Here is a 144,179-nt window from a genome sequence, read left to right as displayed (position 1 = left end):
AGCATATTTTAGCTATTTTACCTAACATCTTTCAACTGTTTTACCCAACATCTTTCAACTGTTTACATTATTGCATTAACACACACAAGTAGCATAGTTCATATCATATTTCATTCTCAATGCATTACTTACTTAACCTGCATTTCATACATTTTATATATATTTGCACAGAACTTACATTTACTCATGCCATACAATTTAACAATAAAATTCATACACTGCCTGTAAAATAAGCAAATCAACATTTAACATTTATATACTGAAAATACCTTTCATTTCTTACATAATTATCTTGAAAATATTTTCCACTTTCATTAGTTCATTTTCGCATATACGTACCTAATAAACAGCCCTAAACTCGGAAAACATAATTTAAATGGTTGGCATTTTAAACTCATATCTAAACATATACACGTATATATAACACAATTTATTTTCTATTAAATTCATAAAAATTCTGGTTTAATATATATTTTTTCCCTTACCTGGTTTCTTAAACTACGCTAACTGGGACCCCGAAAATACCTGTAACGCTCACCCGGACCCTGAATCAAAAATTCTAATTCCATTAAATTAATTCTAAATAAAACACTATTTTAATATTTCCTAGACTCTTAAATACCAAATAAACAGTTATACCCTCAAATATAACCAATTTGCCAAATTTCTCAAATCCCACTCTCGCTTTGGAGTGGGGCCTAAAAAACCCCAATTGAAAAATTACCTACGCCAAACTAAGGACGACAACGACTAGGACCCCGTGGTGGTACCTGATTGTTGATTTAACAGCATATTTAACAAGAAATTGAGAAATTAGGGAAAATATACCTTTTCTCGAGGAATGGTGCCTACGCCGCTCTCACGACAAATTTGCTTCAGTAGAAATGTCGATGGTAAAGTTAGGAACCCAACGATACCTTCCGTTTTCTGATTAATATTCATTAAGCTGACGAAATTGAGGAGAGAGAGAGAGGCGGAGATGGAGACGGCAGAGAGACAGAGAGAGAATAGAGAGAGCTGGCGCAGGAAGCTTCTTAATCCGCAAGAAGCCTCTACTTCTTTATCTTTTGTTTCTTTTTTTTTTCTTTTACTTACTTTATATATATTATAACAATATCATATTATATTATATTCATATATATATATATATATATATAAAACCACCACTTTACTTAATTTAATTTAATAATTTTTAAATAATTAATTACTAATAAATAATTTTAATTTAATTTATTTTTTTCTATTTCCTTTATTTATTTATTTAATACATTAATTTAATAATGTTTAACTAATTAATTGATTAATAATTTAAATTTATTAATTGATTTTTAATTTTTTTTTTCCTAGGTTATTATAGTTGAGCCAGGGTTGGATTTAGTTTTGGGAAGTAACCCTAGGCTACTTTTGATCTTTTGTGGATGGTTGTATATATATACAACAATTTTAGTAGGACTCTAGTATTGTGGTTGGTTGTATGGTAAGTAGTAATTTACATTTCCTGATACTTAGGTATCTGAGTTATATTTTGGGTATATCCCTGGTACCCATGGGTCTAGGTTGATTATGTTATTTAGTTGAACAAGATATCAGGATTATTATATGATTTTAAAAAATGGGTAAATTAAGCAGGTCATTACAGATAAGGTGGTGGATATTGTCTTTGAGGAGGAATTTATTTCTCTTCCTAGTATTTGAAGGAACCTGAACCTGGAAAATAAAAGAAAATATGTGTAAAAGGGATAAATAAGGAAAAATAAAGGAAAATAAAATAAAAGGAAGGAGTTAGGTGTGGCATGGTCAAAATCGTTAACGATTTCAGAAGGCAAGAGAAAAATCGTCGCCGATTTTGGGTCAATTGGGCGAGTCAACCATAAAACCGTAGACGATTTTCTGGATACAGGGAAAACCGTCAGCAGTTTTCTCCTGGGCTGCCAACCTATAAATAGAAGTGAGTTCATTTTTTCTTGGAAATTTCAAATTCTCTCTTTTTGGGCTCTGCTAGAGTTTCAGGATTTCTTCGTTAAAAGGCTCCTACGGGTTCTCTCTTACTTCTAGATCACTCTCTCTCTTACTGGCTCGTAGGATCTTGAGTTTCTACCAGTTCGAAAAGCTAGGGTTTTGATTTTTCCATTTGTTTCGGTTTCCTTTTCAGAAACAGGTAAGGGGATTAAGTTAAGTCAGTTTTTTAACGAGTTTGAACTGATTGAAATGTTTTTAGTGTAAGTATATTTATGTTTACAGCTGTTGCTTTGAAAACCAACCATTCAAAATAAACCTTTTTCAAAGCTAGGATATATGTTATGCTATCTTGAATAAAATGAATGATGGGAAGTTTGGTTTACCTTATAAACTAAATATATTGTGTTCTTGGTTGCCTATGGGCTGGGTTTAAAATAAGGATTTTGTGTTGCAGATGGATATTGATTTCAAGGTTATTGTATAACTGAATTTATGGAACTGTTTGTGAAAACATAGGGAGTTTTATACGACAGTCGCGAGGACCGGGTTTTGATATAGCGGCTATGAGCTGAGTTTTATATGACGACTGCGAGGGCTAGGATGTCATATAGCGGTTATGAAAATGTTTGTGAAATATTGGAACTGTTTGTGAAAACATAGGGAGTTTTATACGACGGTGGCGAGGGCCGGGATTTGATATAGCGGCTATGAGCTGAGTTTTATATGACGACCACGAGGGTTGGGATGTGATATAGTGGTTATGAGCCGAGTTTTATATGACGACTGCAAGGACCGGGTTTTATAATGTGACAAATTTTATATGAAATGAGTGGAAATACAATTTTATTACTTAAATTGCATGATATGCTTTAAGAACCCTAGGGACCAGTTATGTTATGAGCACGATATCGTTACTAGAGATTCAATATTTTTCCATGTGCGCCCACACTATTCTAGATGAAAATGTAGGGTGGTCTCAACTGATTAGCCTTAGTAGAGGGTGTACCTTCCTTGGAAGACCGAACTTTCAAGATGTGGTAGGGCAATCGGAATCCCGCAAGTAAGTTGCAGATGGAGGCATAGTCGGAGTTAGATGTAGACATATGATTTGACTTTGTCTAGGTTGATCACCCCAGGCTTAGTCCAGCCTTCGGGCCGCACAACCCGTGCCATGGGGGAAGTAAATGGCGTTAGTCATAGGGAGTTGTCATGCATATATGTATATTTATGTAAATGATATTAGTTATTTACTGAACTGTTTATACCATGGAATCGAAATGAATACTTCCAGTAGTATAAAGTGATTACAATGTATAAATGTTATTTTTAGTCAAATGAAGGATGGATGTTTTCTGTAAACACCTAATGCATGCTAACCACACACTGATGTTAACTTAATCTTCCTTACCGAGAAGTGTCCCACCCTAATATACAAATCATCTTTTCAAAAAATATCAGGGATCGTGCTTAGCAGGATAAGGGGGTGGAAGTTAGAATAGTCTCTTTTGCAAGTATATGTATGAACTCTGGTGTATGTGAATTATGTTGTATGTCGCTAGATTTGTATTATGGTTGTATCGACTGGGTTTGTTGTCTTTTTTTTGGTCAGATTGTAATATGGATGTTTGGAAACCTTTATGTATAAAGGAAATTTAAAACTCTGGTAATGTATGTTTGAAAAATGTTTCATTATTTCCGCTGTATTTATTTATGATGATGTGGTATCAGGTACGCAAACGTCACTACAGTAGCACCTTGGGCCCATGTGGCAAGTCAGGGCGTTACAGTATTGCTATTGAACCTGTTCAAGAAATAATACAAGACAATATTATTGTACTCCCTACACAAAATGAAGATATTGCTCTAGGAGAGCAAACTCAACAACCTCAAGAAGTGATGCCATTAGGAAGATCCACTAGAGAAAGGAGAAGTGCGATTTCAGATGATTATATTGTCTTTCTCCAAGAACATGAGTTTGACATAAGTGTGGTGGAAGATGATCCAATCAACTTCCATCAAGTCAAACAAAGTTCTAATTCACAGAAGTGGATTGATGCCATGAATGATGAGATGAATTCCATGAAAGCAAATGGCGTTTGGGATCTCGTCAAATTACTCGAAGGTGTGAAGCCCATTGGTTGCAAATGGATATTTAAGACCAAGAGGGATTCAAGGGGTAATATTGAGATATATAAAGTGTAAAGACCCGGAAATTTAAAAGGATTAAAATAATTTGAAAAAAAATATAAATAAAATAACAGATAAATAAATAAAAGGAATGATGTGGAAAAAAATTAAATTAAAAATAAAAAAATTAAATTAAATTAAGATAAATTAAATAAATAATTAATTAATTATTAAATTAAATATTTTAACATTGGATTTTAAAAAAATTAATTAGAATGATATATATATATATATATATATATATGATAAGTATAAGTTAAAATAATATATATATATATATATATTTATAAAGTAAAGTTAAAAGTTAAAAGAAGAAGAAGAAAGAAGAAAGAAGAAGAAGAAGGATGTTAGAGCCTAATTCACGCCCCCCCTTCTCTGCAAATTTCCTTCTACTTCCTGTGTGCAGCGCGCTCCGCTCTGTCTTCGTCTCTCCTTCTCTCAATTTCTTAATGAGTTTGCGATGGATCGAGAAACGGAAGGTGCCGTTGGAATCCTAGTTCCGCTGCCGACATTTCTACCGGAGCAAATTTTTCATGGGAACAGCTTAGGCACTAATCCTGGAGAAAGGTAATTTTTTCTCATTTTCTCAATTTCGCTGTTAATATGTGGTTAAATCAACGAACGGACACCACCACGGGGTCCTAGTCATCGTCGTCGTCATCATTTTGGCGTAGGTAATTTTCCAATTGGAGTTTTCTAGGCCCTACTCCAAAGTGAGAGTGAGATTTGGGAAATTTGACAATTTGGCTAAATTTACGGGTATTATTATTTATTTAGGAATTATGGTCCTAGGAAATATTTAAATAATATTTTATTCAGAAATAATTTATTGGAACTATGAATTTAATTTCAGGGTCCAGGTGAGGGCCGCAGGTATTTTTCGGAGTCCCTGTTGGCGTAGTTTAAGAAACCAGGTAGGGGGAAAAATATATATTAAACCAGAATTTTTATGAATTAATGGAAAAATAAATTGAGTTATATGTACGTGTATATGTTTCGGTATGGGTAAAATGCCAACTGTTTAAATTATATTTTTTCGAGTTTAGGGTTGTTTATTAGATATGTATATGCTAGAATGAGCTAATGAAAGTGAGAAATATTTTCAGGAAAATTATGTAAGAAATGAAAGGTATATTTTCAGAATATAAATATTAAATGTAGGTTGGCTTATTTTATAAGAAATATATGTGTATGAATTTTACTGCTAAATTGTGTGGCATGAGTAAAATAAAATTTTGTGTGGAATTATGTTATATATACGAGATGCAAGATATATAGAAAATGAAATGAGCATGAAAATGATATATGAAATATGCTGCATGTGAGTGTTAATACAATCATGGAAACAACCACGGCTGAAAAGATACCGACCACGGCTGAAAGGATGTCGAAGCTAACCAATCACGGCTGAAAAGATGTCGACCACGGCGGAAAGGATGCCGAAGCTAATCAATCAAGGCTGAAAAGATGCCGACCATGGCTGAAAGGATGTCGAAGCTAACCAACCACGGCTGAAAAGATGCTAACCACGGCTGAAAGGATGCCGAAACTAACCAACCACGACTGAAAAGATACCGAGTATTTATGAATTAAAATAAAAATAAGCATGAAATGAAAATGGAAATGAATGAAATAAAAATGGAATGTGAAATGTAAACAATGTAAAATGGAAAGAACCACGTAAAGTAAAACGCTACGAAATGTCAAGCTGAGAACATGAACAGATGAGAATTACATAATAATGATCGACAAAAATGATGTATTATGATGTTAGAAGTATGTATGGATGTAGAACATGTTATGATTGGGTGAGGTGTACCTTTCGCCTGAGGGCTTACCGAGTAAGGCGAGTGCACTAGTAGCTATAGATGTGGTAGTAGTCGCATAACGTACTAGGGCAGAAGGACCCCACTTGTATGGGGGGGTAGATTTCTCTATCCTTAGGGCCTTCCCCGATAAACTTTTGTATGAACTATGTGAGTACGAGATCAATTTAACACTTGAGGGCTTACTAAGTAAGGTGAGTGCCCTAGTATGCTTAAATTGTGACATTCGGGTTGCTAAATGTATCAGAGCAGAGGGGTGCTACTTGTATGGGCGGGTAATCACCCCTATCCTCAGGAAATCTCGTGGGTTAAATATTTTCATATGTTTGAATAGGATCAGAGAATGATTTCAAAGATTGTGTTAACGATTTTTAAATGTTAAATAATATGTCATATATAAACTCATGTTGGCCACACATTGTTTTAATATATTGTTTCTTCCCTTACTGAGATGTGTCTCACCCGAATATGAATTCACTTTTTTCAGGATTTCCTCGAGATCGAGCTTTTAGAGCTCGAGGTTTTTATAGCATTATTGGGGAATAGAAAAAGAAAATGGTATATTTCTATGTTAATTTTGGGATGCAAATATTTATGTTTTACATTCTTATATTTTAAGTCTGTGGAGGAAAGAAAGTTTTTGAACATACTGAAATGTTTTGGAGATATATGGAATTATGGAAATGCAGGTGATGGATGATTTAATATGGATTATAGATAGAAATTAGTGAACTCTGGTATTATGTTATATAGAGATTTTATTCATGTTTTCCACTGCATATGTTATGGATCATGATTATTAGGATATTATCAAGTATAACGCACCAGACCCGGGTTTAAGGGTTCGGGGCGTGACATAAAGCACGTCTAGTTGCTAAGGGATTCACTCAGAAGGAAGGCATTGATTATAAAGAGAATTTCTCTCTGATTTCATCAAAAGACTCTTTTAGGATTATAATGGTATTGGTAGCTCATTTGGACTTAGAGCTTCATCAAATGGATGTAAAGATAGCGTTTCCTAATGGTGACATTGATGAAACGATTTATATGGTGCAACCTAAAAATGTTATTTCTGGAAATCCAGAAAATGTAGTCTGCAAATTAAAGAAATCCATCTATGGGCTCAAGCAAGCTTCCCATATATGGTATAACAAGTTTCATCAAGTAATCATCTCATATGATTTTAAGGTAAATTTGGTTGATGATTGTGTATACCATAAGGTCAGTGGGAGTAAGGTTATATTCCTAGTTTTGTATGTCGATGGCATATTACTGGCGAGTAGTGAGGTAGGCTTATTACACGAAACCAAGAGATTTATAACCAAAAATTTTGAGATGAAAGATCTTAGGGACCCCTCTTTTGTATTAGAAATTTAGATACATTGAGATCGCTCTCGAGGTATGCTTGGGTTATCACAAAAGAGTTATATCGAAAGGGTACTTGTTAGATTTGACATGAAAGACTGTCACCCAGGAGATACACCCACAACTAAGGGAGAAAGGTTCAGCCTCAATCAATGCCCCAAGACTGAGGTTGAAAAGAAGGAAATGTAGAAGATTCCTTATGTGTCAGCTGTAGGGAGTCTTATGTATGCTCAGGTACATATGCGTACGGATTTGGTGTACATAGTTGGAATTTTAGGTAGATATTTGAGTAACCCAGGATTAGATCATTAGAAGGCAGCCAAAAGGGTTATGAAGTATCTTTAGAGAACAAAAGACTACATGCTCACCTACAGGAAATCAGATAAACTTGAGATCATTGGGTATTCGTATTCTGATTTCACTGGATGCCAAGATAGTAAGAGATCCACTTTGGGCTATATCTATCTGTTAGCTGGAGGTGCTATTTCCTGGAAGAGTGTTAAGCAGACTCTAATAGCTCCTTCAACCATGGTAGCAGAATTTATAGCATGCTACGAGGCATCTAATTGAGGAATTTGGTTGCTGAATTTTGTCACAGGGTTGCATATCTTGGACGGGGTTGAAAAACTGCTTAAGATCTATTGTGACAATAAGTCTGTGGTCTTGTATTCAAACAACAACAGAAGCTCCACCAAGTCAAAGCATATTGAAATCAAATTTCTAGTGGTTAAGGAAAGGGTTCAAAGTCGTCAAGTGTCGATAGAACATATTGAGACAAACTTCATGGTTGCAAATCCACTCACCAAGGGTTTACCACCCAAGGTGTTTCATGAGCACACTACTTGTAAAGATCCGAAAAATTAAAATGATTAAAATAATTAGGAAAAAATAATAAATAAAATTAATTAATTAAATAAAATTATTAATCAATTAGTTAATTAAACATTATTAAATTGATGAATTAAATAAATAAATAAAGAGAAATAGTATGAAGGAAAAAAAAAACTAATTGAAATAAGATATATATGTATATATACATGTAAGTTATTATATAATATATATATATATATTTATAAAAAAGGGCATAATATTATAATGTTATAATATAATACAATATATTATATACCATAAATCAATCTAGATGATCCAGATTGAATTTAGATTTTCAGAATAGAGAGGCTCACGCCCCCCCTGGAGATTCCTTTTGCGTGCCGCGGCCATCTCCATCTCCGTCTCTCTCTCCCTTTCAATTTCTCTGCAGATCGGAAAACGGAAAGTGTCATTGGATTCCTAACTTCGCCACTACTAATGGGGAAAGGTAATTTTTTCCCATTTTCCCAATTTCTCTTTAAATGTGCTGTTAAATCGACGATCGGGTACCACCACGTGGTCCTAGTCACAATTGTCGTCATTTTGATGTGGGTAAATTTTTAATTGGGGTTTTCTAGGCCCTACTCCAAAGCGAGAGTGAGATTTGAGAAATTTGGTAAATTGGTTATATTTGCAAGTATAACTATTTATTTGGAAATTATGGCCCTAGGAAATATTGAAATAGTATTTTATTTAAGAATAATTTAATGGAACTAGGGTTTTTGAATTAGGGTCCGGGTGAGCGCCGCAGACATCTTTTCGAGGTCTCTGTTGGTGTAGTGCAAGAAATCGGGTAATTGGAAATTATATATTAAATCAGATTTTATGAAATTAAAGATAATAAATTATGTTATATTATATGTATGTTTTGGTGTGAATTATAAAATGCCAACCATGTAAAAATATGTTTCCTGAGCCTAGATCGCTTATGTAGTTATGTATATGTGAAAGTAAATGAATGAAAGTGAAAAGTGATTTTTAAGGAATTATGTAAGAAAATAAATGTATTTTTAGCATCTAAATGTTAAATGTGGGTTGACCTATTTTACAAGAATGTGTGTGAATTTTTACTGTTAAATTGTGTGGCATGAGATTTTGTGCAAATATATGTTAAATGTATGAGATGCAGGTTAAGTAAGTAAGACATCATGAATAAAATGTGATATGGACAATGTTGCCTGTGTATGTAAAATGCAACCATGTAAATGTAAGACAGCGAAAAGACAGTCATGTTAGCAGATCTAGCTCATTTCTATGTGAACTAACTGATGATAGCTAAAAAAAGTTGTGTTAGCAGATTCTAACGCTTTTTCTATGTGGACTAACTGATGATGGCTAAAGACCAACTGTAGTACGAAGGAATGAAATGAAAATGTTATGCAATGAAATGACAATGGAATGACAATGCAATGAAATGAAATGTGAAATGTGAATGATACAAATGGGAAAGAGTCACTTAAAGTGAAATGTAATGCAACGTTAACCTATGAATATGAATAGATGTGTATGATTGAATAATGATAGAAAGAATGATGTATTATGATATTAGAAGTATGTATGTACGTAGAACATGTTACGATTGGGCGAGGCATACCTTTCGCCTAAGGGCTTGCTAAGTAAGGCGAGTGCACTAGTAGCTATAAATATGGTAGTAACCGCATAACGTACTAGGGTAGAGGGAACCTACTTGTATGGGCGGGTAGATTTCCGGGTAGATTTCCCTATCCTTAGGGCCTTTGCCAATAAACTATTGTTGAACTGTGTGAGTACAAGATTAATCTTATACTTGAGGACTTACTGAGTAAGGCGAGTGCTCTGGTATGTTTTAATTATGACCTTAGGGTTACCCAAGTATTAGAGCAGAGGGGTGCTACTTGTATGGGCGGGTAATTATCCCTATGCTTGGGTAATCTCGTGGGTAAATCTCTGCACCGGACCCGGGATTAAGGTTTCGGGGTGTTACACTACTCGTATAGGTGTCGTTTTGTTTGACAATGTTGTGGTTTAGTGGGAGTTTGTATTTGTTTTTATGTTCCTTCTTGTAGACACTTGGTTCAGATTATTTTCTACAGAAATAAAGTAATAAAGGAATGCATTTTTTTTATGTGTTTGTGACTATGTATGTTATCTTCTTTTTGGAAGAGTTAAGGACTAAGGAACTAAAGTTGATCTCATAATGAATAAGGTAGGACCAATTGGGATATGCATGTTAAGGTTAAGGAGCATGCATATTACCATGTTACACATCCATACTCAATCTATGCCATTGAGTGTATTACTGTGGTGACCATTGATGGGTTTAGTTACAAATATGAGTGTAACGAATGCGCTTTGATCTCATGCTAGTATATGAGATGAATAAGATTGAATTAAGAAGATGTTACAAAGATAATAACCATATTGTGCACACTTAAGGTTTGGGTAATATAATTGTTTTCGATATTTATGTGTCGTCCAAGTGGGAGATTGTTAGGAAATTTTAATTTCCCATTGTGGACTCACATATTTAAGAACAATTATTTTATTGGGCTATTTTAACATCTATTGGGTATGAGTTTTGCAATGTGTAGAAGCCTAATACTAAGTTAATTTATGACTGATGGGCTTCTAAACTTAACCTAGTATATAAAGAAAAGATAATAGGGTCATGGTCCCCAAGTCAAATCAGAAACAGTTTCCACGTTCATTCTTTCCCCATCTAAAGAAAAGAACACAAGTAAGACACTTAAAGATTTGACCGTGGAAGATCAAAACTCTCCGATAAAGGCTATTGGACAATCAAATCAGACACATCTATGAATCTAAGTATTTATTCAGCATTCAGTACGGATCCAGGTATTTATTCCGCATTCAGTTTTCTTAATTGAATAACATGATGATCTTGGGTTATTATATTTTATGGATTAAAAATATTCCCCAAAAAAAGTTCATTTTTCTTAAAAAAAATTGTGTTTTCAAGGTTTTGCATTTTCAAGGTGATTTTTTTTAAAATGATGTTTATTGGCTTAAAATGTTGATTTTTTTTCAAGGTCATATCTTTTTTTTTTCAAAATGTTGATTATTTTTTCAAAATTCAAGTTTTTTTTCTCAAACAAAACCCAAAAATATTTTTATGCCAAATTTAAAAATATTTTTGAAAACTACCAATGGCTTAATCCCTCTTCTAAGGGTATATAGGCAGTCAACCATATGTAGATCCAACTATAACATTAAAAAAATTAAAAGATCCTTTGTCGTTTGTTTCTTTGTATTTTTGTGTATGCTTTTTAAAATTTTGATGATTTGCAAGTAACAAAAGTAGTAAAGTTTCCATGAGACATTGACCTCCACAAGGGCCTCATGAATTCCTTTTTCAAAGGGTTTGGGTTAGTTAAACATTTTCTTAACAAATTAAAAAGGGTGCATGTCCTTCATGAGTTGGTCAACCGGCATAACTTGAGAGCAAGGGAGGGTCAACCAATCTCTAGGGGTTGTTGACCGACCTCTGCCTTAAAATTTTTTGTAATTTTTTTTTTCCAAATCTAACTCTAGAAAAGCATTTCTTTTTATGAAAGACACACAAATTGTAACTGTTATTAGAACAAGTGCTAGAGGGGTGGTAGCTAGTTAATTCCTTATTTAAGGAATTAATGGGTATCTTCCTTATTCATAAATGTACACCTCAAACTCTTTCAAAAAAATTTTTTGTTATTTTTTTTTACCTTTTCAAAAATAAAAATGAAATGGTCATTCCGCTTTCAAAAAAGAAAAAGTGAGGGATATAATGATTCGTTTTTTCTATACTTAACTAATTTTTCAAAATCTGAATTCGGTGTTGGTACGTATGAAAATTAATTTATTGAAATTTTAGTCTTACTTCCAAAAAATAAGGATAATTTTGTCCACAAAAATATATTATAAATAGTATAAATAAATAAATGTGTATGTATGTAATAAGGACCAATATATGAGAGATTTTAATTAATTTGAAAATTATAAAATGTAAAGCAAGTAATAATTATTATTATTATTTTTTTACAATTGCTAGTTATAAACAAACAATTAGACAATTTTGGAAGTGATATAATTTTTTATCACAAAATTAGGAGATGACAAATTCTACATTTCAATAATTACAAGTTGGGCTAAACGTCTTAGGTTATGTTTGCTTTGCGAAATTACTATTCTTATGAATAATATAGAATGCAATGAGAAATTTAGAAATAGACATTTTCAAAGGTAATAGTTATTCCTTATTATTCAATTCAATATGAAAAAATAAAATTACAAAAAATAAGTATTTGCATGGTAAATTTTGAAAATAGTTATTCCATATATTTCTTGATACAGAGTCAAAAAAGAAATTTGTATTGTTATTTTCTATATGAGTTAACATAATATAAACCATCAAATTCTTCTATTATAACTATTTACTTCTTTGGAATAGTTATTTTGTAAAGAAACCTTTAAAGTTTAACTTTAGGAGGAGGTGAAAGGGGTAGGGAGTAACATGTAAGTTACCCCTTATTTTTAAATTCGAGTTCAATAATACTTTAAGTGAATTAATCACAAAAGGCATTTGCCTCAAAGGGTGGGGAAGTTTTAGGGCATGGTGCTTCTAGTGTTAAACAAATTATAAAAAATAAAAAGAGTTCAATTGGGTTAAATTTTGTTTAATTTTATAATTGTTGTTCAAAGAAAGTAATTAGACATTTTATGCACACATATACAATATTTTGTCTTCATGAAGCCATTATCTAAATACCAACAATCAAGCCTTAAACATGTCAGATCAAGTACTTAAAATGATGTTTGAATGGTAATTTTAGTACTACTCTTACTTTTTACCAATCAACAATTTTGGGCAATGTCTTTAACATAGACAGTTATTAAATGCTTATTCATTACTCACTCATATTTCAAGTTTTTAGGTCTATCTCTCCCTTTTCAATTGCCACTAACATTAATTATTCACTCCACCTTGCTAGTACATTGTTTGCCCTATATTGAGGCTACACAAACATCTCAACTAGCCCTCCCATGTTTTACCTCTAGTGCTATGCATTGTGTCGCGGTCCCACATAAGATATTCATTGGAGAGATATTGGGCTTATAAGGATGATTTGGACTCCAACTATATGAGACAACTTTAATAGGACAAATTCATAAGACCAGTAGGCCAAAATGGACAACACCTCACTGGAATTGAATCTAGGGACCGTTACATTTGGTATCAGAACTACCTTGGGCGTACTATCATATAGGTGGATCCTACACATAGGTGTAAGCCACTCTAACGAGGGTTTTAGAGATCTACTAGGAAAGCTTGTCACGATCCTACGTCGGATGTGTCCTATGAAGAACTTGGGCTCATAAGGATGGTTTGGACTCCAACTATGTGAGACACCTTTTATAGGATAAATTCATGAGGCCAGTGGGCCAAAAAGGACAATACCTCACCAGAGATGGTTGGACCTAGGACCGTTACACATAGCTTATAACAAATGAGTTTATTTTTTAATTGAACATTTAGAGCATACTACTCCCACCTTGATATTTTATTTATAAAAGATTTGAAGAACATCCAAACGTCATATCATGGATGCATGACTCCAAAATGTTTAAAAACTTCACAAAAACATGAAATATTTTGTATAAACTTCACATGGATTCTTTTCTTGATGGAAATTTAGTTTTTTATGGAGAAATCATGAAAACCTCCAGTAAACTAGCATTCAAATGTAACCAAATGTACTATAGTGAGTGTAGAAACTTATAAACACTTGAAATTATAGAAAAAATATAGAAAAAGTGTAAAAAAATAACACTCTTATGATCTAGCGGTTGACCACTGTAGAGGGTGATAGACCGCTTAGTATCCAATGGCTACTTCTTCAAAAAGCAAGGGGCGATCAACCGCCTTAAATCATATACATATGCAATTTTTTATTTTATTTTTTAACATGTTTTTTCTTATGAAATTGAACTAAAAATGTCCTAACATAACTAACATGCAATCATTAACATGAAATGATGACAAAAACTTGAAATAACTAATCACAAACATCCAAAAGCTTTCATACATCATGCATTCAACAATTCATGAAAATGAATGGTAATTAATGAAAAGAAGGGTTAGGCACTAACCTTGATGAAGAATTTGCTTTTTGGATAAAGTGGAGGACCCCTTTTTACAAATCACTCCTAAATTCCCCCCAAAAAAATTGATGAAATGAATTTCCTATTTCTATCATTCAAATAAATACTTAATGTAACCCCCTTATAACACTTGGAAAATATCTTTTTTTTCCCTCACTTTGGCGTTCTAATCTCTCTCCAAAGAGGTCTTTTTACATACCTCCAACAATAGGGAGGAAAAAAAACCCTTTTGATTTTGAAGTTTGAACATTCAAATTTAAAATTATCTACCTATAACTACCAACCACCAATGGTCAATGTTGTTGCTTAACACGTGGCATCATTGAGACATGTGACGTGCCCAAATTTCCTAGCCAATAATAAGAAGACAATACAAAATTTCAAATTTTTGTTGGGGCTAGTCAATTGTCTAAAGGAATTGGTCGACTACATATTGGTGGCACCAAGCAATAGAGGTGAAGGGAAAGTCGATCAACTATCCAAAATGGCTGATCAACCGCCTTAGTGAAAATCTTTGCCTTCCCTTTATTTTTCTTTGATTTTTAATATCTTCAATTGAGTTAAGATTTGTTTGGTCAGAAAATGACTATTGACACATCTTATGAAAATGAAGTGCATGCACATCTTGAAAATGAGATAAGCTACTTGTAATTCCTTAAAATATTTTCTTATAAATATTTTGAAACTTTTTGAAAACATTTTAGTCTTGAATAGAGAATTCATATACTTTTTTTTTATGAAAAAATATTATTTTCTTGAAAAGAATCTCTATAGAGTAGAGTCTTGAAATCTGTTAATTTTAGAAAATATGCACTTCCCACCCCCAAGATATTTCATAGGTGATTATTTTGGAAAATGATACACTTTTTAAAAGCAACTTGAAATTTTGGTTTTTTGGTGGGGGGAACCACAAAAACGTCTTGAAATCCTTTGAAAAACTTAGTTGAAAACATTATGAAAATTTCTAAAAGCCACATCATGGACATTCGTTTTAAAATTTGTTATTTTTTAAAACACTTAAAAAATGTCATTTTTTACTTTTTTTAAGGGAAAATTGTTAAACTGCATCAAACCATCAACGACTAGTCACTCTAGTGAGCGTTTAAACCAATAACTGACTCAAAATTTGAACTTGAAAAAGGGTTGATGAAGAACCTCAAACTAGGTGGTTGAACGTACCTTAATGGTTGGTCAACCGTCAATAGACAAGTATGGCACAATCATACAAAATCCTTCATTCTTGGAAATTTTATGCATTTTTTTTTTTTTTTTATAAAACCCATGCATGGATCTTATCTACTCCTATCCTAGATGACATGTCAATTGTAAAAATTAACATGCATATGTGAGAAAAAGGATAAAGATATTGAAAACCATTTTTCTAGAAATGCATATTTTAGGTAAAGTTGTATCAAAACTAATGTGGCTTCGAAATATACATATAAACCATCTCTAGCTATAACAACACTAATGCATGAAAGAATACTCAAGAAATAATACCACATGAGGAAAACACAATAACATAATGCATACATACATAACTTCAACACGAAACTTAGAAATAAAGGAGGAGGGTGATAGGATTGACCAGAATTCAAGAAGATTTGTATATCTAGTGGGAGAGCACTCAGATAATATGTAACACCCCGACCCGCCACGTGGGCCCGGAGTGCTAGAAAACATAACATAAAATAAAATATTCTCTGATACCATTTATAAGAGGGTCCGACTCCGAAGAGTTCACGTTTGCCCTATCCATAAACAATATACAATAAAGCAATAGAAAAGTTTCAATCTCCAAAATATCATACCTGAGTTCTAAGTCATTACTATTACATAAATACTTCTAATGGTTCTATTACAAACCCAAAAAGATAACCCGACCATAGTCCAGTGCTTACACGAGTACTTACAAAAAGGACTCCCAAAAACACTATGCTCCAGAATCCTCTAGAACGCTAGGTCTGGTTTCCTGCAGGACCTGAAACAAGATTTGTATACTGGGATGAGACACTTCTCAGTAAGATGGATCAGATTACATCAGTGTGTGATTACATGAGTTTATCCCAACAGAAAAACAATAGTAAGTTTAACTGAAATGAATTACGTGTTTAAAACATTCTTAACCCTGTAATATAGAAGATATATATATATAATTCCTGCAAAAGATAGTGTAGCTTATTACAAGCAAGAGTTCCCGAGGTTAGGGTAGGATACAGGCCCATACACTGTAAAATCCCTCGGTTTGGTACTCAAAACTGTAACTCCACCCATTTTATTTTAAATTACGTATATGCATATCGAACTCATCCCTGCCTTGGAACACCACATAAACACCATTTACTTCCCCTATGGTATGGGTTGTGTAACGACCCAGAAAATTTTAATTATTTAAAATAATAAGAAATATAATAAAAGAAAAAGGGGGAAATAGAAGAAAAGGGAAAAATAAATTTTTTTTTTTTAAAAGAAAGGTTAGCGAGAACTCGTCGACGAGAGTTCTTCCTTAACCTGTCGATGAGGGCACATGACTCATCAACAAGGAGTTGCCGAGGAATTTGAGATATTCTAAATTTCATTAATGAGCTTCCGGTTTCATCCACAAACAGTGTACTAGGACTCGTCAACGAGTCCACGTGTCTCATTGACGAAGCTCTGCTTATAAATAGAGTTTGCTTTCATTTTCAGTGAGAAAAAATGGGGTTCTTCACTTTCTCTCTCTAGAAAACAGTCCCTCTGCCTTCTCTCTTCGATTTCGGGTTGGATTTGACTGGGTTTGACGATCCGTAACCACCACGGGGTTCGTGGGATCGTTCACTGCAAAGCTGCCGGAGCGGATCATTGATTTAGGGTTTTGGGGAATCATCCCAAAATCAGGGTAAATGAGTTATTTTGGAATTTTCTTAATAAATATAATTATTTGGAACCTAGAAAGTATTAAATGGGTATTTTTCTGAGATTTTCATAAGTTAGGATTTTTGGAATACAGGGTCTCGCTTTGTTCGGTTTAGGTAGGAATCTCGAGGAGTAGGTAAGGGGAAATATTTTATAACAACATTTTTATTAATTTTAAACCAGCTAATTTTGGGAATAAATTCTACATATTTAGGTATAATTTTTTGAACTGTGCAAATATTGAAAATACTATTTTTGAATATATGATATATTGGAAAAAATTATGTGGCATGAAAACAGCTTTGAGAATTAAATGGTTGCAAGTACAGTGGAATGATGATTTATTGTGATTGTAATTACTGTTGGGCTGCGATTTCTGCTTGGTTGAAAATACTGGTTAGTTGTGGATACTGTTTGATTGTGTGTACTGTGGTAGATGTGTGATGTGCTTGAGTGGTTGGTGTTGTTAATGATTTGTGTTGTCGTTCGTGTAAATTGCGATATAGCGTTGGCAGTGGTATGGGGAGGTCGTTTTATCGTACCTGATATAATCGTCATATAACGTTGGCAGTGGTATGAGGATTTCATTATATGAGCGTTTATATTAGTAGGGGTAAAACATTGACAGTGGTATGAGGAGTTTGTTTTACCTATTTACCATGAACATAGTGGTTTGTGTTGTAATCTGTTTGATGATTAGTCATGTGTGGACATGTATGTTGTATGTATGATAGTCCTGTGTGGATGTGTATGTTGTATGTATGAGAGTCCTGTGTGGATGTTGCATTCTGGGTGGATTGGTTGTGGTATGCGTATATGTGTGGAACTTTGTGAAATAACGGCATTGGATATGTGTAACTTTAATTACATGTGTAGAGACCCGAAGAATTATAATATTTAAATAATAAAAGAGAGAGCAAAAGGGAATTTTAAAGGGGTCATAGCTGGATCTCGTCGACGAATGTGAAGAGTTCATCGACAAAGTGGCTTATTGAGATCGTCAACAGGGACACGTGTCTTGTCGATGAGGAATTACCAAGAGGGGTTATTTCAGGGTCTGAAATTCGTCGACGATGAATAGTGTTCATCGACGAACTCTCTACTTGGTCTCGTCGACGAAGTGACATGTCTCATCGACGAAGGCAGGTGTATAAGTAGCTTTAATTCAGATTTTAAGCTAGGAAACAACATGCAAATCCCTTCTCTCTCTCTCTCTCTCTCTCTCTCTCTCTCTCTCTCTCTCTTTGTCCTCCACCTCTTCTCTTTAAGATTTTGGGCTGGATCTTCAACGGTTCAACAATCCGAAGCTGCCATGTGACTCCTAGGAAGATTCTCTTCACATCTGCTAGAGTGATTTGTAGGTTAGACCAACTTGGGAACCATCCCAAAATTTGGGTAAGTTAGTTATTTTAAGATTTATTAACGTATTAGGTATTTTGGGTTAAGGAAAGGTGTTAGATGGGTTTATACTGAAGTTGTTAGAGAAAAATGTTAATTTCAGGGTGTTGTGCTGAGAACATTGCAGGTGTAGGATTGTGTGTTTTGTGGGCTTCTCAGTAACCCAGGTAAGGGGATAAATTAAGTCAGTTTATTTTTATGAAAATTTATTGTTTTAAAACAGCATGTATTTACATTAATTATGTATGTTATATCAGAATATTTGGGAATACTGAATAGTAAAAATAGTTTTAAAATATTTAATCAGAAATATATTCAGTTTAATATTATTTAAAATTGTGTGGCATGAGTATCATTTTGCGAATATTATATTATGGCAGATTTTCAGTAAAAGCATGTTTGCAACAGTTTTTCAGGAAAACCATAAATAATACAAGAAATTATGGTTTTAGGATTTTATGATAAACAGTACAAATTTCAATTCAGTATGTTATAATATTCTCGGCACAAGGTCGTGATTGATAGTCGGCGCAAGGCCATAAATATGTATGTTATTCGGCGCAAGGCCATAATTATGTATGCTATTTGGCGTAAGACCGTGATTAAGCATGATATGTCAGAATTCAGAAAAATGCTATCAATCTAGTTTCATGTTAAAACAGTATATGTAAACATACTATATATTATCAGAACCCAGATGGTTTAGTTTAGATCAGTATTCAGGGCTCAGTACCATAACTATACAATTCAGTTCAGACTAGTGCTACCACACTTGCCAGTAGAGAGTGTGGGAGATGGATAGTCGATGTGGTTTCAGTGTAGTATTATAGACGTCCCCCTGACAGTCCATACCAGGGTGGGGCGGGCCCATCTTACTTACAGACACATTTGAATTGTCAGTGGTTAGCCAACCATTGTCAGGTCCTACCTTCGGGCTGCACAACCCAGTCATGCGGGGTAATACATGACATTAGCTAACTATCCATCCCGAGTAATATTTCAGTACTATCAGTTATAGTAGATGATTTTATAATAACTGAAATTCAGTATGATTTAACATGATTATGATTATGTATGTTTTATCTAGTATTATATCACCTGTTTTTATCTAGATATGTGTTATGTATTGTCTATCTATTATAGCATGAATATACTCATACCGCCACACAAGTGATATTAGTTTATTCCCCTTACTGAGAGGTGTCTCACCCCAACTTACAAAACATTCAGGGAATCCAGTTAAACAAGCAGAATGAGCTTCGCATCAGTAGAGCTAGTTTATACTACCCCGGTGGGAGGGTGAGTTGCTAAGCTAGGGTCAGATGGTTTTTGGATTATGATCCTAGTTTTACCCTTTGGATCTTTTGGGATGTATATATATACAGATTAGTAGCACTATGGTATTGTAACTACTAGATGGTATGTATGTAATTTATATTTTCCGTTGTTTAGGTGTCCGCTGTGTATGATAGGTGTATCCCCGACACCCACCGGTTTGGGTTGATTTTTCTATATTGGTATTAGGGTTATTATTAAGAATGATATTTATGTATGTGAGAAAAAAATTATGGTAAAATAGGCAAGTCGTTACAGTTTGGTATCAGAGCCTAGGTTGCTAGGTTTTGTAGGCTTTAGAATGCAATGGAAATAATTCTAGAGTATAGGATAAAGGAATTTGAGGTTTATTTTGTAGTCTGGATGTAGGACTTTCGTGATGGTTTATGTGTCTTTCCTGGGATGATGATTTCAGGAAAGCCATAGCAAACTATTGACTGGTTGGGTGTCTAGGTTGCAGGATGGAACCTTGAATTAAGAATAGAGATGATAAATTAATTAAGGATATGATATACTAGTTAGATGAAATGTGTTGGATATGTTATGGTAATAGGTTCCTAAAGTCAAGTTTACTGTCTTTTCAGTATAGACCCTAGAGGTGGTAGTGCGCATAAGTGGTAGTGAGGGTGTTGGGCCCTCAGGTGCAGCTGGTGGCGACTCAGACGCAGCATTACACATCGTGGCTTAGCAAGTCATGGCTGAAATTTCTAGAAGCTCTTGGGAGTAGGGATCTTTGTCTGCAGGCCATAGATGTACGATTGAGAAGTTTACAAAGATGAATCCTCCGGCTTTCTCAGGAGGAACTGATCCTGCAGTTGCTGAGAACTGGATGTAGGAGATTGAAAAGGTGTTGGCAGTTGCTGCAACGTAAAGAGGAGTAGAGGGTTCTATTTGCCACGTATAAACTAACAAAAGAGGCCAAGAGATGGTGGATGGTAGTGAAACTCCAGGAGCAGCAGAGGTCAGTGCTTATAGAGATGATATGAGACTGATGCAAAGAAATATTTTTCGACAGATACTTTATGGCCTCGTCCAGAGAAGCTAAAGTAGAGGAGTTCCTGAATCTAAAGCAGGGACAACAGACAGTGCAGCAATATGCGGCGAGGTTCATTGAATTATCTCGCTTCACCTTGTATATTATCCTAGATGAGATGAAGAAAGCAAGACAGTTTGAAAGAGGGCTGAGGCAAGAATTATATAAGTAGGTGGTAATATTGAAACTGCAGGACTTTGCCGAGTTGGTAGACAGAGCAGCTGTGGTAGAAGCCAGAAGCGGATGGATGCTGAGATACAAAAACAGAAAAAGAGATCCACGCGTTCAAGTTTCCAACAGGGATTTAGTAAGGGTTCGTGGAAGAAGGGTGGCTACTATAAGGATCGAAAGCAAGAGTCAGGGAGCCGTGGGATTCAAGTTACACATTCATACCCAACTTGTGATATTTGTGGAAAGAAACACTCAGAGAGTGTTGTGTCGGGCGAGGCTTCTACTAACGATGTGGGGAGCTAGGGCATGTGATGAGAGACTGTCGAGCTTAGAGTGGAACTACTCCCTCTCCCAAACCTGCTTAGGGAGGTTATCAGACGCCCCATGGAGGTCAACAGAGGAACACGGCTCTAGCAAGAGTTTACGCCCTGACGTCGGGTGATGCTGAGACAGCCGGCGATGTGGTGACATGTATGATTAGTATGCTTTCATTTAAACTTATTGTATTGTTTGATTCAGGTGCCACACACTTGTTCGTGTCTATGGGGTGTATAAGATTATGTGAGGTAGAAACACAGTATTTAAACACCAAACTGTTAGTAACTACACCGACAAGGTCAGTAGTAAGGTGTAGTAGAGTGCTCCGAGGCTGTCCAGTTGATATTCAGGGGAAAGTCTTGCCAGTTGACTTGATAGTGTTGGACATGTATGGGTTAGATGTAATATTTTATATGGACTGGCTGGCAACTAACTACGCCAGTATAGATTGTCGTTTGAAAGAAGTGATATTCAGACCTCCGAGAAGACCAGAATTCAGGTTCATAGGGTCACGAGTGCAATCCCCACCTCAGTTAGTATCAGCCATACAAGCGAGGAGACTACTTCGGGACGGTTGTCAGGGGTTTGTGGCCTTTGTAAAGGAAATGTCAGAAAATGAATTAAAGATTGCTAATATGCTAGTGGTGAAGGAGTTTTCAGATGTCTTTCCAAACGAGCTACCTGGGTTGCCTCCTGATCGCAAGATAGATTTCTCTATTGATCTACTTCTGAGGATGACACTGATTGCTAAAGCTCCTTATAGAATGGCTCCAGCAAAGTTGGGAGAGCTAAATAATCAATCGCAAGACTTACTGGATAAGGGTTTTATTTAGCCAAGTGTATCACTATGGGGAGCTCCAGTATTATTTGTAAAAAATAAAGACGAGTCTATGAGGATGTGTATATATTACAAGGAAATTAATAAGGAGACAATCAAGAACAAACATACTCTACCCCGTATAGAAGATTTATTTGATTAGCTTCAGGGTACATGGATCTATTTCAAGATTGACCTCAGAATCAAGCTACCACCATGTGAAAGTTAAAGTAGAGGACGTCTCGAAGACAGCCTTCAAGACCAGGTATGAGCATTATGAATTCCTTGTTATGCCTTTTGGTCCGATGAATGCTCCTACTGTATTCATGGATTTGATGAATAGAATTTTTCACCAGTATTTAGACCAATTCATTGTAGTTTTCATTAATGACATATGGGTTTACTCGAGGAGCTTTGAGGAGCATAAGACGCATCTACGGCTGGTACTTAAGATGCTCAGGGAAAAGAAATTGTATGCCAAGTTTAGCAAATGTGAATTCTGGCTAGAGAAAGTTGCGTTTCTAGGGCATGTTATATCAGGGGATGGAATTTCAGTGGACCCCAGTAAGATTGAAGCAGTGGTAAATTGGGAAAGGCTGAGGAATGTTCAGGAGATCAAGAGTTTCTTGGGTCTGGTAGGGTATTACCGTTAGTTTGTAGTAGGATTCTCAGGACTATCAAGGACTATGACATGACTGACTAGGAAGAATGCTAGATTTGTATGGGATGATGAATGCGAGTAGAGTTTCTAGGAATTAAAGCAACGGCTCGTCACTGCACCAGTACTGACGATTCCATCAGGGAGTGATGGCTATGTAATTTACAGTGACACGTATTTGAATGGACTCAGTTGTGTATTGATGTAGCATGGTAGGGTTGTAGCTTATGCCTCCCAACAATTAAAAGAGTATGAAAAGAACTACCCTACTCACGATATGGAATTAGCTGTAGTGGTACACGGGTTAAAGATTTGGAGGCATTACTTGTACGGCGAGAGATGCGAGATATTCTCCGATCACAAAAGTTTGAAGTTCTTTTTCACTCAAAAGGAGCTGAACATGAGACAGAGATAGTGGTTAGAACTTATTAAAGATTATGACTGCACTATTAGTTATCACCTAGAGAAAGCAAATGTGGTAACTGATGCTCTAAGTAGGAAATTAGTAGGACCAGCACTGGCAGCTATAGAGGTTCAACATCCGATCCAGATGGATCTAAAGAGACTCAGTCTAGAGTTGGTAGAAATTGATTCTCAAGCATTTATTGTCATCCTGGTAGTGCAACCTACTCTACAGGAAAGGATTAAGACAGTTTAGAGAGATGATGCAGAATTAGCAGAGCTGATAGCTAAGGTGCTAAACGGATAGGAAGATGAATTCAATATTTCTGATGACGGGGCCTTGAGGTTTCGTTCCAGGTTGTGCGTGCCGGCAGATACGAACAGCAAAAGGACGATCTTATATAAGGCTCACAGGTCCTTATACACGGTTCATATAGGCAGTACTAAAATGTATAGGGAACTGCGAGAGTTTTACTGGTGGAGTGACATGAAGAAGGAAATTGTCGAGTTCGTACAACAGTATTTAACGTGCCAGTAGGTAAAAGATGAGCACCAGAGGCCGACGAGCCAATTGCAGCCGCTTTACATCCCAGAGTAGAAATTGGATCATGTATCTATGGGTGATAGGTTTACCACTCGCACCACATGGTCAGAATGCTATTTGGGTGGTCGTTGATAGATTGAAAAAGACCGCTCACTTCATTCCTATTAAAGTCAACTACTCCATGGACAGATTGACAGAGATTTATGTTCAAGAGATAGTCCGCTCTCATGGTGTGCCAGTGTCTATAGTGTCAGACCAAGACCCATGTTTCACGTCATGATTTTAGAGGAGCTTCCAGGAGCTCTAAGGTCTCAGTTATCTTTTAGCACGACATTTCATCCTCAGACGGATGACTAGACTAAAAGGGTGATTCAGATATTAGAAGATATGTTGTGGGCATGCGTGCTGTATTTTGAGGGTAGTTGGACCCAGTATATGTCACAAGTAGAGTTTGCGTACAATAATAGCTACCAGGCCAGCATCAGGATGGCACCTTATGAAGCGTTGTATGGAATAAGGTGTCGTTCCCCATTATACTGGGATGAGATAGGTGAGCGGCGAGTTGTGGAGCCAGAGCTAGTACAACAGATATATGATAAAGTTCAGCTTATTAGAGATAGGATCAGTGCAGCTCAGAGCCGGCAGAAGAGTTACGCTGACACTAGCTACGGGAAACTGGAATTTGATGTTGGAAAACACGTGTTTTTGAAAATAGCTCCATTAAAGGGAGTTATGAGATTCTGAAGGAAGGGTAAGCTTAGTTGCAGGTTTATTGGCCCTTTTGAGATCCTTAAGAGAGTGGGGTCATGTGCCTACAGGGTAGCCTTACCACCCATTTTGTCCAAAATACATTACGTATTCCATGTTTTTATGTTAAGGAAATACGTCCCAAATTCCTCCCATATCATTAGTTTGCCGAGTTAGAACTCAGTAATACTTTGGCTTATGAGGAAACCCTAGTGCTGATTTTGGATTGGAAGGAACAGGAATTGCATAGTAAAAGGATTAGTAAAAGTTCTGTGGAGGAATCACCCAGTGGAAGAAGCATCTTCGGAGCTAGAGGAAGAGATACAACAAAAATCCCCATATCTATTTAGCGGGGAAAAGCAGTAGTTAGGAAGAGATACAAGTAGATATGTAATGTTTCTTTTGCAGGTTAGTCAGTGCATGTAAGAGTCTTTTTGGTAGTAGATAGTATTTTGGTTGTGGAAGAATTTTATTTTATGTGTATTTGTAATCTCCTAGAACCTTGAATGTAACCACGGTATTCCTCCGTCATAAGTGAGGGTAAGTAATAAAATAAGTAGCTCATTTTCTTTAAAAGTTGGTGTCAATAGAGATAGTAAATTTTGAGGACGAAATTTTATAAGGGGGGAAGAATGTAGAGACCCAAAGAATTATAACATTTAAATAATAAAAGAGGGAGGAAAAGTAAATTTTAAAGGGGTCATAGTTGGATCTCGTCGATGAACGCAAAGAGTTCATCGGTGAAGTGGCTTATTGAGATCGTCGATGAGGACATATGTCTCGTCGATGAAGAATTATCGAGAGGGGTTATTTCAGAGTCTGAAATTCATCAACGATGAATAGTGTTCATCGACGAACTCTCTACTTGGCCCCGTTGATGAAGTGACGTGTTTCGTTGACGAAGGCAGGCGTATAAGTAGCTCTAATTCGGATTTTCAGCGAGGAAACAGCATGCAAACCCCTTCTCTCTCTCTCTCTCTCTCTCTCTCTCTCCATCCTCCACCTCTTCTCTCTAAGATTTTGGGCTGGATCTTTGCTAATTCGATGATCCGAAGCTACCACGTTACTCTTGGGAAGATTCTCTTCACATATGCTGGAGTGATTTGTAGGTCAGGCCAACTTTGGGTAAGTTACTTATTTTAAGATTTATTAACGTATTTGGTATTTTGGGTTGAGGAAAGGTGTTAGATGAGTTTATATTGAAGTTGTTGGGGGAAAATGTTAATTTCGAGGTGTTGTGTTGGGAACACTGCAAGTGTAGGATTGGGTGTTTTGTGGGCTTCTCAGTAAGCCATGTAAGGGGATAAATTAAGTCAGTTTATTTCTATGAAAATTTATTGTTTTAAAATAGCATGTATTTACATTAATTATGTACGTTATATCAGAATATTTGGGAATACTACTATTGAATAGTAAAAATAGTTTTATAATATTTAATCAGAAATATATTCAGTTTAATATTATTTAAAATTATGTGGCATGAGTATCATTTTACGAATATTATATTATGACAGATTTTCAGTAAAAGCATGTTTACAACAATTTTTCAGGAAAATCATAAGTAATACAAGAAATTATGATTTCTGGATTTTATGATAAACAATACAAATTTCAGTTTAGTATGTTATAATATGCTTGGCACAAGGCCGTGATTGATAGTCGGCGCAACGTAGTAAATATGTATTGTTGACCCCATTGGTCATACCCTGTTTTGATTATGACAAATACTCAGGCATTTAATGTTTGCCAAGTTTGTGTGCAGGTTCTTATTGGAAAATACTCAAATAATGGTATACGGCAACCTGAAGTGAAGCCTAAAGACCCTGAAGATTCTATTTCATATTGTAAAGTCAATTAATGTAATATGGGTCTGTAATAGTAACTAGGGATATGGTCTGTAATAATCTATGCATGTCATGCATGTAGGTTTGTAAGCTCAAAAATGCCATAGATTGACCATAGAGATCGAATGACCTTAGAGCACCCTTCAGTCGACCGACACCAGACTTTTGGACACACTTGAAAAGACCCTAGGTCCCAGCACTTGCATGTAAGAAAGTCCTCATAATCACTTGCTCAATCAGGGGATCAGATTGAAATTAAATTGAACATAATGGGCAAATATGTGAGAGGTCGGGCGATCGAACCCCCGGAGTTCAAAACTCCTTGGGAGCCCGAACTGCTGGAAAGTTAGCAGTTTGATTAGGTTTCGGGCAATAGAACCTATAATGAACGTATCGCCCTCGGGCAACTGAACCCATGTCAGAGAGCTTTTTCACCAACACGGGCACCCAAACCTTCGCGTTCAAAATGGCATCGGGCGACCGAACTTGCTGGTTCGGTTAACCGAACTCAGCTTCGAGCACCCGAACCACGAATAGAAAGTTTCTGTCTTTGGTTTAGCCACCCGAACCTTTCTTGGGGCACCCGAACCTTTAAAAATTGATTTTTTGACTGAGTCTATTCGGACACCCGAACCTCAAACTGGGCACCCGAATCTCGGGGGTTAAATTATTTTTACGAGGGATAAATTTTAATTAAACAGGGTTAATTCTTACTAAACTTCTTTAACAAATTTAAGAATGCCTTATGTGTCCCCCAACGATCGTAATTTACCCATTCTCTATATATAGGGGTTCATTTGCAAAAATTAGTGGTGATTAGAAAATAGGATTAGCCAAAGATTCTCTCAAATTTCCTAAACCCTATTTGTTCATTCTAACCCCATAACACTCAAACACCTTCATTCCCTTGAGAAATCTTACTATGTGAGTGTTTATTTATTACTTGATATTGCTAGATATTCCCACTATTTTGCTTGATTGATTGTCATTGATTTTGGGGAGTTAAGCAAGAGTTTTCCCACAGATTTTTATTTGATAACTCTAATGTTGGGAAAATCTCATTAGCTTAAGAATCTTTGCATTGCCATTGCAAAGATTCCTATAGCTTTATTTTTTTGTGCAAGGATTTAACAAGCTATAATTTTTCAAACAACGCTTGTGCCTATTTTATTGAGGAAAATATTTTTGAGTTGGTTTGATTATTGTTTGTAGTGTCTTTGAAACCCTAATCTAGTATTGAGATTTGATATATCTAGTTTCAAAGAAATAGCTTGATTAGAACACTCTTGAGCATATTAGCGACCATATCTTGTTGAGTGTGGTTTGCACAAAAATACACATCATTGAGCTTACATCTACCTACATTATTGATGTGTATGTGATTGATTAAGTATATTGCGCGTACTGGGGTACATATCTGCTTTACATGAAAGCATAATCACTGTATAGATTACTTTGTGAAAAATATTGTTGTATTTCTAGGCGTGGCCTGAGGGGGTTTAATCTAGTCCGGAAGGATCAGGTTGGAGTCTGCCCTGTGAATTTGACCTAGAGCCTTCTCCACCCCGCAAGGAGAGTTTGTAAAGGTTGAGGTCAACCCTGTGCTAATTGACCTGGTTGTATTAGGTGCCGCTCCACCCGTTAAGTAAGCAATTAGTGGAATCCTCGGGCTTACGAGCTAGAGGCGGGGACATAGGCACAGTTGGCCAAACCCGATAACATATCGTGTGCCTTGTTTATATTTCTACTCTTTATATTTACCGCACATGTATGTTATAATTGGTGAATGTTGCACATGATTTTAATATCCGCACGTTGCATCTATCTGCGCATTTGGAACTGCATAGACAGACCCTAGGTTATGAATGTACTACTGCCAAATTAGTTTAACCTAGGCGATAAATTTTTAAATTCCAATTCACCCCCCTCTTGGGAATATACCAAAGCTAACATGTATGTTATTTGGCGTAAGGCCGTAATTATGTATGATATTTGGCGCAAGGCCGTGATTATGTATAATATGTCAAAATTCAGAAAAATGCTATCAATCTAGTTTCATGTAAAAATAGTATATGTAAACATACTATATGTTATCAAAACCCAGATGGTTTAGTTTAGATCAGTATTCAGGGCTCGGTACCATAGCTATAGAGTTCAGTTTAGACTAGTGCTACCATACTTGCCAGTAGAGAGTGTGAGAGATGGATAGTCGATGTCTCTTCAGTGTAGTATTGTAGACATCCACCTAGAAATCCTGACAAGGGTGGGGTGGGCCCATCATACTTACAGACACATTTGACTTGGCAGTGGTTGGCTAGCTATTGTTAGGTCCCGCCTTCGGGCTGCACAACTCAGTCATGGGGGGTAATACATGACATCAGCTAGCTATCCATCCCGAGTAATATTTCAGTACAATCAGTTATAGCAGATGATTTTATAAAAATTGAAATTTAGTATGATTTAACATGATTATGATTATATATGTTTTATCCAGTATTATATCACCTGCTTTTATCTAGACATGTGTTATGTATTGTCTATCTATTATAGCAAGAATATACTCATACCACCACACAACTAATATTAGTTGATTCCCCTTACCGAGAGGTGTCTCACCCCAGCTTACAAAACATTTCAGGGAATCTAGTTAGACAAGCGGACCGAGCTCCTTGTCAGTAGAGGCGGTTCATACTACCCCGGTGGGAGGGTGAGTTGCTGAGCTAGGGTCAAATTGTTTTTGGATTATGATCCTAGTTTTACCCTTTTGATCTTTTGGGATGTGTATATATATATATATTTGACAAATTAGTAGCACTCTGGTATTGTAACTGTTGGATGGTATGTATGTAATTTATATTTTTCGCTGTTTAGGTGTCCATTGTGTATGATAGGTGTATCCCCAGCACCCACAGGTTCGGGTTGATTTTTCTGTATTGGTATCAAGGTTATTATAAAGAATGATATTTACGTATGTGAGGAAAAAAAATTATGGTAAAATAGGCAGGTCATTACAACATGAGTATTTATTATAAAGTTAAATTCTCCACCCGAGGGCTTGCTAAGGAAGGCTAGTATTCTAGTAATTATTTGTGGATACCAAAGTAGAGGGAAGCTACTTATATGGGCGAGTGACCTTCCTTATTCTCAGAGACTTTACTTGATATATAACCCGAGGGCTTACTGAGAAAAGTGAGTGCCCTGGTGTTAGCACTATAGGAGAGGGAATCTACTTGTATGGGCGGGTAGACTTCCCTATTCTCGGGAATTATCAGTAAAAATAATTATATTTGTGTGTATGTGATTGGGAGACAGAGAAGTCAACAATGGTGTGATTATGAATGCGTTTTCTTGGTTGCTATGCATAGTGGAATATAATTGTATGTATAATTTGTATATATATATATATATATATATATATTAAAACTTCAGCCACACACTGTTGTAACTTATTTCTTCCTTACTGAGAAGCGTCTCACCCCTTAGATTTTTTTAATCTTTTCAAGTCTTCCAGGTGATCGAGCTTAGATAGCTACAGGGCGAGGTTAGTTTTTATGAGTAGATAACAAAACAGTTATGTGCATAGTTTTATGTTTAATATATATTTATTTTGGTTATGTAATATGAAGAATGAGATTGAATTTTATGGGTCTGCATATGTAATTATAGAACTCTGGTATTTTGTTTGAGGTTATTTAATTAGTTTTACTGCGTGAATGGTATTAGAGACGTGTGTTTGGTCTCATAACACTCTGAGCCCCACGTGGCGGGTCCAGGGTGTTACAGGTTGTGTGGTCTGTAGATTCGATCTAGCTCGGTGGCCCACCAGTCTAATCACTTCAATGTTACAAGTCTACCTTGATCAATCCCACTGTGGATCAAACACCAGAGTCAGTGACCAATCGACTTTTCAGATACCCACCCTTACCAATAAGGCGTGGTTGCACTGTATCACCAACTAGCAATGGTATCGTGCTTCCATAGTAACTAGTTCCTTAGGTGGTTCATACATCATATATACAATTTATAATGAAAGCACAGTAACCTGTTTTCATTTCACAAAGCATTTAAGCAATTCTAGTATTTTCACAAACTCATTCATTCATCAGCATTAACAAACATACACAACCCTTAGTCTTAAACCGACATATGATTTTTCCATAATTCCTGAAAACAATTTGGAACTCCACTCGAGTTCCCATTTTTCATACCAATATTTCACTAGTTTTGTTCATTCACATTTACCATCTCATGCCACACTCATTTGATTAAATATACTATAATATAATAAATGGTTCACAAAACTACAATTTACATAAAATAGCGTTTCAAGTATCTCCAACTTTTAATATAATAAGAATATACAAGTTTAAAGAAAAATGGAGACCATACCCCAAAACCCTAATTTTTTCGAAACCATAAAATACCGTTTAACTAGTTCAGATTTCAAAAGTAATTGATGTAAGACAAATCCCCTTACTTGGCTTACAAGAAAGCCCCCTGAAAATCCCAAACTCTACGCCCTACGACGTTTATAGTTCAAAATCCTAAAACCACAATTTTCCCTAAATAAATCAACGCAACCTCTAAATCAGCAACCATTAATCATTTCCTAAGCCTTCCTATAGTTCACAACAATCATAAAGCCTTAAAGACCTACTTACCCTAATTTTGGAGTAATGCTCAAAATGCTTAAGTCAAAGATCTACTCCGCTAGACTTGTAGAGAATCTCCCCTAGATCCTCGTAGTAACTTTCGTTTGTCGAATCTGTCAACAAGCGGCTAGAAATCTTAGAGAGAGAGAGTAGGGGCATGGGTTAGAGAGAGAGAGAGAGAGAGAGAGAGAGAGAGAGAGAGAGAGAAATTATGTTTCTTAATGAAGAAGAAAACAAAATATCCTATTTATAGAGCCCTTGACTCGATCAAGTTCATCGACGAATGGTGCCTTCGTCGTCGAGCCACACAAGGTCGTTCGTTGACGAAGGAAGGATCTCGTCGACGAACCCTAAGCTTGATATTTTCCGGGCGTTCTGGATCTCTTTGTCGATGAAGTTCTGAAATTCGGCGACGAACCATTGAAGGGCCTTCGTCAATGAGAACATGGAGTTCACTGATAAGCTTGCTAAAATCCCCTTTTTCCTTTCTTATTTAATTTCCTTATTTTCCTAGTTTAGGTCTCTACATAATACACACACCCCAAGGAATTATATAGAACGATTGAGAGAGAGGGATATCTCTCAAATGCCCAAAGTATGAGTTCCCTTTTTAATCACCCAAAAACATAAGTCTTCTCTTTGTAAATCCTTCTTATCCCCCACTAAGAAGTGCACAAAATAGGCCATGCTTGGCCTTTTATGGCCAAATAAAAATGTTGGTTGGAAATTTTGAATTTAAACTCAATATTTCAACCACCATAACCACCAACCAACAACAACCTAGTTTGTTGTCTAACACATGGCAATAATTGGGACAATTGGCACCCTTGGAATCAACAATCAATCAAATCAAAATAATTCAAAATTTAAAAATTAATTAAATTGGTCATCTACCCCATAGGGTTAGTTAATCACTATCAAGGTGGCGCCAAAGTTGTTCACACATGCGCAAAAGAAACGAGAAGGATGGGGACAAGTTAAATTCCATTAAGTGATTAGTTGATTGTCCTATATAATTTTCCTTCTTTCCTTATTTCTGTTTAATCTTTAAATCTTTAGCTTGGTTATAAACTCTTTGGTCAAAAAATAACTATTGACAATTGCTTTATCATACATATCTCTAATGACATCTCCACACCTACTCCATACTCCTTTTTGGAGAAGGCAATTTAATAATCTAACCATGTTAAATTGAATATTTTCATAAACATTGTACACTCATATTGGGAAAAAAAAAAAGTTAAGATGCCCTACTTTCCATTAACATGATGTAAATTTTTTTTTAAGGGAACGTACTGTCTTTTTAACCAAAAAACAATACAAAAAAGGCAAAAAAACAAAAAAAAATGTGGCCAAAACTTATATATACAATGTAACTACTTTACAACAATAACTCGAGCAAACAATGATTGGGCCCTGTAATATAATGCAAAGAGTGGGCATGCATGCCTAAGATTTAAAATGTCAAGCAAATTTTTATTTTTTTACATGGAGTAATCACTCAAAGTTTTGTGAGCTCGAGAGAAATTTAGTGGATCCTCCTATTAAAGGACTAGCTAGGAAAGTAGTTGACAGAACTTTATAGTGGATGGATCTTATGCCTTCAACATAATAATGGTAACTTAATGTATGTGATTGGAAACCTTATGAATAAGGCTTAGTGGGTGATAACTAGTCATTGATTTGCTTCTTATGCAATATTATTTTTTGCTCAACCCAATGGTATTTAGGATAGTTCATTTGCAATATTTATGATGTTAAGTTTATCTCCTAGAAAATCTATAAATTTTTTTAGGTGGTGTGTTTAGTTGTAGTTACACACTTAATGCATTAACATGTGCGAGTTTGGAAGCTGGACTACTTCCTTTCGAAGTTTTGGGTTGAAATTTTCACATAGGAGCTTATTTTCTAGCTATGTTATGTGATTGATGTGTTTTACATTCACGAAGTTCTAGTAACTCATAACAAATTTTACATTGAACCATATGGGATATTGTTGGAGTTATGTGATTGTTTCAAATTGATGCTTCCCTTATTAGTCCTATGTTGCAGTTGTGTAAGTGTGTTCCAAATTGAATAGAAGTTATAGTCTCACGTTAGTAGTTAAAGGAGCTTCTTTTCATACGTATATTTGATACCAAACTATAATATCTTCGAAAAGTGGGATAGGTAATGGACCTTCAAGCTATCCTCTAACACACAAGTGCGCCGCCACCTTGCCTCATGCACGATGGTCTTGACTCCCATTTTATTGTAAGAACTTATTTTTCCTGGACTTTCTTTCTTTTTGAATTAACATTCTATGGGTCCTTATACCATAATAACATTAAATCAATTTTGAAAAACTATATTTGTACTTTTAAATTCTTGAGTTATTGCTTTAGCTTTCAAGCAATAATTCATCAATTTTCATGATTTAAAATTCTAGCCTTTATTGTTCTTTTTTCAACTTAAATTTTGAGTGTTTAATATTTTGTTCTAGCCATTTAATTTATAGCAATGACTATACATTGACTTATTAGTTTATAGTTTTTGGTGTTTAAAATGGGGAATTAAATATGCTCCATATACATTCTTACGGTGCCCATAAAAGAAGGTTGTTCACAGTCTTTTCATACACACTTTCCCTATCTGCACTCCTTTTGATACTACCGCCCTATTCTCTATTTCTTCCACTTTTATGAAAAAAACATTGTTTGCTTGTGCAAAGACTATATTCAGCTTGTGAGCTATTGATCTAGGGTGTAGATTACTAGTAGCATAAACTATTGAATCCTAAAGGCTAGACATTCAGTCTACTACACCATCGGGCATGACGAGCTCAATTTTAAAACAATTGCAATTTTGTGCTTCAACCTAAAAATTATTGTAGTCTATTCTTTTCTAATATTTTTTATTTTCCAAAGCTTTTGTGGGTTTGTTAAGACCTTATAATTTCATTGGGATTAATTGCAATAAAACAAATACTTTTTCAACAATCTAATTGAATTTTGGTGGTTTTCTAAAGCAAAATGAACTTAGGAGAGGGTGTTACCAAGTCTCTAATATTACCAAGTTGGACCCTTTAATGATACAAACCACAAGAGATAGAGTTGCAAACTTCTTTTGACTCACTACAAAAGTAGAGTTTGTATTTAAAGAATCCAAGGCTACTATTTCTACCAATTCACCCAACATGACTTCTATGCAACAACAGGACAAAACTAATCACTCATGCAAGAATTGCATCCTTAATGTTAAGGTCAATGAATTATAACATCTACTACACCCTTAGCACAACCGAGGACTTTTAAGATGCATTGTTGAAAAAATATGTAATTGAAGATATCAAATCCAAAAAATTTGCAATAGATAATTTCTTAGATATCATTATGAAAATTCTGTTAGTTGTTTTTACATTTCTAGGTGATTCAAACTTCTATCTGATAATTATTTAAAGGTTGTTGTTTAATTAACCAAATCATGCAAAAATCTACTTGATTGCATCTACATCTCTACTATTAAAAAGAGAATTCCTCTTTCTTGTTTTAGTTTTTAACATTTTCAAAATGTCCTATAGCTATCCAATATCCATAAATATTTCAAAAAAGCTTTTGTATATCTATGAATATTCCAACAATGCACCAATAATTACCCATAAATATTTAAAAAATACTGCATAACCACCCATAATTAATTTAAAATAATATATAAAAATATAATTATTTAAAAAACTTTAAAAATTATTTATTTATTAATTTATTTTATTATATTTTTCACTAAAAAAAAACAGTGAAACATTGTGTCATAATAATATTTTGCGTTTATATTTGTATTATATAGTTTAGACTAAATATAAATTTTTTATAAATAATTTTAAATATTTACACTTAAATATTTGTAAATTAAATTATGATTATAAAAATTAAAATATATATTAAAATTAATTAAGAATTATAGAAATAATTTATTTAAAAAAAAAACACAAATTCGAAGAACAAATGCTGTCACCGGAAGTGCGCTGTAATTTCAATAAGTAGAGATTCCACGATCCTCACCATCCCCACTCCGTCGCGGCCGTGGATCTCGTCACGCACCGGCGGCACTGCCGTTTCTCTTCGAGCCTTCAAGGTACTCTCTCTCTCTCTCTCTCTCTCGTCTCACGCACACTCTCTCACACTCACACACACTGTCTCTATACACGCATGTGGGTCGTCAGGTCGAGGCAGATGAAGCAGGAGGAGGGGGTGGGAGATTAGGGTTTGAGGGTAGCCGTCGCCATCTCTCTGCAACAACCTGACTTACATTCCCCGTCGGATTCCTTCTCTTCTTCTCCGGGCTTCTCGGCGTGGGGGCTTTTGCATCCCCGGAGTATGCCCTAGCAAAATTTTCTTGATAAGAGAATTCTATGAGAAAAAAAAAGAATGAAAGAATTGAGGACAACAAAGAAAGGAAAATAAAAACAAGGAGAACTAGATATCCTCCTGTTGCAAAAAGAATTCAGCTAGAGAAATACAAGACATTGCTAATAAAACAAAGCCAACTAGTCTTACAGAGGTTGTTGCTGTAACTCTTACTGAGGTGCAAATCGAAAGACGTCATTTGCTGAATACTACTCGAAAGCAAGTTAATAGAAGTGGTCACACCCTTAAGAATTTTGGCATATCTTGCCAACCGGATACACCAAATGGTAGCAAGAACAGTTCAACAGCACAAAGCCTTCCTCTCCTTTCCCTTACATAATCTCCTAAACATAATATTCTGGAAATCCTTCAAAGAAGAGGGGCAAACCCATTTTTCTCCATAAATGACAAACAAATTATTCTAAAGAACCCTAGTGAAGGTACAATGTAAAAACGAATGTGAGCAAGTGATGCAAAACAATATTGGGGAATGATTACCAAGAGAGAAATTGGAAGAGAAATAGAGAGAGGAAAGGGGAAGAAGAAGAAGAAGAAAAAAAGAAAAAGCAAAAGAAGACACAAATGGGGAAAACTCAGCTTAACTTATCACTTCAATTTCACAAAAAACTACCTCTTACTTAGCTTTCACTCTCAATTTATATTAAAGCTTAAAAATACAAGAAATTAAAAAAGACCTTTAAAAGACATATCTGTTACAAACAAACCCCAAAATATACGTAAGTCTACTTCAAATTAAACTAAGCAGCCTTTATAACTACTAGTTAACTCTACAATTTGCGCTTATGATCAACTGACCCTATTATTTTAAATTAGTCTCCAAATTTGATCAAAATGATCCATCCAATTACCCACTTCCCGTGGCCACAAATTTTGAAGCACAAGAGTGTCAAAAGATACAATTGATGAAGATAAACTATGACTTTGCAAAACTGGATGCCCAGTGGAGATTGCAGAACTGTCTGTGGCAGTGAGAAATAAAACATGCTCATTGTGTTGGTGGCATCAAGACGCCATAGTACAATCTCAACAAACAGAATGCAGATATTTTGTTTAGGTTCAGATGCAACACTATTTGCTATTTTGTCAGCTGGTTCTTCGGGATCATTAACGTGGTCTTGAATGTTAATCTCATAAGTCACAGTATCTTTCTCTAACTGTGAAACTTGAGAATCTCTTCTATAAAAAGCTTGAGAATCAATGTTGGATTTTGAAGTTCGGTGAAGGTGAGCAAGACGGTCATTGATTGTGATTTGTGCTTGATGCATTAATGGTTCATAATAATCAAGTTAACTTTGATCTTCTTGAGGCATTATTTCCTTTATATGTAGGTTAGACTAATGAGTTTGATATTGAGACTTGAGATGGGGAGGAAGAATTCCTTAGTGGCATGCATGGATGTTAATCAGTCAAACAAATAGCATTGAAAAAATCATGGCCTTCCTTCCAATTCTAAATTCATTCCCACAAAAGGAAACTCATTGGCATATCAAAGAATTCCGGAAGTAATGTTATTTTTTAATTGAACTGAGGTTAGAGAAAAGCTCTTTTAAAGAAAGGGAGAAAGCAAATCAAGTTTGCTAGAAGAGGATTGAAATTTCAATTTTTTTTTAGAAATCAAAAAATGAAAAAATGAAGAAAAGTGAAATTGGAACCTAGATGCTAGTCAAGCAAGTGGATTCTTTTTTTTTTTTTTTTTTTAGATTTTTTTTGGGACTTTAGAGAAATTTATTGACGTGGCAGAAGGTGGTATCTTACTTATGAGGTGATGCAGCTTGAAGTTGTGTGGTTTGGGTATTGTGAAAGAAAAGATGAAGGCTTGGTTTGTTTTGTAAGAAGATGCACTGGATAATTTTTTTTTTTTTTAAATTTTTATTAGGCTTTCAAATGAGGAAGTGGGCTTGAGTAGGTTAAAGAAAGGGAAGGATCCAAATAAGAGGACTAGACTATGTTGGATTGTGTGGGAAACTAACACAAAGGTGAGGGAGGGAAAAACAAAGGTTTGGTTTAGAGCTTCACTTGCAGCAGCCAGCGAATAAGCTGCCATGGTAATCGGTTGGTGATGATCTTCTTGAAGGTGGTAGATTGAGGGATGGGGATTTCGGTGGTATTGGTGGTGGTGGTGGTGATTGCGGTGCAAGGGGAAAATACCATGGGGATTTTGGTGGGCCGTTGATTGGGGAATTTTTTGTTTGCGCATGGGAGTGCACACTGATGCATGAGGATGGGCATTTTATTTCTATCTTTTCATCTAGGTTAATTTATTTAGGCAATATCCTTCATTTTCTAGGATATTCTTCTAAGGTTCTAGGATATGTCGGATATCACTATTTTAGTTTATTTAGGTTTATTGCATGACTGTAAAAAAGGTTGCTATGAATTAGTTTTATAGAGATTTGAATGGACAATTAAAGTTGTTGGGGACTGGTTTTGCATAAAATGATATCAAAGCACAATGATGTAGGACAGCATCATGGAATTACAGCCAAGAGAGAATTTGGGAGAGATATAAGAGAGGAGAGGGGAAGAAGGAGAAGGAAGAGAAAGGAGGAGATACAAATTTTTTTTTTGGGGGGGGGGGGGGGCGGAACCCGCTTCACTTTCAACTCAAACTCATCATAAAACTGACTCATACATAAGAAGGCCTAAAATTAAAGAAATTACGCATACGCCTAAAGATACATGAAATTACAAAGAACCCTTAAAATAAGCATATATTTCAAATAAATCCCCCAATTAACATAAGCCTAATTAAGTATACTAAATGGCTGGCTGGAATCTAATAACTCCTCAATTATTTTCTTCTTAATCGGCCTCTAATTAGGATTCATCAATTGCCCTTCTTTTTATCCTGCATCAAATCCTTGAAAAAAATTCGACTCGAATTTTGAATTGTTGGAGGATTATTCAGTTAAAAATTCACAAAATGCAGCAAAATCTGATTCTTGTTATTGGCAGTGACAAATTGACACTCTAAAGCACTGATGGGTCCAATTTCTAGCTTTTCATATCAAAATATCGCTCTTGCTTGCAAAATATCATGTCCGGAATCAAGATATCAATCTGTAAATCAAAATCTCAGGGGAAAACAACAGATTCTCATGGCTGGAATCAATTTGTCACGATTGTGGAAGTTGCAGGATATTGTGGCAGTTTTCTCATGCATGTCACTGGTACATGAGTTGTTGGTTGCAACTTTTTGGCAATGAAATTTATGGTGAAGGTTGATCAATGGATGGTGATTATTGCAATGGTGGTGGTGGTGTGATAAGAAAAGCATAGGAAATTAAGGGGTTTTGAAGGGCCATAGGCTGGTAAGTTCTCTATCGGCTCGTGGGATCACACTCATGGTCAGATGACCATGAAATTTTGAGGAAGGGCTATTTAGTAGTCTCTTTTTCAGTTGTGGTGGTGGTGTTGTGAAAATCTACCAGGAAAGTGGTGTTTGAAATAGTAGTGGCACAATAGAAATTTTGGCAGGAAATAGTAGTTATTTCCTCTTATCTAGTTCAAAGTGGGTAATAATAAGGGAGTTTGATTTTGGGAAGATGTTTGGGGGGGGGGGGGGGGGGAGACTTCGTTGAATATGAAGATTCCTTGTCTTTATAAGCTTTCATCACTTCATAATGCTCCTATTAGCTCCTTTATTTCTTCTGATGCTTGGGGGGGGGGGGGGTCCTTCCTTATGCGATTTCCATTCTTTTAAGAATCTCAATGGAAGAGAGGTCGATGAACTCACTATCCTTATTCCTTGTTGGATCAACACACATCCTTTTCTAGTGAGGATGAGAAAGTATGGGAGAGGGAGTCTTCAGGTATATTTACTTCCAAATCTTTCCTATCTCGCCTTTTTAAAGCCCATACCCTTGATCTTTTTCCTTGGAATCCCTTACTTTGGAGGGCTAAGGTGCTGAGGAATATTCAAGCTTTTATCTGAACCGTGATTTTGGGAAGGATTAACATGCACGATTTGCTTCAGAGGAGAAGACCCTATAAGGCTATGAGTCCTGATATGTGCTTCGTGTGTTGTGAAAGCAACAAATGGAATGCCATCTTTTTGTGCATTGCAAGGTGGCATTGCAACTTTGGAATGCCTTTTTTTTTCTTTAGCGTGGGAATCTAGTTAATTTCAAAAGTTTTGTAAAGAATAGAAATGGGAGAGCTCTTTTCTGTGCAGCTGATTTATTCTTTGGACCTCGTGGGTAGAGAGGAACATTAGTATTTTAAGAATTTGATCAACTTGTTCACGACTTTTGTGGGATAAAGTGACTTTCCTAGCCTCTATATGGGTGCACTCCTTGGGTTTCATGGGGGGTTTTCTTCTGGACGACCTCATTAGAGATTGTAGGGCAGCACTCTTGTAATGGCTTTTTTATATGTTTTTTTTTTTGTTTTTTTTGTTCCTTTTTTGTACTTTCCTTGCTGATTACAGTTTTTCTTCTGTTTTCCTAGTTGGCTGGGGAAGATTTCTTGTCCTCTTAATCACGCACTCCAATTTTCATGTTTAATAAAATTGTCTTAAACCAAAGTAATGGGGGGCAATATGGTGTCAAAACCTTAACCATTACATTATATATTTATATTATTATGACGCAATAATATTATTACTTTCATATTTATTCATTGCTATTACAAGTATGATTCTTCTCCACGCTTAGGGTAGGGGAGTTATCAATAGTTTGCATGTGGGAAGGGAGGAAGTGGAGATCTCTCATCTGCGGTTTGCTGATGACATCCTGCTCCTTAAGGACAATTATGCTAAATTTCAAAAAGTTTTTTTGTTGCTAAATTTTTTTGAGCAAATCTCGGGCCTTAAGATTGACATGTCCAAGAGTGGGAATGGAAGGCATCAATATAGGGGAGAGAGCTCTTCATAATTTCATTTTGGTAGCAGGTTGTGTATCCCTTGAGTGGTCCCTATCCTATCTTGGTCTTCCTTTGGTAGGGAACCCAAACTCTGAAGTATTTTGGGATCCTGTGGTAGATGAGGTGGCTTGGAGGTTGGAGAGTTGGAAGGTAGCTTAGTTCTCTCTTGGGAGTTGAGGCACTTCAATAAATGCCTCACTCTCTAACATTCCTATTTATAATCTCTCCCTATTTAGGATTCCCTCGGTAGTTGCCAACTTGCGAGAGGCCGATGCGTGATTTCCTTTGATCGAATTTTGGGGAGGGTAGGAGAGACCACCTAGTTAGCCGGGATGTGGTTAACAACCCTAAGTTTGAGGGAGTTTGGGCAATGTGGTATCCAAAAATGTCTCCCTTGGAGGAAAATGGCTTGGGTGGTTCCTTTTGGAAGTTGACTCCTTATGGAATAAGGTGATTAAGAGCAAGTATGGGATTAAACAGAACGGGTGGTGGGCGAGAGGCAGTGGCATTGCCTCTCGTTTGCCCATGGAATATTGTGTCCCAAGTAGATTGTCTTTTCTGTCCTCTTTTCCGGTTTAAAGTGGGTAATGGCAAAAATATATGCTTTTGGGAGGATATGTGGGTGGGGTAGTTTTTGCTTGAGTTGAAATTTCCTCATTTATTCAAGCTTTCTTGGTTTCATAATACTTTTATTTGCTCCTTCATGTGCTCCTTCCCATTAGCTCCTTCATTTCTTTTGAGAGGGGTCATCCTTAGGACATCCATTTTTTTAGGAATCTTAATGAAACATAGGTCGAAGAGCTCACTGCCTTCTTGCTTTCTTGGAGCATCGTGTTCCTACCATTCATGAGGACAAAAGAGTGTGGGAGGGTGATCCCTTGGGTACATACGCTTCTAAATCCTTCCTATCCCACCTTTTCAAACCTCCCTCCCCCAACTTTTTTCTTTGGAACCACATTCTTTGGAGGGCTAAGGTCCTTAGGACGATTCTAGCTTTTGGTTGGATTGTGATATTGGAAAGGATTAACATGCATGATTTTCTTAGGAGGAGTAGGCCCCATAAAGATTTCAGTCCTAACATGTGCTTCATGTGTTATGTAAGCAATGGAACAAATACCCATCTTTTTGTGCATTGCAAGGTAGGATTGGAGCCCTAGAATGCCCTTTTCTCTCCTTCGAGGGAATAGTGGGTGGACCTGAGAAAGGTGGGAGACTTGTTATTGGTCAACTTCTGCGAAATAATAGAAATGGAAGATCTCTTTGGCTTGCAGTTGTCTTCGCCATCCTTTGGACCTTGTGGATTGAGAGTAATGCTAGGATTTTTTTAAAGGTTGCTCAACTTGTTTATGGTTACTTTGGGATAGAGTGACTTTCCTTGCATTCGTTTGGGTGCACTCTCTTGGTTTTTTATTTTTATTTTTAGGGGATTACTGCTGTCTGATCTCATGAGAGTTGCACTCTTGTAATTAGTACCTATGTTGTTGTTCCTAGTTCCTTAAGTAGCTTATAGGATTTTTTTTTTTTTTTTTTTTTTGTATCTTTTGTTATCATGGGAGGACTCCTTGTCCTCAATTTTATACTTTGTTTATTGCTTTAATAAAATTGTCTTTTATCCAGAAAAATGTAATAGTATATTATGGGGTCATTAATGTACAACCAGCCAAAAAAATGGGGGCAATTTCGGCTTAAAAATAAGATTCCTATGGAACTTACATGTGGTGCATAGGAATGAGATTTCTATATTCTGTGTGAATTCTTTATTTCTATGGAATGTGAGATTAAGGCACATAATATTCTTGCACCAAAGTAAATGGGAATGTGTCACAAGCCAAGCTTGTTCAAGGCCTTATGCTTGCTTGTGGCCATTGGTCTTTTCCTTATGTTGTTTGTCTTAGCTGGTCTTCTGCACATTGTGTGAGTAACCTTCTTATGAATGATAGTATAGGGTTTATTGTTTGAGTAGAGTAATGTCTTAGAGAAAAAGGGGAGTATGACTCTTCAGTCGAAATGATGTTTCCTAGTGCTAAAGCTAGATTCATATAGAAAGCTCTTTAGGGGAGGGTGAGTATTTATCAATAATTGTAAAACACACTAGCAATTGTAAATGTGTTTAGCCTGTTTCCCTCACTAAATTCATGTTGCATACAGAGGTGTAATGAGATGAATTGAGCGCTTTCATGTTTACGACATGACCATTTTTGTTTCTTTCTTGCTTTGTGGTGGATTCTTGTGAATGTGGTGAATTGTGATTTACTTTTGGCTAATCAGTTAAGCTTGTGTGCTGCGCTCAACCCTTTATTTGATGTGAAGTGTTCGATTTGTGATAACTGGTAGAGTGCTGGCTTATTGCTTTGTGATTTGCCTTCATATTGTATTTTTATGTGAAGCATCGGTAAGAGAACCAACCACTTTTGCAGAGAGGTTCGATTTGTTTAAGTCACAACTCAAAACCATCAACCATGTGTTCGAGGTGGCCCAACTTTCATACCATGTTGATGTATTGAAGGGATCCCAAAAACAACGACAAGGTTCTATTGATGTATTGTAGGAAGATTTCTGTGGTACGATGGAAGCTCTGCAACATAAGGTGGGTAAGCTTACCGTTGAGGTGAATCCTACTACTCGTACTCTTGGGAATGTCAATTCTATGAGGGTAGAATTGGAAGAGCAATCGTATGCGAACTAAAAGCATTTGGTGGTGCCCATGATGCTAAAGTTGAAGAACTTCTTATTTGGCAAGGAAAAATACTTTTGTGCAGGTAGGGCCGACTCAGAGAAGGCGAAAGTATTCATGGCTACTATGTATATACTTGAGTAGGGATGCCAAGCTGTGGAGGAGTGCTAAGTAAGATGAGATTTAGAATTGTTGATGTAGAATTGGTTTTGAGGAGCGATGTTAAAGTTTTGTTTTTTTTTTTTTTTGTTTTTTTTCTTTTTCTTTTTGAGAATGTTGAGTACAATGCACGACAAAAATTATGAGACCTTAAACACATTGAGGTAGTAAGAGAATGTGTGAAATAGTTATTTGCTTTGATGTTGGATATCCAGGACATGTTATAGAAGGAAAAAAGCTGTTCTTCCTTCAAGGTTTGAAACAGTGGGCAAGGGTACAATTGCATGGGTAAAGGGTTCAAGACTTGTGTGTTGCTCAAATTGCCACATGCTTAACTAGTAATGCTGGAGTTCCTATATTCAAGGAGAGTGGCTTATTAGGTGGAAACAACATAAAATATTTCAAGAAGGGCAAACTCAAGAGTGGGGGAGTTGACTCCACCCAAAGGTGCCTAAGCTTAAGGGTTAAATGTATGTTTGTGGGTTTATGAATCAACCATGCTATGTTAGAATCTAGGGCTACCCATAATTTTGTCTCATGAAGAGAAGCAACTCCATTCGAAGCTAGACAAAGACATAGCCAAGTAGGTGATTGTAAAGCTTGCTCTGGGAGGGATATGCAAAACCTCACTGCCTTGTGAATGATTTCCGAGTGAGATATTTGGGATGGAATTCTTGCAAGAATATAGGGAGGTTCGAATGCCATTCATGGGATCTCTTTGTCTAATGAGTGACTACTTTTACATGATTAAAGCTTTGGCGAGGAAAGGAGACAATGAAAAGCTCCTCTTTGCCATGCTACTCAAAAAGGAATTTAGAAGGGGTAACATACATATCTTACTTTGTTGGCTATGGATGAAGATGTAACACGAGTTGGTGCCTACTGTCATCGAAGTTGTGTTAAAAAGGAGTACCAAGTGATGCTAGATAAGCTACAGACAACTTGCCTCTACCATGAGGTGTGGAGGACGAGATCGAGTTGTTACAAGGGTTGAACCCTCTTGCTATATTGGATTGTGCCTCCAAAGGTAAGAGAATTATGGAAGTAGCTTGATGAATTATTGGAAGTCAGTTTAAGTGGGTTATAGACGACCTTCTAAAGCACCACTTGTAGCACGATTATGTGTAGATTTTCGCATGCTCAACAAAAGTTATCATGCAAAACAAGTATCCTATTCTAGTGATTGTTGATTTGTTGGATGAGCTAAGTCATGCTAAGTTCTTCACCAAACTCGAGTAGTGGTCATTCTAATATCAAATGAAGATAGTAGAACATGTTGAGTGGAAGACCACTTGCGTGATGCAGTAAGGTTCATGAATGAGCTTGCAACGTTGTGCATGTTGATGACTTCGGTGTTTTATGACTGCCTCTATAAGTTTGTCATGGTATATCTTGATGATGTTGTTGTCTATAGTTCTATTTTGGAAGAACATCAAAAGCATTTGGGAAGGTGTTTGATAGGCTAAAGGAGAACAACCTATATGTAAAGAAGGAGAAATGCTCTTTTGCTTAGGTGAATGTCGAATTCCTTGGCCATTGAACAAGAGTGCACTCAGATGGATATGGAGAAAATTAGAGCTATTTAAGATAAGATCCTTACGGCAGTTGAGGAGTTGCTTTTAGACTCTACACCTACTATTGCTAGTTTGTTGAGGGGAGCTCGAGGTGGATTGCCCTTTTATTCGGCTTGCTGAAGGGTCAGGGGGTAAACTTGATGCAGGAGTGCAAGTGAGCCTTTGACAACTTTAAGGAGGCCATAATGAAATATTTCATATTTGCTCTTCCGGATTTCATGACATATGCATCAAAGTTTGCGCTCAGTGTAAAATTTGTGCAAAAAATTTGTGTGGTGGCTAGGGTTTTCTTGAAGAAAAGGATGGTGGTGATGAAGATTTACTAAGGGATGGTCGTTCTTGGAGCCAGGTGGTGTTGGCATAGAAGAGTGGGATTTGTGATGAATGTGGTTGCATGATGTAGATGTAACGTCAACAAGCTATGTTACATCAACAAGCGATGCAACATCAACAAAGAATGTAGCAGATGCAACGGTAGGTGACGTAGCAAACACATAAACATAAGAAGCAACAAATGCAAGTGAAGCATCAGGTACAAGTGCAACTGCAGTTTGATTGTTTGTCTATGGGGAATTGTATGGGGGCTATGGATCAGATGGTAGAGGCAACTAGGGTTTGTTGGGGGATGGGTGTGCTGTGAAGGTGGGAAGGAGTGGGTTGGGTTGTCTGACCATCAATTTGGATTTGGGCCATATTTGGGTTCGGACTTGAACCTGAGTAAATGGGCCAAAAGCCCAAATGTTTTTAGTGGTGATTTGGCATAACTTCCAACCAATGGAATTTGAGTAAAGCTAGTGGTCTTTTGAAACTCATATTGGGCTTCCTGGTCCAACCCCAAATTCTAATTATCACAAAGAGGGCAATGGGCTCACTATAAAGCTTGGTATTGTCAATTCTCATACAGAGATGGGTTCTTCCCTTTCTCATAATAGATTTAAGGCACTGTTATTGGAAAGGGTTTTCAAGCCTTCCACTACACAACACAAGGGAATCGACAGTGTGGATCAAGAAGGACAACCTCCAACTAGATAGTGGCGACTAACAACTCAGTTTGTCTCAAGAAATTAATTGGTGATCCTATGCTTTTGGATTAGGAGGGTTGCTGTCAAGATAAGGTCTTGATTAAGTAGATTCCCTTGGTGTTAATTTCAGGAGGGCTTGCACTAGGGTTCATGAAGGTGATACAGGTAACAAATAGAGGTTAGTTGTTAAGGAGGGGGATGATTAGTAAAAAGGAGGAATTTAGAGAAGGTTTATGTTCGCTGGGTGAGCGGACAAGTTAATTCTTCTAAGAAAACTAGGAAAAATGTAATAAATAGTGTTGAAAGCACTTCATGTGTGATAAAGTCTTAGAGCTTTTAAAAGGGAGATGCAAATGAGAGGAGAATCAAGGGTAAGGAAAAGGACATATAGGGTGATGCGTTGGAAAATGATAGTGATAATTACTTGGCGGATGAGGGTGGTTTGCTTTTGGATAATACTTGACATCAGTGTGGTTATGTTCCTTGAGCATCTGATTTACTTAGGGTTTATATGTGGCTCCTTCTTTGATGGAAGGTTTAGAGGGCATTTTTGTAATTGAGGTAGATGGTTTGAGTAAGTAGCAACAGTGTAAGGAAGGAATTTTGCCTACTTGTTGAGGTTGATTAGAAAGACTTAAAAGCTCAACAATTAATGGATGGGATGGGTTTGTGGTTTTCAATCCTGGAGTAATGGGGTTTTCTTGGACCAAGACAAGAGAAAATTGAAGAAGGGGCAGCATGAACAACTTGAAGTGCTTGGTGTGCTATGAGGGCAAGGGCCTAAAGAGAGGACTTTTTATGTGACTTGCTGGTTAGGCCTTTTATTTTATTGTTTTATATTATTATTATTTTATTTATATATTTATTTTTGATGGATTGATTGTTCTTCTTATCATTGTAATCTCTTTTTTCTCTCGTAATAAATCTCTTTTAGTATAAAAAAGTATGCCCTTAGTGGAGTCTTATTACAAGAGGGGCATTCTAGTGCACACAAGAGCTAGAAGTTTAATGAAAAGAAACAAAAGTATACAACTCAAGAGAAGGTGAAGTTAGTAGTAATTCATTGTCTTTTGAGTGGGGCGACATTACTTGCTTGGATTGAAGTTTGTGGTGAATGTCAATCCCTTATTTACACGACCTAAGTTATCCCCCAAGTAGGCTTGTTGGCAAAAATTTCTAGATTAATTTGATTTCTTCAAGTACAAGGCTGGGCGAATGAACACTATTGTAGATGCATTTGAGCAAGAAGGCCAAGCTTGCGACCTCTAATTAAAATTAATTGTAACCATGACAATGCGGTAGTGAATTTGATTTCTTCAAGTACAAGGCTGGGCGAATGAACACTATTGTAGTTGCATTTGAGCAAGAAGGCCAAGCTTGCGACCTCCAATTAAAATTAATTGTAACCATGACAATGCGGGAGTGCATTGAAGAAAACCTTGTCAAAACTCAATGGCCCAAAACCTAGTGAAGTTGGTAGAAGAGGGCAAAGCGCAAGCGTTTTGCTGAAGGATGGCATACTGTAGTAACTAATTCTTTCCTCAAGCTAGTGACCGTAGGAAGACATTGTAGGAGTGTCATGACACCATGTGGGCAAGCCACTCCCTTGACTTTGGCATTGTTGAAGCATAGGTACTACTTGCCAACATGCGAGATAAGGTGGTTGAATATGCCTAGATTTGCTGTCCTTTCCGGCAAGACAAGGTTAAGCAGTAGAAGATTGCGGGGCTGTTAGATTCCCTTTTAATACGAGCGAGACTATGGAAGAGTGTCTTAACTTCATAAGCAACTTGCTTAGAGTTAGCAACATGGGATTTATACTTGTGATCATAGATGGGTTTTTGATGTATGGTTTTTTTATACCAGCATAGGAGCTTGCATCTTATAAAGCTACCACTTGGTATATGGAGAGATTCAACGGCCTGCTAGAGGAGTACATGCATCATTTTGTTGATGCCAATAAGTATAATATGGTGCAGCTACTCGATGTGGCTCAATTTTGTTTCAATGTTAAAAAAAAACTCAACAATCAATAAGAGTCATTTTGAGCTTGTTACGGATGAGCGGCACAAAGGAATGAGTTCAAGGGTGTACATTTTCTCTAAAGAATGAAGACAAAATGCGGAGATTGTCCAAGCCTACCTATAGAAAGCAACAAGCAAATGAAGAAGTGGGCAGTTAAAGGACAAGACCATTGCACTTCAACATGGGAGACATGGTGCTTGTTAAGCTCCATTTAGAACAAAATAGGTCACTACAAGGTTGAGATAAGAGACTACTTTGCAAATATGAAGGTTGAGTCTCCATCTTCTCCAAAATCTAGAAGGCTTCTTGCAAGGTTGATCCTTTGAGGCTCCATCGTAGATGAAGGTGCATCCTAATGTTAGCTGCCTCAAGCCATTAAATGCTGACGTTGACTGCAGTTAATTGATCGGAGCAGCATTGAAGAACACACAGCGAGTGAACTTAAATAGATTCTTGCAGGGTTTGGCGATAGCGCACAAGCTCTCACCGAAGCAGAAGGGCCTCAGAGGTGAACAAATGAGCTGGATGTTGGATAAAGATTAAGAGTACTTAGCATGAAAGTTTACGAGAACGTTGACTGCAAGTGGGGAAGATTGTTATGAGCCAAGCTTGTTTAGGGCCTAATGCTTGCGTGCTACTGGTCTTGTGCACATTGGATGGGTAACCATCATGCATTAGGTTTATTCTGAGTAGAGTAACGCCTTAGAGGAAAAAAGGGGAGTATGACTCCTCAGTTATAGTGATGTATAGCTTTTATAAAAGTGATGAATCAATTAGTTCAATGAAATGCATTATTGTGCTCAAAACTTGCTATATTCATTTTATATTAAGTTCATATAAATCAATCCTTACTCTCAGTGCATATTAAATCCAGATCTCTATTCACTTCTCGTAGTAAAGTGTTGTATTTCAACTTTGTTGGTTAAACTTCAGAGTATATTTCCTGCATTTGCTCTGGTTATGGCTAATTTGTTGTTGCTTATCTGATTCTGTGCACTGAAGATTCAAATTTGTTGAATTGTGCAGCATCTCGTACAGCTTGAAGAACAGCTATATGCAGTAATGGGAGAAGTGGTAATGATTCATATATGCTTTGTCTTTCCATAGACCATTTGTTCTCTTCTTATACAATTAATGAAATCAATGGCTGTTTTTAAAATGTTTGTCATATTGTTGTCAGGATCACTAATTGTTGATATATTTTTATAGTAGCATAATAAATTTAGGCTCATACCCAATATGGTGTAGGGGCCTGGTGTACTTGGTGTTTGGTGTATGTTTTTTTTTTTTCCCCTAAATAATTGGGAGTTCAGACGTCCCATGAAGAAGGATTTTCTTATGGCTTGTTTGATAACTTTCAAAGTGCTGCAAACAGATTTTACCAAGTGATTTACATATTCTCTGTGTTTGATAACATATATTAAATACTTGAGAGAGGGGTTTAGAATATGAAGCTGGAAAGACTTGACTGTAAACTCTAGAACAAGTTTTCAAGTGTTCAGTGCCACTCAATATTTTCAGCTACTTAATTTGATTTTTTCAAATTTTGGAGGACTTGTTTTAGCCTTGGTTATGGTTTCTCCTTTCTCTATCTAACACATGTACTTTTATCATCATTTTTTTTTCAGCTACTTTTCAATTTTATCAAATTAAGTCAAAATATTTTATATCCTACCTAAATAATTGGGAATGTTTTGGGACATATTTTCATGTATCTCTCGCTGTTTATTGGTATGGTTAATGGATAAGGAAGGTATGAGAAGCATTAAAACATTTAGTGAAACCCTTAAGGACACTTTTGACACTTAGAGCAGCCTGCGTCTATTCCTTGTTCAGTAATCCGTTGACAAGGAGAGAATGAAGAGGACAGCTATAGAAGAAAACTAGAAGTAGAACAATGGATGAAACAGCGTGCTTAAGCTGTATTTGATTATGTGTTGTTGTTGTTCACTTGTTATTATTATTATTATTATTTTTCTTGGGGCGGGGTCTGTAAGATGTGATGCTATTATTGTTGTGATTTTCCTCGCATCTCTGGGATTATTTCTGCCAGAGGGTCACACACATTATATGTTGTGGTGCTGTCATCATTAGCATAAAGAGGCGTGAGAGAGTCAATTATGAAGGGATGTTCCTTATGAGTGGGTCAGAGCAGTTTCATCATTTAATTTTTAAAAGAGCTTGAACAATATCTGCCGTTCGAGCGGAGAGATCAAAGAGGTGATTAAAAAGGCTCCTGGCTTAATAAAACAGTATTAAGACCATTAGATAACGTGTGGTGAAGTTGACCTTTTCACCGTCCTTTGTATCGTTATAATTGTTGTGCTGCTCTCTGACAGAAATTTATACAAGAGGATGATGTACGGTTGGAGACTACACGAGCAAGATGTAATTAATCTCTCTTTATAGTTCACACTTCATCCTTTTCTTTTTTCCTGTTTTTAATATATTAAATTATTAAAATGTATTTGTTTTATTTTGATTTTTGTTTTTTGTTGTTTTTTTTTTCTTTTTTTTTGCCAGTTGCGAATGTCATCAAAAGGCATGCAGAATTGACAGAACGTCTGTCTAGGTACAATTTTCATCAAATTCTATGTAGAGCCTCTCAATGTATAGATATATTTTCTGCAATATCCTATTCTACACATGAACTGTTAATTGTGTCCTGGCATTTTGAAATGAAAAGTATTTATGTTTGAATAATCAACTAGAAGTATTTTTCCTTTGAAGGAGCTTTGAGAAAGTTATTTACTTTTTATTGAATTACTTTTTAATGTATATACATTTGATCAGAGAATTTGCTTATGAGTGTTGCTCTAATACACAACTTGGTTGGTGAAAAATTTGAATATTGGAAGTTACTAATGATTCTGATGCCATGAAGTTCAAGGTACTACTTTTTTATCTCAATGGAAATTTTAAGGGTCCTAGAAGAGTGGGAATTGGGATTTCAGTTGGAACAATGATGGCATGATGTAGATCAGTGACAAATCATGGCATAGAAATTTGGAAAGTTTAAATGGAGATAATAATGCATGGTTTCTCTGTTCCTAAGAGCGGCAGAGTTGAGATTGTCGATGAAGATGTGGGAGTTGTTCTCGAGCTATAGGACATGGGTAGTGGTTCAGGAGGCTTCAAAGTGCTGACAAGACTTTGGTATTCTCCTGGAACAGCAATATCAAGGGCAAATTTCTGGAACCACTGGAGGTTAACAAAGGGGGATTGAGGATGCTGATTTTTGTAGTGGGTGTCAAAGCCAGAGGTTGGAGAAAATTGTGTGAATGCCTGAGGGAGTTGAACCAAAGGTTTGTCTGGAGATGTGAGCTGGTGGAAAAAGGGGCTGGAGGGGATTTGAAGGAGGCAGGGGCAGGGAGAGAAGGCAAGGTGAAATCTATGAAGGAGGGGCTAAGGATCTCTCTTGTCTGCTGTTGGCTTTAATGTGGCTCCAGCTTGGGGTAGGAGAGGTGACATCCTGGGAGGGAAGAGAATCATTTGGCAGTAAGGTTGCAAGCCAGCAGAGATCAAGGATTCAAGAGGGTAGAAAGACACTGTGCCCCATAAGAGTGATTGGGTCGAGCAATGGTGTTGAGAACCCTTGAATGATAGACATCTACTGTTTGAATTTGAATTCTGGGCCTGTGAGCCTCAAATAGCCCAAAGTTTTTGCAAGCTTTCAAGAATTTGGAGATAACTTGGAAGGAGGCAAGAGGATAAAGGGAAAAATAGAAGAGATTTAAGGACTGGGGCTTTTGTTGTGAGACACGCCCAAGTTCCTGGTTAATTTGTGCCTCTTTGATAATAAAGCCCATTCAAAGCTGGAGCATACAAAGGAGATGTCCCCAAGTAAGGAAAGGGGAAAGCCATTCAATATTTCTCATCAAGTGGGGATCTCAAAGATTGAGGATAATGCAGCGTTGGAAGTTTGGATTTAGCAATCTTGAGAGGGGATGAAGAATATGAAGTTTGATGTTTTTCAGTTGGGCACTAGCCAGAAAAGGGGAGATTTGCTGGAGAGTGTCTTGCTATTATGGCTGCAGAGTTTGAGCCTAAGTTCGAGACCATGAATGAAAGGGACAATGTTGACTTGGTGTTTTGTGAATCACTAGAGTTGGTGTCAGTAGAGCACACAGGGCAAGATCTGGGGATCCCCCTGGAGATGAGAACAGGGGAAAACTTTGGAATAAATTGTTTTTAGCTAAGGAATAAATTGTTATGGGTTAATTCCAGCACTCATCTCTTTCCTCATGAAAGGAACGGAGACAGGAGGGAGACCCCTGATATAGGGGAGTTCAGAGATTTCCTGAACGCTGATGCTTTAATTGAAGCCTCTGTTGGGAGGGCTTCTTACTTGGGAAAATCTTAATGAAGACCTGATTATGTCCAGAATTAATTGATTCTTGGTCTTCATTGAGTGGGAGGAGCATTTCTTCAACACTCATCACACTAATTTGCTGGGCATGTGGGCTTGTGGAGGGTACCAAGTACAACACTATTTCAGTTTGAAATGTGGCTGAAAGTCAATGGTTTCAATTTTTAAAGACTTCGTAAACATTTACAGCAGGAGATAAAGGAGGAGTGATCTGCCAGTTTGTGGTGACTTCTAAATTGAAAGGATTGAAAATTATTCTAAAGAAATGGAACCAAGTGTTCGGTGAAAAGGTGAGAAAGGATAATCTTCCTCATGAAATTAATGAGTTGGATGATAAGGAATCAACAATGGGTTTATCTTTTCAAGAAAGGGAGAGAAGATTCCTGCTTACGGGAGAGGTGGCTAATGTCATCAGGATGGTGGGATCATTTGGAAACAGAAATTAAGGGTGCATTGGCTAAAGGTTGGGGGCAAAAACATAAATGCTTTCATAGAATGGCTAATTTCCACAGTAAGTGTAAATTTATTTGCAAGGAGGAGGTGGAGGTGGAGGTGGAGGGAAGGGAATATGATGAGAGAGGTGAACGAAGTTATATGTAGTTACTCTTGAACCTGTATATGGGGAGTTGGGTATGGTTAGTTGGAGACCATCTGGAAGGATTGGGCTTTGCAAGAAATAAGAATAGGGGAAGAGAAAGCCATTTGGCTGGAAATCCTTTTAAAGAAAAGAAGATGAGGCGGTGCTTGGGAGTGTAATGAGGACAAGGTGCAGGGTCTGACAGGTTTTCTATGGCTTCCTTCAAGAGAACTGGGTGGTGCCTAAGAATGACATCATGAAGGTGTTTGAAAAATTTTATGGAACATGAAATTTTGTTGCCTGGGGTATCCTCATAGTCTTGGATCGAAAAGTGGGGTTAAGGACTTTTGTCGGATCAGCAGGATGCATTTTAGAGATTAATTGCAAAGTCTTGCCTGATATGGTAAGGGAAGTGGATGGCATGGGAGCAGTGGATAATGGAAGTTCCTCTTTATCCTGTTTATATTTCTCAACAAAATGCTGGTCAGACTTTATAGCAGCAGATAAGAGCCCCATTTCCAGTTTCTCAGTGGGTAGAAATTTGCATATTCTCCAGCCCAGTTTTCAAGGCCTGTAAGTAGCTCTTCTCTGGTTGGGGCTAGCATTCTCTTATTTAATCCCGGCAAACTTTTTTCTTCTAGCCCAATTAATCCCACAATATCTGCACATCTAAAAACTCCAGTCCTGTGTAATAGTGTTGAAGTTGGATTCCATCACTGAAAACCTTTCCAATCCCCCCATTTAAGGGACTATCAAACTTTCCTTGGTCATAATTTTTCCTTTCTTGGTTTCTTTTGCCAGAGATCCTCCCGCTTAGCTGTTTTTCACCGGAATCCCTCCCATGCCTCTGATATGTAACTTCACCTGACTCTGTTGTGGATTGTTTGCTCTCACGGAGAAGCTGATCTGCGATCCCAGCTTTTGGTCACACATTTGTGTAGCCACATTCCATGCAACTCATTATTGGCACACCCTGTTGTTGACACTTTTCTTTTGATTTCATTTTGCAATTCCCTTCACAATTTGAAAGAACTCTTCCATCCCCTTGCTCCTTTCCTTCTGGAATACAAATCAATTGTATTAAACCTTTTTTTGGGATCCTCTCTAGGGATAGAAACCTACCGACACCATTGGCTCTCAATCTTAGCGTAAAAAAATGGCTTGGTGCCCTGAAAGTCTGTCCAAAGGTTCTCTGTTTCTGTAAAGAGAATTTTGGAAAACCATTTTCTTTCCTCATGTGCCAGGAAAATATGATAGAACCAGCATTTTTCTTTGCAAATTTGAAAATCTCACCATTGTCCACAAACAAAAAAAATCTATTTGCCTAAAGAGCAATTGACCTTCCCCATTGTTTCGAATAAATCTTGTCCAACTCGACAACAAAGAAACATCTTTGTTGGAGTAGAAATGTATCTCAACTTGACAGCAAATTGGCTTCGCTTCGCTGAAGGAGCTATTCATTTTCAAAATAATTGTGATTTTGGAAGAAGCAATTGCACCTTTTTCCATTGAAACACTAGACATCAAATATAACAATGTTTATAAAGGGATCGCCACCTTGACACTTCCACACCATGTGGGATTTGTATTGAATAACAATCATCCCACCTCTGAATGCATCACGAAATTTCCAAGGACTAGTGTGTGAAATATTGGTCCCTACCTTGGCATCCAATCAATTTTATTGTAGCTCATACTTCCTTGTTATCATCTTGGTTCAAAGGGACTTAGTTCCCAAAGGAATACACTACAACCGTTTCCCCCGTTTTTTTGATAGCACTACAACCATTTCCACCTTAAGGAATTGTTTTTGGACACTAGACTACTTATCCCCAAACTCACATTAGATGTAGGTTTTTTATCCTAACAATGTCATTCCTGCCATCGGCCATCCTAATCTGTAGAAATTATCTTATTAACTTCTTTATCTTCTCAGCCACACTAACATGGATCTTAAATGAGGGCAGCAAATAAAGAAGAAAGATTGCCAGGCTTAATGTGACCACCTGAAGAAAAATATTCTCATTTTTATCCATATAACACTTAGGAACTGTCTACACAACTGAATCCCCTAAATAAATAGAATAAACACCCCAAAGGATGAAGTAAATAAGTGTGATGCTACTCCTAAAGGTTACAGGCTTACAGCTAGGTAAATGGGCATAACAAGAGACATCCTTCCTAGACTAACCAAACTAGATTTAGATAGATTAACCTAAAAACCATAAGAACCCCAAAATTTTGCAAAATTGTTTTAAAACTCTTAAAACATTCTAAATCATATTTCACAAAAAGAATATTATCATTAGAAAAATGAAGATGATAAGATAGCTGTTGTAGAGACCTTTTTAGCAAGGAGTGAGGACTGCCATCTCTAGGGTGGAGAGTGATAAAGCTCTAGGGCCGGATGGGATCAATTTGTCATTCTTTCAAGATTGTTGGATGGTGGTTAAGGATGACTTGTTGAAGGTTTTTAATGAATTTTACTGGAATTGGATTTTAAGCAAGAGTATTAATTCCATTTTTATAACTTTGGTGTAGAAGAAAAGTAGCTCTATCAAGATATCTGACTATAGACCTATTAGTCTAGTATCTAGTGTTTATCAAATAATCATTGAAGTACTAGCTAACATGTTGAGTGTGGTGCTTGATAAGACTATTACCAAGGCTCAAACTGAGTTCATGGAGTTGGGGAGGGGGGGGGAATAGATTGTGGATGCTATTTTGATTGCTAATGAAGTTCTTGAGAATACTTGGAGAAGAAGAAGGAGGTGTTCATTTTTAAATTGGATTTTAAAAAAGCTATGATAAAGTGAGTTGTAATTTCTTTGATAAGTTTTTTATGAAAAAGTGGTTTGGAGATGGCGTAGGTCGATGAGAGGTTGCGTCTCTAGCATGAATTATTTGGTTTTAGTGAATTGGCAAGCCTAAATCTTGGTTTAGGGCTATGAGGGGGATTAGACAAGGTGACCCTCTTTCCTCGTTTTTGTTCGTTTTAGTGGCTGATGTTTTTGAGTATCGTTGAATAATTGGGTGAAATGGAAGGCCTACTCAAAAAGATAGGTCTCTCCCTTTATTTATTATATATGTCAAAGTACATACAATGATCATAATGCCCTTACTAACTCTTGTTAACATAACACTCACACACTAATAATGCTAATGACTAAGATGACCATCAATGCTCCCTCTCAAGCTGGAGCATATATATCATATGCTTCCAGCTTGTGACAAATGAATTTAACACAAGCACCCCCTAAGGCTTTAATAAATAAATCAGCAAGCTACAAATTAGACTTCATATGAGTGGAGGTAATGAGCTTCTGCACAAGTTTCTCTCCAACAAAGTGGCAATCAACTTCAATGTGGTTTGTCTGCTCATGGAAGATCGGGTTGGAAGCAATATGAATGGAAGCTTGATTATCACATATCAGTTCCATAGATTGACAATGTGCAAAACCCACTTCTTCCCACATGTTCTTCAACCAAAAATGTACACATGTAGTGTGAGCCATGGCCCTATACTTTGACTTAACGCTTAACCTGGCCACCATAGTTTGTTTCTTACTCCTCCAAGAAAACAAATTCCACCAACAAGAATAGAGTACCCGGTTGAAGATCTTCTACCAGAAGATGAATTGACCCAATCTGCATCAGTATATCCTTGAATGAGTGTCCTCGATCTTGGTATAAGAGACCTCTCCTAGGTGCACCTTTGAGATATCTCAAGATGTGAATTACTGCATCCCAATGCCTTCTTCTTAGAGAATAAAAAAACTGACTCACAACACTTGTTGTGAATGGTAAATCCGGCCAAGTGATTATGAGATAATTTAACTTTCCAACAAGTTCCTGATATTGTCTTGGGTTGGGAAACAAATCACCTATATCTGGCACTAGCTTACTATTAGGATCCATAGGTGTATCAATGGGATTGGATCCTAGTAGTCTAGTCTCATCTAAAAGATCAAGAACATACTTCTTATGTGACAATACGGTTTTGGTACAAGATCTTGATACTTATATACCTAAGAAGTACTTCAATGTTTCCAAATCCTTTGTTCGAAACTTAGTCTGCGGGAAATGCTTTAGGCTTTTAATATCTTGATCATCATCATCAGTAATCACAATATCATCCATGTACACAATAAGTAGAATCCTTTTGGATGGAGCATGACGATAAAATACAGAATGATCTACTGCACACTATTGAAGGCCAAACTCAAGTACTACAACACTAAAGCACCCAACCATGCCTTTGGAGACAATTTTAAACCATGTTGTGACTTTTTGAGCCAACACATTAAACCTGAATCCCCTTGGGCAACAAACCCAGGTGGTTTCTCCATATAGACATCCTCCTGAAGATCACCATGTAGGGAAGCATTCTTCATTTCTAACTAAGGAGATGAACAAACGTATCAAGGCAAGTTTGGCTATAGGGAGAACGTGTAGAATAGTGTAGGCCATACACCTGAGTATATTCCTTAGCAACAAGGCAGGCCTTCAATCGAGCTAAGGAACCATTTGGATTAACTTTTCACAGTATACACCCAACGACAACCAACCACAGACTTATTAGGAGGAAAACGTACCAAGTCCCAAGTATCATTATCTTGCAGAGTATGCATCTATTCTGTCATTGTATTCCTCCACCCATAATGGGATAGAGCTTTAGAAATAGACTTGGGACGAGCAATAGAAGATAGGATACTAACAAAACAGTAGTATGAGGTTGACAAGAAATCAAAAGAAACAAAATTTGAGATTGGATGCTGGGTACAAGTGCGTTTATCTTTTCGAACAACATTAGGAGGATCAACCGCTTGGGAAAAAGGATCATCTGATGAGGAAATTGGAGGCTTAGAAGTGGAAGCTGTAGGAGGCTCTCCTTCCTTGAGTCGTCGTGTATACACTTGCAGATTGGGATGATCCAAGCGATGAGGACTTAAATTGAATGAAGATGTGGAGGATTAGACGAAGGAAATAAGTTAGGAACGGGAAGGCTAGGCAGAGGAAGAGACTCATCAAGGCCGATAGAATTCAAGGAATCAAAATAGTACGTTGTAGACTCAAAAAATGTGACATCAATAGAGACAAAGAATCGATGTAAAGTAGGACTCTAACATCGATATCCTTTTTTGAGTATAGGAATAACCTAGAAAAATACTTTTGACAGCATGAGGATCCAATTCATCCCTTCCTGGATTTAACTAATGAAGAAGGACACAACCAAATGTGAGGAGGAAGGGAGAACAAAGGAGCCTTAGGAAGATAATTGAATATGGGATTTTACCACCACGGATAGAAGAAGACATTTTATTGATGAGAGAGCGAGCAGTGAGCGCAACATGACTCCAAAAAACTTTGGGCACATTCATTTGATTCAAAAGGGTTCAAGTGACTTCAACAATATGTTTGTTTTTCCTCTCTACAACTCCATTTTGTTGTGGAGTGTGAGCACAAGATGACTAATGGATCATGCCAAAGTTTGTCATATAGGTAATGAATTGACTACTGAAGTACTCTTTAGCATTACCATTGCGAAGTATTCAGATTGGCATATCAAATAGAGTTCTTATTTGAGAATAGAAGGCACAAAAGATATTAAGCAACTAAGAACGAGCTTTCATCAAATATAGCCAAGTCATTCTGGAATAGTCATCGACAAAAGTGACAAAGTATTGCAACCCCAACTTTGATGTGACATGACTAGGACCTCAAACATCGGAATGGACTAACATTAAAGGGCTAACAACTATTTTATTGGCTCAGGAGGCAAAGAGAACACGATGATGCTTTCCTAATTGACAAGACTCACAATCGAGGGTAGACATGAAACTCAAAGTAGGAACTAGCTGTTTTAACTTGTCCAATGATGGATTACCAAGGCGAAAATGGATTTGATGTGTTGTGACAGGAACACTACAGGCAATAGGAGTAGAGAGCGACTCAAAGTAGTAAAGTCCATTAGCCTCACGTCTTGTGCCAATCATCTTTATCATCTTTAGTTCTTGAATAAGAACAAAATTAGGAAACAGGTTGTAGGGCAATTTAGTGACTAAGTAATTTACTAACAGACATGAGATTAAAGGGAGATTTAGGAATGTAGAGGATAGAAGAAAGAGAGATGGTGGGAGTAGGATTTATTGTTCCTATTCCCTTAGTAGCAGTAGTGGACCCATCAACAAGGGTTAACTTGAGGTAGATTTGTAGAATACTGGAGAGTAGAAAAGATGTTGGTGACACCTGTCATATGGTCAGTAGCTGCAAAACTGATAATCCTGGAACTAGTGGGAGAGATATTGGATGACATACATACAGTATGGTTACCAAATACCATTAAAAAAAACATAGCAAATACCACTGTTAGGCTCAATAATCTCAATAACCATTGACAAGCAGCTTTGAAAAACACCAAACAACCATTTCTCAGATGTCGTAAATGAGCAACTAAAAAGGTAAGATCTCTGAACCAAAAACATCGTGAAAAACTTCAATAATATGCTTATAGAGAGATTCGAGCCCTGCTGGAAGAATTCAGGTCAGAAACATGCTTGAAATTTGCTTCATGTGCTAACATGTGAGGTTGGCCCTGGCAGCCTTTAACCGGCGCATGAGGGTGCGTAGGGAGGTTTCTAGAGATGAGATTTCAGTTGGGGGGCAGTGGTGGTGTTTTTGCAAAATCTATTGTAGATTTTGTGTTCCTGAATTGACAGTGTCGCCCAGGAATTTTCCTCCGACTTCTTTGGCTTCCGGCAGCTGTTGGCTATTTTTTAGGGCTATAGTGTTGCAGGAAGTTCTTCTACGGTGGTAGACATGCAGCAGATTTAGGGCTTTAGGCTTCCGTTTTGATGGTGGCTGTGACAATTAGGATTTAGGTATCAAGATCTTGCTCTGATACGATGTTGAATAATTGGGTGAAATGGAAGACCTACTAAAAAAGATAGCTTTTTCCCTTTATTTATAATATATTTCAAAGTACATGCAATGACCATAATGCCTTTACTAACTCACTCTTGTTAACATAAATGCACACACACACTAACAATGCTAATGGCAAGATAACCATCAACAAGTAGGATGGTTGATAGGGCTGCAGATAAAGGTCTAGTGAAAGGGCTGGGAGTGGGAGGGAGGATGTGATGGTTTTGCATCATAGGCCTTCTTTTTTGAATATTTTGAGTCTTCTCCATATTTTTGAAAAGGTTTCGGGCTTAAGATTAATATGGGGAAGAGTGGTATTGTGCTTTTAATGTGCCTGATGAGTGCAACGGAGTTCTCCTTAGTGGTGGGCTGAGTTGTGTTGGATTGGCTGTTATCCTATTTAGGGGTTCCATTGGGGGGTAATCTTAGATCTGCTAGTTTTTTGGGATCTAGTTGTGGCGAGGCTGTCTAAGTATTTAGATGGGTGGAACATACTTTAAAGACCCAGATTGGACCAGCTGGTTCAACCTAGTTTGACTAGAACTGGTTGCGTTTTCAGTCTGGGTCATGTCATAGAAATTGGAATTGGAATGAACCTGAGTCTATCTGGATCGACCCAGTTAACTCGGCCCAACCCAGGCAAACCCAGTGAACTGGGTGAGTTGACCTAGTTCTCTTTTAGTAGAGAAAAAAAAATGGATGCATATTCCAAACCCTTGGTTTAGAACCCAGGACCTTCCTTTAAGGGAGAAGATACGCTTCCAGCAAGCCAAGTTTGCGCTTGTGTTATGCTTCTCAACAAAATAGCATATGTATGGAATCAAATTATTTTACATTCATGTAAATACATTGATGAACTTAAATTTAACTACAAATTTTCTTTATAAAATCAAAACTCTTCTCTTTATCTTTGAATATTTTTTGACTCTTATTATGATGTAATAATTAATAAATTTCATGAATATTTTAGAATATAAAAAATTTTAAATTTTTGCTTAATTATGATTTATGATTAGTAATTATTTTTAGCATAATTAGCTAATAGGTGATTATTAATTATACAGTGTATTTGCAACATTATCATTTGTAATATTGTAATATTATCATTGTAATAAATACTCATATATTTTGATAGAAAAAGAAATTCATTAGATAGAAAATGGATGTACAATTAGGAGAAGAGACACCTCCTTAACAAAGTCTCGAAATCCCCAAGGAAAAAAAAGAAAAACAAAACCAAAAGATGTAAAAAGCAGCCCAAGAAATCAGCACATCCTAAGAAGTCAACAAAGCAAGCCAATCCCGCTTAATATTTGAGAAGCATATCCCTTTGAAATTACCATCACCCATGCACCGCAGTGAAGCTATAAAATATATATATACACGCGCACACACACAGACACACACAGACACACACACACACAGATATATAGATAGATATAGACGTCACCGATTCGACTGACTCGGTGGCTTTATTAAGGTTGGTCACTGGTTTGATTTTTAAAACCATGGGGTGGAAAAGTGCCCCCTTTGTTTTTTTCTTCTCTCTTTCTCTCTCGAAAGCAGAATTACTCTCATTCAGGTTATTCTTTCTAGTGTCCCATTGTATTTTCTATCTTTAGAATTCCTGCAGGTATTGCTGGTAAGATTGAGAGAATTATGAGAGATTTCCTGTGATTGGGGGTAGGGGCTTTAGGGATCATTTGGTGAGGTGGAAGGTGGTGTGTAGGTCTAAATGGGAGGGTGGTTTGGGTCTTGGAAATTTGGTGTCTAGAAACACGACTCTCTTGGCTAAATGGCTTTGATGGTTCTCACTAGAGAATTCTTCCTTGTGGCATAGAGTTGTTAAAACCAAATTTGGACTAGATGAGAATGCGTGGGATGCTAATTTGGGATCTAGATGTTTTTCGAAAAAGTTTTGTTGAAACCTATTTCTCAGATGTATCCCCTCTTAATTACCCATGCTAAATTCTTCTTGGGTAGGGGCTGTAATATCCGTATTTGTATAGATATTGGTTGGGGAATGTTGTTTTATCCACTTCTTTTCCTTGCCTTGTTCATTTGACCTCAGAGCATAATGGTTCCATTTCTTCATTTATTGTAGATCCATGTGGTTGTTTACCACCTTGATATTTTCACTTTCGTAGGTCCTTGAATGATAGGGAGATAGAAGAGTTATCCTCTTTGCTAGTCTTGTTGAATAACTGTTGGGTCTCTTTGAAAGTAGATAGTTGGTCTTGGTCTTTGGATTCATCGGGGATTTATTCTTGAAAATATTTTTTGTGATTTTTTGACTAGTATTGATTATTTTTCCCTCTTTATAAAACTGTTTGAAAGGCCAAAGTCACCCAAAAATCAAGGCTTTTCTTTGGTTGGTTGTGCTTAGTAGAATCAATTCCAATAACTTCTTGTGGATTAGGAGACCTTTGAAGGCTCTCTGTCTAGATGTTTGTGTGCTTTGCTTTAACTGTTCTGAGTTTGCTCTACATCTTTTTATGCATTGCGATTTTTCATGGAGAATATGGAATAAGTCGGTGGATTATTCTGGAGAATTTTCGGTTTATCTCGAGATAGTTGAGGAGTTGTTGGCAGTTTCTTTTTTCAGTTTTGGTTGTAAAAAGGAAAGGGCAGCATCATGGAAGTGTGCTTTCTTTGCAGTATTTTGGGGGTTGTGGATGGAACGTAATGCACGTATTTTCTTAGGGAAGTTGTTGTTTCTATTGGTTTGGGATAAGATTCATTATTTGGCTTCTCTTTGGTGTGTGGGTCATGGGAACTTTAACGGGGTGTGCACTTCGGATATTTAACATGATTGGAATTTTTGTTGAATTGTTGGGATGTGCTGTTTTATTTTTTATTTATTTTTTATTTTTTTTGTTTTGTTTTGCCCTTCTTTCTTTTTGGTTTTCTTCTTTGTTGTTAAGGAGATATTTTATTTTCCTATTTGTATATTCTTAGCCTATTAATGAATTTCTTCTTTTGCTATAAAAAAAATTGAAAATTGAAGTCTCTTTGCTACTAACACAACCGATTTTGATATCGTAAATTGGCACGCCTAGACAACATCATACTGAAGACAAGCAACTAAAGTAAACAAAAAAGGAGATGAAAATCATTGCAACACAAGCTTGGCAGAGCTTAAAACCAAGCTTTAGGTCACCATTAACATTAATTGAATAAAAGGAAGAACAAAAACAAACCGTAATGCACTTTCTCCACCTATTCCCAAAACCCTTATTTTGTAGGAACTTGCCCAAAAAACCCTAAACAACTCTTATCATATGCATATGGAATCTCTACAACTTTGTTGGCAATTAAAGAAGCATCTAAAATGTATCTACCTCCAACAAACGCATCTTGAAAAGGCAAAAGAGTGATTGATTAACAAAAAGTTGCTAGCTCATTCATTAACATCACCAAGAATTTATAAGCCCTGTATTGTGTACAAGGTCTTAAATTTCAATTTCAGCTCAAATTTTGAAGCTCCAAAATTATGGAAATTTTGACAAATTTTATTTCGATTTGGATTTGAAAAAATAATGGAAATCAATAGTAAATCATGGAGTCTTTTTATGAAAGTTGAAATGGTTAATAGATGTAATAATATAAGTTTTTAGGACTAATATATTACAAGTTAAATACATCTATGTTGTGTATAGAAAAGTTGTAATAAAATATGTGTATCAAACATATTTGCAAGCTAACGTGTAGTAAACATATTCAGTTAATACAAATGAAAATTTAATATTACTTTTTATACAAGTAATGATAATTTGGATATGAATGATTAGATAAAATATTGCGTTAAATTTATTTTTTCATATAATTTCAAAAGCCCTTGTAATTATCTTTTTTTTTTTTCAATAAAAATAAATAAATTAAGAGAATTTTTTTTTTTTTTTTTTGTTTTTTGTTCCAAGGATACTTCATTCTATAGTTAGAATTTCAACAGGTTTTATTAATATTTCAAGGTTTCGATAAATTTCGGATGATTCATTGAAATTTTGACGGAAATTATGTAAAATGGAAATCGACTACCATTTGTGATTTTGAGGGTGACGGAAATTGGAAATTTCAATGGAAATTTCAACAATTTCGTAGAAATTTAAGACCATGACTGCATCATGTGAGTAGTCTTCATCTCATCATCTTTGCCTTCCTCACCAAATAGTAGCTTGATTGCGAGTTAAGTTTGGTGAAGTACTTGGCATGAGTTAGCTAGTCAAACAAATCTGCAATCTTGCGCATGACCACTTTGTTAACCATGCGGTAATCCACCCACATTTACATGCTCCCATCACGTTTCTTATGAAACAACACTAGTGCTCCAAAACTTGCTTTGGAAGGTCATATGCAACCTACTTCTATTAACTTATCAAGGTGCTTATGTAATTTTGATAACTTTGGAGACGCAACCCAATCTCTTTAGCAAGGGGCTTCACCCATTGTAACAACTTAATCTTATGTTCTACACTTCGTCGCTCATGCTAGCTGTGAGTCAGCTTATTTGGAACCACAACTTGATAGTTGATATTCCTTCAATAAGTTTTCGATGGCAATAGGCAACATCTCTTGTCTTACATCTTCATCCACCATTGCAAAATTAAGTTGGTTCATCCCTTCTCAATTCCTTCTTGAATTGTATGGTAGATAGGAACTTCTAATTGTTTTTTTTTTTGCCATAGTTTGCAACATGCATGCCTGAACAAAGGAAACCAACGAACGACATTATTACTGATCTAGTCTACTTGAGAATTCTATTCCAATTATCACTTGGAAATCATCCATTGGAATGACACTGAAATTCGCATCTCCTGCCCATTGACAAAGCTTCACTTGCACTTGCTTGGCTACTTAAAGTGTAGGTTGGTTTGTGGAGTTAACCGCTTGCATGCATCTAGCTTCAAGTTGAATCTTTGCATTTCACCCTAGTCTTGGTATCCACCACAACACAGATGCTTTTCCCATAAATCCGTAGCCTTGGGCAAGTTTGGGTTCCTTCATTTGCCTCTCTAACAGTTGAGTAAGTACGTTGCACTCCTTCTTGGGGTTACATTCTCATCCTCATCTTGTCCTTGTGTGCCCCTTTTGCAATGGAAGTTTGCAAGGTAGAGCGAATGGCTTGCCCTAGCCTTGGGAAAGTTTGGGTTCCTGCATTTGCCTCTCTAACAGTTGAGTAAGTACGTTGCACTCCTTCTTGGGGTTACATTCTCATCCTCATCTTGTCCTTGTGTGCCCCTTTTGCAATGGAAGTTTGCAAGGTAGAGCAAATGGCTTGTAAGGGCAATGAGCAATTTGATGAGGGCCTTATATAAGAAACATGCAATTTTGCACCTACCATTAGATGTATTGGGAGGCTTGAAATGAGGATGATACCTTTGTAAGAAACATGTGTTTAGTGATGAGGCAAGTAAGGTGAACACTTATGTAATAGATAGTGATTTTTACAACATTGGTGAATACTCACCCTTTCCTAAAGTGCTTTGTTGGCTAATCTCACTTTAAAACTAGGAAACCTCAATGTGAACGAGGAGTCATACTCCTCTTTTTCAGTAAGGCATTACTCTACTCAAAAAATAAAACCTACACTAGCATTTACATGATGGGATGGTTACCCACCCAATGTGCACAAAACAAGTGGTAACACATCAACATAAAGCCCGAAACAAGCTTGGCCGGTGACTTTTTTGCTCACATACATGGTTGATGTCCTCGTAGACTTTGACAAAGTATTCATCAACTTTGTCCATAAATGATTGCATGTCTTTCATTGACATCCATTTCTTCGTCTTTAAAGCCCTTCCACTTGACTAGAAACTTAAACTGTTGTCTCCTTCATGATGCGAACTCTTGGTCTGCAATGATCTTCTCAACCTCTTGTTTGTATGGTCTTCAGTGGTGCTTTGGTTGATTAACTTCAATTGGATCTTCAGTGTTGATGATGAATGGCTTGAAACACAAGGTACATCTTGATCCAAGTTGGAGGATCAACCTTATAAGAGGCCTTCCCAATTGTGGCCATGATGGGATTGGTCCACATTTGCAAAGTTGTCTCCTATCATAACCACATAGTGACTTGGTCTGTTCATGATGGAGCTTAACAAGTACCATGTCTCCCATGTTGGAGTGCAACAATCGTCTTCTTTGATCTACCACTTCTTCATTTGCTTGGAAGGTCTCTCCAGGCTTGAGGAAGTCTTTGCATTCTACTCCCCATTCTAAATCCTTGTGTTCAGTCTCCATTTTTAGTGAAGACGTATGCTCTCAAACTCTTGTATGGTTTATCCACTGTGGGAGGTTATAGCGGCTGCCAGCCTGGAATGAGTGCAAAAAGACTCTTGTTGGTTGTTGAGCTGTTTTGGGCACTGGAAAAAAAAAAAGCCATGTAGAGTAGCTACACCCAATTCTTTTGCTTGACAGTGAATGAGTGCAAAAGACTCTTGTTGGTTGTTGAGCTGTTTTGGGCGCTGAAACAAAAATAAGCCATGTAGAGTAGCTACACCCAATTCTTTTGCATGATAGTGAGGAAATGGTGCAAGTACTCTAATAGCCTGTAGAATGATAACTTAAAGAGATGTCAAACTGCAAACAGGTGATTTTGAAAGGTATTGACGAGAAGTTCCATTTGAATCTTATGTCTTGGTCTTTTGGAACACTTGCTTTGTTTCTTTTTTCAATTAATACTTTAGTGTTCATACCAAGTATCGTGCTTCAAAAATTTGCCTATAACCACAAGTATCGGCCCCAGGTCCCCAACTTTGGGCAAGTTTCTAATGAAGAAAGTGAGACACTGTTCTATGATCTCGTTGGTAATTGAAAAAGCTTCAATAACCATGCCATCCTTTTTTTCCTCAACCTTGTATTGTTGGCCAGATCTCATATTGCATATGTGGCTAATACCATCTTTGCTTTATTAATGTTAAAGTCTTGTGTGACTTGCCCACATGGTGTCATGACACTCCCATAGCAGCATCTCCTTTAGGCCAGTAGCTTAAGGTGCAAGGAGTTGATTACCATGTTTCAAGAGTAAACCATCTCCTAACAAAAAATTGGCACGCTTTGCCCACTTCCACCAACTTCATGAGGTATTGGCTCATTAGATCTTTGATAAGGTTCTCATTAATGTGCTCCTGCATTGTCGTGGTAACTTACTTTCAAGTGAGTATGAGTTGTAGGGTCATTATCTCGGCCTTCCCACTTAGTGCATTTGCATCTTGATTCATTTGCGTTGCTCATGTTGAAGAAGAAATCAAACTCCACTAGGAATTCTTGCCAATGAGCTTGCTTGGGGGGATTTGTGCAAAAACAGCTAACAATCTTGTTATCCATTTTTACCACAAACTTCGGCCCAATCAAGTAATTCTATGACACTCAGACAAATAATTAGTGCTAACATCTCTTTCTTTTGAGTTATGTACTTCTACTAAGATTCACTGAGCTTACAACTCTCGTACGCAATTTGATCTCTCTCTTGTGATAAGGCTCCACTGAGGATGACGTCTACTTCAAAGGGATTCATGATGCTGGGAAGGGCAAGTATCAAATCCGTCATCATGGTTTGTTTTAAGTGTTAAAGATTCCTTGGCAATTGTGCGTCTAGTTCGACCCAAAACCTTTTGACTAACAGGATAATATTTGTGATAGTAATTGTCGAGTTGAAGAAAGTAATGCATCTCCTTGGTGATGCTATATGATATCCCAAGAGTTTGTAGTTTTCTTATCACCTTGCTTTGCAATATTTTAGTTCACCGAAGAAGTTGAATGCTAAGCTTGCTTGTTCGGTCTAGCAATTCTAAAAAATCACTCTGCTATTAAGAATAACGTATTTGATGGCCTCAGTAGCGTAGTTGTTCTTCTTTATTTCATGAATGATGAGGTTATTTGATTTGATCGTTCAAAGAATTAGTATTTTACTTGTCTTGATTTAGGGATGATTTTTTAGGAGGCGAGTTAGGGCCAATATAGTGGGTTTGTAGACTTTATCATCCATGAAAGTTACTTGTTTAATGATATGAGATTATCCATTCCTTACACTTCTTTTTAGAGATTTCTTAGTTTGGGAGTTGCATTATAGTGGGTTTATGCCATTTGGGAAGGATAAATCCATCGCCTTAGTTGATGACATGTTTTTATTGGCCTTTTATGGAAGCGATTTATTTGAGATAATGCCTTAGCATTGTATTGGTTAGTTAGCCAATCTAAGAGACAAAAAATTGCCTCCATCACCACAAATACCTTGTAGAGACTTGAATATGGGTTTTTTTTTTTTTTCTTTTTTTTTTAAGACTCCCTAAAACAGACTGGGGACATGATTCCATATTTGTAATACTTGAAAGGTATTCCTAGATAACACATTTCATCCCATGTAATAAGCTCTCCAATGTCTCTCACATGGCTAAATTATTTTTTAAGGAGGTAGTTAAATTTCTTGGTTTGCCAATTTTTATAGTGTTTGATAAGGATATCAAGTTTGCTAGTTACTTTTGGAGAACACGTTGGAAAATGTGTAGGATTAACTTAGATGTTTTAAACTCCCTAAAACAGGTTGGGGACATGATTCCATTTTGTAGTACTTGATAGGTATTCCTAGATAACACATTTCATCCCATGTAATAAGCTCTCCAATGTCTCTCACAAGGCTAAATTGTTTTTTAAGGGGGTAGTTAAATTGCATGGGTTGCCAATCTCTATAGTGTTTGATAAGGATATCAAGTTTGCTAGTTACTTCTGGAGAACACTTTGGAAAATGTGTGGGACTGACTTAGATATTTTCTTTTGTTTGCCATCCCTCAAATTGAGATTGGTAATTGTAGTCAGTGTGATATACTTGGATGTATAATGAGAGAAGGACATGGCAATTTAGTTTTCTTATTATAATTCTATGAAAAGGTCCACGGGTAAGAGTCTTTCCAAGTGTTTATTCAATCCCATTGATCTTGTTCCTCTGCCATCAGAGGTTCTTATTTCAGAGCCTGCATCTTTTGTTAATCATATCCATGAGTTGAATGCTTAGGTTAGGCACAAACTTGCCTTGAGTAGTGTTGATTACAAACTTGCATGTGCATTGTAGGGCAAGAGAGTTGAATATGGGCGATAGTGACTTGCTGCAGATGAGGAGGCCTTTAAAGGCTCTCTTGATATATGTATGCTTTGTTTTGATTGTTCGAAATCTGTTTCACATATTTTTATGCATTGCGCTTTTGCATGGAAGGTTTGGAACAAGCTATTCAATTATTTTTGGAGAAAGTTGGGTTTGTCCTAGAACACTGGAGGAGTTCTTGGCAATATATTTTGTGGGGTTTGGGAGGAAGAAGGAAGGAATTGTATTATGGAATTGTGCTTTATTTGCAGTGTTCTTGGGCTTGTGGAAAGGGAATGTAACTTGCTTATATTTTCAGGGAAGAAGTTAGCACATTGGTTGGTGTGGAAAAAAGTTCATTTTATGGCTTCTTTATGGTGTGTGGGCAATGGAAATTTCAAGGGGATGCGTATTTCAGATGTTCAAAGTGATTGGCAGTCTCTTCTTAAGGCGTGCTGATTTTCTTTTGCTGTCTCTTACATTTTGTGTTTTTCTATTTTTGTTTTCTTTGGAGATTCCTAGATTTTATTAAGAGATGTCTTCTCTCTTGATTGTACATTCTTTATCTAATGAATTTCTTTTTCTATAAAAAAATATGGGTGATTGTGACATGGTTTGCTTTAGACCCAGACACTACCTAGAAATTCCTTTAAAAAGCTCCATGCCAACTTCTTTGGCTCTGTCCGCCCTTAAGGAACTTGGAGCTAATGCAAATTTACTTGATTTGCCTAATCATATGATCATTAATCAAGTTTTTAGTATGGACACTTATTGGGGCACTTTTGTGCCACTTGCTTTGCCATCGACTACTCATACATGGTCAACATTTGCTTAGGATCCTTGCCTTGATCAGAAGCTTCGTCGGAGCCCTAAAGAGGCTCGACCCTTTTCTTTGTTGAAGGCGTGCAGTCTCTTCTCTCCCAAAGGTTTGAAGCACTAGCTTCCTCGCTTTCTCTCTTGGGCCTGCTGCTTCCTATCCTTCATTCATCTTCAAGCTTCGCTGCTGTCAAAATCTTTTCTCTCGAAAGGCCTATAGCGATGAGAAAGGACGAAATCTCGAAGGTTAGCTGGAACTTTAGTAGTGTTTAATGTGAAGACACACGATGGTTCTCTCTCTCTCTCTCTCTCTCTCTCTCGCAAGGGACCTTAATCATTCTCCTCACTTTCTTGATTGAGATGTTGTTAGTTGATGATAGGGATTCGTTCAGTCCAGATTGAAGGGAAATCCTTCGACTCGAGATTGGATTAAGTAGGGAATGTTGGAGCTTTGTTTGTTCTTGAGAAGAATCAACAGTATAATCTATGGGTTTGATTTTCTTCAGCTGCAGCAAAATGGTTCTCAAAGGGATTCTTATCTCTTGCTTGAAATTTAAGCAAGGGTGTTCTTAGATCTGGGGTGGGTTTTGTTGATTATTGGACGGTGATTCATGTCACGAGGGAAAGGAAAAATTCTTGGAATTAGGGGACGGATGGACATGCCAAATATATTCTATATTTGTCCCTGAAGGATCCAAAGACGAAGGGTGGTTTCGTTTTGGCAAAGAGTTTGATGTTTTGGTGAGATCTTGTTTGTCAGGCATGGATGGAAAAAAGGAGGATTGTGAATCAATCCCGGAGTCGAATAGTAGTAAACTATGTTGATAGAGTTCCTTCAATTCCTATGCTTGGAATTGCTTGGTTCCTAATGATGGAGTTTACTTTATCCTTGAGGATGTGTTGAAGGTGGTGTGTGCTTGAAGTGAAGATGCAATAGGAGACCTTGCATACAACTTTGCACAATCACTAGACGTCACTAAAGGAGAAGGTTCCACTGGAGGAGGTTAGTCTTGAGGCGGCTAGGGTGTTCTGCATGAACGATGGAATGATGAAGGTTAGGTGGGCTTGGCTTGGGTCTTTGATGATTAATTTAGACATGGGCCAGTTGTTTGAAAGCAATGAAGGCCTTTTAAAATTTCTGATGGGCCTGTTGGTTAAGGAGGCTTGAGAGCATAATTTTGATTTTATATTGAGCTAGATTAGAGAGGTGAAAATTTAGCAAGGTAAATCGCAGTTGGGCCAATTGGAACAGTAGGCCCAAATGCTTATTTAGGCTTCTAGTAAAAAAAGTCTTCTTTTGAAAACTTGTGAGGCCCAACACAAGGTTATTGAAATCTAGGCCCCTTCCATGCCTGATCCTATCATCAATCTATTCTATTTCCCTGGCCACTCGTAGAAGTTAGATAAGGGGGGGGGGGGGTGGATATACAGTCAGTAAACGGTTTCCAAACTCCCATATTAGTTCTTTAAGACGAACAAAAAGGGACTCAATATTCAGTGTGTCATTAGGATGATTTTAGTATGTTAGGTTGGGAAGAAACTGACGTTAATAGCATAAGCATTAGGTTGGTGATTGATTTGGGTTTTGCAGAGGGGTTAGAGGCTGGTATATCCTGGAGAAATAGAAAAATAGAAGATGGATTGCGTGCAAAATATGTTGTTTCAGGTTTTAATTTTGAAAAATCTAAGGGCCCTAAGGTTTAGGCTTGTCGGAAGGCTACTTTAATGGGTGTAGAAACAAAGGAATTATATGAAGAGAAAAGAGAGCGATCTGGTGAGATAAGGCCAAAGAGTATAAGGAGAGATTATGCAGGGGAGTTGAGTATCTTGGAAGATGCACTAAATAAGAGGAAGGATTTAGGAAGTAAAGGAGTTTGCAAAGGAAAGGTGGTTAAAAAATGGGGAGATTTGTCTGATAATGATGGTGATGACTTTAGTGAGTTTGAGTGTAGTGGGTGTTTGTTGTTGGATGAGATTTGAGAACAATATGGTTATGTTTTTGGTTCTTGTGATGATCTCGGGGAGCTATGATATATTCATCTAGGCCCGCTGGAAGGATTAGAGGGGTTTTGTGTTCTTGAAAACAATGGATTGGGCAATAACTTGTATTGCAATGATGGAATTTTACTTACACAAGTGGAGGTGATTCCTAGGAATTATTTAGAAGCCCAAGAGATACTGGATAAGTTGGATTTAAAAATTTGTGATGCTAGAAGGGAAGTGCATTTCGTTAGGGTTAAGTACGAAGTGAAGAAAGGTCAAAGGAAGCTAGAAAATCTTTAGTGCTCGGTGAATAACAATGAAAGGGACTAAAAATAGGTGTTTTTGGTTAATTGCTTTTTTGGCTATATTGTTTTTTCTTTATTTTTAGGGTAAAAGACACTAACCACTCTTGAGGTTTGACAAAAAGACAAGGACCTCCCTTGAGATTTCAAAATTCCCAAGGACCTCCCTTGAGCTTTCAATAATTCCACAAATCTCCCCAAAAGTTTGCCAAAAAGACAAAAAACTCCCCATATAATTTGCAAAAAAGGAAATTTTTTTAGGGATGTTGGTGTCCTAAAAATCAAATGTCAGTAGTGGTTTGTGAGAATTTTGAAATCTTAGGGGAAGTCTGTGGGATGTTTGAAACCTCAGGGATGTCTTCATCGTTTTACCAAATCTCAAGGGAGGTCAGTGTCTTTTGCTCTTATTTTTATTGTTTTTTCTTCTTTATTTCTTTTTTATATTTTCTGTTTTATTTTTTTGGGGCATATTTCTTGTCCCCTTAATGCCTTACATTGTATCCTCTCTTTCTCAATCTAATACACTTTCTTTTATTATCAAGAAAAGATGAAAAACAATTGCTTAGGCTCTTTCCATTTCTCAATCATAGGACACGACACAATGGAATCTATTCTAGATGATGAGTTTGTGACTTCTAATAGTGATTTTCAATGTTATTTGGTTTTGTGGAAATATTATCCCCGCTTCAGGTGCATCATGGAGAATGCTCCTCGAGTCATACCTATAGTTACACTCTTCGCAGCCAATTTCCATTGATTGGGGTAATGTTAGTGTATGACAGAGGACTGCCTTCATAACTTAAGTCATGTATTTGGCAAACTTATTTTGGCATAGATCTAGGACACTGCAATCATTGGGTTTTTGTTTGTGTTGGTATAAGTTTCTTTTTTGTTGGGGTTAGTTTGTAATTATGTGTTTAGTTAGATATAGGGTATAAATACTTTGATAGTTGAGTGTATGTGACAGTTAAAACATTTGAATTCAACATTTTAGATTTGTTTTCCCTCTTTCTTGTGTAACCCTAGAAATGTATGTATAGGAGTTTAAAAATAAATTGAGGACTTCCCCAAATTTATTGAAGGCATGTTACTGAATATATCTAGAAATTGCAGTTTGTAATACAAGTTACAAATCATTTCATGGTTGATGCATATATTTTTAATTTTTACTGGCCATAGTTTTATGTTCTCTTGTTGGAACTTATTTGCACTTATTTTATGAATATGGTTCCTGGAGGATAAAGGTTCTATAATTAATTTGATTCTGATTTTATTAGGGACTCTGACAAGATGATTTTTGAGCGTCTACAGAGAGAATTTGAAGCTGCACGAGCTTCTCAAACTCAAGGTAGCTTTGAAGTTAATTGATTGTCAGTGTGCTTGTACGTGACTGCATATTCAATTGAAAAATGATATGCTGTTGCTAGCACTGTGTTTGATCATATATTTTCTTTTTAAAGATATCAACTTTTGTTTTCTGATGGCATATAATTACATCAAGATGTCAGCTAATTTTCTTGCTCCTCCCTTCTCTCCGGGAATGTTTGTCAAACCCCTTTGAGAAAATGGAAGAATAAAATTACTTCTGGAAAAGACTAAAATGTTGCTTATTTTATGCTACTTTAGACCAAATGTCAAGATTATGGTAGAAAACCTGAACACTAATTTATGTCTATGTGAGATCAGAAGCACAACACCTGCTTTTTGAATATTGTTGAGTAAAATAAAATACTTAAGCTTTATGACCATATTATCCTTAAAAAGCAGAAGAGAATCAATAGATTGAACGAAATTTTTAAATGCTTACTTGGTTACTGAATTTATTAAAATGATTCTGTGTTGGTCACTGTGATTTATTTTTATTTTTATTCTATTGTGGTCGGTCAACATTCTAAATGGGTTGAATTCACATGCAAACGTAGTGCAATTATTGGACTGAAATTGCAATGATTTGGAATGTATGATAACTACTTTATGGAAAAAAAATTCATAGTGACTGACTGAGTATTTGACTCAAATGAATTGGGACTCACATTTTTGTGCCAGCTGTCTGGCATATGTCAGCACTGGAATGTGGACTCTTCAACCAAATACAGTAGCCTTTCTCTCCTCCCTCTCTCTCTCTCTCTCTCTCTCTCTCTCTGGCCTTTACCTTGCTAGCATTATATGTATGGTCACTTTTAAGAATTCCTTTTAAGGCTTTGATGAGTTTGGGTTCCTTAAAGTTGGAATGCTTCAAAATCATTGTTGAAATAATGGAAGCAGTGCTGAACTTGTAAACCAGTAAATGCATAGTTGTTTTGAAGTCAAGAGATCTGAAACTTGGTGGGAAGATAAGAGTTAGGATTGCACTTATAAATTCCTTTCTTCCTAGTATCTTGGTTTTAAAGGGACACGTACTGATTGGCATTTTGTTGCTTTATTGGGTTATTATGGTTCATATTTTTGAAGCACTTGTGGTGCCTATGGTGCTTTGACTTATATGTAAGCTACCATAGCAAGAAGTTCAGCACAAATGCATCAATATACACAATTTTTTGCCCGTTTTGCACCCATAGGATTTCCAAGCATCTTCTCTCTTTACTTTTGTTTCTTTTGTGTGTCAAATAATTGTTTCGAGTAGATTTGATTTGTAGTTGCTTTTAGTAATGAGTGACTTATTTTGCAGAGATTTGCTTAGATGGTGAGCAGTGGAATGATGGGCTTTTAGCTACAATAAGAGAGCGAGTATGATTCTGATGAATGCTTTGTGTTTTCCTTCCCAGATTTAGAAGACTGAAGCAGTTGATATCAGCTGTTCAAGTCAGTTTTTTTTTTTTTTTCTCCCCTTTTTTTTGGGGGTATAATTATAGAGTTGAGAATTAAAGTACTGCCTACTCAGCTTATTCTTCAGTGTTTGGAGTAAATAGTAGCCCACATTGGCATATGATTTTATGTGTCTACATTTTTCCTCATATTGTGTTGACTTTCTTAAAAGCCAATCTAGTTAATCTGCTTATTTTCAGGTTCACATGGAGGCAGACAGAAAGGCAAGTGCAGGGGAAACAAATGCACTGCCAGATCCTCATTTTCTTGGGAAAACTACTTATAAAATTGGGACCAAGGTATTTATCCTCGAAATGTATGCTTTTATGAGCAGTTTGCGGATGGTTGTTTTCCATGGTTCTGGTTTTGAGGAATTAGGTCTGGTTGTTGTAATTTGGTTGTAAAAGAGTACTAGTAGAATTGGGCTTATTTTGAGGGGCATTTTGATGCATGTGGATGTTTTTTTTTTTTTTTTTTCATAAAAATTATGAATAGCTTATTAGTGGAGTAAACAAGAATCTGCCCTAGAAAATCTCATCGCCGGAAACCTCCCCATTCACCACCATGCCCCGGCCGACTGCCGGCGGTCTTGTCCCCATGCTGCAGCATGTGAGTGAAATTCCAGCCACCTTTTTCTGATTTTTGCCTCCATCGAGTCCTGATTCCTTCCCTAGACTTTATTATCAAGCTTTTGAGCATGTTTTTTGCTTAAAGATCCAACCTTTTTTGACCATGCACTTGTGGTAATCCATTAGTAGTTGTTTGGTGTTCGTTAAAGGCTTTTTGTGAGTTTCTTGGATCAATGGCAGTGTTCATAAGTTGATTTGTGAGGCTGTGGCAGTGTTATATCAGTTTGTAGGTTGTTCACCTAGTCTGTGGTTGTTTTGGTGCTTCACCTCATGTGTGGTTGTCCTAATTAGTTTTGATTGTTCTTCTTGTTTGACATTGGTGTGGCTGCTGGTTTGTGAGTGTTGGGATGGCATCTATAAATCCCAAAGACATGTTTCCTTCATCATTGCCACAGATAATGACTGAAAAGTTGGATGGAAAAAATTATGTTCTGTGGTTTAAGACTGTTCGGGTTTATTTTTGCAGGATTAGGAAAATCTGATCCTTTTGATGAGAAGAGAAAAGAAGTGTGGATTCAGGAAGATGCCTTGATTGTTTCCCTCGTGGAATTCGATGGAGCCACAAATTGCGCAGATGTGCATGCATCTAGATACATGCAAGGAGATTTGGGATTATGCCAAGATTCTGTACTTTAGTAACATTACACGTTTTTATGATTTATCCTAGGGGAACTTTCAGTTACAACAGGGAGATGGGAGGATTGCAAATTATTTTGGAGAGATGAAACATATTCAAGAGGAGCTAAACTTTGTGCTACCTATAACCGCCTCATTCGTGAGATGCAGAAGTTGACGGAGTAGATGATAGTTCTTCAGATTCTAGCAGGCTTGAAACCTGAGTTTGAGGCAGTCTGGTCCCAGATACTTAGTAGTGCAGAGTTGCTATCATTTGCTGATGTTTATTCTTGTGTCCTTCATGCTTCCTTTAGCACACATTCTCTTGCTCTTGCATTGGATTTGAGAGGACAGCCTTTGCCACACATGGTGATTCTAGTTTTGAACAAGCCTATCTCGACATCGTCTCCATTCATTCCTTCAAAGAGTTGTATCAAACTACTCTCTTCTGCAAGTTGGAAGTCGGCTCTCAGCTGATTGACTAGCATTTCCTTCTCAGACTCACAAAAAATGCTTAAGTCGTCCTCCAAATCAAAAGAAGAAGCATAGTCTAGTTCCTCTTCTGGTAGAAGCTTCTGATTGTCCTTAAGGACTGACCATAAAGGAAAAAACTGATTGGTTGTGAACTTGTGATGGGTTTCAGATCTTGTGAAACATGCTGAGAGCCCTTGCTTGAACTCTTATTTTCCTCCCTGCTGTTCAAAGAATCATTGTTCCTTGGCCTCTTAGTATCTCTCCTGACTTCATTGGTGATGACTATAGCCTTCTGCCTAGCATTATAGCTCAGCTCACTGTGTTAGGAAGTCCCATAACTCCCCTGTCAGTTCTGTCATGCGCCATATCTTCGGTTGGATTAGAACTCCCGGCGTCATTTGAAGTAGAGGCCCTCTTTTTTTCAACTCATATTTGCTTGGTATTCTTAAACTCCATACGAGCCCACCAGATCCCAAACCTTTAAGCCCACTAGGGTATTTAAAATTTGAAATACCTTTGTTAGCTGTAATACAGTTTGATATAGGGAGTTGTCTAGGAAATAATCCCTCCTGATCCCTGCGATTACAAGAGACGAACTTCTCTCCGCTTGCCAGCGGGAGCACCTTTGTGTACATCACCGAAGGAGACACTTGTTGGGAGCCTCTGGAATACGTTTTTGTCTCGTCGTCAGACTTCCCTGCCCTTTGTATGTTCATGGATCTGCACTCAAGCACCGTAATCTGACCTTGTGATCGTCTACGCCTTCCTTACTGTTCATTGACGTGTCCAGCAGAGCTGCAAGGAAAGCCCTCCAATCCTAGCACTATTCTCCCTCAGGGATGTGTACCTCTGGCTGCCTCCCTACTGTCTTCTCCTTCTTTGGTAGTAAAAATTTGACCCTGCCATTCAAAAGAGTCTTCAGATTGACAGAGCAGCCCTTGTCTCTGAGGATATGATCCCCTCGACCCACCCCCAATCGTCCATTCGCTTCACAGGGTACACCCCTCATCCTTGTCACCCGATTAAATATCTCCTTTATCAGAACCATGAGGGATACATGCCTCCCTGTGAAATATGAAATGCAGAAGGTCGAAAAATCTAGATGATTCATGTTAAACACCTTCCTTTCTAGTTTATATCTCAACAGTGGAATGTCCTCCCATTTCTCGTCCGCTGTTTTTGTTACCCAGTAGATAGAGAAAAGAGGAGAGTTGGCAAGTGCCATTGACTGTGAGGGGGGAAGAAGGTGACTGTAGTTCAAGAAGAGAAGATTCCTGAATGTAAGGATTTAGAAAGAAGAGGGATGCAGTCTGCCATGCTTGCACTCTCGGAGGAAGAAGGCGCCGGAAGGGGAGCGTTGCACTCATTCTTACATCAGTCTTATATTAATCAGAACATTGATAGATAACAATTTGTTTGGCTTTGATCAAAGAAGGCCTCTTTTTTCATTCATAATAATCAGGGTCCTTCATAACAAGATTTATCTTGAACCTTTGAAGTATTTTGGATTACAAGCATGCAAAGGTATGACAGTCCAGCGAAACTTCAGGGGGAAATGTGAAATTAAGGTTGCTTTGGCAGTGGAAGAAGTGGTGATGCCTACTAGTTTATTGAAAAGGAATTACAAGACTGAGCATCTCGTTCTGAAGTAATTGAAGCCTTTAGTCAGCTACAATTAAATGCCCTAGGCTTCTCTAGTTCCATAAATCTCATGCTCTCCAAAAAAAAAACCAATAATTGAGGTTTCTCTTTGTGTTTGTTAGATATGTTTTAGCAAAGTGCCTCTGCTATTATTTTAAAATCTAATTATGTAATGTTGGCACGATTTTCTAGGTGGAATTTGTTGGACAAGTTGTGATATTATCCTGTTCTGTTGATTCTTCAGTGATGCTCTGTTATGGTCATGTAGTCATTTGATACACAATGAACACTTAATATTAGCTATTGTTATATAATTGACATTCTTTTCATGTATTTAAAGGTCTTGTTGGTTTTAATTCGTGGGTCATTTTTAAAAGTAGCTTATTTTTGTCTTGTGCAGCTGATCTGTTGTCTGGAAGGGGCAAGAATTGGCATACAATATGAGACAACCTTTTCTGGTAATCCTTTAGCAACTTATTTCTGGTTGTTTGCTAATGAATTTGTTAGCATGATGTAAATTCCTTCTCATATCACTTGGTAGACAACAATTAGAATTCAGGAAATCTTGGAATGGTGAGACAAATTCTAGAAACTCCATATACTAGTTAAAAATGCTGCTTTTTGATTTTCACAAGGGGAGAGGGTAGGGAGAGAATGATGGGGAGAAAATGTGTATCCAAAGACAAAACTTAACATATCCTTTTAACCTAATACACCCCATATATATGAATATATATATATATATATATTTATATTCACTCATATATATTTATATAAAACATGTTCTTAATTTTTATGACCATACTGTACCTTTGCCTCTTCAGAGGTCCTTCCAGCCTTCCAGAACTTCATCCCCTGCCTCATGCTGCCCAAATAAGGAACATTCACTTCGGTCCACTGTATAATCAGATGGTACCTCAGGATTGATACATGGTGCCTCTCACTGCCCTATTTGGTGAATAACCCAGAAAACCTTTGTCTAACCCCCTTTCTGTCATCAACTGATCCAACAATGAACAACACCCTTGTCAGACACACACAAGCTCTTCAAATCATCATCGGACATACGAGCTCTCCTTGCCTGCCTCATCCTCTTTCAATGAAATCTCTTCATACTTTTCATCCGTTTGTTTCTGCAAGTCCTTAAGCATCCAAAGAAATGGTGAAGAGATGGATTTTTGCACATGAATAGTCATCTGTGATATTAGGTTGCACAATTTTCTTCTCTGCAAATCCTCTGATGCCCCTCAAGTTATCATCTTCAACAACCCCTTGTAGAACATCTTTTATTGTAAATCTATCTTTCAGCTTCTGCATTTGAGTGGTCCTTGCCATCCCCACTTTGTTTGGCTAATTGGGCTTCTTCAATTCCAGTAACTCCATCTTGAATTTTTTAACCCACAGTCCAAGTTTTACTCCATCTTTCCTTTGAAAAATAAGCCCACAGCCTATTTTTAGCATTGTTGGGTCCAATAGTGTTACGCCTATTACAGTAAAATCCAGATCTTAAAACCTCACCACTTCTTTAAAATTGAAATCCCTTTCTTCCGACCATTATGCCTAGTTGCTTAGAGCACGGTTCTTTGTGGGGAGGGGTTTGGCTTGGTTTGCCATTCCGGATTGTGGTAAGCATGAACCACTTATTTAGGTTGATTGATCGAAATGCTACTTTGGATCATAGAATGTTTCTTGAATGATTTACTTAGGATGGAGTAATTACCGGCTGTACTCAAATAAAATTCTTAGTCACTCAAATGGCCCTCTCTCAATCACTCAAAACAGTTCTCTCCTCAGTCACTCAAACATCTCTCTCTCTCTCTCTCTCCCCGTCTGTTAGGATCCGTCCACCATTGCCGCAGCAGCAAAAAGTTCTTTGTTCTCTCTCCATTGCCAGCTTTGCAGCAGCAGAAAGCCCCTTTCTCTCTCTGGTCACATGCTTCAGAGCCACTGGAAGTTCTCCTCTCTCTCTCTCTTTTTCTCTTCCTGGGAGGCTTTGCAGCAGCAGTGAATTTTCTCACATGATTTATGAAATTTTAGAATATTTTCATATTATTTTTTATTTAGAAATGGTTAACAAATCAGGGTTGCCACTTTTGGGGTTTTAGATCCCGACCCCCATTGATTAAGGATGCTACTGACCCATGACTCAGAACATGCGATCCGGTTCACAGTCCCCGGGGTGGTGGGGGTGTACGGCGACCCAGGTAAATATGATTACGCAATCCAAGTAGAACCCAGATTTTTTGCAATTGGGTACCAGCGGTTGTGAACCATTCTCATGCCAGCGGATGTGGCGCCATGCATCAGAGCTAATTGAAGAGCTTCATTGTACGAAGTATTGGGCCTTCTCAGCGCCATAACCCTCCTGCTTTTCTCAATCCTTCACTGATTTGTGGACCACAATCGGCACAACAAATCATTGCCTAAGCAGTTGCTCTTCGGGTGGGTACCCCAATTTACTCAACCTCACCACCATGTTTTGAATGTATATGCATTAGGAATTGTACAATATTTCATTTGCATTTATAAGGCACAATCAAAATGATAAATATAGGGGAAAAAAAAAAAAGACCAGGGGAGCCACTGTCAGCCAAGCCTTGAAGATCCATGGGCCAGCCTTCCAAGTACCTGCATCCACAAAATCAGATCCCAAGTTAGTAAGAGTCCAGTGGGCTTATTTTATAATTTAAAGCCTATAGTGGGTCTGTGCTGGTTTGAAGGCCTAATTAGGCTTAATTTAGAAATTCAAACCTACACTGGGCCTGTACTCAACTTAAAGCCTGTTTGGAGCTCATTCCCTCAAAACTCAAGCCCCTCTTAGGCCTACCTGTAGGAACCCCTTTTTCCTTCTACTCCACTACCCTATGCTCTAGCCCCGCAGCCCTGCTCCACTACCTTGTTCCCCTGCACCAGCCTCTTCCCTTTGGCCTTAAAAATTTCTCTCTTCTCGACCAACAATTACCTTTAAAGCACATAAAAGCTTTCATCATCCAGCAGCCTCAAAACACTTTTGAGAAACAAATAAAGCTGCCTCAAACTCCCTCTCTGTACAAAAATCTTCCTCACTCCCAAGTAGATTTAGATGAAGAAACCTTCTTCCGTTCTAAAGAAGTAAATCCCCAGTATTCTTATCTAACCCATAAAGCTCCAAGCTCCAACAAAAAAGCCATAATCTGAATCAAGACCCACTGAAATTCTTTATTTTTCAGCACAAAAGAGGGTGATTGGCTATCCATGAACTTGGTTATTCGAATCAAATCATTCTTCAACCTATCAAAGTTTAAAACTTTTTCTCTACCTTGAAGGAGTGGTGAAACCCCATGAGAAATTCAGCTTGTGGTAAAAAGATGCCTGGGTAAGAAATTGGATGGATGAAAATTGCTGAAAAAATAGAATGAGATACACGTTAGGTAGAATTCGAAGGGGAAAAAAAGGCTAAAAAGCTGGAAGGTTAAGGAAGTTCGGGTCTCAAAAATTTGAGGTCCTGTTTGGTTAAGGACTCAAAAGAAAATTTCTGTATAATTTTTTTTTGGAAAATGAAAACGACGGATTGTATCATGTATTTGTTTTTTTATACTCAAAAACGCATTTGGTCAACTGTGTTCGAATTGTTCCCAAAAATGAGAATAGTGGAACTGTGTTTGCTTAAGGTGGATCCAAGTGACAATTTGTTAATAAAATAATAATAATAGATATTATTATAATGCTTTATCATTATAAGTATTATTATCATTACTACAATTATTGTTCAAAAATGAGTTATACCCCATATCCATGTCTTTTTTGCATGTGGAAAACTGTATCCAGAAACAGAGGAAACACTTAAATATCATTTCCTGAAAACTGTATTATTTAGGGATATTTTTGCATGTGTTTCTGAAAATGGTTTCCTGAAAACACTGACCAAATGCTAATTGTGTATTCTCTGTATTCTGCTTTTCTAGATATAGAAAACTGTATTTGGAACCTTAACCAAACAGGCCCTATGAAATCCAACAGTTTCTTGTCCTTGCCCTTGTCCTTGTTGCTGGTGGTGGCATGGTTTGAAATCATGGTAGCAGGTAGCATAACATAACGGTAACGGGTGTAATGGGAAATGGGAGTGGCAGATGTTACATAACGGGAAGCAGGCGTAACGGCTGTGAATTTTTTTCAAGCACGCACATACTTACATGTTTTAAGTTTTTAACTCTTCTTAGAAAAAGTTTTTGTGTATTTTGGATCCTTTAATTCAACGAAGTTATTTGGTAAAGGCAAGAAGGTTAAATTTGTTTTAAACCACCATTGATAGAAAAATTATGTGCGCGCGCGTGTTTATACTTCATTTTTCTTATGTGTGATAAATTCTTATTTGTGCTAAATTAATTAATAAAACAAAATACATTATACACTCTATTAATCTATTAGACACATAAGTCATACGAATAATACAAATATAAAATGACTAGAAAAGAAAGAAGGCTGAAGTTGAAAAATATAGAACGTAAATTTCAAATTACTAATATTATCAAAATAAAATATTTTCCTAACAAGTTAGTATTTTCAAATTGTTAATTAATGCATCTCTTGTGAGTATTTAAAAAAATAGTAAATTTTGTATCATTGTCATCTTTATTATGATCTTTTCCCCCTCTTGCCACATAGTATATTGAGAATGATTTATGAAAGAGGGGGAAAAGTGAGAAGAAAAAGTTAAAAATAAAATATATTTTTTGGTGTAAGAGTCCTATAACGGTTATGTAATGGCCATAGCGGCCTTTATGTAATGGTCATGGTCCGTAACGGTTGCTATGACCGTAATTTTTCTTCCTATCGATTTTTTGGTGTGTAACGGTATTGGTAACCAAAAAACCATGGGTGGTGGACCCATTGTTGAAGGATCTGAGCAAGAAGAAGCTGTGCTTTTGGCACTGTCTGCTTCTATTGTTTTCCTGTTTCAGCCAGCTTCTAGCTAGTAGAAGGATCCTTAGGTTGAAGATGCTTCTTTATCAGTTTTGTGTGTTGTCTTCTTAGAATTCTTCCATACATATTGTTTCAATTGTTTTTTTTTTCTCCCTTTTATTCTTTGATGGAAATTCTCGTGGGATTTTTATTTTTTCAGAATTTTAGTGAGAGAAGTGGATAAACTTGTCAACTTGATGGTGGTTTCTAACTTGTTTGTTCGTTGTCCTATGCATGATAATGTACTCGGGAATAATTTGGCTAATTCTTTTCTTGTTCACTGGATAAATCCCCAATCTTTCTTTTTTTTTTTTTTTTTTGAAATTTTTGGGATAAACTTATTTGGAAGGTTGAGATTCCTTCTGAGAAAGGTTTCACGTAGACTTCACCCCTAACAAAATTAATGCTGATGACTTATGGCAGATGTGGAGGCCTAATCGAGTGATCAGTCTAGATATCTATGTGATGAATTTTTGCTTCTAATGAAATCAGCCCTGGTTTAGGTGAACTCTACGGAGGGGGAGGGAGAGCACCCCCATCCCTGTGCGGGGGAGTTAAGGTGAAAATGAAGGATGATGAGGAAGACGAGAAGTATATTCTCTTCATAAAGGGGGTTTGACCAGATTCCGTGTTTGTCTAAGGCGACACACTCCTCCACTTCAGTTATAATCTTCCTGCTCCACTGGTGGCCTCACCTTACCTTGCTTTGGTTTTATTGTCATCAATTCCATATTAATTTTCACTGTTGCCTTCCCATATTGGGGTTTATTAATGGAAATATAGTAGTAGTTGGAAAATGCATCTATGTATGGATGGGACCTATATGAATTAACTGATAAACGTGAATGGGTTTTCTAAGATACTGGGAATTACGTTACTTCCCTGGGAAGCAAGTGGTAAATTGACCTATATGTCTTTGTAATTTTGCAGGAGAACCTTGTGAGATTTACCACTGTGTGCTCGAGAGTAAGTCATTTCTTGAAAAAATGACTGTCCTTGAACACACAGTTCCTTTCTTTCTGCCCATACGAGAAGCAGAAAATGATCTTCTTTCTTCAAATGCAATGGTAAGGTTAGTTGCCTCAATTTTCTTTGCTTACTACCTTCCTAAGTGTGCTTGTTTGCTGATAAATTGCTTTTTGTCTGATTACATTTTCTCTGATACTTACTTTTAATCTAATTTCAATTTTCATTATAAAATTGTTACTATTTGCTTTCAGAAATTTATAGATCATGTTGGAGAACTTTTGCAAGCTTATGTGGATAGACGAGAGCAGGTACCTTGTTCTTACATATAACTGCAGCATTCTTATAAACAAACAGTATAATATTATTGATTTTGTTGTTAGCCCGAACTAGTTTGCTAATAGAGTATGTGGAACTATATACTTGGAATCATTTTATTAGAAGGGAAGGAATGTATATATGACAAATGAGTGAGAGCAAGTGATCCAATGATGCAAATTGTAGAGCTTTATGTCATGGACTTTGAAACATCCAATAAAATATACAAATCAATTTCATCTATAGCACACAGTAGATAATCAATTTTCTGTTACAAGAATGTGCAGAAATTTATTTTTGGACTGGCAAGAGATATTGAATTGTTTAATTAAGTCACAAGCAGTGAATCTGGCCAAAAAATTCCAATCCTAGCAGTATTAACAAAACAAACTCTAAGTCAGACCGAGTAGGACTTTATTTCAAACTGTCTCAGCTAGGACCACAGGAGAAAGTGCAAACTTGTTTATGAAAGAACAGCAGATACAGGCTTTGCAATTTTGAAACTTTTCCTGGACAATAGTGCAGAAAGCATCATGTGAACAGAAAGATCGCTGTTGAAACCTTGATCCTCTCAAATCATTGAAATATAGATTTGGATGGACACAGAAGTAGGAAAAAGAAGGTTCTAGGAGCAAATGTAGTGCATGATACTGGGGAGTCGTCTTCTCAAGCTATGCTGAAGGATAGTCTTGTAGCTATGGGGAGTCAAGAAAACCACGAGGATCACATTGACGAATTACATGATCCCTGTGTCAAGGAATCAACAGTAGGCACTGGGGATGAATATATCATCAACATATAGATTTGGGATGGACACAGAAGTAGGAAAAATAAGGTAACTGGGAGCAAATGTAATGGGTGATGCCGGGGAGTCGTCTTGTCAAGCTATGTTGAAGGATAGTCTTGTAGCTTTGGGGGGGTTGGAAAAACCACCAGGATCTCATTGACGAATTATGTGATCACTGTGTCAAGGAATCAACAGTTGGCACTGGGGATGAATATAAGCCTCTCTGTAAAAAGAGAGCGTCCCTGGGCCACAAGGCTCCCAGCTTTGCAAGGATAGGGGGAGGGGATGCAACCTTAACCCTACTTTTAATGCAGTGAGGCTGTTTCCTTGGACTCAAACCCGTGAGTAATCAGTCACAAAGGAGCAACCTTACCATCGATCCAAGGCCAGCCCTCAAAATAAGCCTTTCTGTGATGGATAGAAATCTGCTCACGATGGGTTTATAAAGTTTATGCCCATCATGTGGCAACACAAGTGGGTGTAAATCACGCAGGAGGAGACTTAATCCTGATCTGCTGAAAAGAACTTTACAGTGAGATCATACTGGTGGCTTTTTTGTTGTGGAGACTCGGATGATCTGAGGTTGGGATCAGATGAGAAGGTTAATAAGGGAGATCAACATTGGGGAAGAAAATGATGATGAGTCTGATGATAAGAAAGAATAGTGATTTCGTCTAATGGTGGATTATTATTGGATATTTTTTTGGACAGTAAGGATACCCTGGTTTTTTGAGGATGATGGGGTGGACAGTGAGCTGCTGGTAACCAAGGTCTTAAATTTCGATTTCAACTCAAATTTCGAAGCTCCAAAAGTACGAAAATTTCGACGGAAATTTCGATTTCGATGTCAATTTCGATTTCGATTTAAAAAAATAAGGAAATTAGCAGTGAAACATGGAATTCTTTGTGAAACTTTAGAAATGGTTAACAAACATAATAATATAAGTTTTAGGACTAATATATTACAAATTAAATACATCTATGTTTTGTATGAGGTGAAAAATTTGTAAAATAGTATGTGCATTAAACATATTTGTAAAATAATATACATGAAACATATTCAGTTAATACAAATGAAATTCATAAATCATTTTAATATTATTTATTATACAAATAATGATAATTTAGACATGAACGGTTAAATAAAATGTTCCCGTAAGTTTATTTTTTCATATAATTTCAAAAGAACTTGTAATAATCTTTTGTTTCGATAAAATAAATTAAGATAGAAATTTCAATTCACTCCTAAATTTCTCATTTGAATTTTGACGAAATTTCAGCATAAAGTTAAAATTTCGACAAGTTTTGCTAAAATTTCGAGATTTCGATAAATTTCGGATGATTCATTGAGATTTTGACGGAAATTATGCAATATGGAAATCGATTGCCATTTCGATTTCGAGGGTGATGAAAATCGGAAATTTCAATGGAAATTTCGACAATTTCGTGGAAATTTAAGACCATGGATGGAAAAAAGAAGGAAAAAAAAAAAGCAAGGGAGGGGGAAGGGGGCAACATGAATTATTCACTTTAGGTACTAGTTAAACTAAACAAATTCTTTTGAATTATTCTCCAACAAGGATCTTCCCATGGTCGTGCTTCTTGTCCTGCATTAGAAGGATTTAAAAAGGGTTTTCAAATGCTTGATCAGATTTTTTGAATAAATCCTTCTACTCTAATAATACTTAAAACTTGAACTTTCAAAAATCTGAAAAAAAAAAAAAATTTACACAATAAAATTTTGGAGTATTACATAAAGGATAAAGATATCAAAACATTTTCTCTGCATACCTTCCAAGATGTTTGTATATCAATATGTGCTTGTGGGTATGATGCTCATGCATGTGTGTATATGGAGGTAGTTGTGTACAAAAATTACCAAAAAACCAAAAACTGGCTTGAAACCGAACTATTTTCTAGTTGGTTTGATTTTTCGGTCTCAGTTTTTGATTTTTGTAAACATTGGTTTTTCGGTTTGATTTGAGTTTTTAATATAAACCGAACAAAAAAACAGAAAATATTAATATTTTTTTTGCATATTTATTTATTTATATTTGTTAACCTCAAGGTTTTTTTAGCAGTTATTGATTTTAAATTAAATTCAAATTTGTATTTGTTAACCTCCAGTTTTTTTAGCAATTTTTGATTTATTTTTAATTTTAACTTTTTACAGTCCTATTGTGATACTATATTATTATAAAATTGCATGACTGTACTATGAGAGACGTTGAGGGGAGGTGTTGCTTTTTATAAAAGTGGTGAGGCTCCCCCAACTCAACAACTTCCAATGTGGGGCAAGGGGATGCCTCCTCCTAGCCATAATGCTCTCCCCTTCTGGCTTCACTGCGTACTAGTTACTACCTTGGTTTGAAATCGCGGTCGCGGGTAACGTCGCTGGAGATGCGGGTGTTACGTATCGGGAAGCGGGCGTAATGGTCGTAAATTTTTTTCACGCATGCACAACCTTGCCAAAATTGAAAAATAAGCATGAAATCAATGAATGCATAATTTTTAATGAATTTCGATGGCTTTTATTCAACCTACAAATGCTTTTTAATAGGTAATATAATTTTTATATTAATTTTAGTGTGTTGTATACAAAAAAATTCATTTTATTATTATTATTATTATTATTTTTTATTTTTTATAGTTTGCATTACTTTAATGGGTAAAAGGATGTTGAAATGTAATTAAAATGAATAATCAATTAATTAAAGACATAAAGTTACTAAAAATGAGTCAATACTTAATATACGCATACATGAATTTGAAAAATGATTGGTATCAAATTTCAATAGTTGAATACATGAATACAATTTTACAAGTTTATAACATAGCACATGTCACCACCAAAATGAATGACGTGGAGGGTCTTCATAATTTGCATCTCTATCTTGAGATTGGATTGAGAATTATCTCTCCATCCTTGTGGAAATACATAGCTGAAGAAACCCATGTTTACGTCATTTTGTTGTTGCTCCTGATAATGTATTAGTGGTGAAGAAGATCCAACTGATACAAGAGGTGCATAATCTCCTCCTTAAACATATTTTGAATAATATCCATAAGTTGGGGCTAGAACTGGCTTTGGGTAGTGTGTAGAAGAAGACTCACTAGATCTTGAGATTCCTGATCCATTAGGATAAAAACGTGAGTCACGAGATGCATAATGTGGATATGCTGTATGAAATCCATATGATTGTGATTATAAACCATCTAAACTAAAGTCGCCAAAATCACGAACCACACCATATGAATCTTTAGTAGAATCACTAGGGTCACCACTAGCACTTCTTCTCCTGGGTTGTGAAGATTGGTTCCCTGGAGGAATACCCAAGTCATAATTTTCAAGTATATCATGTAGTCCATAAGGATTAGAAGGATATATAACCCTTATAAATGATGTCCTTGTGTCATATCCATAATCATATTCTATACCGCTGCCGCCACCACCACCATCATCATCACTTGGTGGGCTCAAACCAAGATTGTCATCACTTTATGTACGTTCAGGGTTTGAACTTGAATCATCATGCACGTTTATTGGTGGTTGATCACCTCCTTCTGTAGTACCACCAACATCTTCATTAAACCAATTTGAATTGCCCTGGCCGTCGAGTAGTGGTGTGTCTCTCTCCTCTAACCATTGACTCAAAGGATCATCTTCTTCGAAAATGTAGTCCAAATTAATAGGATTGAAATCATCTTTAATTTCCTGGTGGCCTCTTCTCATTGTACATCTTAATTTTAACCTCTTGTTGTAATGTACGAAAACAAGTTTTTGCAGTCTCATGTACTTTAATCTATTTCTTGTTTTCGTATGGATGAGGCTGAAGGTGCTCCAATTACGCTCACAGTTCGAAGCTGATGTGGTCTGGCTAAGAACTCTTATTGCTATTCTTTGGAGTTTAGGAGCACACAAGCCATAATGAATCCACCATTCGGCTACATGAATAATTAAAGAGAGTTTTATGTCAGTATAGCGTATTTTTCAAAAGTCAACATAAAGGTAGAAAATAGAGCCATTCATCTATTATTTAGCTATATTTACCAGGATTTGTTTGTTTCACTTCTCTTTGAGCCAATAGGGTTCCAAATGTCTCCTGCCTATCTTGATATAGTAACAACTAAAAAAGGATGATTGTGAAATTTAATTAATTAATTAGATGTATTAATAATTATTCTAGAAAGTATTACAAAATACTAAAACAATTCATTATTCAATTTAACGGAACCAATACTTACTTTATTAATAGTCTGAATTTGAGTATCTATATCGGGTACCAACTTGGTTATCACTTTTCTAACCCCATCTATGACTTCTCTAGCAACTTCAGGAGAGGGTGGGGCGCCATAAAGAAATTGTGGGTTAAAAAAATATCCTAAAATTAAATTTAGAAACGTATTAATCAATAGTTTTTTAATGCAACTATGCATATTTTAAAAGTTAAAATAATAAGAAAATGTATTTGATTTACACTTACCAGCAGCGTGCAAATCTTGGTGCAATTGAAAACTCCACCGACTGTCAATAATTTTCCAAGTCTTTGTAAAAACGACAATTTTTTTTAATGGCTAACTTCGCCCTATCAATTGCCTCGTATATGAAACCCATGGTTGATTTTTCATCACCATAAACCAATTTAAGAACTTTCATTAAGGGTTCCTGCACTTTAATTATATTAGAGGCCTTTTGCCAAAACTCTTTGCCTAAGATAATCTTCTTCGAATTATATGCTGGGTCTGATTTTACCATTCCAAACCTTGAGTTTTTCCAAACATCAAATGTAAACATTTCCCTCAATACTTGTTTATGATTGACAATAGTCTCCAAAGCAATAAAGTCGGTGGGAAATTGAGTGATGGTAGGGCGAAGTAACTCTCTATTATTATTTGTGAATTTCTGCATGAAATTCACTGTCCATGTGTGGTTGTAAACAAATGATTTTATTGTTCTTGCATCTTCTAAGACCTTCTTTACGTTACTTTTCTTACCAATATCTTCAAGAGTAAGGTCTATGCAACGAGCTGCACATGCTGTCCAATAGAGATTGAGCCTCTTCTGCATTAATAATTTTCCTCCTGCCTTCATTGTAGCTTCATTATTAGTCACTACTTGGACAACATTCTCCTCTCCAATTTCTTCAACCGCTTCGTTCATTAATCTGAAATGAAATTATAGATTCAATAATTACTACTATTTAATTAAAAACATACAAGTTGATAATACTATTTACATATGCAATTAAAATTAGAAAATCACCTAAAATAATATTCAGTTGTTCTGCTTGGCACATCAGAGACATCAACTAATTTATGAAACACGGTGCCTCTAGCGCAATAAACTAAAAAATTTATAATGTGTTTTCTAGTTGGTCTTGACCAACCATCACACATGAGGATTACACCTCTCTCCTTCCAAATTCTAGTAAAAGAAAATATATAATTTTTCATTTCTTGATACTCTTGTTCCAAATAAATTTCAGATACCTCATAGGGTGATGGAACTAGATTTTCATGATTATTTTTCAAAAAAATAAGACAATTAAAATATTCATAAATTAAGAAAAAATTATTTTACATATAATTATTATTGATTTTCTAATTTTTTACTCTATTAATTTTTTTTAATTCAATTTAACGTACATGGTACAAGTTACAATTACAACAAAATATAATTTTTTTAAAAGAAAATATAATGAAAAGTTTAAGTGGCTGGTGGGTGTTGACTCTTATACTTATCTCATAACGTGCGCTGGAGAGTGGAGTGCTGAGCTGAGAGTCTGAGACTGAGAGAGGAGCCTCGAAGGAGTCGAAGCACGAATGGCCGATGACACTCCAAACTCCGAAGTCGAAATCGAAAGGCTGGCCACTGGCGAGTTGCGATGACTGGCAGAGGGAGCTGCTAAAGGGCTATCGGCGACTCGCAGAGGCGGCGGAGCTGCTGTAGGGCTGTCGCCGGTGATTTGCGAAGCTTCTGCAAGTCTGCAACACCTGCAAGGCTGCGAATGCGACTGCTTGAGGGTGTAGATGAGTAGATCTGATCTCACTCTTAGGCTTTGAAGTGAAGCCTTCTTATTTAGCTTCGTCCAACAAAAGTTCAAGGTACGATTTTTATTTTCCTTATTGAATGTTAGATTGAATGACAGATCTGCCAATGATGGGTGGTTGGGAGCGGGGGAAAGCAGCGGAAAGCCTGGCTTTAGGGATTCAGGAATACTGATAAGCTGTCGGCCAGTGTAACAATCTGTAATGGACCGTTATGATTTGTAACGTTGGGTAATGGCCGTTAGGGCTGTGAATTTTTTCCGCTCCTCAATATCGACCCGTACCGGTTTCGGGGACTTCAATTTGTGTTACGTAACAACCGTTATTTAAAACCATGGCTCTTACCCATCTCTTTTGAAAGTGGAAGGCAACATTTCTTCTACTTTAAATGCTGCTTCTTTCCCTCCATATAGGGCAGTACTCGATTTTAAATGGTTCAGTTTTACTTAAAACCAATAGTTGAACTAACCGTCAGTTATAATTTTTGAACGGTATTTAATTAAATTGGGCTTTCATTAAGCACTTACAATTCTAAGCCTTTATGGCTAAATATAACCCTTAGAACTGAGCCAGAATGAAACCCTTGTGAGCCCATAACTTGGTCTAGGCCCTTGTCTGGTGCAAGGAGCTTCTGTTGGAGCTAATTTATAAGAAGAGGGAAAGAGGGGAGTTGCCTTTCTTGTCCTATGTGGGACAAGTGCTTTTGTGCTTGGTAGTAAGTCCATGGTTTTAAATAATGGCCGTTATGTAGTGTATCAGCCATTATGTAACCCGAAATTGAAGTCCTCGAAACCGATACGGGCCGATATTGCGAAGCGGAAAAAATTCACAGCCGTAATGGCTGTTACCCAACGTTACAATTTGTAACGAATCGTTATGGACCGTTACACTGGCAACTGGCCGACAACTTGCCAGTATTCCCGAATCCCTAAAGCCAGGCTTTCCGTTACTTTCCTCCTCTCCCAACCACCCATCCTTGGCAGATCTGCCATTCAATCTAACATTCAAAGAGGAAAATAAAAATCTTACCTTGAACTTTTGTTGGACGAAGCTAAATAAGAAGGCTTCACTTCGAAACCTGAGAGTGAGATCAGATCTACTCATCTACGCCCTCAAGCAGTCGCATTCGCAGCCTTGCAGGAGTTGCAGACTTGCAGCAGCTTTGTGAGTCACCGGCGACAGCCTTGCAGCAGCTCCGCCGCCTCTGCGAGTCGTTGATAGTCCTTTAGTAGCTCTCTCCGCCAGTTGTCGCCACTCGCCAGTGGCCAACCCTTCGATTTCTGCTTCGGAGTTTGGAATGTCATCGGCCGTTCATGCTTCGACTCCTTCGAGGCTCCTCTCTGAGTCTCAGACTCTTAGCTCAGCACTCCACTCTCAACTTCTCCACTCTCCAGTGCACGTATGAGATAAGTTTAAAAGGCAACACCCACTGGCCACTTAAACTTTTCTTTATATTTTTAGTTTAAAAAAATTATATTTTGTTATAATTGTAACTTGTATCATGTATGTTAAATTGAATTTAAAAAAAAAAAATTTAATAGAGTAAAAAATTAGAAATCAATAATAATCATATGTAAAATAAAATTTTCTTAATTTATGAATATTTTAATTGTCTTATTTTTTTTGAAAAGTAATTATGAAAATCTAGTTTTATCACCTTATGAGGAATATGAAATTTATTTGGAGCAGAAGTATCGAGAAAAAAAAAAATTATATATCTTATTTTGCTGGAATTTGGAAGGAGAGATGTATTATCCTTATGTGTGATGGTTGGTCAGGACCAACTAGAAAATACATTATAAACTTTTTAATTTATTGCGATAGATGCATCGTATTTCATAAATCAGTTGATGCTTCTGATGTGCCAAGCAGAACAGCTGAATATTATTTTAAGTAATTTTCTAATTTTAATTGTATATACAAATAGTATTATGAACTTGTATGTTTTTAATTAAATAATAGTAATTATTGAATCTATAATTTCATTTCAGATTAATGGACGAGGTGGTTGAAGAAATTGGAGAGAAGAATGTTATCCAGGTAGTGAGTGATAATGAAGCTACAATGAAGGCAGGAGGAAATTTATTAATGCAAAAGAGGCCCACTCTCTATTGGACAGCATGTGCAGCTTATTGCATAGACCTTATTCTTGAAGATATTGGTAAGAAAAGTAACGCGAAGAAGGTCTTAGAAGATGCAAGAACAATAACCTCCTTTATTTACAACCATACATGGACAATGAATTTCATGAAGAAATTCACAAATAATAGAGAGTTACTTCGCCCTGCCATCACTCGATTTGCCACCAACTTCATTGCTTTGGAGACTATTGTCAAGCATAAACAAGCATTAAGAGAAATGTTTACATTTGATGCTTGGAAAAACTCAAGGTTTGGGATGACAAAATCAGACCCAGCATATGATTCGAAGAAGATTATCTTAGGCAAAGAGTTTTGGCAAAAAACCTCCGATATAATTAAAGTGCAGGAATTCTTAGTGAAAGTTCTTAAATTGGTTGATAGTGATGAAAAATCAACCATGAGTTTTATATACGAGACAATTCATAGGGCAAAGTTGGCCATTCAAAAAGATTGCCGGTTTTATAAAGACTATTAGAGAATTATTGACAATCAATGGAGTTTTCAATTGCACAAAGATTTGCACAGTGCTGGTAAGTGTAAATCAAATACAATTTCTTATTATTTTAACTTTTAAATTATGCATAGTTGCATTCAAAAACTATTGATTAATATGTTTCTAAATTTAATTTTAGGATATTTTTTGAACCCACAATTTCTTTATAGTGCCCCATCCTCTCCTGAAGTTGCTAGAGAAGTCATGAATGAGGTTAAAAAAGTGATAACCAAGTTGCTACCCGATCTAGATACTCAAATTCAGGCTATTAATCAAGTAAGTATTGGTTCCATTAAATTGAATAATGAATTGTTTTAGTATTCTGTAATACTTTCTAGAATAATTATTAATACATCTTATTAATTAATTATATTTCACATTCATCCTTTTTTAGTTGTTGCTATATCGAGATAGACAGGAAACATTTCGAGCCCTGTTGGCTCAAAGAGCAGTGAAACAAACAAATCCTGGTAAATATAGCTAAATAATGGATGAATGGTTATATTTTCTCTATTTATGTTCAAATTTGACTTTTGAAAAATACGATATATTGACATAAAACTCTCTTTAATTATTCATGCAGCCGAATGGTGGATTCATTGTGGCTTGTGTGCTCCTGAGCTCCAAAGAATAGCAATCAGAGTTCTTAGCCAAACCACATCAGCTTTGAACTATGAGCGTAATTGGAGCACCTTCAGCCCCATCCATACGAAAACAAGAAATAGATTAAAGTACATGAGACTACAAAACCTTGTTTTCGTACATTACAACATGAGGTTAAAGTTAAGACGTACAATGAGAAGAGGTCAACGGGAAATTGAAGATGGTTTCAATCCTATCAATTTGTACTACATTTTCGAAGAAGATGATCCTTTGAGTCAATGGTTAGAGGAGAGAGAGACACCACTACTCGACGGTTAGGACAACTCAAATTGGTTAAATGAAGAAGTTGGTGGTACTGCAGAAGGAGGTGATCAACCAGTAATAAACGTGCATGGTGATTCAAGTTCAAGCTATGAATATACAGAAAGTGATGACAATCTTGGTTTGAGCCCACCAAGTGATGATGATGGTGGTAGTGGTGTTGGAGGTGGGGTTGTGGCGGCAGCGGCGGCGGTGTAGAATATGATTATGGATATGACACAGGGACATCATTTGTAAGAGTTATATATCCTTCAAATCATTATGGGCTACATGATATACCTGAAAATTATTACTTGGGTATTCCTCTTGGGAACCAATCTTCACAACCCAGGAGAAGGAGTGCTAGTAGTGACCCTAGTGATTCTACTGAAGATTCATATGGTGTGGTTCATAGTTTTGGTGACTTTGGTTTAGATGGTTCATTATCACAATCATATGGATCTCATCCAGCATATCCATATTATGCATCTCCTGACTCACGTTTTTATCCTAGTGGATCAGGAATCTCAGGATCTAGTGAGTCTTCTTCTACACACTACCTAGAGCTAGATCCAACCCCAACTTATGGATATTATTCAGGATATGGTCAAGGAGGAGATTATGCACCTCCTATATCAGTTGGATCTTCTTCACCACTAGTACATTTTCAAGAGCAACAACAAAATGACATAAACATGGGTTTCTTCAGCTATGTATTTTCACAAGGGTGGAGATATAATTCTCAATCTCAAGATAGAGATGCAAATTATGAAGACCCTCCACGATATTCATTTTGGTGGTGACATGTGCTATGTTATAAATTTGTAAAATTGTATTCATGTATTTAACTATTGATATTTGATACAAATCATTTTTCAAATTCATGTATGTGTATGTTAAGTATTGACTCATTTTTAGTAACTTTATGTCTTTAATTAATTGATTATTCATTTTAATTACATTTCTAATGCAAACTATAAAAAAAATATGTTTTTTTTTTGGTAAACAGCGCACTAAAATTATTATAAAAATTATATTACCTATTAAAAAGCATTTGTAGGTTGAATAAAAGCCATCAAAATTCATTAAAAATCATGCATTAATGGATTTCATGCTTATTTTTCAATTTTGACATGGTTGTGCATGCGTGAAAAAAATTCACGACCGTTACGCCTGCTTCCCATTATGTAACACTTGTGTCTCCCGCGACACCGGCGACCGTTACGCGATGTTACCCACAACCGCGATTTCGAACTATGGTAAGTAGGGGTGAGCATAATTCGGGGAAACCCGAATTAACCGACCAATTTCGGTCGGTTCGGTTCGGTCAAGAAATAGGGTCGGTTCGGTTCGGTTACGATTTTACCAATTTTCGGTTAATCGGTTATCGGTTCGGTTAATATGAATTATCAATTCAGTTAACCGAATTAACCGAATTGATAATTAATGATTCTAGTGATTCTACTCTCATAGTTTAATACCAAAATATCTTTTTTATTAATAAAATTAATAGATGAGATGCTTAATTAAGCTCGAATTAGTAAAAAAGTTATAATTATATTCTGTTTTTAATAATTAATTTCAAATTATTTCAGTTAAATTCGGTTAACCGAATTACCCGAAAAGGTAATTCGGTCGGGTTCGGTTCGGTGAGCTTCCTTTGTTCGGTCGGTTCGGTTATCAGAAATCATTAACTGAAAATTTCGGTTAATTCGGTTAATTAACCGACTTTGGCCGAACGGACCGTTTGCTCACCCCTAATGGTAAGAGCCCTCAACTGCTAATTCTGTGGGCTGCCCTATGTAAATGTAAAATATATTTATATATTTATAAATAACCTCACCAAACTATCGTGCTGTCTTTGTTGAAGCATTTTCTTTTTGAAGCACATCTTAAAATCCTGGATTGTCTAAGGCAATCTCCAAAAAAATTTTAAATAGGATATTAGGATACCTTACAGGAATGAAGTTAATATGATCTTGCTTGATGCCAGAACATAGCTGCAATCTTCAATGGACTCTCATTATATCTTTTGAACTCTTGCCTTCTCTGATGAAGCCCAATCACCATTTGTCTTCTCTGATGATCGTACATGTGCCCTCGGTTTTCTGTACCTGAACTTCCTGAACTTTTTGAACTTACCTCCTGATTTTCCATGATTTCTACCTAATTTCTTACTCTTTTTAACCTATTCAAATAATTCCTTCTTTACAATTTCTTACCCTAGCTATCTAACACCATAAGCTGAAGACTGCGTGGGGTATCACCATTCTTTGAAGGCTGAAAGAAAGGTATTTAACTTTGATAGATTGGAGAATGACTCGATTCTTATAGCCAAATTTGTGGTAGCCAATGTCATCTATTGTGCTGAACAATGAATAATTTCAGTTAAAAACTATTGATATGTATATTCATCACTAGATTCCATTTAACAAAGTTTGTTTGCATATCGATTTTGTTAATCAATAGAAACTAAGTTTTATTATCAAAATCAATCCCTTGAGGTAAACAAATCCTTACAACTGGAGCAACCCATCCAAACATGGGGTTTGTCACCCCAGATTACAACCAGCTGTCTTAACGTGTCCTAGCCAAGTCCTCTCAACAAAGTTGCAAAACCATTAAAGGAGGACGAGTCCTCTCACAAACTATAAAAACCTTTCAGCAGCTCTCTGCACAAGTTCAGCACGCAGTAGAATGAATAAGAAGTTAAGGGTCCAAATGTTAAGTTTTTTTGTTGCTCAATTCATGTATTCGTCAGTTGATTCTTCAAATCGAGGAATATTTGTAAGTTACTCCTTGGAGTGTACTGCTGGAAGAAATTCAAATGATCTGGCCAACAAATTGTTAAGCGTTTGACCATGGCTTTCTCTTCAGAGGTTGCTTGGTGGTCGTGGAAGAAGTTGAATACTTCCAAGAGCTGAGATAATCTACTACCGTTACTACTACTATTATTATTGTTATTGTTTGCAATTAATTATGATGGAAAGGGATTAAGTAGGGGCTTCCTCCAGCCTGTTTAGGCTTTTATATATATATATATATATATATATATATATATATATATATATTATTTTTTTAATTTCTGTATTTATTTTTATTGCGGACTCTTGGTCCTTTTAGTTTTGTAATTTTTCTCCTCTCCTCTCCTATTAAATTTATTTTTCTATCTAAAAAAATCTGCTATAGTTCAGCCCTTATCTACAACTTCTTTTGGAATCTTTGGTGTGGGTAGGATATTAAAATGTATCTTCAACTGGTGAATAATCTTAAAATAGGTGGACTCACAAGTTACTTGTGAGAATAAAGTTCAAAGATTCCGGAGTCTACTCGTTTTTTGGAGTGAATTAACCCATGTCTTCATTCATTCTTCAATTTTGGGTGCCTCGAGTTGATGTCAAGGTCTGCGAATTGATTCATTTCCATGTAGGTCGACTTGTTTTAGTGCTGTTTAGATACCAAAACCAATTTAATTGTTCAAGGATTATTATAACTTTCTGACATTTTCTGGTATTTATTGGTTCTCATTGTTTGTGGAGTTATTAGCAATCTTCTTCACCAATTTTTACGAGGACTGGGAATTTTTGTCAGTGCCTATGCATCATTTTTCTTCTTTATTTTTTCTATATGCTTTATATGTGTGCTTCTATCAATTCAATTTATTTGGGATTTAAACTATGCAAAATTTTATTGTTGGGGTTCATAAAATGCATTATTTGGAAATATGCTGTTGGAAGGCTGAAAGGAAAAACATGACTTCTGACTTCTTTTCCTGTTCTTATATAGGTCCGTCTTGTTAAGGAGTTGTACGGGAATCAGATAGGAGAGCTCTATCATAGTCTTCCATACCACATGATTGAATTTGTGCTGCATAACAACTTGTAAGTGGATTTTCTTTAACTGCTCTATTGATCGCTTATGTAATTATGTCTAGGCTGTTGAGTGCAATGCAGCCAGGATCACTTATGTTATGCTACCTTAATACATGCATGTCGGTTATAGTTGTGTAGGCTTTTTAAAGAAATAAGATGAAATTTTTTGCATTATAAAAGCTGTAGTGAGGATGACCATGTGGACTACTCATTTACACTATCAGAAACTAACCCAGAAAATGCCATAAAAAATTACCAGAAATATCATAATCTAATAGAAATCTCCCGTTGATTAAAAAAATGCAGAATGTAGAACTGTTGCTACCTCCATAAATTCCTATCCATAAGTTGAATGGTATTAATTATATGTGGTTGGTCTAAGGTTGTTGTCTCTCTCATTAGTCAAGGAAGGCAACATCATATGAATGATAATGCCGCTATTGATAGGGAGAAACTAGATGCATGGATTCAAGAAGATGCCCATATTGTGGAAATCTGTGGACCCCATAATCTTGATCTATCCATGCATTTAGATAAATGTAAGAGATGTAAGCATCTCTAGATTTCTTTGAGTTGCACTATAATGATAAATCAGTTTCAGAATATTTTTCAAAGTTGAAACAGGTCTACGAGGGGTGGAATGTGCTTCAACCCACTACCCCTAATGTTAGAGAGCTGCAAAAACAAAGGGAACAGTAATTTTGGCTGGTTTGAAAGTAGAATCTTAGTTCGTGGGAGGAGCTGAACTTCCCTATTCTGCGCAAGTTTATTTTTTGGGTACTTCATGCTTCATCAGTTTGTTACGTGATCATCTTGTATGTTGTATGGAGAAGTCTGCCCTAGTGACAGTCATCATGTCGAGGTGACCAAGTTGGTGGTGTCAGAGGCTTCCATGGTGGACGTGGTAAAGGTCCCCCTTGCAAGTGTTCACTTGGATTAGAGAGTCATATTTGTGCCCAGTGTGGAACTTGATTTGCAGATTGTCTCAGTTTTCTGATGTTGTGGCAATGATCCCTTCGGGTTTGGTTCATCTCCGCCTATTAGCGTGGAGCTAAAGTCTGTAACAATGTTAGAAGATGGATATGCTAAGTTCCTACGGTATCAAGCTACCCAACAAGCTTCTCTTTCAATTTTTTGTTTCTTCCTTTCCTACTATCTTCACTCATGTAATCTGATGAGGGTTGCTCGTTATTCATTGACATTCATCTCTGTGGGTGCACCAGTGAAATCCAGCCGCTTGGTGTCCCTTAAAAATTATACTTTGCATTTGAAAGCTAGGTAGTTTTGGGTAGAGTTACATGAGCCCAGCATGGTCTACAGCAGCCCACCTTCTCCCTTCAATTGACAAAATCTCCCTTTATGATACATACAAGAGACTGAAAGTAGCAGGTCTTTTTTGGATGGAACCCATTCAACTTACTGCTACACGAGGTCCAAGTCCAAATAAATAAAATTTTGGGGGCTATATCAAAATTGAAACAAAAAAATAGAGAAGGAAATCCCTCTGAGGAAATCCAATGGAATGAAAGTTCTGAATTTTTTTATTTTGAATAGAGCTCTAATGTTATGTCTAAATTGATATTATAATTTATGATATAAATGATTAATTATAAAAAATTAATCTTATAAAATAGAATGAAAAAAATTAGAAGTACGTTATGCATGAGTTTCGGCCCCCACTGACCAAAGGTCCTGGATCCGCCGCCGAATTTAGGCAGTTCTCCACTGTTCACCCCAATGTGGAAATCTCAATGTTCCTTTGGTTCATACTACTTGGATTGAGGAGGTTGGAGCCGAGGCAATGGGATTGGAGCCACCATATGATTTCTCAGAAACTTTGGGAGCAATTCAGTGTAGGTCATTGGAATTGGTTTTTTATCCTTTTCCTCTCCCTTCGGATTGGTTGTTGATCTGTTTTCTGATTTCTGATATCTGCTTAATTTAGAACGAACTTGCGACATTGGTTGGGCTGTGACTGTATAAGGAGCCTGCATTATGACGCTGACCATGGCCTGAACTTTGTCTAACTGTTAGCACTTGTACTTCTCTTCCCTTTTTTGGTCAATGCTTCTTTCCTTACTCCTGTATCTATCTCCATTCCCATAATTGGTTCTGCCACTCCTAACTCCTCCAATTCTCGCTCCTAAAATAACCAGGTCTGTGAAATTAGCTGATGCGCAACTGATCATGTGGCCTCAACATGGTGCCCGCAGTGTATTGGTGAACGGGGATATAATTCCCCCCCCCCCCCCCCCCATTTAAAGGTGGCTGCAGTTGGACCACCAGTTCCTTCCAACTCTGCCTGTACTCATTGAAGGATTCCATCACCCTTTTCTCCATATTTTGTATATTCACTTAGTCTAGTGCCACCTCTAACCCGTGCTTGTAGTGAGCAATGAAGGCTTAGGCAAGATGTTTCCCAGTTCTTATTTGCAGCTTTGTCCAAATGATTGTACCACCTGGCGGCTGCTCCATAACTATGGTTGAAGAGGTGAATTAGAAGCTCATTGTAATGAGCATGAAACCTGAACCATTGAATTTCTCAAACTCTGGCACCATTGATTGAAGTGGTATTACAACATCGCATTCCAAACATGGATTTAGTTTATCCGTTGAGCTGTGTATGCATAATGCACCAACCCTTTAAATTGCCGTTGACCTTCTCTCTAGGTGCTGATATCTAGTCTCAATCCCCAAGCCTGCTTCATTAGCGAGCCCTTTTTGGTCTCACTGTCCCATAGAAGTCATCCAAATTCGGTACCAATATTGGATTCTGTATTTGAATTATCATGGCTCCCTTGAGTGCCATTATACTGTCCCAATGATGTTTTAGGGTGCTTGGCCCCTAGTCCCATGTAGTTTTGTTGATATGCAGTTGACAGGGACCTCAGAATGGGTGTGAATCCTGGTGGCTATAGATGGGATCCTCAACCCTTATGGGATTCTCAGTTTGGAGTTCTGTCTGCACATCTCTGTCCTTGTGGAGCATTAGCTTATCCATTTAGGTATTTATTGACACAACATTTCAAGTTTCAACTGACTACCTCTTGTTTCTGTCCTATGTTGAATATTCTTCCCTCCAACTGTTTGCCCATGATCTTGGCTTTGGTGCCAAGTGTGCACAGACCACTTTTCCCTTTAGAGCTTTTGGCTTACATTAGTATGTTAGGAACATACAATATGTGTTTTTACTGAACTCTCCTTATTCCGCAGAGTAGTCTTGGTGATTTTTGGTTCCCTATGTGATCCACTGAGATCATTAATGCATATCCACGGGATCCATCATAGGGCAACATCCAGTGAAAAATAATGGAATAGTGTGAATGCGCATAGGCATGATGAAAACATTTACAGAACATTTCATTCACTCAAAATGTTAGTCAAAGCCTAAAATTTTAATGGAAAAATTCCACACAGGGGAACTGTTTCTTTTGCAGACAAAAAAAGCATCCCATATGAATATTTCTCCAACGCAGACTTTTTCTCAAACCCTTCAGTGACAATCTCTAGCTCATGAGCCTTTTTGCAATTTGTATTACAAAATTATCCATTCTATTGAATAGAGTATCGTGTTGAATTTCTAGCAATTATTACTCTCATTTCCATTGTGGGGTCCCATCTGTCTCAGTTTCAATTATGTCATCTCATATTCCTCTATATCTGTATTCTACATGAAGCTGCTGTATAGTTTTATCCTTGGCCTGGACTTTAGCTTCTAGCTCCACTCATGGGTAATTAGCAAATCCACTTCTTTTGTATGGTGATTTTTCATTGCAAATTTGACAATATCTTCTCTGGCGTAGATCAATCTCCTGATTTTATTCTCTGGAATTCTTCAACCATCCGCTCTTCATGCCTCTCTACCAGACTTCGTTCCGCAGCTTTCTAATTTCCTAATTTTTTTTGGCCCAACTTTCTTTGAAGTTCTGCGATCTGCTTTTGATCTGTGCTGAAGTCTGCAGAACTCATGATTAGTCTATAGCTATTGCTTCCATTTTATCACTAGACTCTGACTCGAGGGGTACTTGGGGAGCCACAGTGCTTTAAACTTTGTTTGTGTGCAGTCTGGATATACCACCATAGTGCCATCGGTACACTGACCTCTCTTTACAATGAAAACTTGCTTCCATGCCTCTGCTAGGTATTTTGTCTTCTCAGCTGTACCCTTGTGTCCATACCTGTAACCAAACTTAAGCAGTAACTAGGCAATAACAACCCCCCCTCCCCCCACCCACCGGCATCCTTCCCTAAATATATTTTTAAAAAAATGGGATTTAAGTATTTAACAGAGGGACCAATGGCAAGTTCCTGCATTTGTTTATCACCCATGTGAGGTGTCTATAGTGCTCACCAATGAATGTTGTCAGGAGAAAGAGAATTAAATTCCCTCATCCATCCCTGTACTCTAGCTTCTTGTTCCCGTCTATAGTAAGTTAAAGCAAGGATAGGGAGCCTATTAAATTTTTGTAGATGCTTGAGAAGCGATCTCTTCTAGGGAAAGAGATAAATATCATATGCTTTCTCAAGGTCAATAAATATCATATGCAAGTCCCTCTTCTTTTCCCTAAACTTTTCCATTAATCTTCTTAAAAGATAAATAACTTTTCCATTTATCCGTGGTGTCTCTCCTTAAATCTTGCCCGACCCCTGTTTAGTAATGATTTGAGTGATCTAAACGTTTTTGCTAGGATAGCCAAGAAGGATTGCCCTGTTCTGCACTCATGAGAAATGCCACTGTATACTCATCAATATGTCTCAGGGCTTTTGGGAATATAGCTAGTCTATAGATAGCAGGGGCCATTGCAGTCAAGCAACCTCTCCATTAGAATCTTTTCCAAATTTACAACCTTCATTTCAAACTTGTCCATAAAATGTGGGTCATCATTTGTCTCACCCAACACTTCCACCATTCACCTCCTAAAGCAGTGTTTGTGTCATGCCATAGACTTTGGATGGTGTCTTTAGCTGTGGAAACCATAGTGATTTATATTTTTCAATTATTGGAGCTATGTCTGCTTGGTTGAAGGTAAAACAACAATAATCAGATTCCCAATGCTTAATCAGGGTTGAACATCTACATCCTCTATTTATGGAAATTTGATGTGACCATATAACTGAGAGAACTTGTAGGGAATTCTTTAAGCCCACCCTTCCAGATTGTAAATCTGATCAAGCATTCTCCATGCTGGGCCAACTCTGTGTGCATGATGGTACTGTGTTGTTCTTCCAGTGCGCTTAAGATGGTCACTGGCTCCACAAACTTTACTAATTCAAACTTTAGGGCAACGTGTCTTATGCCTAGGTGCAACGCAACACAATTTCAATTAGCTCCATAGACTCAACTAATTCTTATTCTTACTCCATGTTGGATGAAGTACTCAAACTTTTACATGAGTGACTTCTATCTAAATTATTACATCCCTATACAATTTTCATTATATTCTCATTGTATTCTATCCTAGCCCTAGGAATATGCATTCTGTGAATGATACATAACATTAGTGTTCAGTTGGTAATATTTCTTAGTACCAAATTTTTTCCAGATTGTCCTTCCTGATACCACACTTGTGCTGGTAGGGTCCCCAATCCTCACCAAATTACTGAGGGTTCAAAGTTCAAACTTGATGTGTGTGTGTGTGTGGTGGGGGTTGCACCCTCATGAAGACGTGATTTGTGAGAGCTACACTACTTTGCCCCTTGACTAATCTTATAGAGAAAGATTGGGTAGAAGGTGCATTCTCACTAGTCACACCATGCTGAAAAGAAGCTCCATTCTCACCTCTAAACCAGAAAATGCTAGGAACTCTTTCCAACCTCCTCTGATCTGCCTGTACAACCCCACTCCATAAGGACCTCTGGACTCTTTCAGGAATCCACATATTGTGATCCTTGGCAAATTTAGCCCCAATCACTACACCCCATTTACTCCCCTTCTCAAGCAGGGGCCTCCAAATCCATTGACAGCCAATGCTTTACAGAAAGCCACTATGATTTTAATACCTGATGTCCCTTTTGGGATGGGAAGAGTGATGCCTCCATTATCCTGCAGAGAATTTTTCTGGGGTGTTTTCTATTCTCTTTGCCACTGCATTGTGAATTGGGTACAAAGACATGTAATATATAGGCAAGATGGAAAGGTACTTCTGATCAAAGTTAGCCTTCCTCCTTTTGACAGAACTCTTCCAACATGCAAGCCTTCTCCCAAAATTCCACACAGCATATTCCCATATTCTACTCCTTATATTAGCTCCCAAAAGCTAACATTTGCTCAGGCATATCAGTTTCTGTAGTTCATCTCTCATTTGTGGTTCTGATATAAGTGTTTGGTACTTGACCGAGTTGAGGAACTCTTGGTAAGGAGTGCTCGTTGGGGAATCAACGGAATAGAGCTCAACTTCTTATTAAAAGTTGTTATATATATATATATATATATCAACTATTCACTTTGTCTAGAGCTTAATGAACTAAGTTTCATGTAAATTCTCCCTTTGGTACTGATTATTCTATTTTTGCCATGGGAAGAGTAGCTCAGTAAAAAAAATTTGATTCCCCAAATTCAATTACCAAAGCCTCACCAAGGAGGCACAATGGAGAGATTTTCTCAATCCCTGAATTTTATATGGAATACTGAAAAGTGTCTTGAAATTATATTTATATATATATATATATATATATATATATATATATATATATATATTAGGGACAGAAATACAATACTGATTAAAGGGTAGAAGGAAGCATTACGAGGGTTGTGGAAGGTGAGCAGGAGAATTACCGAAGTGCTTAAAAGGTGGTGGTCAAAATGCAAAGAAGGTGATTGCAGAGTAGACAATTGTGGTGGCATAGTTTACTCTTTGTCTCAGACTCTCCATCTCTCAATGCATGTGTGTGTAGATTTTACATCTTCTATAGATAGAGATGTTCAAAAACTTCTTAAATTGAAGTGATACAGGCTACAAGGTTCAAGAGGCTTAAGAAAAAACAAGTTTTTTAGTTGCACGACTCATTATTCTTTTGTCATTTTACCATAAAATAATGTGAATGCATATAATAACCAACTTTATATGATGGATACAAAACTGTCTTGTATTTAAGTAAAAAAAAAAAAGAAGGAAAATTTAACATGCTGCACTGGATGAAGTTTACCTTTTTATCCTAGAATTTCCACTTCTCAAATTAGAAGTTATTTATTGGGAAATTAATTCTTTTCCCTCATGTTAGCCATATTGTAATCATTCTTTTAATAATCTCATCAATTAATAAATGAAAAAGCTATAGGATCAAATAACATCCCAGTTGAAGTTTGGAAATGCTAGTTTATAACAAGATTATATAATTAACTAATTTATTTAACACAATTATAAAAACTAAGAAAATATCATATGAACGGAGAAAAAACATTTTAATGCCTATATACAAAAATTAAGGAGATATTCAAAATTATAATAACTATTGTGGAATTAAACTTATGATGAGTCATGCAAATGAAACTATGGGAAAAGATAGTTGAACAAAGATTAAAGCTAGAAACAAATGTCTCAAAAAATAAATTTGGTTTTATACCTAGAAGATCTACTACAGAAGCTATATATCTTTTAAGAAGATTAATGGAAAAGTTTAGGAAAAAGAAGAGGGATCTGCATATAGTATTTATTGACTTAGTGAGCGTATGATATGGTACTTAGGGAAGTTCTGTTGTGGGTTTTAGATGAAAAGGGTGTACGTAGAAGGTATGTTGATGTTATTAAGGATATGTATGATGTAGCAATGACTAGTGTTAGAACCATAGGTGGAGAGGCTAGGGAATTTTTAATCATAATAGGTGTACATCAAGGATCTGCTTTGAGGTCTTATCTTTTTGCTTCAGTGATGGATAAACTAATTAGGAGTATCCAAAATGAGATTCCATGGTATATGTTGTTTGTAGATGATATTGTCTTGATTGATGAAACTAGGGGTAGAATAGAATATAAGTTGGAATTATGGAGAGAAGCTTTAGAATCTAGAGGCTTCAGGATAAGTAGAAATAAGACAGAATATATGAAATGTAATTTTAGTAATAGCAGGAGGATATTGGAGATAGTTAAACTCAATGATGAAGAAATCAATAGCTCTAGTAATTTTTGATACCTTGGATCTATTATGCAAGTTGAAGGATAAATTGAAGAAGATGTAATACATAGAGTTAAAGTAGGTTGGGTAAAATGGGGAAGTGCTTCGAGTGTACTTTGTAATCGTAGAATATCCTTAAAATTTAAAAGGAAATTTTACAGGTCGACTGTAAGACCAGCTATGTTATATGGATTAGACTGTTTGGCAACTAAGAAATAACATATCCAACAAATAAAAGTTGCGAGATGAGAATGAATGCTTAGATGGATAAGTGGTATAATGTTAAAAGATAAATTAAGAAATAAACATACATGTGGTAAGTCAGATGTAGCGCCTATTGAAGATAAAATAATGAAGGGACAACTCAGATGGTTTAGACACTTGTAACGTTGGCCACATAGTGTGCCAATGAGGAAAATTGAATTAATTACTATGAGAGGCAGTAGAATGGGTAGGGATAGACTTAAAATAACTTGGAATGAGATAGTGATAAGAATTTAATAGCCTTGAATTTGTTGAAAGAAATTGTCCTTGATTGCATAAATTGGTAGAAATGGATTCATGTAACCGACCCCACATAGTGGAACTCAAGGTTTGGTTTTTTGTTGTAGTTTTTACATCTTTGCCACATTTCAATTCCTTGTGTTAGGTTTCATGAAAATATGATTCAATGATATTGATTATGATACGAAGAATTATTAGGATTGTGTTTTTTTTAACAGTATATGTTATTTCTTTCATAAGCTTTAAATGCTCTTTACCTGTTGCAAAGCTAAAAGTGGGTTTTCTGTGGCAGCAAGATAACTGTCAGTCTCAGATATGCAGATCTTGTTTCTGTACTCCCAACTAGAATTAGAGTGCTGGCATGGCCAACGAATCAGTTGAATAAAAGTTTAATTAGTACAGCGGCAATGAACAGGAAGGGCAGTGGAGTTGCGGGGAGTAATCCAATTCCAGCTCGTTTATCCTATGCAGAGGATGCCTTGCGGACTATGAGCTTACCAGAAGGTTTAACTTTCTCTTGAATTAAGTTCTTGCTGTTCATGTGAGCCAGCTCTCTCCTTAGCTTCAGAGACCATTTGGGATCACCAAATGGGGAAAGCATGCATGAATTTCTGCAGGGAAGGGCAAAAATGTTCTTTCATATCTGTTCTAAAAGTATTATCGTTATTTCATGCAATAATTCATTAAATGGAATGTGCCAAATTGCAGCCTAAATGGATCAAGCTGTGTTCCATATTCATTTAATTGAGTGACCGCATGCATATCTTTTTTTGCCAGTCTGAAGAGATGAATTGTGGTTAAAAGTCAACTCTGATTCTAGTGCAACCTTTAATCTTGTTTTCTTCATATTCTTGTCATATTAAACTTCGGCAGCTGACATGTTTTTTCTCCCTTCTTTTTCATTATTCAAAATGTTTTGTGCTTCATCGCAGCATATGCAGAAATTGTGTTGAACCTGCAAGAAGCGCTTAAGCAAATATTTCAGCCCGGGGCCCCTGCTTAGTGTTTCATCTCTTCTTAGGAGAGGCTTCAAATCTGTACAAAAGGTACCGTAAGCAAGATACTGGAGTAGCTTTTGTTCGTTGAGGAAAAAATAAAAAATAAAAAAATCAGCTTTACCATACCTCACCTCAGCAAAAACGCAAATCTTTACAGATTCATAATGGTACTAGATCTTGTTGCACATATTCGAATATATGAAGATCTGTCAGATCTTTCCTGTTAAAATTTTTTTTTTCCCATTTAGTTGTCAGTCTCTATGTATCCTAAACAGTTCTATTTTTTCTGAAAGTCAGAAGATCAATGGATATTTGTTGGAAATGATATCATGCCCATCTGTTATTTATTGTATTGGGTTTATACCTTGAAATGTGGGATTTTTCTTGTTTTACGTGATTTTGCACGGACTAAAGCATAGGACGCAAAGTAAGCCTTAGAATTTTTTTTAAAAAAATAATAAAAAAGATATTTTAAAAATATTTAATATAAATTTGAAAAAAAATTGAAAATAAAATTATTATTTTTTTATAAATAGTGATAGAACTGTTTATTGTGTATTTGTAAAAATGAAGAATTTGTTAATTTTTTTTGGTAATATTTTGAAAAATTAAAATAAAAAATAAAAATTGTTTTCTACAAATAAAACGGTCCATAGGGTTTTCACTTTGTGATTTTGCCAACAAGGTCTTTCTTTCCAACCATTCTTGCAAATGCACCCCTTGGCTTTAAGAAATTTGTTGGCAAGCCCTTATATTTACCAATATTATAAATGTTCTAAAATTTCAGCTCCTCAGCTCCTCGTCAAATTCATCCCTTGTCAAACATCTAGGAAGAGATTTAAATGAAAGATGGAAGCCATAACGTTTGACATTTGTTTAAACTTCCTTTGAAAAATGGTCATTGAAGTACGAATTTACATCATTTGAATGAAGAGACGACCACATGAACTAAACTATAAACACCGTACTCTGTTTGAACGAATTCCTTGATGCAAAACAAACTTTGTTTTGGGACTCTTAGGGCGTAGATGGTGACTCTATGTCACGAGCTAAGCTTGTTCAGGGCATTATGCTTGCCTGTGACCGCTTATCTCGTGTGTTTGGGATGGGTTTCCATCATGTAAATACTAGTGTAGGGTTATTTTCCAGTATTTACTTCATTGTAAGCCAAATAAGGCAGTATGACTCCTCGGTCACATTGATGTTTCCTAGTGCCAGAGTGAGAATGGCCCAGAAAGCTCTTTAGGGGAGGGTGAGTGTTCATCAATCATTGTAAAACTCACTAGCAATTGTCAACGTGCTTAGCCTACTTGCCTCCCTCGCTAAGTACAACATGTCAACGGAGGATTTGTTAATGAATTACGTTTGCTTCAATATTTACTGCTTGGTTGCCACGGTTTTCATGAATTGATTATAATTTCCGCTGCTATCTGATTGAATGTTAATGAAAGTGTTCCGTGGATGAATGTTGGTAAACAAAAGGCTGGCTAGTTAAGCAAGAGTGCTTTAGCTAGCGCCGCACGGCCCTTCACAACGGTGTGAAAAAGGCGGACCGTGACATTTGGTATCAGAGCCCAAGTCGGTGACACTTGGTGAGAGCCCAAGGTTGAGTTGCTACGTGAATTCGATTACCTTCGTTGTTGGGTTTGGGAAGCTTTTGTAGTTGACCATGGCACCAAACACTGCTGAGAGACTTGGTGCACTGGAAGCACAGGTTGAAGAGACAACCAACAATATGGCCAACGAGATGGCCCAACTGAGGGGACTTGTTGATGAGGTGATGGGATCACAGCAACATCAAGCAAGTTTGACAAGTGAAATGTCAGAGGACTTTCACCACACTGTGGAAACTTTGCAGGCCCGGATGGCTGATCTGGATGCAAAGGTGAATCTGATGGTTCTTGCTATGGGGAACTCCAACACTCCGGGAGTCAGCAAGACCAAGGTGCCAGAACCCAGGACGTATGGGGGTGCCCGTGATGCTAAGGAGTTAGAGAACTTCTTGTTTGATATGGAACAGTATTTTCGCGCTGTGAGGATGCCCTCGGAACAGGTGAAAGTGGATACTGCAACTATGTACTTGGTGGGTGACGCCAAACTGTGGTGGCGTGCTAAGTACTATGACATTGAGAATGGAAACTGTGTAATCGATAGTTGGGCAGACTTGAAGAGAGAGCTCAAGGCCCAATTTTTTCCTGAAAATGTTGAGTATAATGCAAGGAGAAAACTGAGAGATCTCAAGCATACGGGGTCGATCAGCGAATATGTGAAACAATTCTCGGCTTTAATGTTGGATATTCGAGATATGTCGGAGAAGGACAAGTTGTTCTATTTTCTTGAGGGGATGAAACCGTGGGCAAGGACTGAACTTCATAGACAAAGAGTTCAAGACTTGCCTACCGCACAAGCTGCTGCCGAACGCTTGACTGACTATGCTGGGGAGAAAACCACTTCGTCCAAAGGATTTGGCGGAGAGGGAAACAATGGAAAGTCTTTCAAGAAAGGCAAACCCAAGAATGGGGGAGCCGACTATAAAGCATCAACCTCAAAGGAAGCTTCGTCGTCTCGGGGGTTCAACACACCCAAAGGAAAGGGTAAACTTGAGTGTTTCTTGTGTCGAGGTCCTCATAGAGTCTTTGAGTGCCCTCACAAGGCGTCACTTAATGCTTTACAGGCTTCCATTGCCGAACAGGCAGGGGAAGACGATGGGGAAGAAGATGAGACCCCGAGGATGGGTGCAATGCGGCAGGTGAGCGCATTGGAAAAGCAGGCGAAAGTACCAAAGGTTACACGAGCCAGAGGGCTAATGTTTGTGGACTTGAGAATCAATGGGAAGAGCACCCGCGCTATGGTGGATACCGGGGCTACCCATAACTTTGTTTCGCAACCAGAAGCTTGGAGACTCAACTTATCCTTAGAGAAGGATACAGGACGCATGAAAGCAGTTAATTCTGTAGCCCAGCCTACTCTGGGAGTAGCCAAGCAAGTTACTGTGAAGCTTGGGCAGTGGGAAGGTCATGTGAATTTTACAGCAGTGCCATTGGATGACTTTCCAGTCATTTTGGGAATGGAGTTCCTAAGGGGAACGAAGGCAGTGATGATGCCTTCGGCTGGTTCCCTATGCCTGATGGGAGATCACCCGTGCATGGTGCAAGCTATTGCAACGAAAGGAGATGATGGGAAGTTCCTTTCAGCCATGCAACTCAAGAAAGGTCTGAGGAAGGGAGAGCAGACATATCTAGCCACGATGGTGGTAGATAACGAAGTAGGCAAAGAGCTGGTGCCTACAACTATCCAAGCGGTGTTGGATGAGTACAACGAGGTGATGCCAGATAAGTTACCTCACGAACTACCTCCACTACGGGGTGTGGAGCATGAGATCGAGTTGTTCCCAGGGGTGAAACCACCTGCAAAAGGGCCATATCGGATGGCGCCTCCAGAGTTGGCAGAATTGAGGAAGCAACTTGATGAATTATTGGAAGCGGGATATGTTCGCCCTTCCAAAGCACCATTTGGAGCACCGGTGCTATTTCAGAAGAAACACGATGGGAGCCTGCGGATGTGTGTAGACTACCGCGCGCTCAACAAGGTGACAGTGCGCAACAAGTATCCTATTCCGTTGATTGCTGATTTATTGGATCAGTTGAGTCATGCCAAGTACTTCACCAAACTTGACTTGAGGTCAGGTTACTATCAGGTGAGAATTGCTGATGGGGATGAGCCGAAGACTACTTGTGTGACACGGTATGGGGCATATGAATTTTTGGTGATGCCGTTTGGGTTAACGAATGCACCTGCAACATTCTGCACCTTGATGAACCAGGTTTTCCGTGAATACCTTGACAAGTTTGTCGTGGTGTACCTGGATGATATCGTTGTCTACAGTTCCACTCTGGAGGAACATAAAGAGCATCTGCGGAAGGTGTTCGATAGGCTGAAGGGAAACAGTCTATATGTGAAGAAGGAGAAGTGCTCTTTCGCTCAGAAAAGCATAAAATTCCTTGGTTATGTGATTGACCAAGGTCATATCAGAATGGATATGGAGAAGGTAAGGGCAATTCAAGAATGGAAGATCCCAACAACGGTGAAAGAGTTGCGTTCCTTTCTTGGCCTTGCCAACTACTACAGGAAGTTCGTAGAGGGGTATTCACGAAGAACGGCCCCTATGACAGAACTACTAAAGAAAGGTCATGGGTGGAACTGGACAGAGGAGTGCCAGGGAGCCTTTGATGACTTGAAGGATGCCATGATGAGAGATCCGGTTCTGGCTCTTCCGGATGTCATGAAACCCTTCGAGGTACAAACAGATGCATCAGACTTTGCCCTTGGAGGAGTCTTGGTACAGGAGGGACACCCTGTTGCGTATGAAAGCCGTAAGCTTAGTGAAGCAGAGCGGAAGTACACAGCTCAAGAGAAGGAGATGTTAGCGGTGATACATTGTCTCCGTGTGTGGAGGCATTACTTACTTGGGGCAAGGTTTGTGGTGAAAACTGATAATTCAGGTGTTAGCCATTTCTTCACACAGCCAAAGTTGACACCCAAGCAAGGCCGATGGCAAGAATTCTTGGCAGAATTTGATTTCTCATTTGAGCACAAGGCGGGGCGATTGAACCAAGTCGCGGATGCACTGAGTAGGAAGGCCGAACTGGCGGCCTTACAAATGGTAACGCATCTGACTTCAAGCACTGTTACCACAACGATGCGGGAGCGCATCAAAGAGAACTTAGCCAAAGATCCAGTTGCGCAGAACTTAATGAAACTTACCGAAGAAGGGAAGGCACGACAGTTTTGGATGGAAGATGGATTGCTGATAACCCATGGTAACCGGCTCTTTGTGCCACGAGCAGGTGATCTGAGAAAGACATTGTTGAAGGAATGTCATGATACCATGTGGGCCGGACATCCAGGATGGCAGCGCACTTTGGCCTTACTAAAGCGGGGGTACTATTGGCCGCACATGCTTGATGATGTGGTTGATTATACCCGAACTTGTCTCACTTGCCAACAAGACAAGGTTGAGCGGAGGAAAACGGCTGGGCTGTTGGAGCCCTTACCAGTACCGTCCAAACCGTGGGAAAGTGTCTCATTGGACTTCATCACCAACCTGCCCAGAGTGGGAGACGCAGGGTCTATACTTGTTATTATAGACAGGTTTTCGAAGTATGGTACATTCATAGCCGCACCGAAGTACTGTTCGGCCGAGGAGACAGCACAGTTATTTTTTAAGAACATTGTGAAATATTGGGGTGTTCCCCACGACATTGTTAGTGACCGAGACTCAAGATTCACTGGCAACTTCTGGACAGAACTTTTCAGAATCCTCGGTTCACAACTAGAAATCTCTTCGAGTTATCACCCACAGACAGATGGACAGACGGAGAGATTCAATGGGCTACTTGAAGAGTACTTGCGCCACTTTGTCAACGCCAATCAGAAGAATTGGGTGCAGCTACTCGATGTGGCTCAGTTCTGTTTCAATGCCCAAAAGTGCTCCACAACCAACAAGAGTCCTTTTGAGCTTGTTACAGGCCAGCAGCCACTGTTACCTCACACAGTGGATGAGCCGTACAGAGGAAAGAGTCCCAGGGCGTACGTCTTTACCAAAGAATGGAAACGAAATGCTGAGATTGCCCGAGCCTACCTCGAGAAAGCTACTAAGCGGATGAAGAAGTGGGCAGATCAGGGGAGAAGACCCCAGCACTTCAACGTAGGTGACTTGGTGCTTGTTAAGCTCAATCCTGAACAAGTCAGGTCACTACGAGGACGAGATAGGAGACTACTTCGCAAATATGAAGGACCAGTCCCCATCTTGGCCAAAGTCGGGAAGGTCTCCTACAAAATCAACCCTCCGACTTGGATGAAAGTGCATCCTGTGTTTCACGTCAGCTGCCTCAAGCCGTACAACGCCGACACTGACGATCTAAGCAGAAATCAGTCAGCCAGAGCAGAAATCAGTACAGGGCAACCTGACAGACGTGAAGTTGAAGAAATCCTTGCAGACAGAGAGTTCAAATCCTCAAGGAAGAAGCGGCAGGAATTCTTAGTAAAGTGGAAAGGCCTTGGTGACGAAGAAATTAGCTGGGTTTCGGCGGAAGACATGCAACCGTTCGTAAATGAAGTTGAAGTGTACCTAGCGTCAAAGTCTACGGGGACGTCGACCGCATAAGTGGGGGAGAATGTCACGAGCTAAGCTTGTTCAGGGCATTATGCTTGCCTGTGACCGCTTATCTCGTGTGTTTGGGATGGGTTTCCATCATGTAAATACTAGTGTAGGGTTATTTTCCAGTATTTACTTCATTGTAAGCCAAATAAGGCAGTATGACTCCTCGGTCACATTGATGTTTCCTAGTGCCAGAGTGAGAATGGCCCAGAAAGCTCTTTAGGGGAGGGTGAGTGTTCATCAATCATTGTAAAACTCACTAGCAATTGTCAACGTGCTTAGCCTACTTGCCTCCCTCGCTAAGTACAACATGTCAACGGAGGATTTGTTAATGAATTACGTTTGCTTCAATATTTACTGCTTGGTTGCCACGGTTTTCATGAATTGATTATAATTTCCGCTGCTATCTGATTGAATGTTAATGAAAGTGTTCCGTGGATGAATGTTGGTAAACAAAAGGCTGGCTAGTTAAGCAAGAGTGCTTTAGCTAGCGCCGCACGGCCCTTCACAACGGTGTGAAAAAGGCGGACCGTGACACTCTACTTGCTCATCATGAGTCATTGCTTACGGTTTGTACCAACTATAAATTCGTAGGTGCAACCTAATACCAAAGATGATTACTGGCCATTACATGCCTCCGTAACACTCCATAATGTTTGACATTTATTTAATTGGATTTTTTATTTTTAATGAAATTCATGACATGGTTATTCAAAACTATTTATTTTTTGCCTTCCTATTAATCACTCAACAAAAAAAAAATAAAAAAAAAATCTATAATTTCCAAAAATTATAGTTGCGCCTTCAGTTTTGGAACACATCTTTCTTGGAAATTTTACATGGCACCTCCTCTACTATTGAGACAGAACCCCCAAAAATCCCATCTTTAGAAATTTTGTCATCGCCTAAGCACCGAAGCCCCACATGTAGGCCAAACTGTTAGGGCGTGGCTCGTATTGGAGTTGGTAGCCGCACCACCCAACTGCATTCATTGACGCTAGAAACCGATGACCACCAAACTCTGCCTACCATGTTGAATTGCAGCCACCTCTATTTGACTTCTCTCTCCCCCCCCCCCAATCCATGTATATATACATGTGATGTAAGAACCTGAATCGTGATAATGAATTTATATATATAAAGAGAGGGACATTTTGGTAAAAGAGCAGATTCGTCGACGAAGCCAGATTTCGTCGACGAAACCTTTGTTCTTCCCGTTGACGAAATTCAGAGACTCGTCGACAAGGAGAAGCCGAGGAGTTTCAAAAAATAGGAATATCCAGATTCGTCGACGAGGCCACCAATTTGTCGACGAAGGCCGTGTAAGATTCGTCGACGAGGACACCATTTCGTCGACGAATTGGGCCGGGTCAAAGGGCTATAAAAGGGAATTTTTATTATTTCTTCATTAAGAAATCTTAACCTTATCTCTCTCTCTCTAAAACTCTCCCTACTCTCTCTCTTTTTCTCTCTCTCTCTCTAGATTTCTTCGCCGATCGTTGATGGAATTAGAAATCTGAAGTTACCACGACGATCGTGGAAGGATTCTCTACAACTTCCACGGATTAGAATTTCGTTTCGGAGATTTTCGGGTTTTGGCGCGAAATCGAGGTAAGGCTCGATTTTCATTTCTGATCCGGTAGTTTTGTAGGTAATGGTCTTGTGAACATATTCTGTATTTGGGATTTGTAGATTTTGGAACTTGGTTCGCTATAAAGGGGCCTTGGAGTTCGAGATTTGCTTTCGGGGAAAAGGTAAGGGGAACTTTGCTTATATTGGTTATTTTTAAAATCGGACTCGGTAGAATTGTGGTTCACGGTCCTGTGTATGTTTTGGCTACTCATTTGGGGGGATCTAACGGGAAAAACTATGGGTTTTTTATTATTATAGTTTTGGGAAAAAGGGGGCGACAGGTTGAATCCTGGGTTTTGTTGAAAACCGAGTACATGTGTGATTTATACTATGATATTGGGATGGCCGTGCCTTGACTTGTTTAAACTGTATTTGTTTGAAAAACCATGATTTAGATTACCAAATGGGTGTGGTTTGTTTGACTATATGAGCATGCATGTGTGTGTGATATGTTGAAATGCTAGTAGGAACTAAGTTCCAAAATGATTCCAGGTACTGAGAGTGTCCGACTCTATATCCAAGGGCGTGTGTTTATCGCTTGCGACGTAGGCAAGAGTGTCCGACTCTATATCTGAGGGCGTGAGTCTATTCCGGCAGATCAGGCCGAAGGGTGTAGATCCACCAGTTAGCGTCGGTACGATGCCATGGGAGTCGGGGACTAGCCATGCCCCGGTGGCGCCGTGCTTCGCGAGTTGGCTGGGCCAAGGCCGGATGTCGTGGACCAGCTTCGGACCAAACGGTGTGACGACACCGGGATTGCTGATCATGTGTTTGTGTGCGTGTATGCACTGTGTAAATTAGTACTGTATTGCTTCCAACTGGGTGTATGTTGTATTATGATAACACTCAAATGCCACACATATAACCTGTGTTCTTCCTTACTGAGGGGTGTCTTACCCCTGCTGTACGTACATTTTTACAAGTCCTTCGAGTAATCGAAACTAGCGTTCTGGTGTAGGGAGCGTAGTGGCAGGTATACTGCGTTTAGCGCTTGGGTAAGTGCTAGGATTGTAATTTTGTTGGGTTGCCATTTTGAGATATATTTGGGCACCCAGTTTGTATGCTTTGATATAGCTATGTTCTGCTCTTGTATAGACTATGGTATGGTACTGCTTATGTGTATATAGATGACCTTTTTCCGCTGCGTATATGTTTGTGGTTGGATGTGTTTAGGGTGTCTGGGAACCCCACGGGGTCGGACCCTCATCTATTGTACTGTATCTTTGGATGTTTTATCAGATACAGGGACAGGTTAGTTACATTCTCACCCTTGAGTCCCATTTCGGGGTTCGGGGCCGGACATATGATGTATGTGTGTGTAATCAGTGTGTTGTGTGGCAAGGTTGTGAGTTACGTGTTGTGGTGTGTGCAGAGAGAGGGAGTTGTAGAGTGCAGTGTGGTGGTGTGCAGAGTAGTGTGAGGCAGTGTGTGTTGTAGAGAGAGAGAGAGAGAGTGGAGTTGAGGGCAACAACTTCCTCCTCCTCTTTGTAATTCTCCCGGTTATAGTGGATTGTGTGTGCTCCCATGGACGTAGGTCACAGTGGACCAAACCACGTAAATTTGATGTTGTATTGTGGTTGTTTATTTTACTTGTGTGATTGTTGCTCGTAAATTCACTTCCCAACAAATGGTATCAGAGTTAGTTTGGAGCAAAATTGTCAAATCAGAGCAAAATTCCCACATTGGAGGCTCTGCCTAGTAGCTCAAAAGTCAGTTTTAAGACCACCATCGCGTTCCTTTCGTCGAAAGTCAGTGGTAGTAACTGGAGCTCAAACAGAGCTCAGAGGATGCCACTCACTCCAAAACATGCCCGCGATAGAAAGACCACGTTGCCACGTGTTGACACGTGTCCTCACGCATCGGCAAGTGATCGGAAGGTGGGTTACGCACTACCACGCACCGGAGAACGTTCGGCGAGCGTCTAGAGGTTGAAGACGCTGACATCAGCTGGGACCTAAGGTGGGCCCCACAGTGCCATGTCATCAGGTGGGCCCACGATGCCACTTCAGCAGATGGTGTCAAGTAACGGCATCAACAACGATTAACGACGTCAGGAATATTTCGTTAAAGGAGGGCGTATTTCATAAAGTTTGACGGAGAGTTGACTAGTGTTTGACTTGAGTTTGACTAGGCTTTTCGGAGCCATTTCGAGTCGGTTTTTCGAACAATTTGAATCATTGCTAAGGTTTTCGGCCCTTTCGGAGCCATTGGCGATATCTGTTTTGTGAGATTTGGAGTAGAATGGCAGGTATTGACACTTCAAAATTTGAGGTGGAGAAGTTTGATGGGCGAAACAACTTCAACTTGTGGCAAAGCACGGTGAAGGATATTTTGGTTCAACAAGGCTTGATCAAGCCATTGATTGGGAAGAAGTCAGATGATATCAAAGATAATGATTGGACCGAATTGGAGATGAAGACGGTCAACACAATCCGATTGTGTCTGGAAAATGAAGTTAAATATTCAGTGTTAGACGAGACTTCATTGATGGAAGTCTAGAAGAAATTGGAGCAAAGATATATGTCAAAGTCCCTTACCAATAAGTTGTTTCTAAAGAAGAAACTTTATCAACTCCAAATGAATGAGGGAAGTAGTCTTTCTGATCGCATAAATGATTACAACAAGATTTTGATCCAGTTGTTGAGCCTCAGCGTAAAAATTGATGAAGAGGATAAGGTGCTTTTACTTTTGTCATCTCTACTAGCTTTATTTGGTGGTCTAGTAACTGCATTGCTCGTGGAGAAGGATACCTTGAAGTTGAATGATGTGATGACATCACTTCAAGATTCTAAGATGCTAAAAAGGCCAGTGGTGACTTCTCATGAGTAGGCTTTGGTAGCCAACAGTGAGAGACAAGGAAGAAGCAAAGATCGAAAGCTCGGAGGTAAACAATGGCGTTCAAAATTAAGAGGACGAGATACGAGCGAGGTTGAATGCTACTGGTGTGATAAAAAGGGGCACCTCAAAAGGGACTATGAAGATCGAAAATGATATGAAGAAGAAAAGAAGACACAAGATGGTGTTTGTAGCGACCCTCAATAAAATATAAAGATAGTCAACCCGAACCCGTGGGTAGCGGGGACACCTGTCAAGCACAACGGAAAACCTAGCAGCAGTAAACATAAAATCTCAAACATCTAATCATAAAACATAATACCAGAGCTTTCTATAACATCAAAATACTGTTACTATATACAACCTCCAAAAGTCAAAATAACATTAGGATCAAATAACAAAAACTCCCGATCCTAATTGAATGCTTACCCTTCTAGTAGGGAAGCTTCAATCACTCAATGGCGGCTCTGGCCCGCCGGTCTCACTGGATTTCCTGAAAATCATTTAATGTTCGGGGGTGAGACACTTCTAAGTAAGGGAAAATAAACTAAATACAGCTGTGTGACAATATGAATATTTAATGCGATTATACATATACAGTACGTTTCGTAAATCGGGAAAACATTCATCATATCATACTGAATAATCATATATTTCCATATTTGCTAATAACTCATAACGTACATAAAACATCTGTTATAACTGTAATACTGAAAATATACCTAGGATGAATAGCTAGTTGGTGTCATGTATTACCCCCCATGACGGGTTGTGCAGCCGGAAGGCTGGACCCGACAATGGTTGGCCGACCATTGTCGAATCAAATATGTCTGTAAGTACGATGAGCCCGCCACACCCCTGTCCGGACTGCCAGGTGGACGTCCACACTCTACTGAAAGCCACATTGACTATCCATCTCCCATCCCCTCGTGGGATGGTTAGCACTAATCTGAGGTAGATATCTGATCTACAATATAGCTATGGTACCGAGCTCCTGAATTGAATTAAACTAACATTCTGGTTGTGATAACATATAATACATGATCATATATATAACATCATTACGGCCTCATGCAAAAAATATAGTAATTAGGGCCTCGTGCCGAAATCATACATAAATACGACCTCGCGCCGATATCATAAATACGGCCTCGTGCCAATAACATAAATACATGGCCTCGCGCCAAAATCGTTTTAGGTATATATATTCTAAAAATAAATCATTTATCATATATTCGTCAAAATCATCACAACATAACTCATCTTTTCATAATACCTGAATACATGTTTTGCTCGTAAAGTCTTTCATATCATAATACAATTCTCGTAAAATAATATTCATGCCACACATGTGCTATTAAAAGTAATACTTCATATTCTAAAATCTTGATTTTCTGGCATCTCATACATACATATGCATTTTAATCATCATAGCAGTATTTTCCGAATCGTACATTTCATTCATAATAAACAAATATAACATATGCTTTTCTGAAAATAGATTTACTCATAATCATTAATAATTTGCATGAAAAATAATTGCTTTAGTTTATTCCCTTACCTGGCTATTGAGAAATTCGTTAGGGCCCAAATCTTAAGCCCTTGGCGCTCGAAATTTAACTCCTGCAATTTACATTTTTCCAAGATTAATTAATCTATTTCTCCAAAATAATACTCATCTAGCCTTCCCTAGGCTCCATATACCTCAAATTAATATTTAAACTATTATTTAATATCCCCACTTAATTTTTCAAATTTTGCCCGCGGGTCCCAAAATTACACCCGCGGCGCTTACCCGGGCCCTAAATTCTAGAAATCCTACTTCAGTTCTAGATGCTTAATATTTTAACATTTCTAAAGTAATACTAATTAATTAAAAATAAGTCCCTTAATAACCTCTGCACCCTAAATTTGGGATTTCGGCCCGACACTCTAATGAGAATTTTGTCCCATTAGACTTGTAGAGAATCATCCCTAGATTCTCGTGGTGGTGTCCGTTCGTCAATTGGGCTTATATTTTGCAAGAAATTAAAGAAAAAGGGAAAAATGGCTTACCCCAGGGAATACACTTACGTCGCCCCTACCACCGATCTGCTCCAATAGAAATGACGGCAGCGGCGAATGGAGTCCAGTGGTATCTTCAGATTTTCGATTGGGCAAAAATCTCTCACAAAATCGAGGAGAGAGGAAGAGAGAACGTGAGGAGAGAGAGAGTTCAGAGTGGTCTAAGAAAAGAAATGAAAAGAAACGAAGAAGAAGAAGAAGATAATGCAGGGGGGGGGGGGGTGTGAATGTCTCCAATTAAGAATCCACCTGAAGCTTCGTTGAAGCTTCAGGTGGTTTAACATATATAATAATAATAATAATAATAATAATAATAATAATAATAATAATAATAATATATTTAATTAGTATTAATAATATATTTTATTAATAAAAATAAAAATAAATTTTAATTATTATTATTTTTTCTTTTTCTTTTTAAATTCGATTAATTAATTAATTAAGTTTTTTTTTTTGAACCATTCCACTAATCTTTTATATCTCTTTTTGGGGTTTTTACATTCTCCCCTCATAAAAATTTCGTCCTCGAAATTTGCCATTCCCCTATTTCCCTTCGTTAGTGAAAACACTTCCAATTTTTATTGATTACCCTCACTTATGGCGGAGGAATACTGTGGTTACAATGAGGGCTCTGGGAGATTACAACTATTCAAAATTCTCCCAAAACCATTCACGTTTCAAAACTAAAAACTCTATCTATCTTACGTTACACTACAAATAAAAACTACAACAATATTCCTTTCACTTGACTGGCTCAGCTCTAACTCCATTGAATAAGTGCGGATATCTCTGGCGCATCTGATCCTCTAGTTCCCAGGAAGCCTCCTCAATGGCATGGCTACGCCACAGAACTTTTACCAGTGGAATCTTCTTCGTGTATAGCTCCTATTCTTTCCAGTCAAGAATCTGCAATGACACTTCCTCATAAGCTAAAGTATTATCCAACTCCAGTGCCTTATATCTGATCACATGGGAGGGGTCTGGGATATATTTACTCAGCATAGAAACGTGGAATATGTCATGGATCCTAGATAGGACTAGTGGTAATGCCAAACGATAGGCAACTGGACCCACTCTCTCAAGAATCTCGAATGGTCCAATATACCTAGGGCTCAGCTTACCCTTCCTCCCGAATCTCATAACACCTTTTAGCGGTGCCACCTTTAGGAATACGTGATCTCCTGTGTCAAACTCCAATTCTCGCTGATGAGTATCAGCATAACTTTTCTGCCAGCTCTGCGCTGTCCTGATCCTGTCTCTTATGAGTCTGACTTTATCCTAAGTCTGCTGTGTCAGTTCTGGTCCCAATACCTGTCTCTCTCCAATCTCATCCCAGTACAATGGGGATCGGCACCTCCTGCCATATAACGCCTCATACAGTGCCATCCTAATGCTGGCCTGGTAGCTGTTGTTATACGCAAACTCAACCAGTGGCTAATACTGCATCCAATGACCTCCAAAGTCCAACACACATGATCGCAGCATATCCTCCAGAATCTGTATCGTCCTCTCTGTCTGTCTATCTGTCTGAGGATGAAAAGCTATGCTGAACGACAACTGAGAACCCATGGCCTCTTGCAGACTTTTCCAAAAACAAGATGTGAACCGTGGGTCTCTATCTGAAACTATGGACACTGGGACACCGTGGAATCTAATTATCTCCTGGATGTATAACTAAGCCAATCTGTCCATGGAGTAGCTAACTCTGATAGGAAAAAAGTGGGCAGTCTTCGTCAATTGATCCACCACTACCCAAATAGCATCCTGTCCATGCAATGCTAAAGGTAATCTTAAGATGAAATCCATCGATATATGCTCCCACTTCCACTCAGGAATTTGGAGTGGCTACAACGATCCCTTTGGTCTCTGATGCTCAGCCTTTACTTACTGGCACGTCAAACACTGATCCACATACTAAGCTATCTCCCTATTCATGTTGCTCCACCAGAAGGACTCTCGAAGATCCCTGTACATTTTAGTGCTACCTGGATGTACAGTATATAGGGACCGATGTGCTTCCTCCAGAATGACTTTCTTGATCTCAGGATCGGCAGGAACGCATAACCTGGTACGGAACCTCAAGGCTCCATCATCTGAAATGCTGAACTCTGGTTCCTAACCATCTTGTACCTTTCCCATAAGCTCTACTAATTCTGCATCATTCCTCTGAGCTACTTTAACCCTCTCCTGTAGAGTCGGCTACAAAACCAAGTCAGCAATGAACGCCTGCTGATCGCCCTCTACTAGCTCCACACCGAGCCTCTCCAGATCCATCTGAATCGGATGCTGAATCTGCACTGCAGATACAGATGAATTCACTGATTTCTGACTCAAAGCATCAGCAACCACATTAGCCTTTCCCGAGTGGTAGCTGATAGTGCAATCGTAATCCTTTATTAGTTCCAGCCATCTCCTTTGCCTCATATTCAATTCCTTCTACGTGAAAAAATACTTTAAACTCTTATGGTCAGTAAATATCTCACACCTAACCCCATATAGATAGTGCCTCCAAATCTTCAACGTGTAAACAACTGCCGCCAACTCCAAATCATGGGTAGGGTAGTTCTTCTCATACTCTTTCAACTGTTATGAGGCATAGGCTATCACTTTCCCTCGTTGCATCAACACGCATCCGAGCCCTTTATAAGATGCATCACTATAACTTACGAACCCCTCTTCTCCTAAAGGAATCGTCAACACAGGCGCAGTGATAAGTCGCTGCTTCAACTCCTGGAAGCTCTGTTCACATTCATCATACCACTCAAACTTTGCTCCTTTCTTGGTCAATCTGGCCAATGGGCCTGACAGTCTAGAGACACCCTCAACAAACCTGCGGTAGTACCCAGCCAATCCCAGGAAACTCTTGATCTCGTGCACGTTCTTTGGTCGTGCCTAGTCTACTATCGCCTCAATTTTACTCGGATCAACAGAATTATCACCCTTGGATATAACGTGTCCAAGGAAGGTAACTTGTTCCAGCCAGAACTCACACTTTTTGAGCTTCGCATATAGCTTCTTCTCTTGCAACACCTGCAACACTATACTTAGATGCTCCTAATGCTCCTCTGGACTCTTCGAATACACCAGTTTATCATCAATAAATACTACCACAAACTGATCCAAGTACTAGTGAAAAACCCTATTCATAAAATCCATAAACACTGTAGGAGCATTCGTAAACCCAAATTGCATAACTAAAAATTCATAGTGACCATACCGTGTTCTGAATGCCGTCTTCGGAACATCTTCCATCCTGACTTTCACCTGATGGTACTCGAAGCGTAAATCTATCTTCAAAAATATCTGTGTCCCCTGTAACTGGTCAAACAAATCATCGATACGTGGGAGCGGGTAATTATTCTTGATAGTTACTTTATTTATTTCTCAATAGTCGATGCACAACCTCATCGAGCCATCCTTCTTCCTCACAAACAAAACCGGTGCTTCTTAGGGTGACACACTAGGTCGAATGAACCCTTTATCTAACAGCTCCTGCAACTGCTCTTTCAATTCTTTCAGCTCTACTGGTGCCATTCTATACGGCGCCTTCGAAATCGGCGTTGTTCCCGGAACTAGATCATTAACAAACTCTACCTCACAATTAGGAGGTAGTCCCGAAAAATCATCGGGGAATACATCAGGAAAATCCCTCACCACTGGGATATCCTCCACCCTCAATTCCCCTTTTGATATAGCCTTCACATAGGCTAAATATCCCTGACAGCCTTCTGATAGCCATCTATGCGTCTGAATAGCAAATAATAACTAAGGTGGGGTGCGCACATGTGATCCCAAGAATTTGTACTCCTGTCCCTCTGGAGGTATGAATACTACCACTCTCTGATGGCAATCAATGCTAGCATAGTGGGCAGCTAGTCAATCCATACCCAAGATTACCTCAAACTCATACATGTCTAAAACCATCAGATTAGCTAACAAAGACCTCCCCTGAATATCCACTAGACAGTCCCTGAGTACCTTTCTACATACCCCTACGGCCCCAGTCGGTGTAGCAATAGAAAAACTAATTTCTAACTGTTGAGGCTCAAACCCACACAATTTAACATAATCCCGGGCGATAAACGAATGCGTCGCCCCAGAATCAAACAAAACAGTAGCTTTAAATGACAGTATTGAAACAATACCTGTCACCACATCACCGGCCGCCTCAGTATCGCCTGGCGTCAAAGAGAAAACTCTAGCTGGGGTCGTATTCCTCTGCTAGCCTCCTCGTGGTGCCTGGTAACCTCCTTATGCAGGTCTAGGAGCAGTACCAGTCTGTGTCGGACACTCCTTTATCATATGTCCTGGTTCCCCGCACCTGTAGCAGACACCTCGCCCAGCACGACACTCTCCTAGGTGTCTCTTCAAGCAAGATGGGCAAGCGGGAGATGGCTATGCACCCAGGAAACCGCGATTCCCGGTCCCCTGTCTCTGGTCCCTATAATAGCCACCTCTCTTCCACGCGGCACGGCCAACTCCCTGCTGGGAACTAGAAGGTATAGACCTCTTCTTTTGCCTCTGCTCCTCAGCCTCCAACCGATCACCAATTTCTGCTATAGTGGCTTGGTCAACCAGCTCGGCGAAGTCTTGCAACTTCAAAATCGATACCTACTTATAAATTTCTCTCCTCAAGCCTCTTTCAAGATTTCGTACCTTCTTCGCCTCATTTGAAATAATGTACGAGGTGAAATGAGATAGCTCGATGAACCTTGCCGTATACTGCTGCACTGATAGCTGTCCCTGCTTCAGATTTAGGTACTCCTCAATCTTAGCCTCCCTAGAAGAGGCTGAAAAAATACCTATCGAAGAATGTTTCTTTAAACCGTTCCCACGTCATCTCTACAGGTACAATCCTCTGCTGCTCTAATACTCTCACCGCCGACCACCACCTCTCGGCCTCTCCAGTTAATTTATATGTGGCAAATAGTACCCTCTATTCCTCAAAACACTGCAGCACTGCAAATATTTTCTCTATCTCCTGCACCCAATTCTCAGCAACTGTAGGATCCGTTCCCTTTGAGAAAGCTGGAGGATTTATCTTTATGAACTTCTCTATCGCGCTACTGTGGCCTCCAGACGGACCACCATGTCCCTTCGAACTTCTAGCAATCTCTGCCATCACTAGCTGTGCTACGTTGCGTAAAACGGCATTTGAATCACTACCCGCGGTGCCCGAGGGTCCAACACCCTCACTTCCACTGGCGTGGGCTCTATTGCCACCAAGCTCTATCCTAAAAAACATGTAACTTAACTCAAAACCTCATTCTTTATACATATCACTTAGCTCATATGGTATATTTTCCTAATTAACTTGTCACTCTTGATCTTAATTCAAGGTTTAATCCTGCAACCTAGATACCCAAGCTGACGATAGTTTACAATGAATTTTCTGAAGTCGTCACCTCAGGAAAATCACATAAACCACCACGGAAGTCCTGCATCTAGACTACAAAACTAGACCTCAAATTCTCTTATCCTATACTTTGGTATTATTACTGCTGCACTCTAGAGTCTATAGAACCTAGTATCCTAGGCTTTGATACAAAATGTAGTGACCCTCAATAAAATATAAAGATAGTCAACCCAAACCTGTGGGTAGCGGGGACACTTGTCAAGTACAGCGAAAAACCTAGCAGCAGTAAACATAAAATCTAAAACATCCAATCATAAAACATAATACTAGAGCTTTCTATAACATGAAAATACTGTTACTATATGCAACCTCCAAAAGTCAAAATAACACTAGGATCAAATAACAAAAACTCCCGATCCTAGTTCAATGCTTACCCTTCTAGTAGGGAAGCTTCAATCACTCAATGGCGGCTCTGGCCCGCCGGTCTCACTGGATTTCCTGAAAATCATTTAATGTTCGGGGGTGAGACACTTCTCAGTAAGGAAAAACAAACTAAATATAGCTGTGTGGCAACATGAATATTTAATGCGATTATACATATACAGTACTTTTCGTAAATCGGGAAAACATTCATCATATCATACTGAATAATCATATGTTTCCATATTTGCTAATAACTCATAACGTACATAAAACATCTGTTATAACTGTAATATTGAAAATATACCTAGGATGAATAGCTAGTTGGTGTCATGTATTACCCCCCATGACGGGTTGTGCAGCCGGAAGGCGAGACCCGACAATGGCTGGCCGACCACTGCCAAATCAAATATGTCTGTAAGTACGATGAGACCGCCACACCCTGATCTGGACTACCAGGTGGACGTCCACACTCTACTGAAAGCCACATCAACTATCCATCTCCCATCCCCTCGTGGGATGGTTAGCACTAATCTGACGTAGATATCCGATCTACAATATAGCTATGGTACCGAGCTTCTGAACTGAACTAAACTAACATCCTAGTTGTGATAACATATAATACATGATCATATATATAACATCATTACGTCCTCATGCCGAAAATATAGTAATTAGGGCCTCGTGCCGAAATCATACATAAATACGGCCTTATGCCAATAACATAAATACATGGCCTCGCGCCAAAATCGTTTCAGGTATATATATTCTGAAAATAAATCATTTATTATATATTCGTCAAAATCATCACAACATAACTCATCTTTTCATAATACTTGAATACATGTTTTGCTCGTAAAGTCTTTCATATCATAATACAATTCTCATAAAATAATATTCGTACCACACATGTGCTGTTAAAAGTAATACTTCATATTCTAAAATCATGATTTTCTGGCATCTCATACATACATATGCATTTTAATCATCATAGCAGTATTTTCCGAATCGTACATTTCATTCGTAATAAACAAATATAACATATGCTTTTCTGAAAATAGATTTATTCATAATCATTAATAATTTGCATGGAAAATAGCTGCTTTAGTTTATTCCCTTACCTAGCTATTGAGAAATTCGTTAGGACCCAAATCCTACGCCCTTGGCGCTCGAAATTTAACTCCTGCAATTTACATTTTTGCAAGATTAATTAATCTATTTCTCCAAAATAATACTCATCTAGCCTTCCCTAGGCTCCATATACCTCAAATTAATATTTAAACTATTATTTAACATTCACACTTAATTTTTTAAATTTTGCCTGCGTGTCCTAAAATTACACCCGCGGCGCTCACCCGGGCCTTAAATTCCAGAAATCCTACTTCAGTCCCAGATGCTTAATATTTTAGCATTTCTAAATTAATACTAATTAATTAAAAATAAGTCCCTTAATAACCTCTGCACCCCAAATTTGGGGTTTCGGCCCAACACCCCCACGAGAATTTCATCCTACTAGACTTGTGGAGAATCATCCCTAGATTCTCATGGTGGTGTCTGTTCGTCAATTGGACTTATATTTTTCAAGAAATTAAAGAAAAAGGGAAAAATGGCTTACCCCAGGGAATACACTTACGTCGCTCCTACCATCGATCCGCTCCGGTAGAAATGACAGCAGTGGCAAATGGAGTCCAGTGGTATCTTCGAATTTTTGGTGGGGAAAAAATCCATCACGAAATCGAGGAGAGAGAGCGAGAGAGAGAGTTCAGAGTGGCCTGAGAAAAGAAATGAAAAGAAAAGAAGAAGAAGAAGAAGAAGAAGAAGAAGATAATGCCGGGGGGGGGGGGAGGGGCCGTGAATGTTTCCAATTAAGAATCCAAAGAAGCTTCAAGTGGTTTAACATATATATATATATATATATATATATATATATTAATATAATAATAATAATAATAATAATATATTTAATTAATATTAATAATATATTTTATTAATAAAAATAAAAATAAAAATAAATTTTAATTATTATTATTTTTTCTTTTTCTTTTTAAATCCGATTAATTAATTAATTAAGTTTTTTTTTTGAACCATTCCACTAATATTTTATATCCCTTTTTGGGGTTTTTAGAGTGTCAATGTATCGGAGCATGTCACATGACACTATAATGATGAGGTCCTTGTAACGGCAAGTAGCTTACATCGACAAATCAATCAAAATAATGTGCAATGTCGATATTGCAAGAAGTATAACCATATGAAGAGGGAGTGCTAGAAATTGATGAGAAAGAACATGAATGCTCATGGCAGTCCAAACGATGATGGATGGATTTTGGACTCTGGGAGTTTAGTTCATGTTTGTTTTAAGAAAGAATTTTTTCATTCTTTCATAGAAGTTCACAGTACAGTATCACTTGTTGATGGGTATTCATGCGATATCAAAGCGAGTGGATTTGTGAAGCTGAAGACGCCTATTTGAGTGATCTGTATTTTGGATGACGTAAACTTCATTCCAAGGATGCGAAGAAATTTGATCTCCCTTAGTTAGTTGGATTCTAAGGGTTGCCAAATCTTTGTCACAGGTGGAGCTATGGAGGTGAACCGACGTGACTCAATGATATTTATTGGGAAGAAGTCTCGTGGGCAATATTAGTTGATGGGAACCATAGTGGTTGGTTTGACCTCAAATTATGATAGCTGCACGTCGTTAGAAATGAACAGACAAGTTTGGTTTGTCGATGAAGAAGACAGTACTCTTTGCATGGTTCAGGCATTTGAACCAAGCTATGAAGATTTGCCTTGATCGAGTTCCTATCAAGGTGGAGCCGTGGACTTGGGAGTTGATACTCGCCAGGTGGAGATTTTAGGGTGTGGCTCATATTGGAGTCAGCAGCTGCACCACCCAGCCGTAATCGTTGACGCTAGAAACCGACGGCCACCAAACTCTGCCTACCATGTTGAATTACAACCACCTTTGTTTGAATTCTCCCCCCCATCCATGTGTGTGTGTATATATATATATATATATATATATATATATATATATATATATATATATATATATGTGATGTATGTGTGTGTAATCCGTGCATTGTGTGGCAAGGTTGTGAGTTACGTGCTGTGGTGTGAGCAGAGAGAGGGAGTTGTAGAGTGTAGTGTGGTGGTGTGCAGAGTAGTGTAAGGCAAAGTGTGTGTTGTAGAGAAAGAGAGAGAGTGGAGTGAGGGCAGTAGCCTCCTCCTCCTCCTCCTTGTAATTCTCCTAGTTATAGTGGATTGTGTGTGCTCCCGTGGATGTAGGTCATAGTGGACCGAACCACGTAAATCTGGTGTTGTATTGTGGTTGTGTATTTTTCTTATGCGATTGTTGTTCGTAGATCTACTTCCCAACACAAACATCTTTCAGTCATAGCCCCTTCACAATCCCCAACTTCTTGGACTTATTTCTTCAAACCCACACTGCTACAGGACTAAGCACCTCGATCTACCACTAGCCAAAGTTTCACCATTGGCGAGACATGTGCCCCATGCATTGCCGAGGCACATGTGCCGCCAATGCGCATGTGACTAAACTCAATTAGCATTGTTGTTGTTGCAACGTCCCGAGGAAGAGTTTGGAATGGTGAGAAATAATTATATTAAAAGTTTGATGGAATCGCCACTAACCTGTTATTCACCTAGGTACGATTAGTTCATCTAATTACTACTCCTTGATTGGTCTCTAAACTAATCCTAAGGCCAATGAACCAATTGTCTTGTTCTGCATTTACCAGAGTTAGGATCAGAAGTTCAATTATGCGAGAGGAGGGTACTAGCACCCCTTACACACCCGTTTTATGAATGGTACCTAATTAATTATGAATTGTCCCTAAATTGAATCTAATGGTATATAATTGACTCATTAAAAAAATTAATTAATTAATATTAAAATTTTAAAAAGGAAAATTTTAAATATAGTGTGATTTAAAAATGTCTAATAAGACCTCCAAAGGAAGGAATCTTATTAAATAAACCCCCCTCAAAACTGATATAGGTGAGGTTTGAAATACCTCTCTACCCTTTATTTAATCATTGGGGTGCATGTACACAAAAATAGAATGTATACAAATAATTAAAAAAAATCATAAAATTTGATAAAAAAAATAGTCTTTAAAAGATTTCCAATTTTTTTTTCAGTTTTTTTTATAGAATTTTTAGAAAATTTTCTAACACTTTTTTGCAGTTTTTCTAGGAATTTTAAAGAAAATTTCCTTCATTTTTGATATTTTTATATTCCCATTTCCTTGTTATCTGAGCTAAAATAACTCAAATAGTTTTTATTTATTTTTGTGAATTTTAAAATATTTTTATCATGATTTTTCTGATTTTTTTTTACTATTTTTCTCAATTTTTTAAAAATTGAAAATCAATTTTAAAATTAAATAAACTGAATTTGCGGTTCAGAAGAGTTAGACCAGTTCAACTTGCCTAAACCGAGTTAACTCAGGTTGACTCGGGTTAGACTGGGTTGAGTTAACCCGGGTCAGATCAGGTTGAGTTGACCCGAGTCAAACCGAGTTAACTCAATTGGGCAAGGATAGACAGCCATGTGTCACCCTTCAGTGGTAACACATGACACTACTTTATTTATTTTTTATTTTTCTGCAGTAGGGTGATGTCAGTATGACGTCTGCTAACATCACCCACCACATGGTAGATCTCGATTGGTTCTAAGAATTTGACACGGATCACTAACATGGCAGTGATTTGGTCGTCTAGAGGAAATGCAGATTGGACGGCCAGGATCGTGCCACGTCGCTCCCCAAATGCACAATTGTGAGCATGCCATATGTCACCGTTCATACAATGACAGGTGTCCCACTAATATATATATATTTTTAAATTTTGATATAGAAATTTTGTTCCTTCTCTACTTTTCTTTTCTTTCCTTGCTTTGTCTTTTTGTTCTTCTCTTACTTGCAGATCTCACCCCCTTTCTCTCTCTCTCTCTCTCTCTCTCTCTCTCTCTCTCTCTCTCTCTCTCTCTCTCTCTCTCTTTCTCTCTCTCTCACTCCCTCTTTCTCTCTCTCGTACTCCCGACTCTCTCCTTTTCCCCTCCCCTTGATATATCTTAGCTTTCTCCTCTCCCTTTTCTCCCTCAAATATCTTTTTCTAATCATTTTTCTTTCTCCATTTTTGCAGGTTCAGTGAACCCCACGAAGAGGAGAGAAAGATCTCTGCCAAATTCCTTGAGCCTCCAAGCCATTAGATCCACAAATGGATCTAGAGGATCCCCTAGGTAATAACCTCTCTTCCCAATTTCTTTTATTTTTCTATTCTGTAATGACCCAAATATTTGCTCTAATACCAACTGTACTGACTTAAAAATTTGCACAGTGGAAGATCTCAAATATATTTATTTACTAGAGTACTAAAGGCCTTTGTTACATAATATCTCCAATATCAAAATTAACAACCCTAAAATTCCAAAACATTAAAAACATAACTAATTAAATATTTCTCCTAACTAACTCTTCTATCCCACCCATGCTTCCACTACGCTACTTTGATTTTAGTTAGGCTTCTTAGGGTATCTGAAATGTATGAAAATAATTGGGTGAGACGCCTCTCAATAAGAAGGAATAGATTATTATCAGGATGTGGCAAAAATGAGTTTTTATGTAAGCAAAATACATCCATTAATTTAAATTTAAATAAAAATGACATTTATAAAATGTAACTCACACCTATATAGTAAAAAAAATAGTTATTTTCCTTTAGATAATAACTCTGACTCCATAATAGCCCTAATTACATAAATTTACAAATATGTATAAAAGAACCTCTCATTTTAGACTAACGACATGTTTAACCCCCATGACGGGTTGTGTGGTTCAAAGACTGGACTTAGCTTTGATTGGCTGACCAAAGTTAAGTCAAAAGTTTATATCTATAAGATCAATTTTTCTACCACATCCTAGTCCGAAAACAGGTGGGTACAACCCTTCTTAGGCCAAACTGACTATCCATCGCCAAGACTTTCACAACAGGGTGGTTGCACTGATTCTCGTCTGTAGCTACGATACCGAGCATCCACTGGTCCATTAAAGTTTTTAGAACATATACTAGGGGCTTTTCAGTAATCAGGTAAGGGAAATATGCTATGCCAGTTAAAATAGAGATTTTTACTAGTAAAATATAGTCTATGTTCATGGGTTTTTCAAAGCAAGAAATTATACAGCTTTATAAATTATATTTAATGAGTTTTAATTATTGTGTGGCATGAGAATATTGATATAGCATAAAATTCTACACAACTTTTCACAGAATTACAATTATATAGTTTCTACAGAATGTATATCATATAGTTTTATTACAAAGCTATGACTACACAGTGCTTACAGAATCATGTTTTGTATATATACAGAAAGATGTTTTTACAGTATTTTTAGGATCATGTTTTACAGTATGTATAGACAGAAAGATGTTTTTACAGTTTTCATAGTACCATGATTATACAGTTTTATAGTACCATGATATATAGATTATAGAACCATGACATACAAAAATATAGTTGATACAGAAATACAGTATTATTACAGCGTCATGGTTAATATAGTTGATATAGGATCATGGTAAAATAGATAGATTTTATATAGAAATGTATTATATAGTATCAGACCCGGATGGACCATTACAGATCAGTTTATAGAGCACAGTACCGTAGCTATTTACAGTTTAGAGTGCAACCACATAACTCACATAGTATGTGGATTTATAGCAGTCGATCGTGCCTATGTAGTGGATAGACTCCCCGTTAGTTAGGGTTGAGGAGACCGATCTGAATTTCGAAGTATAGTGACTTATCCTAGTAGGCCAACCAGTGATAGGTCCCGCCTTCGGGCTGCACAGCCCAATCATGAGGGGTTAAATCATGACATACAGTTATCCATCCAGGGAAATTTTCTCAGTAATTATATATATATATATATATTCAGATTTACAGAAACAGTACATGTATCTATGAATATTAGAAGTATTATGAATAGAAAATTTATAAATACAATTATGTTAAGTAACATAGGTATGAGCTATATGGTACGTTATTTATACATGTTCTCTCAAATTTAGTCATCCATGATATTTCTAAATCAAATTTTTACAAATATGTAACTCATTTTCCATACACTAGAAATAACATATTTCGTCTTACTGAGCGTTGTCTCATCCCAGCGATTTAACATTTTTCAGGTGATCTAGTAAGGCGAGCAGATCAAGCTCGCAGATAGAAGGGGCTAAGTATTTTTGGAGATTATTTTTGTTTAGCCCTAGTTCAGCTGAGAGTATTTTGGGGAATAGCTGTGTATGTACAACTTGGGAAAAATTATTCTAACACTCTGGTATTGTAAATATATATGTGGTTGTGTTTTTATGTATTCAACTTCTCGCTACTTAGGTTGTTTGTTGTGGCACAAATTTCATAGGTGCTGTCTGGATCGGGATGATGGTTCGACTTATATTAAGAGATATTAGAGCTGTGAGATTTCACAGTATATATATAAATATATATAAAATCAGGTCGTTACATAACGAGTCATCTCAAATTCTCAATGATTTAGTGATCAAAACTCAACCTCCTAATATCGTGTCTTTTTATAAATAAGGTATAACTCCTTGATACTTGGCCTGTAATTGTTTATATTCACTATCCCATTTTTGCAACTGGGCTTCAAGTTCTTGTAGGATCTAGGACTTTCCTTTGTTCTTGGACTCCACGGATCTTAATAATTATCTGTTCAGCTTGGCTTCTGTTTGGAGTACTTTTTCCTTTTTCCTTAGGGCTATCATTTCTTTCTCAGCTTGTAAGAACATGTCCCTTTTCCGCTTAACATTCCTCTAGCACCTAAGAATTATTCCATGCTTCCTTAGTTTTACCTGTTGAGCACTTAGTTCAACTCCCATAGCTTTTTCCTCAACTGAACAGAGTTTCTGCTGCAGTTCTGTCTTTTCCTATAACCATTATGTTTCTCGAGCTTCCTCTTTCAATCGGTACAGAGCAACAATTGAGGATTCTGTATGAAATGTAAAAGCCTCCCGAATCCTTGGTAGTTGGAAACCTATAATCTCTGGATCAACCTAGTTAGTGCACCAATTGTCATAATTTCCTTGAACCTTTGTGATATAACTACATGAGTCTATTAAATGAATGAATTTCGACGCTACCACAAATTTTCCAACCTATTTCTAAGTCCTTATCTAATCATAAGCAAATTTTGAATAAGCTAAACCATGTGTCATTGGTATGAACTAAAAGGACCCTACTTGTCTTCTGAACACAAGGGGAGTATAGGCTATTCCTCCTAATAAGCCTAAAAATGGGACCCATGGAAACTCTCCACACTTGTATAGCATACTATCGTATACCATCTATGGTGTTTGCCACAAAAATCCCCTTGTTACCCAATTTCGCATCCTTTCCCTCCATTCAAATTTGTTTGGTTGCTCCTCCCACTTAGCCTTCTCAAAATCGGTTAAAGGAATTCAAAGCCCCGAGAACATAGGATATAAATAACCCTCTTTGCATGGTAAATGGCTTATAAACTAGACGTATATCAATGGAACACAACATCTCAGTCTACCTTTCCCTTTTATTCTACAATAATTAAGAGATTGGAACGTTTTTGCTAGAATACTAGGCATAGGGTTAGTCCCTAACTTGGGCGACAAAAAAGACTACTTCTTGGTCAATAAACCCCAATTCTCTAGGAAAAATAACCAATCCATAAATAGAAAAAGCCAAAACACACATGTGGACATCCTCTCTTCCTTTTCCTTCCATTAGGGTCCTCAAGCATTGCCAAGTGATTTTTCTAGCACCTTTTTTCAATATGCCAGTTTACTTTCTGAGCTTTGATCCCTATCACCTTACATATCTCCTTTTTGAATGATACTTTAGGATTGTATTTGTATATCCGGATTGTATTTGTATATCCTATAAGGTGTATGAAGCTTCATCAAATGTAAAAATTATGTGTATTCCTCAATAGTTGGAGTCATATCTATCCCCTCAAAAGTGAAGCAACAATAAGAAGGATTCCAAAAATCCACCAAAACGCTCATTACTTCTATGTTCACTATTATATGCAATAAGAATCCAATATGGTCATATAACCGAGAGAATTTCAATACTATTTCAACTATCTAACCTACCCAAATTATACTCAACTCCTTTAGAGAATTTGATCGAGTATCCACCCTAACTTAAGCTGACAACATCACATTAAATCCTTTGCTCAAAGTATCACCTGATGTCTTTGCTAATCTTCAAAATAAAACCGTACTTCAGTTTCTTCCTCTTTGTACACCACTACTAAGCTATCCATTGGGATTTTGGCAAAGTAGTGTGTATGCCTATAATGAATACAGAATGTGGGAAACAATACAAAGGAAAATACAAAATAAGAAGGCACTAATTCATATGAAGAAGGATGAAGCTCATGTCCCAGCCACGGGTGGATTTATCACTTACAAGTTTTATCCGAGACTTTATCCTAAGGGAGGAAGCTAAAGTTAGATATGTGTAGTTCAAGCTCTATTCCCTATCAACAATAGGTTCCCAGAATGTCCCTTATCCTTACCCATTGGGCTTGGACAAAGTATAGACTGAGCGGAGTGGTTCAAGCGCCCCCAAAGACCTTGTCTCATGGGAGCTAACAGTACAACACCTCTATCTATTCATAAAATGGTAAAGCCCAGGTATAGGGCTCTTGAAAGTGTGTGTACTCAGATATATTTAAAATCCTATTCCCTAATCCCAACACATCATCACACCCTGCATATACTTATCCATTCATTCACAACATACATATAAGAGTTATATATATAGGTAAAATATTCACAAGTACACAACAATTATTCATATTTACAAATAAAATATCATGGAGTAATCAAAAGAACCATTAAATTCATATTTTAGATAATTCATAATTAATTAATGGCTCGACTCTCTAAGTCCCTAATGGAGTCGCCATGCTATCGTAACGTCTCGAAGAAGGGCCCAAAATGGCGAGGAATAATAATATTAAAAGTTCGTTGGAGTCACCACTAACTTGTTATTTAACTAGGTGCAGTTAGTTCACCTAATTATAATTTATTAATTGATTTCTAGACTAATCCTAAGGCCAAGGAGCCAGTAGTTTCAGTCTACATTTACCAAAATTGGGATTAGGAGTTCAGTTATGCGAGAGGAAGGTAATAGCAACCCCTACACACTCGTTCCACAAGCAATACGTGATTAATTATGAATTATCCCTAAATTGAATCTAACGATCTTTAATTAACTCCTTAAAATAAATTAATTTTAAAATTTTTTAAAAATAAAATGTAAAATAAGATGTGATTTAGAAATATCGAATAATACCTCCAAAGGAGGGCATCTTATTAGATAAACCCCCCTCAGAACTAATACATATGAGGTCTGCGTAATAACCCCAAAAAGGGCTATAGAAATATTAGTAGAGTGATTCCCAAAAAAAAAAAAAAAATTAATTAAATTTAAAGGAAAAAGAAAAAGAAAAAATAATTAAATTTATTTTTTTATTAATAAAATATATTATTAATATTAATTAAATATTATTATTATTATTATTATTATTATTATTATTATTATTATTATTATTATTATTATCTTCTTCTTCTTCTTTACCCGAAGCTTCTTTTTTGAAGCTTCAGGATTTGGCAGGGAGGAAGAGCCGTAGAGACCTCTCCCCCTGAAGGTTCATTGTTGCTCTTCATTTCTCTTTCCCTCTCTCCTCGATTTAGTGACGGATTTTTACCCGATCGAAAATCGGAAGATACCGCTAGACTCCATTCTCCGCTGTTGTCAATTCTACCAGAGTGGATCGGTGGTAGGAGTGGCGTAGAGGGTAAGTCAATTTTCCCTTTTTCTTTAATTTCTTGCAAATTATAAGCCTGATTGATGAACGAGTACCACCACAAGAATCTAGGGATGATTCTCTACAAGTCTAGCGGGACGAAATTCTCGTGGGGTCATCATGGGTAAAACCCCAAATTTGGGGTACGGGGGTTATTAAGGGGCTTATTTTTAATTAATTAGAATTAATTTAAAAATGCTAAAATATTGAGTATTTAGGGTTAAAGTACGATTTCTGAAATTTAGGGTCCAAATGAGCGCCGCAGGTGTAATTTTGAGACTTGCAAGAAAAATTCAGAAAATTAAGTGGGGGTATTAAATAATAGTTTAAATTATAATTTGGGGTATATGGAGCTTAGAGAAGGTTAGTTGAGTATTGTTTTGGGGGAAATAAGTAAATTAATCTTGGAAAAATGTGAATTTCAGGATTTGAGTTTCGAGCGCCAAGGGCGTAGAATCTGGGTGTTAACGAGTCTCTTAGTAAGTTAGGTAAGGGGAATAAATTATAACGGTATTTTTAGAATTACTCTTTAAATTAATATGTAAAAATATGCTTATGGTATTTTGTCTGGAAATTATTATGATATAAATATCAGATAAATTGTGTGGCATTTGAGTAATTTTAAATTGTGATATTTTGAAGTGTGAAATATAAATATGAGTAATTTCTGAGAAAATATTGAAATGAGAATTATTGATGTGATTAGTGAAAAATAAAATATGGTATTTATATGTGAGTAGAAATGTTTTGCCTGAAAGATGAGATTTTGTGAATTTCTGATATTGGAAAATAATAAAATATGATATTTATTTGTGAGTGGAAATTATTTGCATGAGAAATGAGCTTGTGCAAATTATTGATATGATGAAATGTGCACGGAAAATGATGAGAATATTTATATTGAACTGAATTGTAATATACTGGAATATGATTGATGAAATGCCAATACCGCATAATGATTGCGGGTATGTGGTAGTAAAACCTGTTGGATGGTTATCATATTGAGCACACTACCGTTGCAAGTGGTGTTAGTGCAACCACACGGACTCTTGGAGCGTGTGGCGTGACAGTCGACTGAGCCATTTTGTAGGGTTGTTGGGCCCGCTGAGTCCGGATCAGGGTTATAGGCTGACCAGTCGTACTACAGACGCGATATGTGATATGATATTTGATCTAACCAGGTCGGCTAACTGCGGTTAGTTCCAGCCTTTGGGCCGCACAACCTTGACCATGGGGGGAAGCATGGCCTGGATAGAAAGATCCTCAGGGTGGCTATGAGTTATAGACGCGATGTTGGTATTTGATACCAAGGATACTCATAAGCCGAAAAGTAAAATGAAAATGGAAAGTGAAAGAATGATAAAATTGGTTAAAATGAGAAATGAAAGAAAGAATGGAAATTTAGAAATAAAGAATGTTAAATATGAGAAATGAACTGCGTGAGTTAATGACATAAATAATTAAGGCGACGTGAAACTCTCCACCTGAGGGCTTACTGAGTAAGGTGAGTGCCCTGATAGGTATCAGATGTGGTCATACCTGGGTGCATAACGTGTTAAGGCAGAGGAAAGCTACCTGTATGGGTGGGTAATCTTCCCTATTCTCGGGAACTTCGCGGATATTTATGTGCTGAAATTATTGTATTTAAGAAATGGTTTTAAAGCTTATAAAAGCTTGTGTTGTATATCTATATGAGTATGAGAATGTGTATATCAGTGTATTTTCTTAGATGAAACGATGATTTGAAAAGTAAATTGTATTATAATTGAACTCATATGGCCACACATTGTAAATAATTTATTCCTTCTTACTGAGATGTGTCTCACCTAAATTAACTAAATTTTTTAGGGAACAGGGATAGACCGGGTGATAGAGCTCCGTGATTATAGGGAGCTGGGACCCTGACACACAGGGTGAGTTTTTGGATTAGGGGAAGTGTTATTTCCCTAGAGTTGGATTGTTTTGAGTTTGTGATGATGATGTATATATGTGTACGTAGATACTCTGGGTATTGTATTCTGAATGATATAAATACACTATCTTCCGCTGTTAGGTTTTATAAATAAAATGACTTTTTACCCGGTACCCAATACGGGTCGGGTCGTACGAATGGTAGCAGCAATGTTGACGTGGCCGATTTGTGAATGTTATGGATGACGTGTGATTATTTATTTATTATTGAGAAAAAAAATTGTACGAAAATCGGGGGGTCACAGTCTGAAATACCTTTTTACCCTTTGTTTAATTATTGACACACACACACACACACACACACACACACAAATAGAATATATATATATATATATATAGATAATAATCAAACAAATTCATCAAATTTGATCAAAAAGAGTATTTAAAACATTCAAAGATTTTTTTTTCAATTTTTTTTAGAGTTTTTAGAAAAATTTTCAACATTTTTCTATAGTTTTCTAGGATTTTTAATGACTTTTTCCTTCATTTTTGATTTTTAGATATTTTTCCTAATTTTTATAATTTTTTACTATTTTTCCTAATTTTTAAAAATTAAAAATTAATTTTAAAATTAAATAAACTAAACTGGCAACTCAAAAGAGTAAAACTAGCTCAACAAGTCAACATAGGTTGACTTGGGTCAGACCAGGTTGACTCAATTGAGTTGACCCAGGTCAGACCGAGTTGACCCAGTTGAGAAAGGATGTCCGGCCATGTGTCATCCACCAGTGGTGACATGTGGCACTACTTATTTATTTAATTTTTTATTTTTTAAAATTTTTCTGTAGTTGGGTGATGTCAACATGACGCCACCCGCCACGTAGCAGATCCTAGTTGGTTCTAGAAATTTGACACAAATTGCTGACATGGCAGTTATTCATCCGTCTAAAGAAAACACAAATTAGAAGCCAGGATCGCGTCATGTCACTCCTCAAACATGTGGTCCTAAGCGTGCCACGTGTCACCATCCGTACGGTGACACATGTCCCACTAATATATATAATTTAAAATCTGATATAGAAACTTTTTTCCTTTTCTACTTTTCTCTTCTTTCCCTGCTCTCTCTCTCTCTCTCCCTCTCTATTTATCTATCTATCTATCTCTCTCTCTCTCTCTCTCTCTCTCTCTCTCTCTCTCTCTCTCTCTCTCTCTCTCTCTCGGCTTTTTGAATCCAATCTCTGTTTTGATGTTGACAAACACAAGTGTCTCATGTGTGTGCCTAGTATTTTGAATGAGTTCATAATTTGGTATGCACACACAAAAGAGGAAAATAGAAGCTAGAAGGGACATGAATACTATATACTCTGGCGCTTTCCATGAAGTCTTGAAGAGTAAACACGAAGACATTTATTTTTTATTGTATATGCATTTAAGTTTTTATCATTTGGTCTATAATAATGCATGCATCTGCATGATATGTTTGAATGCTCAGACAAGACCATAGTTTGACCATAGGGAACCAAACTGTAGGAACCTGAACCGTGATATAGGGAATTAATTAATTAAAAGAAAGGTAAATTGGTAATTAAGCAAGCTTCATCGACAAAGCCAGAGTTCATCAGCGAAGTCTTTGTAGTTCTCGGTGATGAAACGCAGAGTCTCGTCGACGAGGAGTGGCAGGGTCAAAGGGTTATAAATAGATATTTTCATTACTTCTCAGTTAAGAAAACTTAAATTCTCTCTCTAGAAACTCAACCTACTCTCTATCTCTCTAGATTTCTTCCCCGTATGTAGCGAGAATCGTAGATCTGACGTTACCACGAGGATCAGGGAAGGATTCTCTACAAGTTCTACAGATTGCATTTTCATTTCGGGCATTCTCGGGTTTTGGCCCAAAATAGAGGTAAGGCTCAGTTTTCAGTTCTGATTCAATAGTCCTGTAGGTAACAGAGTTGTGAGCGAGTTTTTCACTGTGAGTTGTAGGTTTTGGAACTCGGTTCGTTGTTTAGGGGTCTTGGAGTTCGGGATTTGTCATTCGAGAAAAGGTAAGGGGATTCAGTTTATGTCAGTTATTTTTGAAATCGGACTAGGTAGAACTGTAGTTCACGGTCCTGCGTATGTTTTATTTACTCATTTGGGGAAATCTAACGGGTAAAATTATAGGTTTTTCATGTAACAGTTTTTGGGAAAAAAAGGGGTACTAGGCTGAAATCCGTGGTTTTGTTGGAAGACCTTTGGTATACTGTGTTAAGTATTGTGTTAGGGATGGTCGTGCCTTGAATTTATTAAACTGTATATGCTTGAAAAATCATGATTTATAGATTACCAAATGGATGTGGTTTGTTTGGTTATATGAGCATGCATGGTTGTGTTTTGATGAAATGCAATAGGAACTAGGTTCCAAGTTATTCTAGGTATTGAAAGAGTGTCCGACTCTATATCTGAGGGCATGTGTTTATTGCCTGCCATGTTGGCAAGAGTGTCCGACTCTATATCTGAGGGTGTGAGCCTTACCAACTGATCATCGAAGGGTGTGGATCCACCAGTTTGTATCGATACGATGCCATAGGAGCCTAGGGTTCGCCATGTGCTGGGGACGCTATGTATTGCGGGTCGGCTACTGGCCGATGCCGGGTCTCGCGGGCCGGCTTCGGGCCGAAGGGTGTGACGACACCGGGTTACTTGATCATGTGTGTGCGCGTGTATGCACTGTTTTGAAACTGTTTTGTGAAAGTACTAGAATTGCATTTAACTTTGTATGTTTTGCTATAATGATAACACTCAAATGCCATACACCGATATAACTTGTATCTACCTTACTGAAAGGTGTCTCACCCCTGCTATACGTATATATTTTTCAGGTTCTTCAGGTAACCGGAGCTAGCTTCCTGGTATAGGAGCTTAGTGTTGGTGTCTGCGGGAAGTACCTGGGTAAGTCTAAGCTCATGCTGGGTGCTCATTTGGGGGTTTTGATTGCCACCCGAACTTGTGTTGTATTTTGTGGAGTTTGACTCCCTTGTATAAATTCTAGTATGGTATTGTACATGTATAGAAAGACTTATCTTCCGCTGTGTTTTCGTGGTATATGTGAATGTGTATAGGGTGCCTGGGAACCCCATGAGGACGGACCCTCATTCATTGTACTATGTCATTTGTGATTTGTATGATACAGGGACAGAATTAGGTTACTTATTCACCCTCGGGTCCCATTACTAGGTTCGGGGCGTGACAGCTTGGTATCAGAGCTAACCAGGTTGTTAGATCTTGCAGACTTGGTTAGGCATAGCTATGTGTACATACTAGAGCATAAGAGGTTGGATGTGGGTAGAGTTGGTTGAGGGATGTTCTGTTGCTAAACCGAGACTCGTTGGCGGTGTTCTGTGTTTTTCTTGGAATGACGATTTCAGTAAAATCACGGCAAACCATTGATGACTTTCGTGTTAGTATGATAGGACAAACCTGGACCTGACAAGTGATAGTTAACATGATTAGGGTTAGATAATTATGTAAACTGTACATGTTGTAGGAGTCTTAATAGAACTTTGTTGTGTTTTCAGAATGGAGCCCAAGGATAATGACCTGGGAAGTGGCTCCGAAGAGAAGGCGAGTGATGAGTCTCCTACTGTTTCTCGAGGACTGACAAGACAGGTCCTACGGGAGATCGGGTGAAGTGTTAGGAGACGCGAACGTTCTCTTACGTCTATGAGATGTACCATTGAGAGGTTCACACACATGCATCCTCTGATGTTCTCAGGGGGACATGACCTGATGATAGCAGAGGAGTGGGTCGAGAAGATTGAGAGGATCTTGGAGGTCCTACATCGCACAGACAGGCAGAGAGTTCTTTATGCTACCTTCTAGTTATCTGGGGAGGCAGGGCGATGGTGGACTGCCGTGAGTCTGCTGGAGAAGCAGAGGGCTGGTCCTGTGGAGATGTCTTGGAGCCATTTCAAGGAAGTGTTCTTTGATAGATACTTCCCGACTTCTGTATGTGACGCTAAGGCTGATGAGTTTTTTGTGCTAACTCAGGGGAGTATGACGGTGTGGGGGTATGCTGCTCTGTATATAGAGCTATCCCGGTTTGCACCGTGTTTGATCTCAAATGAGCATGAGAAGACTCGGAGGTTCGAGAAGGGCCTGAGGAAGGACATCCGCAGATTAGTGGGTATGCTTCAGATTTGTGAGTTTTCGATTTTGGTGGATAAAGTCACTGTGATTGAGACTGGTATCTAAGAGGACGAGGTGGATCAAGAGCCAAAGAAGTGGCCAGTACCTTATGGTTTTCAGTCTGGATCTCGTCAGGGATTGTGGAAGAAAAGGATTAGGGGCTCAGGTTACCGACAGAATACCGAGCATCAGGGTTCTCAGATAAGCCAAGTGGGTTATCGTTGTACCAGGTGCCACAGATGGCATAACGGTGAGTGCCAACCATTTAGGGGTAACTGCTACAACTGTGGTCAGTCGAGTCACATGGCTCAGGATTGTCACGCATCGAAGAGGGGTACGCCTTCTTCGAGTCAGAATCAGGGGACTAATCAGGTTTTCCAGGGAACCCACCAGACGAATACAGCTCCAGCGAGGGTGTACTCGCTTACTCTAGTGGATGCTGAGCATATGGGCAATGCGGTGATAGGTACTATGACATTGCTTTTAAATAGAGCTGTGGTTTTATTTGATTCGGGTGCGACCCACTGCTTTATATCTATTAATTTTGTGAA

General features: G+C 37.5%; 1 protein-coding gene across 1 annotated transcript; it reads left to right on the top strand.

The window, feature by feature from the left end:
* Positions 1-35,142: 35,142 nt before the first annotated feature.
* LOC131152072 (uncharacterized) lies at positions 35,143-108,504 on the top strand. The gene is made up of 13 exons (XM_058103676.1): positions 35,143-35,269; positions 48,906-48,953; positions 50,219-50,267; positions 50,403-50,451; positions 73,210-73,280; positions 74,601-74,659; positions 74,938-75,036; positions 78,497-78,554; positions 83,968-84,104; positions 84,258-84,314; positions 98,480-98,574; positions 107,474-107,685; positions 108,114-108,504. The coding sequence occupies exons 2-13, from the start codon at positions 48,942-48,944 to the stop codon at positions 108,182-108,184; spliced, it is 969 nt and encodes a 322-aa protein (XP_057959659.1). The 5' UTR covers positions 35,143-35,269; positions 48,906-48,941; the 3' UTR covers positions 108,185-108,504.
* The last annotated feature ends 35,675 nt before the right edge of the window (positions 108,505-144,179 follow it).

This window comes from Malania oleifera, chromosome 3 (genome assembly GCF_029873635.1).
Source record: "Malania oleifera isolate guangnan ecotype guangnan chromosome 3, ASM2987363v1, whole genome shotgun sequence".
Taxonomy (NCBI): Eukaryota; Viridiplantae; Streptophyta; class Magnoliopsida; order Santalales; family Ximeniaceae; genus Malania; species Malania oleifera.
The sequence above is the reverse complement of the archived record's forward strand: the minus strand, read 5'-3'. Positions and strand labels throughout refer to the sequence as shown.

Excerpts from the sequence above, each read along its gene's own strand:
- LOC131152072 (XM_058103676.1), top strand. Across the intron at positions 75,037-78,496 it reads CTTATAAAATTGGGACCAAG|CTGATCTGTTGTCTGGAAGG; the intron begins GTATTTATCCTC and ends TGTCTTGTGCAG. Across the intron at positions 98,575-107,473 it reads TTTGTGCTGCATAACAACTT|CAAGATAACTGTCAGTCTCA; the intron begins GTAAGTGGATTT and ends TTTCTGTGGCAG.